Raw genomic sequence first — 144,179 nt, 5'->3', positions numbered from 1 at the left:
TTGTCACCAGCAGTGACTGGGGAGTCTGTCAGGATCAAAAAAATATGAAAGGAGCAAAGCCCAAGTAAAAAGTTTGAGGAAAACCTGCCTCAGTCTTCTGAAAATCCTGGGATAACATTCAAAAAATTCAGCAGGACAATTACACACATTTTAATGCCAAAGACACACCAGAATGGACTTCCAAGATTGAGTGTTTCCTAGTGGTCCAGTCTCAGTCCTGGCTTAAATTTGCTTGAGAATTAGAGAAAAGCTTTGACTATTGCTGTCCATCAATGATTCCCAACCAACTGTATTGAGCTGGCGCAATTTTGACAAAAACAATGGATATGTATTGTCCTAATAGTTGTGCAAAGTTGGTAGAATCTTATTCAAAATGATTAACAGCTGTAATGGCTGCCAAAGGTGCTCGCACCAAGTATTAACTCTGGGGTGTGAAGACATAGGCAATCAAGACATCTCCGTTTTTTTGTAGAAAATGTTCTAAAATGTTCTTTCAATTTGAAGTTGTGGAGTAGGTTATGTAGATCTGTAGGAAAAATATCCAATTGAATCCCTTTTTAGATTTAATTTTAAGGCAGCAAAATGTAAAGACTGTGCAAGTGGTATGTAGACTTTCACTAGGCACTGTATATGTGAAAATATATACTGTATATTTGCCAAATCTTCCAGGTAGCAGAGGCTCTGGGATGGTAAAAATGTCATCTATACGTCATGTTCACACACCAGTTGGAGGAGAGGACACGCCAGATGGATCCGTTGCTCATCACAACGTCCACTAGCTGTTGGAGAGGAGAAGGCGGACGGACGCCGCAGCCAATATGCCTGGAGTTGTGTAACAGGCTTTAGTGTCACATGGGAAATGTGCATGTTTTCTTTGCTGTTCCATATCAGCTATACAAGGAGTGTACAAAATATTAGGAACACCTGCTCTTTCTATGACATAGACTGACCAGGTGAATCCAGGTGAAAGCTATGATCCCTTATTGATGTCACCTGTCAAATCCACTTCAATCAGTGTAAATGAAAGGGAGGAGAGAGGTTAAAGAAGGATTTTTAAGCCTTGAGACATGGATTGTGTATATGTGTGCCATTGAGAGGGTGAATAGGCAAGACAAAATATTTAAGTGCCTTTGAATGGGGTATGGTAGTAGGTGCCAGGCGCATCGATTTGAGTGTGTCAAGAACTGCAACGCTACTAGGTTTTTCACGTTCAACAGTTTCCCGTGTGTATCAAGAATGGTCCACCACCCAAAGGACATCCAGCCAACTTGACACAACTGTGGGAAGCATTGGAGTCAACATGGGCCAGCATCCCTGTGGAACGCTTTCGAACACCTTGTAAAGTCCATGCCCCGACAAATTGAGGCTGTTCTGAGGGCCAAAGAGGGTGCAACTCAATATTAGGAATGTTTTATACACTCAGTGTATATTGCAGATAAAAATATGTAATTGATATACTCAATGATATGGATCAATTCACAATCTGATGTTCAACTGTAAAAAAAACTCTTTTTTTTTGCTTATTTTCATGGAAGATTGGCATTGTTCATGTCACACACGTAGAGCACTGTAAGTAAAGTGCATGAAATTACAGTTTGTATTGCAATCAACTTCATCTCTATGCTTAGGAGAAAGAGTGGCCTCAGTACAACTGGTTAGCATTGAAGACTCTCCTATCACATAAACTCAGTTGTCAAAACAACCTCCCCTATAAAACACAGCAAACCCCCATCTCCTCAACCCTCATATTCTCACCCTGTTACAAAGATCAATCCACGAGAGACAGAAGAAACTGGATGTAAAATGTATCCCACTGTGATCCAACAATGGTAGCCCCACTACCCCCCTCACTTCTCCTGTGTTAAAACACTGACTATTTCATCCCCCACCACTCGGGCTCTGCCATCACTTCACATTACAGGTCAACGTTATGGTGCTTCATTATGTGCCGGCTGCTTGGGGCTCCTAATAACCTGTCATTGGGGGGAATTTGAATGGCACAGCATATTGTTGAGCCCTAATGGTGGACGGCAGATCCACTGATGAGCCTTTTTGGGACAATTACAGCAGATATTCAAATCACAGGTGGGGTGTGGAGTGACCCACTACAAACACACACACACACACACACACACACACACACACACACACACACACACACAGAGGAATATACACTACATGGCCAAAAGTATGTGGACACCTGCTCGTTGAACATCTCATTCCAAAATCGTGCTTCAGCACTCGGCGGTCCCGTTCTGTGAGCTTGTGTGGCCTACCACTTCGCGGCTGAGCCGTTGTTGATCATAGACCTTTCCACTTCACAATAACAGCACTTACAGTTGACCGGGGCAGCACTAGCAGGGCAGAAATTTGACGAACTGACTTGTTGGAAAGGTGGCATCCTATGACGGTGCCACGTTGAAAGTCACTGAGCTCTTCAGTATGGGCCATTCAACTGCCAATGTTAGGCTATGGAGATTGCATGGCTGTGTGCTCGATTTTATACTCCTGTCAGCAACGGGTGTGGCTGAAATAGCAGAATCCACTAATTTGAAAGGGGTGTCCATATACTTTTGGCCATGTAATGTAAATACGTACACACACATTAAAGCATGGACACACACCGACACATACACCACACACACGATGCATCTTGACCCCATAATCCAGCACTCTTGACACTGATAAAACGGACGCCTCCCTACCCCTCCTGCTGAAATAGTTTTAACTGTAGCCTGATCGCTTTTATTATCCTCCTAGTCCAGATATCAGCCATTTCATCAGGCCAGGAAGATATGCATATCATGAATTATTTTGACACTGGGACCTTTTAATTTTTGCCGGCAATATTTCATCCCACCAATCAGTGCCTGGAGTGGTTGTCATCGGGCGGACGTGGCGGTGTCAGAGGACGAGGCTCCCTTAGTGGCTCCAAATCATCTGAGGGCCATAATGAACTACAGCCACAATTATGAGCTGTAGCCTCTCTCTGTGTGTGTCTGTGTGTGTGTGTGCGTGTGTGTGTGTGTGTGTGTGTGTGTGTGCATCTCATCAGGACCATGCCACAGGGAGGTGAGGAGGACTACTTACACACAGGCAGTAGAGACATACACAATCATAACAATAATACGCACACACAATACATCCGCACACACACACACACACACACACACACACACACACACACACACACACACACACACACACACACACACGCAGATGGAGGGTATGGCCACACACAGCATTCTAAATCACAAAGTCATATAAGGATTCTCTGTGCTACTTTGTATTTTCAGTCAGCTTGAAAAAGGGACATCTCTTTAGTCTTTATGTACTTCAGTGTTGCGCAGCCTGGCTGAACTAAAAGTGGTATGGCTCCATTTATCCTGGAGTAACTGTAAAGATCAGCGTTGAGTGTTTAGCATGGCAATGACAAACAGCCTCTTAGTGATCTGCTCCTCCTGTCTTTCCACTATTTAGTCTACATAGAGTCTCAAAGCTACATGAGCAAATTGGATCTCCAACCCAGTCAGCCAGTGACCTTCCCTCATCCAGCCTGTTGACCCCCCTCCCCCCCTTCTAAAGAGAGACATTACATCTCGTTACACAACAACACGACACTCGCTCAGCGCTCAAGATAAAGAAAAATGTCTCAATTAAATCTCCACCGGAGCCCTCCGCCCAAGAGTTATGGCGCCCGGTAACGCTGATTGCTACACTCACACATCCTCAAAAGTTATTTGACATAAATTACAGGAGTCACATCATTTCCCGCTGCACGGCCCTGGGGGATTTACGGCTGATCCCATTGACTGGAGACTGAACCTGGAATCAAATCGTCAATGCAGCCCGGCGGCTCTGCAGATGCACCTTTCTCCCCTATCTCCTCACAATCAGGCCCTCATCCCCGAGCGCATAGATTAACAATGCAAATAGCGCTGCTGCTAGTGATATGGATGACACATTTATGCACAAATATGCAAGTGGGCTGATATCGCAGACAAACAAGGAGTGTTTAGGAGAAGGGCACTGGTGCTGTTTGATCAGACAAGATGTGGGTGGAAGGGAGCTTATCTGAAATATCCAAGAAATGAAAACCTTTTTGTGGAATTAACATTCTCAAAATAAGACAAGCAGCTAGGCTCTCCAGAATCCAGAGACACACACCGTTTTAGATCTGTTACTTCTCAATGGCAAATAGTTGGTTCCATGGAGTAGCTAGCTTCCTTGAGAATATGTGTGGGTGTATCAGTAGGAGTTTATGAGGGAATATTGGAAGAATATTTAAGAATTACTAGAGACTATAAGAGACATAAGAGAGAAACCCATAGGCCGGAAGAAAATCTCATATTTGGTGTTCCTCGAATACTGCATAGCCTACAACCAGAGGACAGATATTTATAAACGATCATTATGAAACCATGTACAGTGCCTTCAGAAAGTATTCACACCTCTTGACTTTTTCCATATTGTTGTGTTACAGCCTGAATTTAAAATGGATTAAATTGAGATTTTGTATCAATACTCCATAATGTCAAAGTGGAATGCTGTAAAAACATTTTTTTGTACTAATTAAAATGTAAAAGCTGAAATGTTTTGAGTCAAGTATTCAACCCCTTTGTTATGGCAAGCTTAAATAAGTTCAGGAGTAAAAATGTGCTTAACAAGTCACATAAGTTGCATGGACTCACTGTGTGCAATAATAGTGTTTAACATGTACCCAACACATACAATTATCTGTAAGGTCCCTCAGTCGAGCAGTGAATTTCAAACACAGATTCAACCTCAAAAACTAGAGTTTTTCCAATGCTTCGCAAAGAAGGGCACCTATTGGTAGATGGGTCCATAAAAAAAAGCAGACACTGACTATCCCTTTGAGCATGGTGAAGTTATTAGTTACACTTTGGATGGTGTATCAATACACCCAGTCACTACAAAGATACAGGCATCCTTCCTAACTCAGTTGCCGGAGAGGATGGAAACCACTCAGGGATTTCACCAGGAGGCCAATGGTGAATTTAAAACAGTTACAGTGTTTAAAGGCTGTGATAGGAGAAAACTGAGGATGAATTAACAACAATACTAATCTAAATGACAGAGTGAACATAAGGAAGTCTGTACAGAATAAAATATTCCAAAACATGCATCCTGTTTGCAATAAGGCACTAAAGTAAAACTGCAAGAAATATGGCATAGAAATGAACTTTATGTCCTGAATACAAAGCGTTATGTTTGGGGGCAAATCCAACACAACACATCACTGAGTAGCACTCTTCATATTTTCAAGCATGGTGGTGGCTGCATCATGTTATGGATATACTTGTCATCGGCAAGGAATAGGGATTTTTTGGTGGGATAAAAATAAACTGAATAGAGCTAAGCACAGGCACAATTGTAGGGGAAAACCTGGTTCAGTCTGCTTTCCAACAGACACTGGGAGACAAATTCACCTTTCAGCAGGACAATAACCTAAAACTCAAGGCCAAATATACACTAGAGTTGCTTACCAAGATGGGACATTGAATGTTCCTGACTTGAAAATCTATGGCAAGACCTGAAAATGGCTGTCTAGCATTGATCAACAACCAACTTGACAGAGCTTGTAGAATTTTTTTAAGAATAATGTGCAAATATTGTACAGTACAGGTTTGCAAAGCCTTTAGACTTACCCAGTAAGACTCACAGCTGTAATCACTGCCAAAGGTGATTCTAACATGTATTGACTTTGACTTTGGTTTACTTTCTGAATTGACTAAAATTGAAATGGAATGGACCGAAATTGAAATGGAATTGACCCTAACCCTTTTGCTAGCCTTTAAAGCCATCTGAAACTCAACATTTTGAGGTCTATTGCATCAATGTAGAAAACCAGTTGCCAGTATGTTTCTCCTTGTCCTTGGAGTTGACATGTGATTGAACAAAGAACGGCAAATTCTGAGTTGGTTTTCATTCTTGTTGGTCACAATTTGTCATTTCCACACATTTCCCAGCTAACTGACTCCCTCTAGTGGAGAGCACATATTTCCCCAGAGGGCCCGAAAGTCTTCTGTGGTCTGATGCATTGCCCTCCACATACGTATGGTCTCGGTTGTCCTGCTTCATAACAACAGGAATGTCATGGTTAGAAGGACACTAATGGCTGGTACGAAGAATAATAACAGAAAATAAAAGGTTTTATATTGTAGCAATGTTTTATTAACATTGCATGCCCTCCATGAACTCTTGATCCTTCCTTCACTGATCCTGCTGTGTTCAGCACTCCACTTCAGTTCATATGAAGTTGGGTGAAATGAAGGCGAAATACCCAGTAGTCATCAAATTCTGCTTAGCCTTCCACATCCTCTCCAGCCAGTCTGCATCCACCCAGCTGATTGGTGTCACTAACTAAGCCTCTACTACAGTCTGACAAAGCGCTCTGTCACATGGTGGGAGGAGCACTGCCTCCAGGGGCCTACAGCTGTGGCTGGATACCCATGCCTGCCTGCACCACCAGGCTGGGAGGGAGGTGGACCAGGCTGGGGGGGAGGTGGACCAGGCTGGGGGGGGGAGGTGGACCAGGCTGGGGGGGAGGTGGACCAGGCTGGGGGGGAGGTGGACCAGGCTGGGGGGGAGGTGGACCAGGCCAGGCGGTAGGGGGAGGAGGTGGACCAGGCAGGGGATTGCCCTGGAGCAGTTCCCTTCTGCACTCGCAAGGAAAACAGATTTAATCATATCTTCTTTCCCGCTCTACAAGTACAGCTGCTGCCCTCAGCATTTTGATCTGGCAACACGAGCAGGTTTACAGCTGCTGTACTATGGCCATGGTAGATGACTGCGTGCCTAGGCCAAAGTCTTACTCTTCCTATGGGGATTGTCAGGTTTCAGAAATGCTATGACAATGGCATAACTCAATGCACACATAACATGCCAAGTGTGGCCCTTTTCTGGATAACTCATGAAATGCAAGTTCCCCACCCACACACACATCACACCACTGATAACACAGACGCAAACAATTTACATTTTAAAGTTATTTTTAATATTCTTTGCCTTAATCGTGAATTGGGAATAAACCGTTTTCAGATCTGCAATACATTATATTACATTAGACAGCAGATACACACTGTACATGAGAAGCTGCTGCTACATGATTCTGTCAGCCATCCTGATGGAGTGACTATTAAACAATAGTCACACACATCTTCATTCTTGTGCGTTTTATTTCATGTGTTTTTTTATTTTCTTATTTAACTCTGCATCGTTGATTAAGGGCTTGTAAGTAAGCAGTTCACTGTAAGGTCTACCCCTGTTGTATTCGGCGCAGGTGACAAATTAACATTTGATTTGACGAGAGATTTAAACCGAAACAAAAAAATATAGTGTTCAAGTATTTGATATACAGTACAAGCGGTGCAACTTATAATAAAATTTACTTTACATGGCGCAACTTAAATCATGACTGATTCTGTGCATGTTAAACCAAAAAAGGAAGACGAAGGATGAAATAGAATAGTGATGATTTCTCAACTTCATCCTACGACTTGTTGTTCGTAAGCACTACTACTACATAGTTTTGATGTCTTCACAATTTTTCTACAATGTAAATCATTTTTAAAATAAAGAAAAACCCTTGAATGAGTAGGTGTGTCCAAACTCTTCACTGGTAGTGTATATAAAAGTGTAATATTAGGATGCAAACTCAAAATGTAATACATTTAAACTCTATATCTGAGCTGGGCCTCCAGAAGGATAACTATAGTCTGGTCAGCACTTCCTTTACACAATGCATGTCAATCCCACTTAAATCAGATGCAAATCAGATGAGATCATAATTCAGCTGGAAAAGGATTACAGGCATGAAAGGGTTCCTCAAAAGAAAAGAAAAAAAGTCAATCCAAAGACTAATCTATGCAAGAACCTAATATTGAACGTCAATGTTTCAGTCATAGCCTCTTGATAAAAAGGTATTATCTACATTTAACATTTCTGTTGCATCTTTCAACAACAAAGTAAAATGGAGACAAAGAATAACTGTTCAACAGAAGAAAAACATGATTTCTTCCTGAAATAAGGACTGAGATTAACATATTATGATTAATGTTACTAGGAAACCAGGCACCATTTACCAGAGGGTGGTGCGGTCTGCCCAACCATCACCGGGGGCTCACTGCCTGCCCTAGAAGACACCTAGAGCAGCCGATGTCACAGGAAGGCCAAAACGATCATCAAGAACATCAACCACCCGAGCAATGGCCTGTTCACCCCATTACCATCCAGAAGGCGAGGTCAGTACAGGTTTTGAGAGAAGTTAAAATTGACAAATAAATAGCAATACATGGCAGTGAAGAGTCCAAAAGGCACACAACAAAGGATAGAGACGTAAACATGATGAAGACAAGGCAGCGAGCAAGATCGGCACAAACAACAATTATTGCAGCATGCTTTAAAAAGCCCCACGCGGGGGAATGAAAATTGAATTAGGGATTATCAAATTGGCAAACAGAAAGAAAAAGGGTGAAAAAACCTTATGAAAAGAAAGATGAGGAAAAGAAGAGCGAGAGCCAAAAACACTCCTGTATCCACAAGCACAGCGTCATACAATGCAATCGCTCAAACTCAGAAGACGATGCAGCACCATGCATTCCACAATGCAATTTGGTTTCAAATAGGTTATGGACCCATCAGGCGTCAGAGAAAACTACTTCTCTAAAGGAAAATAAGAGATGTAAGCTGATTCTGAAGTCCTCTGTCTCTGGCTTATGAGGTAAATAACATGTAGAGATTGACTGAGTGTATTTAGTGTGCAGCGCGTTCAGCCTGCGGTACAGTAGCTAGCATGTTCTTAGCTAATTTTGTCTTATAAACAATGAAAGATTATTGCAGGTTGCACTTGGCAGTCCAGCGCTCCTTGTACACTGAGCAGAGTGGTACTCTGTGTGGCTGCTGAGAGGGACTAGAGAGCAGTGTAGAAAGTCTGGAGGAAGTAGGCAGGGCTAAGGTGACCGTCGGGTGGTGGTTAGTGGGTTTGGGGTTGTGACGATGGGGACTGACACAGGAAGTGGTCACCAGTAGAAGGAGCGGGACAGGAAGTTGGCGGCGGTGCCGAGCCAGCCCGCGCCGTCTGTGATGGAGCCAACGCGCGTCACGGCCTTGTCCTGCTCCTGAGACGGGCTTTCCTCCTCGGGGAGGTAGTCTGGGATGTCCACGTTGTGCTCCACCACCACCGCCTCTGCACCCTCCTGGAATGGGAGCATCAGCTGGGGGGGGGGGGGGGGGGGGGGGAGAAAGACAACAAGGAATAGTTCAGAATCCCTGCCTAGTGGCAAACTGCTTTGATAAAAATGTATTAAATAGTGCAGACAACAAAACCAAGATCAGGCAACCTCAAGCTTCTCAACCTCTCCAGTGCCATGTCTGAAACATAAGTGAACCAGCTCTGCTCCCTGCTGGACAGCAGTGGAACAGCAGCTACCCCAGTCTACCATCATAGTGACCAGGGGGAGGGGAGCAGTGGTCTAGTCTACTTTAACAACTTCTGTTGGGTCACTGTCTCCTCAGATGTATTCCTTGTGTTACCATTTTTTAAAATCCTATTATCATCATTATGTATTATTTTATTGTATTCTGCATTGTTGGGAAGGGCCCGTAAGTAAGCGTTTCACTGTTAGTCTACACCTGTTGTTACCAAGCATGTGACAAATAACATTTGATGGGGGTAAGGGTTTGATGGGGGTTGGGTTTCCCATAGATACATGGTGTCGTGACACACTGCTCCCAGGGCATGCTGGGATTGGTCATGTGACTAGGCGGTGAGTAACGCCCTCAGGGCAGAGAGATATGACCAGCTAACGGTGTCACTCCAAATAACTACCATCCCCAGCAGACAGAGACACAGAAGCATCTCCAACAATATGGGTTGGCAAAGAGCTCTACAATACCTACTCCCACTGGGTGTGGACCTTTTGAGTTAGAGAATGAACCACAGCACCCTAATATAACCCACAACAAAGACTTGCCCTGTCAGGTAAGAGGGCCGGTCACGATTTAAATTTACCTTTTTCAGCCTGGTTTTAATCAATTATTTGACAGTTATTTAGCTTGGCCTTTAAACAATGGTTTCACTATTATTTTACACATGTTTTTTTGTTCATCTCTTATTGCCTTCAGGTTACATTTTTTCATCTCGTTCATTTTACTATGAAGTGTTGCGATTTCAAATGCACTTTAAATAAAGTTTAGTTTGATTTGAGTACTATCCCTCCCCCTCCCTCCCTCTACTCACCTCTCCTCCATCCTCTCCCTTCAGCACCTGTGAAGCCTTCATCACCTTGGTGGAGTTGATCGCCGTGCCCAGTGCCTGAGGAACACAAAGATGGGGGGTCTTGGTATAACAGATTTGTAACCAAAATAACTGATGTTTTAAACTCTTCTTCTCTGCCCAGAGTGCAGTGTTTAATGGATGGGGCGCCTGTGCGTTCAGACTCACCTCAGCCTTGATGTCAGAGCGGATCCTGACCACACATCGCTTCACAGCCATCTGGAAGGTGAAGCTGATCACCCCTCGGATCTTCAACAGGGCCTCCTCACAGAGACTTCTACGAGTCTGAGAGATGGAGGGAGAAACAAACCAATGAGAGGAGTAAAGCTAATTTAGCTCAATATTGACCTTCTATTCAGATGAAGAGATTTCATGTTCATTTACAGCAGCAACATAACAATCAACATGACATTTCAAAAGAGCTCATCTCTCATTGTCCTGTGTGTGTCGAGATATGAGTTGTGTGTCACTGAGTCTGTCGTTCTGTCTGTCTAGTGTAATGTGATCTGGCGCTGGTGCAGCTCTCCTGTGGTGTAGTGCTCAGGTCTGATCTCAACACCCTGCTGTTCAATGGCTGACATTTACAACACTGACCTACACCACCTGACAACCTGCGTTAACGCTGTGGTCACCATGACAACAGAGCGACAATATGCCTGTCTCAGGGGTTCTAGTGGTGGTGACAAATCGACTGTGTTAGCCTATCACAATAAAGAAGTCTGAGATTTGATTCCTCACCCGTTTTGCTCCCAGTGAGACACATTAAGGTCAGAAGTCATGGAGCAAGAAACCAGTTGGGAATCAAGCCTGAATTTTTGGTTTGGCAAACTGCTCTCGTCAGTTGTGATTGTACAAGGTGGAGACAACACCATCCACTCACTGAGTCGTCCAGGCCATCGATGTGCAGCACCACAGTCTTGGCCCTCTTGTTGGTGGAGCCCAGGAAGAAGTGGGCCTTGCGTCTGCAGGAGGCGGCCTCAGCCTCAGCCTGCTCTGCCTCATCATTACCAGCTGCCTGCAGAATCTCATATATCTCAGACGCCAGCAGCTTGGTCTCTCCAGGGGAGGTGCTCCTGAGGGAGGGAGGGTGGGGGGGTGAAGGAGAATAGAGGGCGGGGAGAAAGAGCAAGAGGTTTAGTATCAAACATTTCCTTTTCAAATCATTTTGTGGACAGTTCTCTCAGCAAACAAAGGCATACTTGCTGTTGTTAGCGATGTTTTTTATAATTTTTTTAAACCTTGACTTCTTCTTCATGTCAAGTCCTCTCCTCAAATCCAGACAAGGGCAAGATGGTACCAATGAATCCAAGTCAAAAAGGAAGTGGACACAAACAGTGTAAAAAGTATCCATGTCTACTCTGTCTCTATGTGCAACACGACAACGGCGGTCTCCATTACAGTTAGGTGTCCTGTCCTCTGGACCTGTCTATGTCTCTCTCAGAGCCGACTGGACTGAGTGGTTGATATTTCTAAAGGTCGTCGCTCTGCCAGACAAACTGCACGGTAAGAGAGCTGTTCAGCTGCATGGGGGGGGGGTCACCTAAGCCTACAGAGAGCCACTGTGACAGGCCTGTCACCACCTAACCTTTCCACTGTATAAATAGACAGCCCTGTTGAAGGAGGAATTACCACACTACAATCATAAAATGGCCATACATTCACAAAGGTCTCTGTTCGTCTAATAATTAGGCTATACTGTTAATGAAAGCATTAGAAGTCTTCTTATTCAACAGAGAACATCAGACAGATCAACATTGAAACAGAGAGATTGATCAGTAAATATGTTAGCATGTTAGCTTGGCTAAGTGCAATGCCTCCTTTGCAAAGAGCATGGCTAGGCTCTAGAGCAGGAATCATCAGCTAGATTCAGCCAAGGGATGATTTCTTCTTGAGCGAATGCTCGGAGGCTGGAACATATTACAAATAATTTGTAGACTGCAAATTAACCGCAAGAAGCCCAAACAGATATAATATTTGACTTAAACATAATATCTCTCTTCTAAAATGGATTAAATAAAAAATGCTCATCAATCTACACACAATACCCCATAATGACAAAGCAAAAACAGGTTTTTAGAAATGTTTGCAAACTATTCTTTTTTTTTTTTACGTACATAATTATTAAGTATTCAGACCCTTTGCGATGAGACTCTAAATTGAGCTCAGGTGCATCCTGTTTCCCTTGATATGTTTCTACAACTTGGAGTCCACCTGTTGTAAATTCAATTGATTGGACATGATTTGGAAAGGCACACACCTGTCTACATAAGGTCCCAGAGTTGACAGTGCATGTCAGAGCAAAAACCAAGCCATGAGGTGGAAGGAATTGTCCGTTGAGCTCAGAGACAGGATTGTGTCGAAGTACAGATCTGGGGAACGGTGCCAAAAAATTTCTGCAGCATTGAAGGTCCCCAAGAACACAGTGGCCTCCATCATTCTTAAATGGAAGAAGTTTGGAACCAATCAAGCATCACGTCTGGAGGAAACCTGGCACCATCCCTACGGTGAAGCATTGTGGTGGCAGCATCATGCTGGGGGGGATGTTTTTCAGTTGCAGGGACTGGGAGACTAGTCAGGATCGAGGGAAAGATGAACGGAGCAAAGTACAGAGATCCTTGATGAAAACCTGCTCCAGAGCGCTCAGGACCTCAGACAGGGGCGAAGGTTCACCTTCCAACAAGACAACGACCCTAAGCACACAGCCAAGACAACGCAGGAGTGGCTTCGGGACAAGTCTCTGAATGTCCTTAAGTGGCCCAGCCAGAGCCCGGACTTGAACCCGATCGAACATCTCTGGAGAGACCTGAAAATACCTGCGCAGCGATGCTCCCCATCCAACCTGACAGAGCTTGAGAGGATCTGCAGAGAAGAATGGGAGAAACTCCCCAAATACAACTGTGTGCCAAGCTTGTAGCGTCATACCCAAGAAGACTTGAGGCTGTAAACGCTGCCAAAAGGTGCTTCAACAAAGTACTGAGTAAAGGGTCTGAATACTTATGTATTTTATTAGCAAACATTTCTAAAAACCTGTTTTTGCTTTGTTATTATGGGTTATTGTGTGTAGATTGATGGGGGGGGGGGAAACAATTTAATCAATTTTAGAATAAGGCTGTAACGTAACAAAATGTGGACAAAGTAAAGGGGTCTGAATACTTTCCGAATGCATTGTCCTCCTGTGTGAATGGACTGGACAACACTCCAACAAGCTACATGTATCAGTACCAATTTTCATTAGAGGACTCGAAACAGCTTTAAAATCAAATGAATCCCCACACAGTGTGTAACAGCAGAGCCTTGGGACTGGACTGACGTTAACACCAACATAGTGAAACTTCGCTAGCCTGTCCCCCCTTAAGTCTTGTGTTCACACTCTCTCCAGCCATGAACGACCTCTACCCAAAGTCAGGGTGTGTGGAATGGGAGCCGGTGTGACCACAGGGCCCTTCTTGACAGGGCCTGTCACTAGCTGAAGTGGCTGGCTGGTTAGCTCCAGGTCCAGTCGCACAGAGAGTTGGGCCCTAGGAGAAGATCATACAGCCTGGTATGGGCCTGCCAACCGCTGGCACATTTCTATCTTAGTGCCAGTGATAAGCAGCAGTCATAACGCCAAACACCCTCCAGATACTCTCACTAGGAGAGGGAGCACCCAACAACCCTATCTGGAGCATCAAACACCTCTGAAGACTAGAGAGCCCCCTCTCGGTGACCACAATGTGTCGGCCATTTTGATTTAGCAAGGTACCCCAAGGTGGCTCATTCATCTCCTCTCCTCCCCCCTATAACTCATCCCCAGGTCGTTGCTATAAAAGAGAATATGTTCTCCGTCAACTTAACTGATAAAATAAGGGTCAATAAATAAAAACAGAGGGCTTCCTGAATAATAAAGGGTATATAGTAAGGGTAAATTAAATGGTAAATGTTTTAAGCCTGACTAAATGGCATTCAATGGACATGAACATGTATTTATTTGAAGAGACAGACGCAGTGATGAAAGTGTAGACTTAGCTGCTCAGCCCGACATAACAGTCCTCAAGAGAAATACCTGGCAACCCTAACAATGTTCAGCATTTAACAAAAACCAGTGAAGACAGTGACTAGATTAATTGTGATATTTAAAAAAACAAGTGGCAGGTTGCATTAAATCCCTCAACGTGCGGAAACAGCAAATTAATTGTTTACAGGCCCACTTTCATTCAGGATTAATCAAATTCATCCTTACATGTCAACCTTAGACAACCTTCCTGTCCAGAACATTTGCAAACATGCACATATTGCCTGCTGAAAACAAGAGAAATACTAGGATCAGGTTTTAAGTGAAAAGTGCACAGTACGCTTCCGCGTGCGTGTCTGTCTGCTCATTCCGATGCAGTAGCGATGACGGAACTTACTTCTGAATGACATTCTGCAGACTCAGCATCATGCCCAGCTCTCCCTTCATCTTCTCTCTGTTGGTCCGACATTCTGCCAGGTAGCGCACCGCCTGGAAGGACAAGGGAAACCATTACCGCATAAACTGACCTAGCGCTATCACCATCTTTGGTTTTGTGTCTGTGTGAAAGTGTGCAGTGTGTCCCCTAGGATTTTTTTCAGTAGTGGTGGCAAGGTTAGCGGTTGCTGTTGCAGGGGGGCATTGCTACTAGCCGGGGGGGGGGGGGGGGGGGGGGGGTTGTTGAAACTCAGACAGGCAAAGACGCATACACACAAACACGCACCATAAACGGCTAAGCAGCCAACCAGCCACTTACGCACAGTGAGAGCTAGTATTTTGTGTGTGTGTGTTTTGCATAACCAATGCAAACACGCAATAAGTACAGTGTCCAGGTCACCACTAAATAACAACTATTATATAAACCACTCAGATGCGTGTGTGCATTCTTGGAGATGTGCCCGAGAACACTGACCTTCGCACCATCACTCTAACCTGTCCTGACAGCACTGTAAAGCAGGGGGGGGCACATGACAAGAACACACAAACCAGCTCACTTTTAGAGCCCCTCTTGAGAGGACAGCTACATAACCTGTGTAAATAAACTCCTCAGACTGAGACTTGTTATCATGAGCAGTACGAGAATATGTGCACACTGCTTATAAAATGACTTACCGCACACTGCATGGTACACTCAAGATTAGCCTAAATCTTTCTTCCCTGTTCCAATTCCTTTTGATCAAAGGCTCAGTTCACATTTCTGCATAACAGGATGGCCAAATGGTGGTGGATGAGCCTTACCAATAATGCTGAGTAGACGACCTGAGGGTTGGGGTGGTCCAGAAAGAGGATGAGACCTGGTAAGCAGCCGTTGTCCTGTACTATGGCCCGTCTGTTGAGGGGGTCAGCTGCGAGGTCTCGTAGCTGGTTCACCACAGTCAGCGCATCCAACTCCCCACTCATGGTGCCTTCTCTCCCAGTGCCATGCACATCAAACCAGCCTCTTTACACTGTGTGTATAATAGGATCAAGTCAGATTTAGCTGTACAGTACCCAACATATTCATTACAATGGCATCTATTTCAGTGACAACAGTCTCTAATGCTTTTGTGGCACACTCACTGCATGACCAAACCAACCAATTGAAAAGACACTGGCAATAAGAAATGATGTATCAATCAATACTGCAATCAGTATGAACATCAGATTGTGATTTGTGAAAAACAATCAATTTGACAGGTCACATGAAAAGCAACACCATTATTCTCTTTGTGTGTATGCCTACTAACACAACTATGTTAAAGCTCGTTTAAAAAAAATGCTAGTTAGTTACTTTATTCGGACACTTGGCTGAAACATGTAGTGACACATGATAACACAGGTTTAAAGCAATGTAATGACATGGTACAGTTAACGTTACATTAGCAGGCTGTTCTGAAATGGCCCAGTCCATGGTGCAGGTTTTAGACGTGCATAGCAAATAAGGCTCGTTATGGAGGTTATAACTACAACAAAAGCCCAACTTAACCTAACGGACCAAAACAAACATCGAGCTTTTTCTTTACTGATAATTACCCAGGTGTTATTCTGAACAACCAGTCGCACTACTCCGTGCAAACGAAACAGCGTGGCAAGCAAGATCAATAGCTAAAACCAATAGCTAGCTAGCAAACAACAGAGCTAGTTAGCTGGTTAGCGGTCTAGCTAACCAATGTAGCTAGCTAGCTTGTCATTGCCTTTTTTTTTTTTTACTCGTTCGCAAGCTAATTGAATGAATGGGTGAAGGTGAAGGGCCCTCCATGTTTATAATCAGAACTGCAAGAATTCCTAACGTTAGCTGGCTACTTCACCTTGCTGCAGCATTGATTGTTGTCCACGCATAACCTCTGAAAACACGCCCAGGACAACCAGAAACACATTACTCTCTGGGCTACAGTAGCTAGTTAGTATTAGCAGAGTATTACCTTTTCTCCAAGTGATCTCCCCTTATTTTAATTGTACAATGACAGCGATTGAGTTAAAATGAAACCGTGAAATAAAGCTGTTTCGGTCATGCAATTTCGTCAAATAGCTAACGTTAGCTAGCTAACGGGTTCATTTTACGAGTCATCGCGGCCTCTGTTTGGAGACAGCTAATTGGACAGTTCCGTTGTGACTGCCAAGACGAAGAGCCATTCAGAGCTCAGTTTTTTTTCTGTCAGACAGGACACTAGGGCCAAAGATGTTTATAACTAACCCAAGATAGACCAGAAGCCTGTCGTTTCCAATTGGAGCAAATTAATCATAGTGGCCAGAACAAGGAAATAGGTGGGCAGAGCCAAGCACGAGCTATACAGAGCCTATTGGCACGTTCTAGCATGTGTTGCAACCAGGCCTCAGAGCATTTCGTATTATTCTATACGTAAATCTGCTGTCACGCAATTTAAATCAAAACATATCAAATGTTATTGGTCACATACACGTGTTTAGCAGATTTTATTGCAGGTGTAGCGAAATGCTTGTGTTACCAGCCCCGACAGTGCAGTAATATCTAACAAGTAATATCTAACAATTTCACAATCTATACCAAATACACACAAATCTAAGTAAGGAATGAATTAAGAATATATACATATATGGACGAGCGATGTCAGAGCGGCATGGACTAAGATACAGTAGAATAGTATAGAATACAGTATATACATATGCAATGAGTAATGCAAGATATGTAAACATTATTAAAGCGTCTAAGATACCGTAGAATAGTATAGAATACAGTATATACATTTACATTTACATTTACGTCATTTAGCAGACGCTCTTATCCAGAGCGACTTACAAATAGGTGCATTCACCTTATAACCACTTTATAATGTTTTTTTTAAAATTATTAATAAATTTTTTTTAGTTTTTTTGGGTGGGTTGGAGTAAAAGGGGGGGGTGGGGGTAGAAGGATTACTTTATCCTATCCCAGGTATTCCTTAAAGAGGTGGGGTTTCAAATGTCTCCGGAAGGTGGTGAGTGACTCCGCTGTCCTGGCGTCGTGAGGGAGCTTGTTCCACCATTGGGGTGCCAGAGCAGCGAACAGTTTTGACTGGGCTGAGCGGGAACTATGCTTCCGCAGAGGTAGGGGAGCCAGCAGGCCAGAGGTGGATGAACGCAGTGCCCTCGTTTGGGTGTAGGGACTGATCAGAGCCTGAAGGTACGGAGGTGCCGTTCCCCTCACAGCTCCGTAGGCAAGCACCATGGTCTTGTAGCAGATGCGAGCTTCAACTGGAAGCCAGTGGAGTGTGCGGAGGAGCTGGGTGACGTGAGAGAACTTGGGAAGGTTGAACACCAGACGGGCTGCGGCATTCTGGATGAGTTGTAGGGGTTTAATGGCACAGGCAGGGAGCCCAGCCAACAGCGAGTTGCAGTAATCCAGACGGGAGATGACAAGTGCCTGGATTAGGACCTGTGCCGCTTCCTGTGTAAGGCAGGGTCGTACTCTCCGAATGTTGTAGAGCATGAACCTACAGGATCGGGTCACCGCCTTGATGTTAGCGGAGAACGACAGGGTGTTGTCCAGGGTCACGCCAAGGCTCTTCGCACTCTGGGAGGAGGACACAACGGAGTTGTCAACCGTGATGGAGAGATCATGGAACGGGCAGTCCTTCCCCGGGAGGAAGAGCAGCTCCGTCTTGCCGAGGTTCAGCTTGAGGTGGTGATCCGTCATCCATACTGATATGTCTGCCAGACATGCAGAGATGCGATTCGCCACCTGGTTATCAGAAGGGGGAAAGGAGAAGATTAGTTGTGTGTCGTCAGCGTAGCAATGATAGGAGAGGCCATGTGAGGATATGACAGTGCCAAGTGACTTGGTGTATAGCAAAAATAGGAGAGGACCTAGAACTGAGCCCTGGGGGACACCAGTGGTGAGAGCACGTGGTGAGGAGACAGCTTCTCGCCACGCCACTTGGTAGGAGCGACCGGTCAGGTAGGACGCAATCCAAGAGTGAGCTGCGCCGAAGATGCCCAGCTCGGAGAGGGTGGAGAGGAGGATCTGATGGTTCAAAGTATCAAAGGCAGCAGACAGGTCTAGAAGGACAAGAGCAGAGGAGAGAGAGTTAGCTTTAGCAGTGCGGAGAGCCTCCGTGACACAGAGAAGAGCAGTCTCAGTTGAATGACCAGTCTTGAAACCTGACTGGTTTGGATCAAGAAGGTCATTCTGAGAGAGATAGCAAGAGAGTTGGCTAAAGACGGCACGCTCAATAGTTTTGGAGAGAAAAGAAAGAAGGGATACTGGTCTGTAGTTGTTGACATCAGAGTGTTGGTTTTTTGAGAAGGGGTGCAACTCTCGCTCTCTTGAAGATGGAAGGGACATAGCCAGCGGTCAAGGATGAGTTGATCAGCGAGGTGAGGTAAGGGAGAAGGTCACCGGAGATGGTCTGGAGAAGAGAGGAGGGGATAGGGTCAAGCGGGCAGGTTGTTGGGCGGCCTGCCGTCACAAGTCGCAAGATTTTATCTGGAGAGAGAGGGGAGAAAGAAGTCAAAGCATAGGGTAGGGCAGTGTGAGCAGGACCAGCAGTGTCATTTGACTTAACAAACGAGGATCGGATGTCGTCAACCTTCTTTTCAAAATGGTTGACGAAGTCATCCACAGAGAGGGAGGAGGGGGGGGGGGGATTCAGCAGGGAGGAGAATGTGGCAAAGCGCTTCCTAGGGTTAGAGGCGGATGCTTGGAATTTAGAGTGGTAGAAAGTGGCCTTAGCAGCAGAAACAGATGAAGAGAATGTAGAGAGGAGGGAGTGAAAAAATGCCAGGTCCGCAGGGAGTCTAGTTTTCTTCCATTTCCGCTCGGCTGCCCGGAGCCCTGTTCTGTGAGCTCGCAATGAGTCATCAAGCCACGGAGCTGGAGGGGAGGACCGAGCCGGCCGGGAGGATAGGGGACATAGAGAGTCAAAGGATGCAGAAAGTGAGGAGAGGAGGGTTGAGGAGGCAGAATCAGGAGATTGGAGGGAGAAGGATTGAGCAGAGGGAAGAGATGATAGGATGGAAGAGGAGAGAGTAGCGGGAGAGAGAGAGCGAAGGTTGCGACGGCGCATTACCATCTGTGTAGGGGCAGAGTGAGTAGTGTTGGAGGAGAGGGAGAGAGAAAAGGATACAAAGTAGTGGTCGGAGACTTGGAGGGGAGTTGCAGTGAGATTAGTAGAAGAACAGCATCTAGTGAAGATGAGGTCAAGCGTATTGCCTGCCTTGTGAGTAGGGGGGGACGGTGAGAGGGTGAGGTCAAAAGAGGAGAGGAGTGGAAAGAAGGAGGCAGAGAGAAATGAGTCAAATGTAGACGTAGGGAGGTTGAAATCCCCCAGAACTGTGAGGGGTGAGCCATCCTCAGGAAAGGAACTTATCAAGGCGTCAAGCTCATTGATGAACTCTCCAAGGGAACCTGGAGGGCGATAGATGACAAGGATATTAAGCTTAAATGGGCTAGTGACTGTGACAGCATGGAATTCAAATGAGGAGATAGACAGATGGGTCAGGGGAAAAATTGAGAATGTCCACTTGGGAGAGATGAGGATTCCTGTGCCACCACCCCGCTGACCAGATGCTCTCGGGGTATGCGAGAACACATGGTCAGACGAGGAGAGAGCAGCAGGAGTAGCAGTGTTTTCAGTGGTTTTCAGTACATATGAGAGGAGTAATGCAAGATATGTAAACATTATTAAAGTGGACAGTGTTCCATTTCTTAAAGTAGCCAGTGATTTGTAGTCTATGTCTACAGGCAGCAGCCTCTAATGTGCTAGTGATGGCTGTTTAACTGTCTGATGGCCTTGAGATAGAAGCTGTTTTTCAGTCTCTCAGTCCCAGCTTTGATGCACCTGTACTGACCTCGCTTTTTGGATGATAGCGGGGTGAACAGGCAGTGGCTCGGGTGGTTGATGTCCTTGATGATCTTTTTGGCCTTCCTGTGACATCGGGTGCTGTAGGTGTCCTGGAGGGAGGGTAGTTTGCCCCCAGTAATGCGTTGGGCAGACCGCACCACCCTCTGCAGAGCCTTGCGGTTGCGGGCGGTGCAGTTTCCATACCAGGCGGTGATACAGCCCGACAGGATGCCAGAGTATACTGAAAGTATACTGAACAAAAATATAAATGCAACATGTAAAGTGTTGGTCCCATGTTTCATAAACTGAAATTAAAGATCCCAGAAATGTTCCACATGCAAAAAAAGCTTATTTCTCAAATTTTGTGCACACATTTGTTTAAATCCCTGTTAGTGAGCATTTCTCCTTTGCCAAAATAATCCATCCACCTGACAGGTGTGGCATATCAAGAAGCTGATTAAACAGTATGACCATTACACAGATGCACCTTGTGCTGGGGACAATAAAAGGCTACTAAAATGTGCAGTTTTGTCATACAACACAATGACACAGATGTCTCAAGTTTTGAGGGAGCGTGCAATTGGCATGCTGACTGCAGGAATGTCTACCAGAGCTGTTGCCAGATAATTTAATGTTAATTCCTCTATCATAAGTGTCCTCCAACGTAGTTTTAGAGAATTTGGCAGTACATCCAACAGGCCTCACAACCGCACGCCACGTATAACCACACCAACCCAGGACCTCCACATCCAGCTTCTTCACCTGCGGGATCGTCTGAGACAAGCCACCCGGACAGCTGATGAAACTGTGTGTTTGCACAACGGAAGAATTTCTGCACAAACTGCCAGAAACCATTTTAGGGAATCTCATCTGCGTGCTCGTCGTCCTCACCAGGGTCTTGACCTGACTGCAGTTTGGCGTCGTAACCGTCTTCAGTGGGCAAATGCTCACCTTCGATGGCCACTGGCACGCTGGAGAAGTGTGAACTTTAACTCGTTGAAATTGTTGCATGTTGCTTTTATATTTTTGTTTAGCTAAAAAGTAGCAAGTAGTTGAAAAGTTGCTAATTAGCTAAAATTGTCCGTGGTAAGATTCAAACTCACATCCTTTGGGTTGCTAGACTTTCGCGTTATACACCCACCCGTGTTATACATCCATGCTAAAGTTGTCCGTGATGAGATTCGAACTGACAACCTTTGGGTTGCTAGACGTTCGTAACCACACCAAAATCAATATAACTACTTACATTTTACGTATAAAATAATACGAAATCTTCTGAGACCAGGTTGCGTATTTTCCATTAGCGAATGCCTACTCTGTTACGTTTGCTTGTGCAATAACTCAATTCACCCTTGCACTCCTTCTAAACAATGCAATTTTTAGAAACTTTGGCAACGGTTAAAATCTATGTTATGTGAATTATTTAACAAACTATTTCAGTGTTTCTGTATGTCTCCCAAAAGGTTGTAAGTCTTTTGGGATTTATGTAAAGGACAGAGTCCCGGTCTGCATAGTCAGAGATTTATTCATTGAGAATTCTGCCATCACAATTTCAGAGTCCATCTTTTATACTCATACGTCATACAAAAAAATCCCTCCCCTCTGTAGGCGGGCTGTATTTTTCCACTCTAAAACTGCTCTCCTGACCATCAGTTCACACACACACACATATACTCACATGCATACACACATACATACACACACACTTTCTTATCATAGCCTACTCCCTGCATTCCTCAGTTATTGCCGTTCTCACAATATTCTGCACCATACTCATTAAAAAGCCTATCAGTTGCCTGTAGGCATTTCTCCTTGTCCTTTGTTGTCTGGCCTAACTCTTACTCACATTGCTAAATAGTGGCTCAATGCCATAGCCTTTACTGGTCCTACACTCACACATTTCTAGCACATTATACACAGTTTCAGGGCATAATAATTAGTCATTAATAATTAATCTATCAATTCCACCCTTTGACTAAATATTACGCACATACAAAATATATGTTGTTATAGAAATGAATCACACTCATTGAAGTATATAAGTTGGTTTGCATATAAAAACATTAAAAAGTCTCATTCAATACAGGTTCATCAGGGTTACCCCATGATTAAAAGTGTAACGTTACTTTTTAGCAATGGTAACTAGTACATCATACTTAAAACGAGACTTTAATACACAAAAGATCATTACAATAACTTTTAAACTAGAGATTTATAGTTCTAGGAAAACATCCAGTCTCAAACTATCTGGATCGTCGTCGTCCTCCACCAAGCCTGGTAGGTCATATCCTTCATTCCTTAGGTCGGAGTCCGGGATTGGGCCGTATCTCATCATCTGTTGGGAAACCGCCTTCTCCATCGCCTTGCTCACTAACCCTCGGACACAGGGAATAAGACAACATCCACAAAGAACAAGTATACCCATAGAAGCTATAACTGCACCCAGAATAGTTACAACAATAGTTTTCCATTTACCAAATATGTTATCAAACCAACCGTTTAGGGAGCTATCAATACCAGAGTTCTCAGCCAGTTCGTTCGCCAGAGTGGTGAGTCCCTGAAGCGCTTTGGTCACGGACCCGTCCGGTGCTGTATTGTTGGGGATGAAAGTACAGCACATAGATCCAAACAGAACACAAACTCCACCCCGCTCAGCCAAAAGCATATCTAAAGCTATTCTATTCTGCCATGCCATTAAGCTAGTTGCCGCTGTCTGCTCAGCCAATCCCTTTATTGCATCACGAGTGTGGTTTATAAATCTTTGCTGGTTATAGTAAATATAATTTATCCAATCTACGTTTTTATTAATTGTTGACCACCATAAAATAGTTGATTCAAACCCAGCTGCGATCTGATTCCTAGCTTTGAATTCTTCTGGAACCCCTCGAGGTACTCCTATCCCATCAATATATATCCTTTCATCAAAGAATCCCGGGAGGAGGTCCCGCTTTCTACGTGACAACTCACCAGTCTCTGACACGTTTGATTGTTTGCGTATGTAGGTGAGTTCACAATCTGTTATCACCACACAACCACCAGATGTCAGCACAGGCCTGGTTTTGGCTCCTAAAATCCTCTGGCTGCAACAAAGAGGAGAGATTAGTCATGGTCTCTTTAGTTGTGACATTCTCTGTGTGGGAGCAGGAGCTAAGATGCCCTACCCTGTATCCTATCTTATTAGTCCTAGAAAAACAATAATAAGAATCCCCTGAAACTTCAAACGGAGGCAACCTAGGTCGGGGTGACTTTGTTATCGGGGGATACAGATAGTGCAAGTTACTACAAGACTCCTTCACCACATTCTCAGGTGGCTTGAACAATTTAATCATGCAGGATAAACCTGACGGAGAGTTAAAGCCCGTCAAGGGGAACGGAGTAGTTGTTAACCTTGGTTTGGCTGTCCCACAGGCATAACAGTCCTCTTTAGACATAGTTCTTGCCGTATACTGAATCCATTCCAACCACAGGTTAGGATCCCTATACCCCGTCTCCACCTGTACTTCTTCCTTCAGGTCTATAGTTTGCACTATCTTCACCACAGCCCCGGTCTCACTACCTCCCTCAGAGAGGTTTACTCTGTAGGGTGCCCCAGTTGAAGAGGATATCTCACTTGTCAGGTCTGTAACCTGTTTTAGCGTAATTCGGACTTTCAGACAGTACCTACCCTTATATGGGTCGCACTGCCATTTCTGGTAATTCCCTACTTTCACAATACTCCACCTGTCCTTAAACTGTGTATGGAGATTGACATATCCCCCCCCCCCCCCCCCCCCCCCCCCCCCCCGCTCGGTATGAGCAACTACATGGTCCCAGGATGTACATGGTGACATACATATATATCTCCCATCCTTTACGATACTACCAGCCAGTAGTCCCCAACTCCCCAACTGGTCCGCAAAGACCTCAAAGGTGATGTCCTTCCCTACAGTCCCTAGTACATCCCCTTTCCCTACGTCTAGCTGTCTCCTATGCCTTCGTAGACAGTGCTCAGGTATTATTTTATCAACTTGTGTTAGGTTAACTCCTTCTTCTGGCGGATCAGGAGGGTTTGAGTGTGTTAGGAATATGGCCCCCACAATCAGACAGCTACCTACCGTCAGGAGACCTGTGAATCCCCACCCTCGCCCTGAGAACATGTCAGACGCCAGAGGCCAACCCATTGCTTTACCTTCTATCGAACTCACACAGGGATGATCAGACAGGGTAAGGAAATCTTCGTTAAGGAGCCAACCCCCGAGCCCTAGTGGTGATCGGTTCTTTCTCCTAACTCTGTGTTTGTTCATCAGGTGTAGCTGGGTTTACCTTTTTACAGTGTGTGACATGCACCCAGGTGGATCTTTCCGCAATTCTTACAGCGAAGGCCGTCACCAACAGGACCTGATATGGACCTTCCCAACGGGGCTGCTTCCAGTTTTTCTTCTTTAAGGATTGGATCCACACCCAGTCTCCAGGTTATATAGAGTGGGTCACCTTCTCCTTTAGTTCACCTGTGGGGCACAAAACCTCTGACATACAGGTGTGGTTAATAAACTACCTTCTCACGTGTTCTGCTAGGGTGCTCTCTAGTTCTATGTCTGCCTGTCTGGTCCTGCCAACTGTGGCATTCTGTAAGGTCTTCCAAACACTTTCTCAAAGGGGGATAACCCATCTTTATCTGGGGTTACTCTAAATTTCTTCCCTTCACTCCGTGATAACTCTATAAAATCCATTTCCAATTGCTGGAAAGGGTACTTAGCCGGAGGATACTCACCCTGAGGTGCCCTTTGTCTGCCCTGGTGATTATTTTGAGCACAGATAACACATCTTGAACAAAAGTTTTTTATTTATTTCTATAATTAGTAATCCCATATACAACAAAGTGTTGTCCATCCCTCCTTTTGACACATGTCACTGCCCATGTGTCAATATTACCACCTACCTAAACAATTACTTAGGTAATATTGGTAATTTATCATCCAATTGCCCTCCCTTATTTATTTTTGAGACTGTCCCTTGCTTCTTTATTGCTCCTATCTTCCTGATCTCATTACTAAATAAATGATCTAGGTAATAGCTGTTTCGCATTAGATTGTGCCTTCCTCTGATTACTGCAGCTCATTGCATTAATTTAGTTTCAAATACCAACTTGTTGTTCATTAAAGCATACTAAAATGAAATTTGAATGACAACATTTGATAATACCTCAATTTACTTCTATCCCGTAAAAGTAATCCAAGATTAGTACAATTTACTAGCAACAGGTATCCCTCATTCAGGGAAAGCTCTCTCTCTCTTCTGTTGTTTTATGGTTCGAATCATATATATTATTACCAAATTATAATCTTCTTCACACTTTTCACAGTATTATAAATTACCCTCAACTTAGTAAAATAAACTATCTTAAAGTCCTCCTCTCATGCCTTTAGAATTTACCAGTGTGGATGATTAACACCAGAAAGTTAAAACAGAGTTCAGAGGCAATTGAAATTATTCAACGAACTGTTCCATCCCATAGTATACCAAACATTACCATCGTTCTAAATATTTCACAAATGTTACTTATCCCAAGTGTTCATTAAGTCCTCATGACATTAATTCTCATAAGAAATCATGTATACCCTAAACTCAGTCAAAACCGAAAAGCTCCATAAAATTCACTGTGCGTGCTCCTCCAAGACCTATCACCCTTGACCTGCTGAAAACCCCACAAAGTTGAAACAACAAGGCTTTATAAACATCATACAAAAAAAAAAAAAAATTAGAAAACAACAAACCAAAATAGCCAGGTCATGAGGACTCCTGATGTCTCTCTTCCCCTTCTGCCTATAGTTTCTTAACTGGTGCCCTTTCCTTGCACAGTAACTACACGGTTCCTCACATTCTCTAGCAAAATGTCCCGTTTTGTCACAATTGTAACACTTCCACTCACTCCTGTCTCCACTATTACCATTTCCTTCTTGTCTGTCTTTGCTACCGTAACCTCTCTTCTCTCCTAGGTATTGACTAATAGTCTCACTGTCTCCCTGCTTACACTCGTGGACTTTGGAGAAGTCGGCATGTCTGTGATAATGTTCTCTCAGATTATCACAGAGTTGTGCCAATTTATCTCCATAAGCCCCTCCTTCTGCCCACTCTAGAACCCCTGTATTCAGCTTAAAGCTGGCGGTCAGCCCTTCCATATCTCTTCTGAACTGGTGTACCCCCTTCTTAGGGTGGGGTATCCCTTCCACTGCTCTCACTACATCGCTCTGCTTCGTTTACTAAATCCTGGCATTAGTAAATTCTATCCACACACCACCAAAAACGAATAACATATTTGCATACACATAACTAGAAAGCATGAATTTAATGCCATTCTTGCTTAAACAATGCAATTCAACCTTTCTCAAATCTAATTACCTCTGTTATCAACTAAAATTATAGCCACCTCTTATGAAACCCCCAATCTGTCATTGTTTAGAATACAGCAGATATAGGTAACTGTCATTTCTAAGTAGGCTACAAATAACACCAAACACATGCCGTAGTTGACCAGCATATATTGAATTTATCTCCATAGTATTAATATCCAATGTAGTGATTGATGTTCCTTAATGGAAACCCTAAATTGGCTTTGAACAATATTATATTAATTATGTCTCACCCATCATCAAATATACTCCCAGCAGAACTGAAAAACTAAAACAAAACAGACTGTGATTTCCAGGACACTGCCCCTTTGTTTCTGACCTCACTATCTCCCCAAGAATTGGCACTCCCTCAAGGTCCCTCCCAATCTGCTCTTGGTAACCTGCAAACCTTTTATTGCTTCTGGTTTCATAGGGTATTGCTTCTGATATGGCCTATGATTAGATTTGGGTATCACCTGTACTGGAATTACCCCTTTTATTAATCCTACGTCTGCTGGACCCCGGGACCACAAATGCTCTGGAACTTCTTTTAAGTCTGACTCCTGTTGTTCTGTCAACAGGTATTCCTCTCCTCAGTATCTGCTATTCTCATCTAAATGTACTCCGGGAACTGAATTGGCTCTCCAATTCAATTTCCGACGATACCTATCTGTGGATGGGCTGTGTTGATCTCCACTCACAATATTGACCCAATCAGTGATCCTCTTACCCTTGGATACCCACTGGCCCATGTCTTTCCAGTCCTTTGCTGGCTCCTTTGCTAGGGACACATGTGGGCTCCATCTTTCCCTGAACTTTGGGGCCCTAGTTCCACATCCACTGCTGCGTGGGTGTTGTCATAGTGAAACCATTTCAAGGCTATAGTCCTTTCTGTGGTTTTAAATGCCAGAGAAATGCCAAATCCTCATAGATTGCATCTGGACCTGGGTGTTGGTTATACCAGAGAGTACAGTGTAGGTCATCGGGGGACATTTTAGTGGGACCTGGTACTATATCATCAGCAAGTTCCATCAAGGTTCGGGGAACATCAGTTATTCCCCCCTTAACAAATCTTGACTATACCAATAACATGGCTCCCCTTCCCCACAGACCACCACATTGTCTCTGACTATGTGTGCTTTCATTCCCCTCTCAGTGGAAATGACAGCCACATTCAATTTAGTCATTACATCACGTCCTAGTAAATTTACAGGACACAGCTTAGATATCAGGACGGGTATGGTTGCCTCTCCTCCTGATTGGTCATGTTTTAGGGTTATTGGGGCTGATAACCTTTCAATAAATTGATGACCAGAGGCAGATCGCACTATGATTTTCTCCCCATCAATCCTGACTCCATCTGGCTTGTCTGTTGCACAGATTGCTGTCCTGCAGGCTCCTGTATCACAAAGGAATTTAATTTTCTTACCCATTACTGTCAATGTCAAATAAGGTTTCTGTTCCTGTTGAAGTGCTAAGTCAATAGTAGCCAATTCAAACACTTCACAATTTGGATAAATGGTTTCCGTAGTCTCCCCCTCACTAGAGTCTACTCTTTCTCCCTCAAGGACTAGTCACGCCTTATCTTCCTCTTCCTCACGCTCAAAGCTGGGAAATAGACGTCTGTTAGGCTTCTCTCTTTTCTTTCTTTCCTTTTCCTTTGGGTTTGCATTGAAAATAGTTAGTGCCTTTCTTACCACAGTATCTGCATGGGGCCTCACACTCTCTGGCGAAATGCCCTCCTTTGTTAAAGTTGAAGCACCGACCTCCCCCGCTGTAGCCTTCACTTTTCCCTGCCTTTACCCGCTATTTCCCCAAGAGTGGCCATTAGGTACTCTGCTCCTTTCTGCTCTTTCTTGGCTCTGTCCTGTCTGTTATTCTGCTCATGATGAATTCCATATCGTTTAACCTCAGCTAGCGATGCCACCCACCAAAGTCCTTTTAATGGTTCTGCTTATCTCTGGTCTGGTTCGGGTATGCCACTGTTTGCGTTAAACACATCTTTAACTCTCTCTAAGTACTGGCTGACAGTCTCACTATCCTCTTGTTTTCACTCATGTGCTTTAGAGAAGTCTGCATGAGAATGGTAATGTTCTCTGAGGCTATTACACAATTCAGTTATTTTCCCAACATACTCTCCGTGATCGGCCCATGGCAAAAGTGCCCTCTGGGCATCCCCTGAAACCCACTGCCCTCCAACGGCAGCCCAAACCTCACTATTCCTGTTTTGGGGTGGGTCATTCCTTCTACCGCTCTGGCCACGTCCTCTGTGTTCATGGCCTGTCTGCTAAATGGCATATTATTATTATTATTACTGTATACATCTAAGGTTGCTGGGGCCACTTTCATTCCCCGCCAATAGATTAGGTAAGGCTATCGGTGGGTACTGGCCCCCTCCTACTCTCTCTCTCTCTCTCTCACTGCTTCTTTTTCCTTTACACACCTTATGTATCTGTTTAAGCATGGATTCGAGTTTATCTGCGTCTAGACGTCCCTCAAAACCATACCTCTCCCTCCACCTGGTTACATAATGGAGATTTCTTCTATCCCTGGATTCCATTTTAATTACATCAAGTATTTCTCGTCCCCAGTCAATTCTGGGACCTCTTGTGAGGATTTGCCCCCCATGGTTGGTACTGTTAAAAATCCCTTAGCCACCTCTTCTATATAACAAGTCAATTTAACAAGTAATTCAAAACAGTTTCACACAACAACACCTTGAATCACCCCTTCCTGTATATGTAATCTTGACTAGTCCCCCAGAATTATCTCAGACTTTACGGAGGAATTTATCCCCACAATGTAATCTTGATAATTCCTGACAGTCTCATACAACAGGAATGGGTTCTCCCTCCTCTATACAACCACCTGGAATTATTCATAGATGTGACTTTTGAGCAAACATTAGGTCTCACACGTATACAACCTTACATGATTATTGGTTAACACCATCGGTAACCCGGAGTTTGTAAGGCTCCAGAACAGATAGAGCTACAGCAAAATTTACAGTTGTTTGTGACTTTTGACTTTACTAATATTCTATTTCTCACACATGCTATTTTAATTCCTTCTGGTGTACTTTTTGTATTTGTTTAACCCGGATTATTTGTTGACTGTTCTATAATCTCTTACAGGTTACTCAAAAATCCCTTCTCTTCCCTGTATGTCTTTAACCCCAGGTTCTCTGCATACAGGGTAGTTTATTTTGGTAATGGCCTATTACCGTGAATCGTTACGGATCCACCCTGAGCAATCCCAGACTGCCCCAATTAATGAATAAAGACTACTGACCTTATCCTTGCAGCCGAGATTCAATGTAGGTTTGGATTCCGTCACCGTCTCTGTCATTAATCAGGTGTCCTCTGGCCTGTTTTAACCCTTAATGTCAAAAGGCAGGACTTTCTATTTACGAATGTATCATTCGCCTGTCGACGGTTTTCAGAGTTACCTGGAATGACAGAAGCAGGGTATTGGAATCCGGCTCAGAAGGACCAAGCTGTTATGTGAATTATTTAACCAACTATTTCAGTGTCTCTGTACGTCTCCCAAAAGGTTGTAAGTCTTTTGGGATTTAAGTAACGGACAGAGTCCCGGTCTGCATAGTCAGAGATTTATTCATTGAGAATTCTGCCATCACAATTTCAGAGTCCATCTTTTATACACATACGTCATACAAAATAATCCCTCCCCTCTGTAGGCGGGCTGTAGTTTTCCACTCTAAAACTGCTCTCCTGACCATCAGTTCACACACACACACATATACTCACATGTATACACACATACATACACACACACTTTCTTATCATAGCCTACTCCCTGCATTCCTCAATTATTGCCGTTCTCACAATATTCTGCACCATACTCATTAAAAAGCCTATCAGTTGCCTGTAGGCATTTCTCCTTGTCCTTTGTTGTCTGGCCTAACTCTTACTCACATTGCTAAATGGTGGCTCAATGCCATAGCCTTTACTGGTCCTACACTCACACATTTCTAACACATTATACACAGTTTCAGGGCGTAATAATTAGTCATTAATAATTAATCTATCAGTCTACAAAACTTAGTACACTCTGTTCGTAACATATTCTAGTTTTGGAAACAGAACACTGTATTGAGATCAAATGTGTCATCGATGACAAAATTTGCAGAATGTCGGCCAAAACCCATCTCACTCCATCTTCTGCCACTGCCGGCCACTGAGCTTCCTCTCACCACCATATTTGGTAGTGAGTGGAAACGCCAACCAGATACTTCACATGTACACATCCGGTGAAATATCTGTCTCATTAAGTTCAATTTTAATTAAAATGTATTTGCAACAAAGAAAACAAGTGATAAACAACAATACAGAATAGTTTTATTTTTATTAAAAAATTAACGGTTTGCAGGTGTGGTTGGAAGCCCAAGAGCTTATATGAAAACCACACCACAAAAAAACGATATACAATACATAAGGGCAAAATAAAAAAGGTTTGTTAAAACAGGTAACAAAACGTAATAATTATAAATGTATAAATGAATTGATCAGTAATCACACAAAAAAAAGTATTTGTTTTGTTTAAATGTGTGTGTGCATGTCAAAATCTAATCAAATTTTATTTGTCACATGCGCCGAATACAACAGATGTAGACCTTACAGTGAAATGCTTACTTACAAGACCTTAACCAACAATGCAATTTTAAGAAAGAATACCACCAAAAATACCAAAGAACATTTTTTTAAAACAATAAGAAGAAATAAAAGTAACAAATAATTAAAGAGCAGCAGTAAAATAACAATAGTGAGGCTATATACAGGGGGTACCGGTACAGAGTCAATGTGCGGGGGCACCGGTTAGTCGAGGTAATTGAGGTAATATGTACATGTAGGTAGAGTGTGTGTATGTGTGCATGTGACTGTGTGAGAGTTAGGCTATATGGAGGAGATTACTGAGTAGTTTGGTTCATCAGGCTGACCCCCAGTCTTCGCTTGAAGTTATTGAGGGATGATGATGTTTTGGCAATGTGAAGATAAGATTTCCAGAGTATGGTACCTCTGTATCTGATAGAGAATTGACTATGTGAGGTTCGGCATTGGGGAGGGTGAAGGTTATCGCAGTGTCTTGTGTTATATAGATGGATTTCAGAATTAACCTGTTCTATCTGTTTATTTATTTTACCGTTGTTTTACCAGGTAAGTTGACTGAGAACACATTCTCATTTACAGCAACAACCTGGGGAATAGTTACAGTGGAGAGAAGGGGGGATGAATGAGCCAATTGTAAGCTGGGGATGATTAAGTGGCCATGATGGTATGAGGGCCAGATTGGGAATTTAGCCAGGACACCAGGGTTAACACCCCTATTCTTATGAGAAGTGTCATGGGATCTTTAGTGACCACAGAGAGTCAGGACACCCGTTTAACGTCCCATCCGAAAGACGGCAGCCTATACAGGGCAATGTCCCCAATCACCTACCTGGGGCATTGGGATATCTTTTTTAGACTAAACGAAAGAGTGCTGTCTACTGGCCCTCCAACACCACTTCCAGCAGCATCTGGTATCCCATCCAGGGACCGACCAGGTCCAATCCTGTATAGCTTCAGAGGCAAACCAGCAGTGGGATGCAGGGTGGTATGCTGCTGGCAAAGGACCTTTTCTCTGTGCTAGGGCCTTTTCTAATTTGGGAAAAAGTCAGTCCTCCGTCCTCTCTCCTCCGTGACCTGGAAACCGATAAGTGGTTGAGTGGTCGAGGAGTGTGTACATTTTCCGAGACGTGGGCACAAAGCACCCTCCAATACTTCCGGGAAAACGACAACCAAGGAGCGGCCATATTGCTTTGAAGAGGAATCATGGAACAAGAGCAGGAATATTGGGACAGAAACTTGGATTTTGGAGGAGGAATAGAGGCGGAAAAAGAGGAAGAGGAGGTTGAAGAGAATAAGGAAAGCAGAGGTTGGATTTGAATCTGAGGAAGATGGCAATAAAAATGGAGATGGGGTGTCGAATGAAGATTGGTGTCAAGTGCAAACAGAGTGAGCCGTGCGCCAGACCGAGTTCTGGGCGAGAAATGGAAGTGAATGGGGGCGAGTTAAGTGAGGTGGAAGGTTTGGTGAAGAGCTTGGAACCCAAGCTTGGCATCGTTGGACATGATAAAAAAGGATATTGTCCAATATGAGTGACATTTTTGTGGATCCTTGCCTTTTGGCGGATCCATTTGTGGTTTGAGGGTGGGTGGAAAAGGAGTTGGGTGCAGTTGAATCAGAAGGTAACCTGTAGTGGACTTGTGATATTTGTTTGTGTTTCTTCTGACCAGAGGGAGCAGATGTTCGGTGTCAAGTAACTTGGGTCAAGATCTGTTTCGTGCTTTACTCTTAGGAACAGGGCACCATTGAAAAGAGTGTTTTCGAGGGTAGCGTTAAGTGTGGAGGTGGGGCAATTGAAGTTGAAGATTCCGGGTGTTTGTGACGCCCACCGTTTGGTGCGATGCTGACCCGGTGAGGAGTGTGGTGAAACAGAGGAGTCACTGTCGGTCCTTTTGAGTGTTGAGTCAGAGTCTCTACTCATCAAAGTCATGTTAGGAAATATCAGTTATCCTGTTAGAGCTTTTTTGCCGAATCCATTGCGCTGTTTCAGGTGCAATGTTTATGGTCATGTCACAGCAGTGTGTAGGAGGGAGATTCCAAGATGTGGCAAGTGTGCAGGAGGGTATGGGACAGAGGATTGTGTAGTTTCGGTGGATAAAGTTGTGTGTCAAATGTAGGGGTGCCCATGTTGCTGGAGATCAGAAGTGTCAGGTGGAGAGAGGCAGGTTGAGGTGGCCAGAGTCAGAGTAGTGCAGAAGGTGTCGTATCCTGAGGCAGTGAAGATAGTAGAGGAGGATGGGTCAAGGGTGAGGGATCCTGAGAGGATCCCAGTGAGTAGTAGATTTGTGTCAGCACAGAGGGATAGGCCATTGAGTGTTCTGAACTTCAGTAAGGCTGGCTTCTTAGCGTTCATAGCAATGGTTATCAACTGTACCATAGGCTCCCGAGTGGTGCAGTGGTCTAAGGCACTGCATCTCAGTGCTTGAGGCGTCACTACAGACCCCCTGGTTCGATTCCAGACTGTATCACAACCGGCCGTGATTGGGAGTCCCATAGGGCGGCGCACAATTGGCCCAGCGTCGTCCGGGTTTGGCCGGTGTAGGCCGTCATTGTAAATAAGAATTTGTTCTTAACTGACTTGCCTAGTTAAATAAAGGAAAAAACTAAAATAAAATGGAATGTAAATCACAGAAAATAGATGTTTTGGTGGCAGCTGCAGAGAAGTATTTGGGTATACAAGATTTGACTTCAGAAGAGTTACAGGGTGTGTTGAGTGGGGGTGTCCCGTCCTCCCAGGCCGTTGGCATACAGATTTTATTGATTGTATGAAAACTACTCCATCACCTATTCTGATTTCCACTTGTGATGATTTAGTTGATAACTTTAATAGCAAATTAAGGGCAACCATTGATGTCATAGCTCCAGTAAAGTTGAAAAAGGCCACATTTAAATGGACAGCCCCTTGGATGAGTGAGGAAACTAATAAATTAAAGAGAAATTGCAGAAAGGCAGAGTGGAAGTGGAGAAAGTTGCAGGTCCATTATGATATTCTGAGAGAGCAACTTGGCATATATAACAAGGCAACAAGCCAGACGGGCTCATTTTTCTAACTTGATCACTAATAATCAGAATAATTTGAGAGTGCTCTTCTCAACAATTGGCCTGATAAATCCTCCCCTTGCAAACCTAGGTGAACTTTCCTCCACATCTAAATGTGACCAGTTTGCGGCATATTTTTCAGAGATAAGATAACAAACATTAGGCTGGGTATCAGTCAAGCAAGACCTGATGAGAAGTTTGATGATATGTGCCCTAGCCTACCACACAAAGACACTATGGATTTGTTTTCCCTTGTTGACACAACCATCAAATAAAATAATGTTTTATTTGTCACATGCGCCAAATACAACAGGTAGACCTTACCGCGAAATGCTTACTTACAAGCCCTTACCCAACAATGCAGTTTTAAGAAAAAATAAGAGCTAAGAAAAATATTTACTAAATAAACTAAAGTTAAAAATAAAAGAGCAACAATAAAAAAAATCTAATAATGAGGCTATATACAGGGGGTACCGGTACCGAGTCAATGTGCGGGGGTACAGGTTAGTTGAGGTAATTGAGGTAATATGTACGTGTAGGTGGGGGTAAAGTGACTATGCATAGATAATAGATCATAAACAGCGAGTAACAGCAGCGCCTTGCGGTCAGAGGCCGAGCAGTTGCCATACCAGACGGTGATGCAACCAGTCAAGATGCTCTCGATGGTGCAGCTGTAGAACCTTTTGAGGATCTGAGGACCTATGCCAAATCTTTTTAGTCTCCTGAGGGGGATTAGGCGTTGTCGTGCCCTCTTCTCCACTGTCTTGGTGTGTTTGGACCATAATAGTTTGTTGGTGATGTGGACACCAAGGAACTTGAAGCTCTCAACCTGCTCCACTACAGCCCGGTCGATGAGAATGGGGGCATGCTCAGGAAAGTGATATCACAACTTAAGCCTTCTACCCGCCTTCTCGATCCTATCCCCACCACCTTCTTCAAAACTGCTTTTAATTGCATATCTGAAGAAGTGCAAGCTATTGTTAATCACTCCCTGTTCCAGGCACATTCCCCACTGCACTAAAAACTGCTATGGTGGAACCCTTCTGAAGAAAAGTAATCTAGGTCCTTCAGCTCTTAGCAATTTCCGGCCAGTCTCCAACCTTCCAGCGTTATCAGAAAGCACAGCATTGATTTTCACTGCTACGCAGACAATACACAACTTTACATTTCTGTGTCACCAGATTATTTTAGCTCCACGGATAAATTATTAGACTGTGTTAGCGATTTAAATATCTGGATGGCTCACAACTTCCTCCAGCTAAATCAAGACAAGACCGAGATACTTCTTTTTGGAGCCAAAGCACAGAGTGAGAATCTTGCCACACATTTTAATTCACGGGCAATAAAGATAAAACACCAGGTAAAAAACCTAGGTGTTATTTTAGATTCTGAACTCAATTTCGAATCACACATTAGGAATGTGACCAAAATAGCTTTTTACCATGGTCATTGTTCAAGAGGATCAAAACCGTAATGTATCATGGGTAAATTGTAACTGACTGACTGATCTACAAATAATAATGAGTAGTTATTTATGATGTAAGGTTCTTTGTAGAAAAGTCAGTCAGTCACAATTTACCCATGATACATTACGGTTTTGATCCTCTCGAACACTGTCCATATCTTCGGCTCTGAGTGATGGGAAAAAATAGTCCACAGCGACAATTATTTGAATAATTCAATGGATGTTTTGTGCAAAAGGTGATGACTAAAGTTTCTTAACAAGCCCATTAACATTTCGTATTCATCCAATGTCTGTCATGTTTTGGATGATGTGATGGCGCTGCTAGCTGTGTGCACTGAGTGCTAGTGCGCATGTGATGTTAATCCGTATAAACCGGATGCAACCCGGATATAGATGGTCCATAAATTAGCATGCAAAAGTGAGTGGATTACCTAAAAAAAAACAGTTGGACATCTTGAACGCAGTCTCCAGTTCTTATTATACCTCAGTGATCCTACCTCAGAAGAGTTTGGATATCTGCCACACCCCTTTTGAATCAGCTGTTGTATTGTCGGGGGAGAAAAGCATGCATTCATTTCAAAAGAATATGCTACTTATGCCTTTATCTATCAAATGTCTTGCACAGGCCTCCCGAGTGGCGCAGCGTTCTAAGGCACTGCATCGCAGTGCTTAAGTCGTCACTACAGATCCGGGTTCGATCCCAGGCTGTGTCACAGCCGGTCGCGACCGGGAGACCCATGAGGCAACACACAATTGGCCCAGCATCGCTCCGGTTAGGGGAGGGTTTGACCGGCCGGGATGTCCTTGTCCCATCATGCTCTAGCGACTCCTGTGGCGGGCCAGGCACGGTCACCAGAAAATGTCAAGAACTTTGAACGTTTCTTCAAGTGCAGTCGCAAAAACCATCAAGCGCTATGATGAAACTGGCTCTCATTCAGTGAGGGAAAAAAGTTATTGATCCCCTGCTGATTTTGTACGTTTGCCCACTGACAAAGACATGATCAGTCTATAATTTTAATGGTAGGTTTATTTGAACAGTGAGAGACAGAATAACAAAACAAAAACAGAAAAACACATGTCAAAAATGTTATAAATTAATTTGCATTTTAATGAGGGAAATAAGTATTTGACCCCTCTGCAAAACATGACTTAGTACTTGGTGGCAAAACTCTTGTTGGCAATCACAGAGGTCAGATGTTTCTTGTAGTTGGCCACCAGGTTTGCACACATCTCAGGAGGGATTTTGTTCCACTCCTCTTTGCAGATCTTCTCCAAGTCATTAAGGTTTCGAGGCTGACGTTTGGCAACTCAAACCTTCAGCTCCCGCCACAGATTTTCTATGGGATTAAGGTCTGGAGACTAGCTAGGCCACTCCAGGACCTTAATGTTCTCCTTCTTGAGCCACTCATTTGTTGCCTTGGCCATGTGTTTTGGGTCATTGTCATGCTGGAATACCCATCCACGACCCATTTTCAATGACCTGGCTGAGGGAAGGAGGTTCTCACCCAAGATTTGACGGTACATGGCCCCGTCCATCGTCCCTTTGATGCGGTGAAGTTGTCCTGTCCCCTTAGCAGAAAAACACTCCCAAAGCATAATGTTTCCACCTCCATGTTTGACGGTGGGGATGGTGTTCTTGGGGTCATAGGCAGCATTCCTCCTCCTCCAAACACGGCGAGTTGAGTTGATGCCAAAGAGCTCCATTTTGGTCTCATCTGACCACAACTCTTTCACCCAGTTCTCCTCTGAATCATTCAGATGTCCATTGGCAAACTTCAGACGGGCCTGTATATGTGCTTTCTTGAGCAGGGGGACCTTGCGGGCGCTGCAGGATTTCAGTCCTTCACGGCGTAGTGTGTTACCAATTGTTTTCTTGGTGACTATGGTCCCAGCTGCCTTGAGATTGTCGTCTATCGTGTCAGAAGTGGGATGCTGGTGGTTATTGCTGTCAAACAAAGAGTCCGCTTAGACTGTACTTTGATTAGAAGGTTTATTCATATCACAAGATGTCAGCATAAGTTACAGACCCGCAGTGTCTGGAGAAACAGCGTCCCAAACTAATCTGCCTGTTTCTAACACCCCCTTCCTCCAGCCTGTACTTATAAACAATGTAAAAATATGGGTTGCTCCCTCTGCCGTCCAATCACCTGTCTCCCCTGGGGCGTCACCCTACAACTGGCTACTTTTGAACTAACATAAACAACATTCAATTTCTTCATGAAAAACCATTAACAAAGACATCATCCTAATACACTACATTCCCCCCTTCGAGACGAACTAAAAGTCTCGAAAACAAACAAAACAGGATTATGACAAGTAACAATTTATCTTATTGAGTATCTTTAACATTAAACCAAAAAAAATCATTTTTCTCTAGAGTGTAAATACCTTTCTATGAAATATGAACAAATGTTTATGAAGTGTGAATACATTACTATGAAATATGAACAAATCTTTATGGAGTGTGAGAGCGAAAAACTGTCTGGCAACCTTCGTTCCAAATCCATCCATCAATCAAGACAGTAAAATTCTCTCACGGTCCCTCTGCCCCAGGCAACCACCTAGGTACTCCCGATGACTTCATAAATCTTTATAAATGCATTTGAAACTATGATGCAATTAAATATACATGTAAGCCCCTGCAAACAAAATACTATCCAAAAAATTTCCACACCAAGGCTGGTCAACCCATCGGACCCTATAGTGGACCTCTCCCTGCCTAGACTCCCTGTCCCTAAGCATTCACGAAATAAACAAAAACATCTAAGTTCCCCACATGTATTCAAAAACATCAACTATCATTCTACAAAAATTAATACCTAAGAATATGACACAAATTATGTATTACACATGCAAATATGTCTATATTTCATTGCAGACACTGGAATGTAGTCCACTACACTTCATCTCCCCCGTAGTCTCGACTTCCAATGCATTGTTGATGATGGAATGAGAACCTTTCCACACCTTCCTTGTTCCATCTCCTCCAGTCATTGTCCTTTCATATTGTCCTTGTTTGAGTATTTCAATCTTTACATTTTCCCCCAAATGCTTCTGGAAGAAAAGAAAAGACCAAACAGTATCTTTTGCAAAACAAACACTTTCAAATTAAAACATCAATATCAACTAAGAATATAAAAATGATATATAAATGATGTATGAATCACATTATCCTATTCCCCCCTTTGATTCATAAAATCATACAAAAAATCACACTAATATTGAATTTTTTTTTTTTTTTTAAATGATCAAATAATCAAAAAGGATAGTTATCCATTAATACTCCATCCAGACCCCCTTGTCCATCTTCATCCAGATCAGGAACAGTCAACAACGGCATCTGAGTGTTGTCTCCAGGCATCACAACTCCAACCCATCTTAATATCATAGCTTTCGCAAAGGTCAGTAACAAAGTACAAAAGCAAAACATCACACACAACGCTATCAGAGCTGCAACTAAAATCTGAACCATCACTGCTCCTACTGGGCCTAACTGATCTTGCAACCAAGACTTCGCTGACCATCCAGCTCCTTCAGATCTACCAAACGCATCCCTTATATTCTTCAACGCATCTATAACACTCGTGATATTATCGGAACTATCTGGGATCAAAGTATAACAATCATCCCCCGTCAGATTCATAGCCAAACATAAGCCACCTTGTTTTGCTAAAATATAGTCCAGAGCCATGTCATGTTTCAACAGCATCAGTCTGTGACTTCTTTGAGTATTTGACAGAAGGTTAAACCCTCTTATTGTTTCATTCGCAAATCCCTGCAAAGTATAGGTAATATTATCAATATGATCTGCCAAAAATGTTACACCATACCATGGAAAAAGACAGAGTCCCCACTTCTCTCCCAGACTTATTCTCCAATGGTAGGCTTCAAGACTATGAAATGTCGCCATGTCTCTTTTCACCCTATTTTCAACCCTAGCTTCAGATTTATCTGTGTCCGGTGCTACCCCTCTTTTAATGGTAAAAGCCTCATATGGAAGCTTCAACGTTGACATGTAACAACATCCTGTCCATCCATAGGGTAAGAATATATATGCTTTATCACCACAAACCCACCATATATCTCTAAAATTCCCAATAGTCACATTGCCAGGCAAAAGCTGATCTTTCACCATCAAAGTCCTGCTCTTCTTACTACCTGGTACATAAAAAGTTACATTATATTTGTCATCTCTAATCTTATGTTCATGCTTATCCAAAGTCATCATATTATCATCACAATCTGATATTCCCATGAACATACCCTTTCCATCATATGTTTTATTAGAACAAAAACAACTTTTAGCCCTCACTGCTTTCACCTCCAATGCTTCAGGGTTCGCTGTTACCTGATTTTCCTTACCGTCTAATAAATTTACATAGGGTAATTCATTTAACCAAGAACACCTAAACCTAGGCTTAAACAAATGTTTTGACAATGACATTACTTTATCTGTTAATGCTCGTTGCTGATACAACAGCCATGACAAAGCATAAGATTGACACATACTTGATAGAGGTTGAGCAACTGTCTCTAAAATGGAACCCCACGTCTCTGGTGCCGGAATTCTCAACAGACATGGACCCTCAAGATTCCTCACTGATCTTACAGAATGAGTTAACTGCTGGAACCAAAGATTTCTACCTGCCCATTCATCTTTAATCTTCAAAACAGAAGAATCAAATCCATATGCTTTCCATTTAGTTTCTCTTTTCCCTAACGAGAGGTATTGATCAGATGTATCTTCTGATGTTATGTTGAACTCAAAGAACTCATCCTGTACCTCCATGATATTATCTTGCACTATTTCAGATGAATCTATATTGTTCTCTACCACTATTTGCTGAGTCATTCCTGCTACATCCTTTAATTTCAGAAAAGTTGTTGTCGGTGTCGGTGTTATACTTCCTACATTTGTCATTGCCGTCGTACCATTAATTCCTTCCAAAGTTACCACTAAAGTAGTTGCTTTAGTCGATGAATTAACACCCTTAATTACTTCTAGTGGGAAAGTTACCGATATTTTCTGTGTATTATTTACTGTTGGAGTGGCTACTGTAACATACTTCTCCTGAACTCCCTTGGTGACTGTGGAGGCTACAACAGACCTCAACTCTTCCATTATAAGCGTTACTTTATGAATTACATAGCCTTTTAACCAATAATTCTTAACCGGAACAAATTTTAATGCTTGCACTAGATAAGTACACATATATTCTCCCTGATCTTTCTCAGCAACATTACGCAAAATAAGTGAACAATCACTCATAACCCTCTTCCCCTCCATATTGTTGTACAAAATATACTTCCTTTGACTAGGGGGCACCGCTTCTACATCTGGTCCTGATAACAATACTTCTTCTCCATAATTATCTCTCCATGTGGGAGGAACGTCCCCTCCCCCACTCCATCTCTCACAGCTACACGGAAGATTAGCTGTCTCACCCCTCCTAACCTTAATAACAGTATTTTCTTCTAAAATTGGTGCTGGAGCTATTGGTTCCCTTGTAATCAAATGCGATATATTTATGGCTTTAATAACTGTCAATGTTGAAAGAGTTAAATCGCTTCCCACTGTTGTTATAACAGACTGAAGTGTTGATGTTATTGTGGTTACTTCATCCCTAGTTTTTGTAACGTTTTGGTCTGACTTTTCTCCTAACTGGTCTAGGCCTACTTTGTCTAACTGAATCACTAGCTTCTCCTGTAACAGAGTTGCCCTTGGTGGTCTCTGCTGCTTCACATTCCACTGAAATATTCCCTGTTGCTTCTGGGACGTATTGGAAATCAATTTCCCCAAATCCCCTTTCCTTTCCATCCCCTGCATAGTCATCTCTGGCATCATCAGAAGTGTAAACATTATCAACGTTATCCCCAACATTGACAATCTCTCCCTCTTCCTGTTCTCCCCTATCTCCATCCTCTCTCTCTGCGCGTGGCACCTCTTCTGTAGGCGCTTTAACACAATGTGACAAATGATACCACGTAGGAGACCCCTTAACCTGGACAGCTGTTCCAGTACTACGAACCACTTCAAATGGTCCTTCACGACGTTCGTTATACCACTTCCTTCTGAATACCTTTACGAATACTTTGTCTCCCGGTTGTACTGTATTCCTCTTATCCTCCTCAAGCGCCTCCTGCACCTCTTCTTGTCTTTGCCTGTCAGAAACATATGTGGACAACTTTTTATGAAAATTGGCCATATATGTAACGTACGCTCTCATTTCATCCTCCAACAGAGCCAAGCTTGGACCCTTTCCGCTTGTTCGCAAACAAGGCGTAGGCATACTTCTTCCTGTTACCAACTCATGGGGTGTCATACGTAGATCACGTAACTCACTTGAGCGACACACCATTAGTGCTAAAGGAAGTGCCGCTATCCAGTTTAGACCTGTATGTTGACAAATCTTCACAATGCGATTTTTCAAGACACCGTTCATTATTTCACACATCCCTTGACTTTGTGGGTGATAAACTGCTCCAAGACGTTGCTTAATTCCCAATTTTTGCAACATCAATTTAACTGATTTATCCACAAATTCCCTTCCATTGTCTGAGGATATTCGATCGGGTAATCCCCACCTGCTTATGACTTCTTTACACAAGAACTTGGCAACCGACTGAGCATCCTTACGCTTGGTTGGACAAGCTTCCGTCCATCGTGAAAATCTATCTACAACCACCAACATGTATCTTTTCCCATCAACTGGTTTTATCATATCAACAAAGTCAAAAACCAACTCACGCATAGGACCCCTTGGTGTAGGAATGTAACCCGGATGAACAGTTATCCCTCTTCGAACATTATTTTTAAGACAGATAGTGCACCTTCCTATCATATAATCAATTTGTTCAAACAAATATGGAGCCCAAAAACCATATTCCTTTGTGATCTTTCTGTTAACCTCCCCCCTCGCAACATGAGCTAACCCATGTGCTTCCTGAATCATCAGACCTAAGAGGTCTAGAGGCGCTACTATCAACCCCTCATGGTTTCTCCACAGACCAGTAGCATCTTTGACCGCTCCTCGGTCTAGCCATAGCTGTTTGTCGATCATAGAAGCAGCTTCTTGCATCAAAATTACATCCTGAAGCGTAATTTTGTCTTCCAAGTCCACTCCATGAGTGACCAGAAAAACTTTTCCCAATTTATCCGCTCCTGCGACGGCTTTTGCAGCTTCATCAGCAGCTTTGTTCCCTTGTGTCACTCTTGACATATCTGTCTTATGAGCTGCACACTTAGCTATCGCTATCTCTTTAGGCTTCATCATAGCATGCAACAGTTTCATTATCTGCGCATGATGTTGTATCGGAGAACCATCCGTTTTCTTAAACCCTCGACCTTTCCATACTGCCCCTAACAAATGACATACACTATGTGCATATGCTGAATCAGTGTATATGGTTACTCGCTTTCCTTCTGCTAACAAACATGCTTATGTTAGCCCCACAAGTTCAGCAAGTTGTGCAGACGCAGGCTGTGGTATTACTTCAGCCTTTTCCACAACAAATCCAGTTCCTCTGCCTCTAACTACTGCATAACCAGCACATCATTTCTCTCCCACCCGATAACAAGACCCATCAGTCCAATACTCCAGGTCTGCCTCACGTAATGGAAAGGCTTGTAAATCTGATCTAAGCCTCGAATATCTCTCTGCTTCTTGGACACAATCATGTGGCTCACCATCCTCTGAAGTTGGTAAACTCTCGGCTGGATTTACTGTATCACACCTCACTAGGGTGACATCTTCCTGCTCTAAGAGCCTATGATAGTCTCTGAGCCTAGGCATAGTCAATGTATATTTCCCATAGTTCAGAAGATTTCTGAGACTATGATGGGTAAGAATTGTTACTGGGTAGCCCATCGTGACCGATGATGCTTTGTCATACATTGAATATACTCCCACCATTGCTCTGTAGCACAGGGGTAACCCTAGTTCTACCTCTGAATAAGCAGTAGAGTAGTAGGAAATAGGCTGAGGATTCGTCCCCGTGCCTGTCGGTTGACAAAGAACCGCACACGCATATCTACCTCCAGTAGAAGTAGACACATATAGCAAAAAGTTATTTGAGTAATCTGGTAGTGTAAGTGCAGGTGCCTCCTGCAACCTCTGTTTGATCGTTTCAAATGCCACATGGCCTTCCTGTGTCCAGGAAAGATTGCTATGGAGTTGACCACTCTCAGTACCCCTAACCATAGCTCTCAAAGGTGCCATCAAACTAGTATAACCCTCCACCCAAGCTGAGGAATAACCAGCAATACCCAGAAATGTCATCATCTCTCTGACCGTTCTAGGCTTTGGAGCCTTACGAATAGTTTCCACTTGCCTGTCCGAAATTTTTTTTTGCCATGCGTTATGTTTTGACCTAAATACACAACCTTCTCCTGGCAATATTGCAGCTTTTTCTGTGAAACCTTATGCCCCTTTTCTGCCAATACCTGTAGCAATTTAATTGAGTCTCTATGACATGTTTCCTTATTTTGTGAGCAAACCATTATATCATCCACGTACTGAATGACAGTGCTCTGCAATATCTGATCTATCCCTACCAAATCCTCCTTCAGTACTTTATTGAAGATATGAGGAGAATGCCGGTACCCCTGTGGCATTCTACTGTACTCATAGAATTGTCCCTTATATGTGAACCCAAATAAATTCTGACTCTCTACACTAAGTGGAACACTAAAAAATGCTCCACATAAGTCTAGCACTGTAAAATGTGTCGCATCAGGAGGAACTTGGGCTAACAAGGTATGAGGGTCTGGCACTTCTGCTGGAAAGTCAGTCACTACCTCATTTATTGCTCTCAAATCATGAACCACACGATAAGTTCCATCTGGTTTTTCCACAGGCCACAAAGGCGTGTTACTCCGAGGGTTTTTTGTTGTCCTTAAAACCCCTGCTTTCGAAAGTCCTTCAATTTGTGGTTCAATCCCTTGGATTGCTTCATCTTTCAATGGATACGGATTTTTCCATGGAGGTCTGGCTCCTGGTCGAAGTTCAACTTTCACAGGTTGGGCTGATTTCACAAGTCCAATATCGGTACTGTGTTGAGACCACAACCCTTCTGGAACTTGTTGCAACATCTCCTCTTTCATAGAGTCTGAATCCATCTTCAAATTGCAAATAGATTCATGTGTCATTCCTACCGCTTGTGGCTCTCCTTGTCCTTGAGCCGAAATCATTATTTTAAGAAATCGTTGATCTTCACTTCTCCAGATCGCCAAATTCTCTTTCATTGGTCTGAAACTAAGTGTCTCTGCTTCTGTCATCATTTCTCCTATTTGCTTCTGCTCATAGCCTTCCGAAACCAACAAGGTAACATGTGGCACACTCTTCTCAATCTCAAATTCTTTATTCAGATAGTCGTCTGTGTTTATCTTCATAGCTGCTCCTTGTGGTCCTAAAATAATGCAACTTGAGCTAAGTTGAACATTCTTCGGTTGATGACTCAACCATTCCTCTGAGTGTGGTTGGGCAGCCTTCTTGAAATACTTGAGCGTACAATGGAATGGATATTCCGGAAGCCTCGCATCCGGCATATTTGCAACAATAAATCTCTCCCATATCTTAGCCTGCTTCATAAAATCTTCACTGAGATTTCCAATCCAGAATACTGAAGACGAATCCATCTCTGTCATCATCAACACTTGGTAAACCTTTTCCTTTGGCATTTCTACCAGACAGCCGTCTGGTGTACATCTTATTGTACAGTTCAACTTACACAATGCATCTATTCCCAATAATGCCACAGGTGTATGTTCTGATACCAATATGGGTATTGTAATTTTCTGATCTTTATAGCAGAGCTCAATTGGTTCCGTAAGAGGAATCAGCTGTTTTACTCCCTCAAATCCGATTGTCCTAATGAGTTGATTGGACATAGGGAGATGTGTAGCATCTTCAGGCCGAACACAGGTGAACGCAGCTCCGCTATCCGCCATCACTTCCAATGGTCGGTTGTTTATTTTCACCTCAATTGTTGGATCTTTTTCCGGTCCTGATGCTACCAGCTGACACCCCCCTTTCGGATCATCTAGGCACCTCTAGAATCCTTGCTCCGGACCCCTGTAGGGGTTCACCGGTCCTCCAGATGATCTTGACTGGCCCCTGTATCTTCCTCTGAAATTCCGTCTGATGTTTCCTCCTGACCAATTGCACTCACGGGCATAGTGACCAACCTGTCCACAATTATAACACACCTCTGGAGACTGCGGGAAGTATGGCTTAAATCTTCCTCCCCTTTCTAATCCTTCTCGCCCTCTTCCTCTCCAATTCTGTGTCTGTCCAGAAATTGCCTGTGGATGTGAAACAACTGGTACCGGCATTGGTGGCTGGTACAATTGCTGTTGGAACTGTTCTGGTTGAAGCTGTGGCAGTGCTTGTTGATTTGGTGCACACTGATTCTGCATAACCAAAGCTTGTTTCTTCTCCTTCTTATTCTCCCCAAGTTGTATCTGATTGAGTTTTCTGAGAGTTTCTTCGTCCTGTTCTTTCTGGTTGTGTTCCTTTTTCCTGTACAGATCCACTTGATGAGCTATATGATCTGTATAGACACCTTTTGTCATGCTTCCAAGTCCAACCACTTCTGCCAGTTTGCTCCTTACTGGTGAGGGCAGTCCCATTTGCAGTTTAGCTCTCAAAATTGACTGCTCAATTTGACTCACATCTGGATCATTTCCAGTAATATTTCTCCACACTTGATGAACTCTTGACACATAGGCTCTCGGATTTTCTTGTTGTCCTAGTGGGTCAATCAGAATATTATCAGGATGCACATTTGTTGGAAATGTATCTTTCAATGCTCTCCACAGACGATTCCTACTTGCAGCCAACAATTCAGGATCGTTCACTGCAGTCCCTACATATCTAATGAGTCCAGCTCTCTGAAAGACTTCTTCCATATCTGGAATCCCAATGAGATTAGCCGAAAGTCTCTTAACGTCTCCTATGGCTGACTGTGTTCCCACCGTAATTTCTTCCAATTTCAAAATCCAAGGATAGGCCCCATTTTGAAGAATAGGCAGCTTCTCAAGTATATTTGACATATCGGTATTTTGCAACGGCTTATATTCTAAGTTTTGACCTCGAATGATAACTGGTGTCATTTTACTCGTGGCCTCTTTCCTTGGCCTTAATGCATATTTTGTCTCAACTTCTTTGGATTCTTTTTTCCGCAGTTTCTCCTTCTGTATCCTCAGCGTCTGGAGTTCTTCCTCTAGCTCTCTTACCTCTCCTAAAGTCCTCGCTTTATCCAGGTCTGATAAGCATCGGTCTATATCTCCTTCTATTTCTTCTGTGCCAGTCCTTGTAGGATAAACTCCTTTTTAATACACAGCACCTTTAGTCTCCTCTTTATCGCTTTCTTCATCTTTGCTTTCATCAGAACTAGAATATATTGTATCCTTCTTCTTCAAACCTTCCTCACCCCTTCTCTCCGTTCTGGCCAACCTCCGTTTGATCACAGGATCATATCCACCCATGATCCCCTCTGAATCACTCTGATCATCATTGTCCTCATCCAGTTTCATCCTACTTAACCTCATTCCACCCTTAGTTTCCAGACATCTCGTTTTCTTTTTACTTTTGGAGTTTGGATGCATTTTTATGGTCGTTTCTGCTTGTCCTCTCTCTATTATTCGTTCATCTTCATCTCTGATGCAATAATCACCCTGCTGGAGGATCACTGGAAGCTGAGGATAAGCATCCCTAAGCTCTACTTCCTTCTCATAAGGTGGGGGTCTTTTCGCTGAATCCGTATGTGAGAAAGGTATACTGACTTCTGCCCTTAGTTTTAGCCTCTTCCTTTAGCCTTTTCTCTATGCCTTTGCTTCTCTTATCGTTGGTATCTTTCATCAGTTTTTGTCCTTCATCTTCAAACAGCTTAAGAACACCCAGCTCCCTTTGTCTCTTTTCTTTACGTCGTTCCTTTTGTTTTCCCTTCTTTTGATCTGCCTTGTAAATTGACAGAAGCACTTTCATGATGTTGATGACGTCAGGGTTAAGAGTCCCTTCCACTGGCCATGGTTGTTCAATGTCAGGCCAACGTTTGTTCCATTTGCCGGATAACCTCGCAATACCCTTAACTAAAGGATTACTATTTTCAACTATATCCACCGGTGTAATGACTTTCATAGCCTTGCTGTCCTTTCTCCCCATTGTAACTACTCTTTATATTCCTTTATTGTGAATTATTTTAGACTATATAGCCTATGGCTTCCCCCCTTTAATTATTAATATAACCTAAACAACCCGATTTTTTTAAATCAATCAATAAAAATATGAATATTAAAAAAATTCAATTAAAATTTTTATTTAAAAAATATTTCTAATTAAAATAAAAAAAATCAATTAAAAAATCAATTAAAAAGTATGAATAATTAAAACCAATTTTTTATTTCTATATCCTATCTTACCAATTTATCAATTAGTGGCTATCTTACCACAACCCATCTGGACAGTAAATACAAGTAGTCAACTTCACAGCAATCCCAAAAACCAAAGACTTTCAATCCTACAACCCTACAATACTCATAAATTCCATTGTTTAATATGCACCCAAGTATCTTAATTCCACAGAATAATGTCAGTACTTGATTTCCAACCGAACCCCTAATCCAGCCCAGTGATGCACAGAGACTCCAAAATGCAAATTTTATTCAAATGATCAGTCTGTTGCCAAGCGTCTGCGAAATTGTCATAACATCAAATATCCTGTAGGGGAAGATTTTGTAAACTAGCCTGATATCTGATCCTCTGCCGCGTCACACCTTGTCACGTCAGTCAGCCCCTCCTCTCTTTCTCCTCTGACACTCCTCTCGTCCTATCGCCTCTCATATGACAAGGGAACAAAAAGGGACAGACAAACCTTTAAAGTTTATACACTGAGTTATACACATTCAATATTCCCCCACTCATATTCGCTCTAAGACTTAACTCAGGACTAAATAGCTCAATAACATTTTTATTTATTTTAATCCGTCATTTAATTCAATTTATTATAATCCGTCAACATATATCTAATTTATAAATTCACTACATCCTAACAAATAGTTTCATTTTCAAACCACAGCCGCTTTAACAACTAGGAGATTCGTGTCCAAATCTCCCTTTCTTCTGTGTGTTTCTCTGTCTCCCCCTGCAGGCCAGTCTAACAGAAATATGACCAATTTACCCACAATCCCGTGTTGTAGTTTTAGCAACCAACGTGTTGTAGTCTAGTGCCGTAAAACAAAACGTCTCATAATCTCGTGCCGTACCCTCCCCCGTTTTGTAGTGTAGTGTCGTAAAATTAAACGTGTTGTAGTTTAGTAAAATCCCACGCATGCGCGATACATTCAAAAATACTTTTTCACCGTGGAAGGGAGATTCTCAGCTCTCTCCCCAACCCAAATAGACTGTTTAACAGTCCTGCTGTAACTCCGTTTTCCCCTCATAGTCAAACAACATTTAACAGCGCTCACAAAACATAGAATTACACACACACACAAACATAATTTAAGAGGCTTTATTCCATCGCAATGGCCCTCTAAGGCCACACGTTAGCATGTAGCACGCAACACAATTAGCATTTAGCATTAGCCGTTATGTACAATGTGGCATGAAGCACAACCAGCATTTAGCATTAGCCTTAGCATTTATCATGTGGTGTGCAACATGTAACAATAGCCTGCATTGTGCCTAAATTATTTTCCCTTTTTCCACTAACTTTATGCTGCCGTGAGTTCATGGATATCCTATGAGAGGTTATATCAAACAAAATGCTTCGTCAACCACCCGCTGAGCGGTAACATGCAATTGAACATATTCCAAAAACCCGTGTTCCCAGAACACACCTTCAACACCTAATGCGTTAGAGGATTTTATGGCCCATCCTATGATGGCCTCGTTTCGAGGTCTTATCAGATCCACAATGCCCTAATTGTATATACGTATATCTGCCTTTATTCACTACCAATCAATTGTTCTAGACTTCCTATTATTTGCCGTTTACCCATGCAACCAAATTTTAGAATAATTATTCCAGACCCTTCGTCGACCGCAACAAGACCACATCAGCAAAAACCTAAGTAATTTTAACGGTACACCCTTCCAATTCCCCTCAATGAGCCATCGAAACAACTAATGCCCAAATTGTGTGAGAAATCTCACCTTAAAGCCGGCTTGAGCAGTAGTCAACTCGCGACTCAGGAAGGGAACCAAGAACGATGCAGTCAGTATCTCAGCGGAGCCTCCATTTTGTCGTCTATCGTGTCAGAAGTGGGATGCTGGTGGTTATTGCTGTCAAACAAAGAGTCCGCTTAGACTGCACTTTGATTAGAAGGTTTATTCATATCACAAGATGTCAGCATAAGTTACAGACCCGCAGTGTCTGGAGAAACAGCGTCCCAAACTAATCTGCCTGTTTCTAACACCCCCTTCCTCCAGCCTGTACTTATAAACAATGTAAAAATATGGGTTGCTCCCTCTGCCGTCCAATCACCTGTCTCCCCTGGGGCGTCACCCTACAACTGGCTACTTTTGAACTAACATAAACAACATTCCATTTCTTCATGAAAAACCATTAACAAAGACATAATCCTAATACACTACAAGATCATTGACAAGATCCTCCCGTGTAGTTCTGGGCTGATTCCTCACCGTTCTCATGATCATTGCAACTCCACGAGGTGAGATCTTGCATGGAGCCCCAGGCCGAGGGAGATTGACAGGTATTTTGTGTTTCTTCCATTTGCGAATAATCGCACCAACTGTTGTCACCTTCACAAGGCTGGAATGGGTCTTGTAGCCCATTCCAGCCTTGTGTAGGTCTACAATCTTGTCCCTGACATCCTTGGAGAGCTCTTTGGTCTTGGCCATGGTGGAGAGTTCGGAATCTGATTGATTGATTGCTTCTGTGGACAGGTGTCTTTTATACAGGTAACAAGCTGAGATTAAGAGCACTCCCTTTAAGAGTGTGCTCCTAATCTCAGCTCATTACCTGTATAAAAGACACCTGGGAGCCAGAAATCTTTCTGATTGAGAGGGGGTCAAATACTTATTTCCCTCATTAAAATCCAAATCAATTTATAACATTTTTAACATGCGTTTTTCTGGATTTTTTTGTTGTTATTCTGTCTCTCACTGTTCAAATAAACCTACCATTAAAATTATAGACTGATACTTTTTTTGTCAGTGGGCAAACTTACAAAATCAGTTGGGGATCAAATACTTTTTTCCCTCACTGTAAGGACCGCCACAGGAAAGGAAGACCCAGTGTTACCTCTGCTTCAGAGGATAAGTTAATTAGAGTCAACTGCACCTCAGATTGAAGGCCAAATAAATGCTTCACAAGTACCAGACACATCTCAACATCAGCTGTTCAGAGGAGACTGTGTGAATCAGACCTTCATGGTCTAATTGCTGCAAAGAAACCACTACTAAAGGACACCAATAAGAAGAAGAGACTTGCTTGGGCCAAAAAACATGAGCAATGGACATTAGACCGGTGGAAATCTGTCCTTTGGTCTGATGAGTCCAAATTTGAGATTTTTGTGAGACGCAGAGTAGGTGAATGGATGATCTCAGCATGTGTGGTTCCCAACGTGAAGCATAGAGGAGGAGGAGGTGTGATGGTGTGGGGGTGCTTTGATGGTGACACTGTCAGTGATTTATTTCGAATTCAAGGCACACTTAACCAGCATGGCTACCACAGCATTCTGCAGCGATACGTCATCCCATCTGGTTTGCACTTAGTGGGACTATCATCTGTTTTTCAACAGGACAATGACCCAACACACCTCCAGGCTGTGTAAGGGATATTTTACCAAGAAGGAGAGTGATGGAGTGCTGCATCAGATGACCTGGCCTCCACAATCCCCCGACCTCAACCCAACTGAGATGGTTTGGGATGAGTCGGACGGCAGAGTGAAGGAAAAGCAGCCAACAAGTGCTCAGCATATGTGGGAACTCCTTCAAGACTGTTGGAAAAGCATTCCAGGTGAAGCTGGTTGAGAGAATGCCAAGAGTGTGCAAAGCTGTCATCAAGGCAAAGGGTGGCTATTTGAAGAATCTCAAATATAAAATATATCTTTACTTTTTTAACACTTTCTTGGTTCCTACATGATTCCATATGTGTTATTTCATAGTTTTGATGTCTTCACTATTATTCTACAATGTAGAAAATAGTAAAAATAAAGAAAAACCCTTGAATGAGTAGATGTGTCCAGACTTTTGACTGGTACTATATATATATATATATATATATATATATATATATATATATATATATATACACTGCTCAAAAAAATTAAGGGAACACTTAAACAACACAATGTAACTCCAAGTCAATCACACTTCTGTGAAATCAAACTGTCCACTTAGGAAGCAACACTGATTGACAATAAATTTCACATGCTGTTGTGCAAATGGAATAGACAACAGGTGGAAATTATAGGCAATTAGCAAGACACCCCCAATAAAGGACTGGTTTTGGAGGTGGTGACCACAGACCACTTCTCAGTTCCTATGCTTCCTGGCTGATGTTTTGGTCACTTTTGAATGCTGGCGGTGCTTTCACTCTAGTGGTAGCATGAGATGGAGTCTACAACCCACACAAGTGGCTCAGGTAGTGCAGCTCATCCAGGATGGCACATCAATGCGAGCTGTGGCAAGAAGGTTTGCTGTGTCTGTCAGCGTAGTGTCCAGAGCATGGAGGCGCTACCAGGAGACAGGCCAGTACATCAGGAGACGTGGAGGAGACCGTAGGAGGGCAACAACCCAGCAGCAGGACTGCTACCTCCGCCTTTGTGCAAGGAGGAGCAGGAGGAGCACTGCCAGAGCCCTGCAAAATGACCTCCAGCAGGCCACAAATGTGCATGTGTCTGCTCAAACGGTCAGAAACAGACTCCATGAGGGTGGTATGAGGGCCCGACGTCCACAGGTGGGGGTTGTGCTTACAGCCCAACACCGTGCAGGACGTTTGGCATTTGCCAGAGAACACCAAGATTGGCAAATTCGCCACTGGCGCCCTGTGCTCTTCACAGATGAAAGCAGGTTCACACTGAGCACGTGACAGACGTGACAGAGTCTGGAGACGCCGTGGAGAACGTTCTGCTGCCTGCAACATCCTCCAGCATGACCAGTTTGGCGGTGGGTCAGTCATGGTGTGGGGTGGCATTTCTTGTTTCATGTGCTCGCCAGAGGTAGCCTGACTGCCATTAGGTACCGAGATGAGATCCTCAGACCCCTTGTGAGACCATATGCTGGTGCGGTTGGCCCTGGGTTCCTCCTAATGCAAGACAATGCTAGACCTCATGTGGCTGGAGTGTGTCAGCAGTTCCTGCAAGAGGAAGGCATTGCCCGTTCCCCAGACCTGAATCCAATTGAGCACATCTGGGACATCATGTCTCGCTCCATCCACCAACGCCACGTTGCACCACAGACTGTCCAGGAGTTGGCGGATGCTTTTGTCCAGGTCTGGGAGGAGATCCCTCAGGAGACCATCCGCCACCTCATCAGGAGCATGCCCAGGCGTTGTAGGGAGGTCATACAGGCACGTGGAGGCCACACACACTACTGAGCCTCATTTTTACTTGTTTTAAGGACATTACATCAAAGTTGGATCAGCCTGTAGTGTGGTTTTCCACTTTAATTTTGAGGGTGACTCCAAATCCAGACCTCCATGGGTTGATACATTTGATTTCCATTGATAATTTTTGTGTGATTTTGTTGTCAGCACATTCAACTATGTAAAAAAAAAGTATTTAATAAGATTATTTCATTCATTCAGATCTAGGATGTGTTATTTTAGTGTTCCCTTTATTTTTTTGAGCAGTGTATATATATATATATTAGGGCTGTCAAAAATAGCGCGTTAACGACGTTAATTAGTTGTTTGCTGTTAATTACGTCAATTTTTTTAACGCATTTCACGCATGCGCAGTGTGACAAATTATTCAGGTCAGGAAAGTGGTTGGGAGCTAGAGGCGAGATGGAGCAAGGTGAGCAAAGTGGGCCTATTGACGGATTCAAATATAAAAAGAATGATGATGGTACAGTTAACAAGTACAAGGTTATTTGCAAGATTTGTAAGAAGGAGTTTCAATTTCACCGGAGCTGTTCAAGCTTGAAGTACCATGTCAACGCCAAACATGCGTTTGCTGGGCCGTCAGATTCAGCAAGTGGTTTGCGCCAGACCACGCTGAATGTTTGCAGGCAATTAACAAAATCAACCTCAGATAATTTGACCAACACAATAGCAAAATGGATTGCAAAGGATTGTAGACCCATTAGCATTGTAGAAGACTCAGGTTTCCTTGATGTTTTGCAAGTGGCGTCTCAAGACTCATTCTATAAGCCACCGTCAAGAGCCACAGTTATGAAGAAAATCCACGAGCTCTATGAAAACGAAAAAGAAAAAAGGAAAGAGGTCTTGGCTCAAGTAAATCATATCGCCCTGACAGGAGACCATTGGACATCAGTGAGTAACAAACATATCTAGCCACTCCTGCAACCACTGTTCCCTGTGAACGACTTTTCTCAGTTGCAGGTCACATTGTGAACAAGAAAAGGTCAGCTTTACTTTCAGAAAATGTGAACAAGTTAGTTTGCCTCAGCAACTGGCTGAAAGATGATGAAGCTCAGTAGATTTGAAAGGTGATGTTCAAACAAAAAGACCAGTTTCAGTGCAACATGTTATAGTAGTTAGCAACTGGATTTTTGAGCAACTGGATTAAAGAATGGAGGAAAAGGTAAAAGATTGTTCTTTGGTTTGATTTAAAAGTTTTATTGAAAATGTTTTTTTCCACAGATGACTCAAATTGTGCAAAAATGTGGTAGGTCACTGTTATGATTTGACTACATTTATTGCTTTCTGTTCAATTGAATACTGTAAATTGTACATCCTGGTTAAGAGGAATGCCAAAGAGGAAGTGATGGAACATTACAAAGACAAATATTATGGTGTGTAGTATGTTTCAGCTTGATTTAAAACACCATTATTTGGCTGTGTTAATAAACAGACATAATATGAAAATTATGTATCTGTGTCCTGTTATTTATCTTTTGGTATGCATTTCAGAAAAAAAATGGTTAGGATTCAGGTGTAATTGCAAATAGTGATTAATCATGATTAATCCACTGAAAATTCTGATTAATTTGATTAAAAATTTTAATCATTTGACAGCCCTAATATATATATATATATATATATATATATATATATATATATATACACAGTGGGCGAAAAAAGTATTTAGTCAGTCACCAATTGTGCAAGTTCTCCCACTTAAAAAGATGAGAGAGGCCTGTAATTTTCATCATAGGTACACGTCAACTATGACGGACAAAATGAGAAAAAAAAATCCAGAAAATCACATTGTAGGATTTTTAATGAATTTATTTGCAAATTATGGTGGAAAATAAGTATTTGGTCAATAACAAAAGTTTCTCAATACTTTGTTATATACCCTTTGTTGGCAATGACATAGGTCAAACGTTTTCTGTAAGTCTTCACAAGGTTTTCACACACTGTTGCTGGTATTTTGGCCCATTCCTCCATGCAGATCTCCTCTAGAGCAGTGATGTTTTGGGGCTGTCGCTGAGCAACACAGACTTTCAACTCCCTCCAAAGATTTTCTATGGGGTTGAGATCTGGAGACTGGCTAGGCCACTCCAGGACCTTGAAATGCTTCTTACGAAGCCACTCCTTCGTTGCCCGGGCGGTGTGTTTGGGATCATTGTCATGCTGAAAGACCCAGCCACGTTTCATCTTCAATGCCCTTGCTGATGGAAGGAGGTTTTCACTCAAAATCTCACGATACATGGCCCCATTCATTCTTTCCTTTACACGGATCAGTCGTCCTGGTCCCTTTGCAGAAAAACAGCCCCAAAGCATGATGTTTCCACCCCCATGCTTCACAATAGGTATGGTGTTCTTTGGATGCAGCTCAGCATTCTTTGTCCTCCAAACACGACGAGTTGAGTTTTTACCAAAAAGTTCTATTTTGGTTTCATCTGACCATATGACATTCTCCCAATCCTCTTCTGGATCATCCAAATGCACTCTAGCAAACTTCAGATGGGCCTGGACATGTACTGGCTTAAGCAGGGGGACACGTCTGGCACTGCAGGATTTGAGTCCCTGGCGGTGTAGTGTGTTACTGATGGTAGGCTTTGTTACTTTGGTCCCAGCTCTCTGCAGGTCATTCACTAGGTCCCCCCGTGTGGTTCTGGGATTTTTGCTCACCGTTCTTGTGATCATTTTGACCCCACGGGGTGAGATCTTGCGTGGAGCCCCAGATCGAGGGAGATTATCAGTGGTCTTGTATGTCTTCCATTTCCTAATAATTGCTCCCACAGTTGATTTCTTCAAACCAAGCTGCTTACCTATTGCAGATTCAGTCTTCCCAGCCTGGTGCAGGTCTACAATTTTGTTTCTGGTGTGCGAGCGGGCGAGCGGTTTGCTGATGCCAACGTTGTGAACAGAGTGCCCCATGGTGGCAGTGGGGTTATGTTATGGGCAGGCATAAGCTACGGACAACGAACACAATTGCATTTTATCGATGGCAATTTGAATGCACAGAGATACCGTGACGAGATCCTGAGGCCCATTGTCACGCCATTAATCCGCTGCCATCACCACATTTTTCATCATGATAATATACGATCTCATGTCGCAAAGATCTGTACGCAATTCTTGGAAGCTGAAAATGTACCAGTTCTTCCATTGCCTGCATACTCACCAGACATGTCACCCGTTGAGCATGTTTGGTATGCTCTGGATCAATGTGTACAACAGTGTGTTCCAGTTCCCGCCAATATCCAGCAACTTCGCACAGCCATTGAAGAGGAGTGGGACAACGTTCCACAGGCCACTGTCAACAGCCTGATCAACTCTATGAGAAGGAGATGTGTTGCACTGCATGAGGCAAATGGTGGTCACACCAGATACTGACTGGTTTTCTGATCCACACCCCTAGGAGCGTTGGGCCAGTAACCAAAAGGTTGCTGGATCGAATCCCCGAGCTGACAAGGTAAAAATATGTCATTCTGCCCCTGAGCAAGGCAGTTAACCCGCTGTTTCCCGGGCGCCGATGATTTTGACCCCATGGGGTGAGATCTTGCGTGGAGCCCCAGATCGAGGGAGATTATCAGTGGTCTTGTATGTCTTCCATTTCCTAATAATTGCTCCCACAGTTGATTTCTTCAAACCAAGCTGCTTACCTATTGTAGATTCAGTCTTCCCAGCCTGGTGCAGGTCTACAATTTTGTTTCTGGTGTCCTTTGACAGCTCTTTGGTCTTGGCCATAGTGGAGTTTGGAGTGTGACTGTTTGAGGTTGTGGACAGGTGTCTTTTATACTGATAATATTTACATTACATTTTAGTCATTTAGCAGACGCTCTTATCCAGAGCGACTTACAGTTAGTGAATACATATTTTTATTAAAAAAAAGAAAAAAAAAAAAATTTATACTGGCCCCCCGTGGGAATCGAACCCACAACCCTGGCGTTGCAAACGCCATTCTCTATCAACTGAGCTACATCCCTGCCGGCCATTCCCTCCCCTACCCTGGACGAATTGTGCGCCGCCCATGAGTCTCCCGGTCGCGGTCGGCTGCGACAGAGCCTGGATTCGAACCAGGATCTCTAGTGGCACAGTTAGCACTGCAATGCAGTGCCTTAGACCACTGCGCCACTCAGGATAACAAGTTCAAACAGGTGCCATTAATACAGGTAACGAGTGGAGGACAGAGGAGCCTCTTAAAGAAGTTACAGGTCTGTGAGAGCCAGAAATCTTGCTTGTTTGTAGGTGACCAAATACTTATTTTCCACCATAATTTGCAAATAAATTCATTCAAAATCCTACAATGTGATTTTCGTGTACCTATGATGAAAATTACAGGCCTCTCTCATCTTTTTAAGTGGGAGAACTTGCACAATTGGTGGCTGACTAAATACTTTTTTTCCCCACTGTATATATATATATACACTACCGTTCAAAAGTTTGGCGTCACTTAGAAATGTCCTTGTTTTCGAAAGAAAAGCAATTTTTTGGTCCATTAAAATAACATCAAATTGATCAGAAATACAGTGTAGACATTGTTAATGTTGTAAATGGCTATTGTAGCTGGAAACGGCTGATTTTTTATGGAATATCTACATAGGCGTACAGAGGCCCATTATCAGCAACCATCAGTCCTGTGTTCTTTGCAACTCTGCCTAGATCAGCATCCCGGAGTCGCCTCTTCACTGTTGACGTTGAGACTGGTGTTTTGCGGGTACTATTTAATGAAGCTGCCAGATGAGGACCCGTGAGGCGTCTGTTTCTCAAACTAGACACTCTAATGTATTTGTCCTCTTGCTCAGTTGTGCACCGGGGCCTCCCACTCCTCTTTCTATTCTGGTTAGAGCCAGTTTGCGCTGTTCTGTGAAGGGAGCAGTACACAGCGTTGTATGAGATCTTCAGTTTCTTGGCAATTTCTCGCATGGAATAGCCTTAATTTCTCAGAACAAGAATAGACTGACGAGTTTCAGAAGAAAGTTATTTGTTTCTGGCCATTTTTAGCCTGTAATCGAACCCACAATTGCTGATGCTCCAGATACTCAACTAGTCTCAAGAAGGCCAGTTTTATTGCTTCTTTAATCAGCACAACAGTTTTCAGCTGTGCTAACATAATTGCAAAAGGGTTTTCTAATGATCAATTAGCCTTTTAAAATGATACAATTGGATTAGCAAACACAACGTGCCATTGGAACACAGGACTGATGGTTGCTGATAATGGGCCTCTGTGCGCCTATGTAGATATTCCATTAAAAATCAGCCGTTTCCAGCTACAATAGCCATTTACAACATTAACAATGTCTACACTGTATTTCTGATCAATTTGATGTTATTCTAATGGACAAAAAAAATAAAAAAATCGAAAACAAGGACATTTCTAAGTGACTATTATTACTTTACTTTTTGCTCAATCTGATTGGATGGGCCTGGCTCCCCAGTGTGTGCACCCAGGCCCATCCGTGTCTACACCCCTGGTTTTAATGCATCTCACTGCTGGAACAATTTACAAAACTCATTACAATTGGATGTTCTGGTGCTGCTCGGCGAATATAAAGTGTTGATTGAGAAGCTAGTAGCTGAGCAATGTAACAGTTTTTCTTAAATCTGCAGTTTTTTTTATTTTACATTACTGTTTTGTTTCACATTGTATTTGATTGTTGCTTTATGGTGGTCGGGGCACCCTTGAGAATGACAGGCCCTTGTCTCAATGGGTTTCCCTGATTAAATAAATAATAAATACAAATAAATGACCTGAACAAATTGTCACGACCTTGATTATTGTTGCGGTTAATTTACTAATTAATGTATTGTATTTACCAAATTATTCACCCCAAAAAAGACAGTGACAGTAAACTAGAGACAAGGAATTGATTTTACTTGACATTTTGGAACTGTCCGCTCCTGCTGCTGTCGGCAAACCAAGACCCTGGGTCCGCCTCCTTTCTGACAAGAACTCCAGTTGGTCAGTTGGCCTGTTTTTTATTATAATTAACCAATAATATTATCATAAAGTTATTGTACAAGCGCAGTATAAACAATTTCTCAATGCCCATTGGTTTATAAAAATTACCCACCAACCCATACGTCAAGAAAAAAAATGTTTTCCCGCCCACTCACTCCACAAGGAACAAGGTGACTCAAGACTAGAGTGGAAATTTGGAAAACACTTTTTCCCTCGACAGGAAGTCTCTCGTAAGTATTTTTTGATTTTATTGTTTTAAATCAAATTCGATCTACTAACTTTGCTATTACTTACCCTTCGCTACTGACAATAACTCAGTGATACTTTGTTTGACTCGTTATTAACCAACTGTCTACGTTCAAAACGCCTTGGTTAAGAAGTTTCGCTAACTATCCAGTAGTTAGCTACAGTAGCTAGTTAGTTTAGCTAACGTAATGTCAGCTAGCTAACATTTAACGTTAGCCAACCAACTAACATAACTAAGCTTGCTTACAGAATAATATAGTAGAGGGATATGTCAGGAGAATCAAAGGTTCAAAACCTAGCTAAATTGTTTGTCACGCGATTGGTATTTCCAGAAAATCATGGCTTTCGTCCCTAACCGGCCATGCTTAGCCAGTTAGCTTCACACAGCAACATGCTAGTTTGCAAGCCAGAGAGGCCGGCGAGTTGTCTTAACGTTACACTAGACCGATCATGACTCTCAGTAACATTACATTACACCAGTGGCGATTTTAGCATGTAAATCTTGATTGGGGGAGGGGGGTTGCTTGCCAACAAAGCCACAACACTAAACAATACATTAATTGCACTATAACGGTGACAAACGGTGCCCACAAACTGTTAGGGCCTACATAAAGCTGTCCCAACACCTTACCACTGCTACACCTGGCTATCAGCGGAGCCTTGTCTGGCAGCGAAACAGTTAATTCAACCTCATTTATGCCTTTAAAAAAAACAGCTGATATGGCTGACTTGCTTAAACAAATGTGGTTTCTACTGACAATTGAGATCAAATCACATTTTGTTTGTCACATACACGTGTTTAGCAGATGTTATTGCGGGTGTAGCGAAATGCTTATGCTTCTAGCTCCGACAGTGCAGTAATATCTAACAAGTAATATCTAACAATTTCACAACATATACCCAATACACACAAATCTAAGTAAGGAATGGAATTTAAGTATATATACATATATGGACAAGCAATGATAGAGCGGCATGGACTAAGATGCAGTAGAATATTATAGAATGCAGTATATACATATGAGATGAGTAGTGCAAGATATGTAAACATTATTAAAGTGACTAGTGTTCCATTTCTTAAAGTGGCCAGTGATTACAATAGGCAGCAGCAGCCTCTGTGCTAGTGATGGCTATTTAACAGTCTGATGGCCTTGAGATAGAAGCTGTTTTTCATTCTCTCGGTCCCAGCTTTGATGCTCCTGTACTGACCTCGCCTTCTGGATGATAGCGGGGTGAACAGGCAGTGGCTCGGGTGGTTGATGTCGTTGATGATCTTTTTGGCCTTTCTGTGACATCGGGTGCTGTAGGTGTCCTGGAGGGCGGGTAGTTTGCCCCCGGTGATGTGTTTGGCAGACCGCTCCACCCTCTGGAGAGCCCTGTGGTTGCGGGCGGTGCAGTTGCCGTACCAGGCGGTGATACAGCCCGACAGGATGCTCTCAATTGTGCATCTGTAAAGGTTTGTGAGGGCTTTAGGTGCCATGCCAAATTTCTTTAGCCTCCTGAGGTTGAAGAGGCTCTGTTGCGCCTTCTTCATCACACTGTCTGCGTGGGTGGACCATTTCAGTTTGTCAGTGATGTGTACGCCAATGAACTTGAAGCTTTCCACCTTCTCCACTGTGGTCCTGTCGATGTGGATAGGGGGGGGGGGGTGCAACCTCTGCTGTTTCCTGAAGTCCACGATCATCTCCTTTGTTTTGTTGACGTTAAGTGAGAGGTTATTTTTCTGGCACCACACTCCCAGAGCCCTCACCTCCTCCCTGTAGGCTGACTCGTCATTGTTAGTAATCAAGCCTACTACTGTTGTGTCATCTGCAAACTTGATGATTGAGTTGGAGGCGTGCTTGGCCACGCAGTCATGGGTGAACAGGGAGTACAGGAGGGGGCTGAGCACCCACCCTTGTGGGGCCCCAATGTTGAGGATCAGCGAAGTGGAGATGTTGTTTCCTACCTTCACCACCTGGGGGTGGCCCGTCAGGAAGTCCAGGACCCAGTTGCACAGGGCGGGGTTCAGACCCAGGGCCTCGAGCTTAATGATGAGCTTGGAGGGTACTATGGTGTTGACTGCTGAGCTGTAGTCAATGAACAGCTTTCTTACATAGGTATTCCTCTTGTCCAGATGGGATAGGGCAGTGTGCAGTGTGATGGCGATTGCATCGTCTGTGGATCTATTGGGGCGGTAAGCAAATTGTAGTGGGTCTAGGGCAGGGTTCTTCAATTCCGGTCCTGGAGGGCCGAAACACTTCTGTTTTTTATTTCTACCTGGTAGTTAATTGCACTCACCTGGTGTCCCAGGTCTGAATTAGCCCCTGATTAGAAGGAGAGGATGAAAAACAGAGGTGTTTCGGCCCTCCAGGACCGGAATTGAAGAACCCTGGTCTAGGGTGACAGGTATGGTAGAGGTGATATGATCCTTGACTAGTCTCTCAAAGCACTTCATGATGACAGAGGTGAGTGCTACGGGGCGGTAGTCATTTAGTTCAGTTACCTTTGCTTTCTTGGGTACAGGAACAATGGTGGGCATCTTGAAGCATGTGGGGACAGAAGACTGGGATAGGGAGAGACTGAATATGTCCGTAAACACACCAGCCAGCTGGTCTGCGCATGCTCTGAGGACACGGCTAGGGATGCCATCTGGGCCGGCAGCCTTGCAGGGGATAACATGCTTAAATGTCTTACTCACGTCGGCCATGGAGAAGGACAGGCCACAGTCCTTGGTAGTGGGCCTCGTCGGTGGCACTGTGTTATCCTCAAAGCAGGCGAAGAAGGTGTTTAGCTTGTCTGGAAGCGAGACGTCGGCGACGTGGCTGGTTTTCCTTTTGTAGTCTGTGATTGTTTGTAGACCCTGCCACATGCGTCTCGTGTCTGAGCCGTTGAATTGTGACTCCACTTTGTCTCTATACTGATGTTTTGCCATTTTAATTGCCTTGCGGAGTGAGTAGCAGCACTGTTTGTATTCTGCCATATTCCCAGTCACCTTGCCATGGTTAAATGCGGTGGTTCGCGCTTTCAGTTTTGCGCGAATGCTGCCATCTATCCACGGTTTCTGGTTAGGGTAGGTTTTAATAGTCAGTGGGCACAACATCACCTATACACTTCCTGATAAACTCAGTCACCGTTTCATTGTATTCGTCTAAATTATTTTCGCAAGCTACCCGGAACATATCTCAGTCCGCGTGATCAAAACAATCTTGAAGCGTGGATTCCGATTGGTCAGACCAGCGTTGAATAGTCCTTAGCACGGGTACTTCCTGTTTGAGTTTCTACTTATAGGAAGGGAGGAGCAAAATGGAGTCGTGGTCAGATTTGCCGAAAGGAGGGCGGGGGAGGGCCTTATAACCATCCTGGAAGTTCGAATAGCAATGGTAGAGGATTTTAGCAGCCCGTGTACAACAATCGATATGTTGATAGAACTTCGGCAGCCTAGTCCTCAAATTTGCTTTGTTAAAATCCCCGGCTACAATAAATGCAGACTCAGGATATGTGGTTTCCAGTTTGCATAAAGTCCAGTGAAGTTCTTTGAGGGCTGTCGTGGTATCGGCTTGAGGGGGGGATATACACGGCCGTGACTATAACTGAAGAAAATTCTCTTGGGAGATAATACGGTCGGCATTTGATTGTGAGGTATTCTAGGTCGGGTGAAAAAAAGGACTTGAGCTCCTGTATGTATTTACAATTACACCATGAGTTGTTAATCATGAAACACACACCTCCGCCCTTCTGCTTCCCGGAGAGATATTTATTTCTGTCTGCGCGATGAACTGAGGACCCATCTGTCTGGACCGATTTCGACAGAATATCCCCAGAGAGCCATGTTTCCATGAAACAAAGTATGTTACAGTCCTTCATGTCGCTCTGGAAAGAAATCCTTGCCCTGAGCTTGTCGACCTTGTTATCCAAAGACTTAACATTAGCGAGTAGTATACTTGGAAGTGGTGGGTGGTGTGCGCGCCTCCTAAGTCAAACCAGCAGGCCGCTCCGAGTGCCTCTCCTCCGCCGGCGATGTTTTGGGTCAGCCGCTGGAATCAGTTCAATTGCCCCGGGGAGAGCAAACAAAGGATCTGCTTCGGGAAAGTCGTATTCCTGGTCGTAATGCTGGTGAGTTACTGCCGCTCTGATATCCATTAGTTTTTCCCGGCTGTATGTAATGATACAAAACACTTTCTGAGCTAATAATGTAAAAAATAATACATAAAATAACAAGCTAGCGTGGTTACACGTGGTCTGCGGTTGTGAGGCCGATTGGACCTACTGCCAAATTCTCTAAAACGACGAGTCAGCTTATGGTAGAGAAATTAACATTTAAGTCTCTGGCAACAGCTCTGGTGGACATTCCTGCAGTCAGCATGCCAATTGCATTCTCCCTCAACTTGAGACATCTGTGGCATTGTGTTGTGTGACAAAACTGCACGTTTTAGTGGCCTTTTATTGTCCCCAGCACAAGGTGCACCTGTGTAATGATCATGCTGTTTAATCAGCTTCTTGAGATGCTACAACTGTCAGGTGGATGGATTATCTTGGCAAAGGACATTTAAGCGAAATAAGCATTTTTTGCATATGGAAAATGTCTGGGATCTTTTATTTCAGCTCATGAAACATGGGACCAACGCTTTACATGTTGAGTTTTATATATGTTTTCAGTGTTGTATGAATACAAAAATAAGTCTGATGGCTAGGATAAAAACAAACACATTTAGAATATCAGGAGCAAGGCCAAAATATATCACAACACTAACTACAGGTATTTCCTCCCCTGTTTGTCTTCCTGTTGTTTCCCCAGACTACCTCACAGAGAAGATGCTTTCTTGCGGACTACTGTACAACTGCCTCTGTGAAACACATCGATAGAATGAGTAAAGAAAGTACAAGGATAGAAATGGACCTGGTATGTGCTTTGATTTTTTCCCATACCACAGTCATGGTCTGACCAAATATTATTAGCCCAAAGGCTGGCAGATGGCGATATTGAGTCGTTTTAATTTTACCATCCAAATGCATTGTATGCACCAGCAATACATTCATATCCCTTGTGAACCGGTTCGTACTTAAATCATTCTCCATTCAGGCTGCATAGGCTTATATTTCCTCCTTAACTTTATTTAATGGCGAGAAGGCTGAGAAAAACGGGGAAAATATGTGTACCGCCACCATGCTAGAGTGGCTAAATGCTAATCCTGGATGTTGTGTATCAGGTTGCAGCAGTCAGTTTTTTCACCCCTAACCTAAGGCAGTGCTGTATCGCATTAGTGAAAACCAAGACTGTTCTCAGGGTGGGGCTGCCGGTTTTGGCTAGCAGAAGTGACTTTTCGTAGCAGGTTAGAAGAACTTGCGCAACAGGTTAGGATAATTAATGTGGCAGGTTACAATAATTATGTTAAGGTTAGGTAAAGGTTTAGCTTGCTAAAATTTTCCCAGACGCGATTCAAACATATTTAGCTACAACCAGGGCTGCCCTGAGAACAGTCTTGGTGTCCACTAATGCGATGCAGCTAATAGTTTCAACCTGATTGGCTGAACGCAATACATTTTACATTTACATTTTAGTCATTTAGCAGACGCTCTTATCCAGAGCGACTTAGTTAGTGAGTGCATACATTTTTCATACTGGCCCCCCGTGGGAATCGAACCCACAACCCTGCCGTTGCAAGCTCCATGCTCTACCAACTGAGCTACAGGAGGGCTAGCAACATCCGGGATTAGCATTTAGCCAATTTAGCATGGTGGTGGGAAATGGTGTTTCATAAGGAAGGTATGCGTATTTTCCCTTTATTTTTATATTTGTATAAAAAAAAAATATGCCTTCTCGCCATTAAATAAAGTTAAGGAGGAAATATAAGCCTATGCAGCCTGAATGGAGAAGGATTTAAGTAGGAACCGGTCCGAATGTATTGCTAATTTGGACGGTAAGATGAAACAACTCAATATCGCCATCTGCCGGCCTTTGGGCTAACCAGATGTCATCTCAACTGTCACTCATCAGACGGTGTAGCAACTACAATATACCCAGAAGTAGAGGAGGACTGAAGACATTGTTGAAGCGTCTTGAGATCACAATAGTATCCAATCCATGTTGTTAAATCTTGTCCTCATGGCACTTCCACTATACTGCACTTCTACTATACTGTCTTTATTATAATAATAATAATATGCCATTTAGCAGACGCTTTAATCCAAAGCGATTTACAGTCATGCGTGCATACATTTTTTGTGTATGGGTGGTCCCGGGGATCGAACCCACTACCTTGGCGTTACAAGCGCCGTGCTCTACCAGCTGAGCTACAGAGGACCACCCATACACAAAGGCATGATTTAATTGTGATGTACCCATTATCTTGATATTCTTGATTCTAGTACTTAACCATAGGCCTATGTGTTTATTTTGACAGGCCTTTGGCTTTTCAGGCAAGGCGTATGGCTCCTCAAGGAGTATTGTGAGAAGAATAGCCACCAATCTTCCCCTTAAACCATGCCCCAGGGTCCATTTTCAGGTAAGACTATTTCTGCAGGAGGCAGGCATATAATATGTTAGCTAACATGAACTAAAAGTAATATAATATTCTTTGTAGACTGTCTGCAGCCATACTTTGACAGAGTATGATCTGTGTTTGACATTGTTTCCATGTGACATTGTTTCCGTGTCGTCACTATTTCTGTGTCACTGCTCTTTACCTTGTACTCAAGTATCGCGTTATCTTGGTATTCTCTGACCTGATGTATTGTGATACACCTGCATCTTCATTTGTTTTGATGCTTCAACTATAAACAGAATGGAAAACATCATGAGACCAATAACATGGACCTAGGTTCTGATTTCATGTTTAGGGAAGTTAGGCTATGTTGCTCCTCTTTGGTGATAAAATATCATAGTGCCTTTTTAATGTTTAGATTTGAAAATAAGTCTGATCCATTTGTGTCTTTTTTTGCATTAGAAAGTTACAGCTACACAGAACACAACAGTTCTGTGGTTTTCAATTCTTATTTAGGTAGAGTCATGCTATCATTGCCCTGCTCAATCTTTACATTCCCTTTTCCTGTCTTGCAATACTGTTTTTTCACTTCTTTTCCTCTCTCTCTCCCTTTAGCTGTCCTTCCTTTCTGTGAGGAATGCAGTATGTCTGCTTTAGGTCAGTTCATCAGGCAACCTACAACAGTAACTTTGTGCTGTTGACTAATGTCTGGTACATACACACACACACACACACACAAACACACATACAGTATACACACACTACATTACCAAAAGTATGTGGCCACCTGCTCGTCGAACATCTCATTCCAATATCATGGGCATTAATATGGAGTTGGTCCCTCCCTTTGCTGCTATAACAGCCTCCACTCTTCTGGGAAGGCTTTCCACTAGATGTTGGAACATTGCTGCGGGGACTTGCTTCCATTCAGCCACAACATCATTATTGAGGTCGGGCATTGATATTGGGCGATTAGGCCTGGCTCGCAGTCGGTGTTCCAATTCATCCCGATGGGGTTGAGGTCAGGCCAGTCAAGTTCTTCCACACCGATCTCGAAAAACCATTTCTGTATGGACCTTGCTTTGTGCACGGGGGCATTGTCATGCTGAAACGGCAAAGGGGCTTACCCAAACTGTTGTCACGAAGTTGGAAGCACAGAATTGTCTAGAATGTCATTGTATGCTGTAGGATTAAGATTTCCCTTCACTGGAACTAAGGGGCCTAGCCCAAACCGTGAAAAACAACCCCAGACCATTATTCCTCCTCCACCAAACTTTACAGTTGGCACAACGCATTCAGGCAGGTAGCGTTCTCCTGGCATCCGCCAAACCCAGATTCGTCCATCGGACTGCCAGATGGTGAAGCATGATAAATCACTCCAGAGAACGCGTTTCCACTTCTCCAGAGTCCAATGGCGGCGAGCTTTACACCACTCCAGCCGACGCTTGGCAATGCCCATGGTGATCTTAGGCTGGTGTGCGGCTGCTCGGCCATGGAAACCCATTTCATGAATCTCTAGACTAACAGTTATTGTGCTGACGTTGCTTCCAGAGGCAGTTTGGAACTCGGTAGTGAGTGTTGCAACCGGGGACAGACGATTTTTACGCGCTTCAGCACTTGGTCCTCTTATTAGGACTGTGTCCCCTGAAATGTATCAACTGTCTTTATTTTTTATTTCTTACCTTTTCTATGACTTTAAGCTCCTGTTGAGTTGAGGGACAGAATAAGAATAGATCTCGACAGGCTGTTGACAGACGGCATAATTAAGAATAGATCTCGACAGGCTGTTGACAGACGGCATAATTAAGAGTAGATCTCGACAGGCTGTTGACAGACGGCATAATTAAGAGTAGATCTCGACAGGCTGTTGACAGACGGCATAATTAAGAATAGATCTCGACAGGCTGTTGACAGACGGCATAATTAAGAATAGACCTCGACAGGCTGTTGACAGACGGCATAATTAAGAATAGATCTCGACAGGCTGTTGACAGACGGCATAATTAAGAATGGATCTCGACAGGCTGTTGACAGACGGCATAATTAAGAATAGATCTCGACAGGCTGTTGACAGACGGCATAATTAAGAATAGATCTCGACAGGCTGTTGACAGACGGCATAATTAAGAATAGATCTCGACAGGCTGTTGACAGACGGCATAATTAAGAATAGATCTCGACAGGCTGTTGACAGACGGCATAATTAAGAATAGATCTCGACAGGCTGTTGACAGACGGCATCAGAATGGCTTTCTTCAGTTGCTGTCTTGTGCACTATTTCTAAAAGTCAACCGTAGCCAATCAAATGTCTGTCAGGGTAGGTTTCCAAGTAGTGTGAATGCAGTTTGATTCATAAAAAGAGAATACCTCACGTGGTTAAACAGGACTGTGTAGTTGAGTTGTTGACAGTGTATTGAGTAATTGTGGCAGGCTCCTCTGGTGAGGAGAATGTTTTGGTGTATTTATTAACATGGCTGCCTTGTGTCTCAGCTCAATTCTTACACTGAGGAAAGTAGTGTCCTGAACAGCGCCGGGATTCCGACTGGACTGGTGGCCTCTCTGGTCGATGTCGGCTGGATCGACGAGGAGGAAAATGACTGGTTTGGATTTGGGAGAGTGAGGTAAGAAGGGGAGATGCTGCCCTTAAATGCTGTGATGCTGCCCCTGTTTATTGACCCACACACTGTGCTCATTAGGGAGTCCCTTTGCGCTTGTTAACTTTCCACATTTGTATTACTCCATGAATCTCTTTCCTGCTTCTAATATGGTGCTTGTATACCATTGGTCCCGTTCAGGTCAGAGGCACCATCAGGGCTCATGTTCCGTTCTCACCCACCTCAGCCCAAACAACAACCTTTGCCCAGACGGAGGTCATTACCCAGCCTGCACAAGGCCAAGCCGGAGCCCCAGGGTCAGACCCGCAGCAACGATGAGGCCATCCAGAAGATCAGTGCTCTGGAGACGGAGCTGGCTAAACTCAGAGCCCAGATCGCACAGATAGTACTGACCCAGGAGCAGAACACACTGACACCAGGTACGGGAGCGAGACCTCAGAACACACACACACACAAAATTAACACACACACACACACACACACACACACACAAAGGTAAGGAAGAATCCTCAGAACACAAACACAAAGCGCTACCTCATAGCCCCTTAATTTGTTGGGTAAGATAGTTCCATGTTTTCCACTGTAATTACCTATATCTGCCTGAAGATGGGAGCTTTTCATGGAATAATTGTCAGACTAATCTGTACATTTCTCAGCCCCAGGTGGTCCTCCTGCCCCAGGCGGCCCTCCTCCTCCACCCTGTGTCCCTCCGCCTCCCCCGCCGCCTCCTCCCCCTCCTCCACCCCCACTCATTGGTCTCCAGCGGAGCTTCTCAGTCATTGACCTCATCCAGGAGCGCCGTGGGAAGAAGACTCCGGGCCAGGCACTGCTGGACCAGGGGCCCAAGCAGGTAGAGGTCCTCAATATGCTGGACGTGCTCAAAGACATCGGCAAAGTCAAGCTGCGCCCCGCCAAGAGGTGGGCACCATGTTCATGGTCTGACTTCTACATTACAGAAGATGGACACAACTGTCTTGTTTTTCTAACTGAAACCTGTACTGATTTCCAGCTAAAACATTGATTTACCCTTACTCCCTGTGTGTTACTGTCCAGCCGGCCAGAGGAGAGCCAAGCCAAACCCAGTGAGCCCACAGATGCTGCGTCTCTCATCGCTAATGCCCTGAAGCGCAAGTTCGCCCATCGCTATCGCCACAACAGCAATGAGGACAATGAGTTTGACTTCCCAGCCTCTGAACTGAAACCTTTCTGTTCTGAATTCCCCAAGACTGACAAGAAAGTAGAGATTCCCCTGGTAAGAGCAACACTGATACTACATTACTCTCTTATGTTAGGAATCCCCATTTTGGGTCTTATCATTTTCAAACTACACTGTATGATTGTGCAACAACAAAGATGGGTAAAACCTTAGATCTGTGAAGTTCTGGCTATTGTGTGTCTGGGTTGTCCGTTGCTTACCTTTCTCTGTCCTCTAGGTAAGGCAGCCCCGGTTGAAAACCCCAGCCCCTGTAGTGAAACCACGCCCAGAGACCCCCCTGGTAAGAGAAGTGCAAGCATGACTAAAATAGGTATCTGATCTAATATTTGATGAGTTTGAAAAGTCATTTGCTGCTCTCTCTCTTTTCCCATCCTGTAGTTTGGACAGCACATGTTGAAATCTACTGGCAAGCGAAATCTCCTCTGAGCACCCACAGAGATGGGCTGGAATTCTGGACTTGGTCAGAGTTCTGGACCTTCAGACAGCCATGGACATTTAAGTGCCTTATCAACCGGTGTGTCAGCTGTCTCTGGATGGACACCGGGTTTCTGACTAGATATGCAGTCAATCTGCTCTCCATTCCTGCTCACCAACAGTGTTGCATTGCCTCATAGTCTTCTTCAGTTCTTGCACTTTGATAACATACAGGATCCGTTTCCGTGTACCACAGATTTTAACTTTTTGTTTGAATTAAATGTCTATTTTTGTCTCTTAGTTGACTGCATTTTCAAAGTCTTTGATCTTAAAGGTCCAAGTTTGTTCATCAGACTTTCTGTACATCTTGATATTTTATTTGAATCAAAACTAAATTACAATATGAGGCACACCAGTGTTTTATGTTCTGGATAAACACTCTAACACTACAGAATCCTAACTTTCTCTCAACTGACAACTGTTAATAACTACATGTATTTATGGGAATGAACCTTCTCTAAATGCACATAGATGTAAATGGTTATCCTTTTTGCATGCCCTTTTCAAGGCAGTTGTATTTATCTTTGTCTCACTGGGTATTTGCTGTCTACTGCTTGCTATGGGTAGAGAGAAATGTATGCAGAGGAGTGGGAGCACTTTGTCATTTGGTCCCTCTTGTAGAGTATTAGGCTGTTTTTGTAAATTGCATTCTAGTCAATCTAATTTATGATTTTTAGAACACTTATTTATGTTTAGTTTGAACTGAATTTAGAGTTAATACTTGATACAAATAATTATGTTGTAGCTGTTATCAATGCTATCAAAGCAAGTATGGTTGAGATGTAATTGTATTTGTTTAGTTTTAGACTGGCTCTCTTTTTGCTTTAATAAGTTGAACGGGAACCAGTTCTGGAAACCCTGTTACCATACAGTACCTCAGTATGAAGACTGGACCAAACTAATCTATGGTGACAGTGTTGTCTTAATGCATTCTGGGGGGGAGAGGAAGAGAAATATGCTAGTGTTTGACTAAAGCTGTAACACTAGGATAATCTACCAATACTGGGCAGGATGTTGACATTTTTTTTGTTCCAATGTGTGTATTCGAGAACCATGGCATTATTATTCAGTTGTATTTTGTTATATGATTCGAAGCCAAATATAAGACAAATGGCATTCTGGGAGGTAGTGTTACTCAACAACAAGCTGAGTGTATTGCTCTTTTTATATCCTTATGATGCCTTGAAACAATTTTCCTTAGTATCATATCAAATATTTCATACCATGAAGAGTTCCTCTTGGATATATTCTGATAGTTAAGAATGTCATACTTTATATTTTTTGTGGAATTAAAGGTGTCTGCACACCTTGACACAGATATAGCATTATTGAAATGGCATGACAGATATGACTGTTTGGGCGGGAAACAGTATTTAGGATACATCTAACACTAACATGTATGATTGTGGTTTATTTATCTTTAGAAGATGAGGAATGGCCAGTGTGTTTATCATTGACATACTCTATGTACCGATATCTATTTCCTGCTCAGTGTGTCTAAGCGTTGAACTTTGGCATGGTGGGAGAATTATAAGGGAACATGGACAACTCAACTGTCAGTGATACTTGATGTAAAACCTAACTGTAAAACACTAGGGATCTGTGTTGTGAAATGTCTTCCATACTTGAAAGAAAAAGTTATGTAAACAGACTGGAATCATCAAATTCATGAATAAAACCGAAATGAAACTTGGTTTGGTGTGAGCTTGAAATATGAGACTTGTGTGCATGGAATGTTTGTCCAATTCTTAATTTCACCAAGATATGTCTCGGGTAAATAGAAAGTGGAATCTTTACACAGCCTGAGCACAGTAAATCCAACCATAGATATTGAGGTTGAACAGTGAATGACTACAGCTCATTCTGTTCATGTCCTCAGGAGGGTAATATGCCATTTAGCAGATGCTTTTATCCAAAGCGACTTAGTCATCTGTGCATACATTTTATGTATGGGAATCGAACCCACTACCCTGGCGTTACAAGCGCCATGCTCTACCAACTGAGCTACAAAGGACCAACGAACGGTACACAACGTTCCTATATAAATGTATGACGTACAACAGGCCTGTGATGTAAGATATATTCCTTACATTTCTAGCTACAATGTTGAGGGTTTCACCTCAATACATCCCTGTATATGACTCCTACCACGGTCAAAGTTCACTTGGATCATTGTCAATAACTAACAGTCGTTTATGTCAACTGGTTTTATTAAATCAAAATGTAACTGCAACAAGCATGTATCAAAAGACCAATACGGCAAATCCTTTACAAAATGGCTTGACAAGTCTTCTTCCCAAAATGGCTTTCGTGACGAATTGTAAACAGTTTATCAACAGTCTTACAGCGTAAATACTAATCAGCTAAGTTAGGAAAAAGCACCTGCTATCGTTCAAATCTTTGTGCAGTCTACAGAATCAATAAAAAATAAATAAATGTAAATGGAATGTACAAAATTAAAAACACGGTTTGGTTTTCCGTATGTAAAAAGGGTTGAGTTCAGTTTTTCCTCACAACAAAAGGCAAAAGAAAATCAGACAGTGCATTAAGAGGATGAGCACACGATGTACTTAATGAGATTACTAGAAGAACTAGTAGCAGGAGCTGGTTTGGTCACTTAGCGCAGTGTGCATAGTTATAAGGCATCGGTACAGCAGTCCTCCTAGGTTGCATGTGGCTATGATGAGGATGATGAGATGGAGTCCATTTAGTAGAAGTAAACAGATGTTTAACAGGTAGCTAAACCACATCAGTAAACTTCCCTCCTACAGTCCACCCTCTCCCTCGAGATAGAGATTGGCAAAACCCTGAGAGAGTTGTGCTGTGATGGAAGTTTTCAGGTGGGGGGAGTGTGCTATGACTCAGTGACTGGTCCAGGGTGAGAGGACACCCATGCTCTACAGTCAGTTGCATTCTAGAATACCATTCTGTCTGTTCCAAGTTCTCTCAGAACAGAAGTTGTGTCCAACATTTCAGTCTTTTGGCAGTGTAAGGAGGAGATTAATACAATGGAGCACAGGTGGTGTTTCTTTATGGCATCTGGTGGGTGTGTGTGTCAGACGGAGGCTTTGCTCTCAACTTCAGCAGTGGGTCGACAGTTCAAACGCTAGAGGCTCTTCGCATCTGTGCTTAGAAGGCATATCGCAGAACCATAATGATTCATTTCGAAGGGACAACAAGGACAAACAAACAGAGACATCTGTAAACAGTCAGAGGCAGCAAAAGGACTGGGCTTGTCATGTTATCTTTTTGTTGGTTTTACATCAGGAGGAAGATTCCTTTCAAATGCATCAACACACATCACGGCATCTCTGTGCAGTCTTTAGAGAGCATCTCTTCTCAATACTCAGTGTGTTTCAAATCACCTTCAAAGCATCCTACAGAACTTTGTTTGAAAATGGCACTTCGCCATCAAAATGGTGGTGTGTTACATTAGTAAGGCCAAAACTACAGAGGACAAATAAATAAATAAAACAAGGCAATAAAAAAGACTAAATACAGCAGCAGTATCTATGTCAAGGAAAGGAATTAAAAATGAAATAAATTAAATAAAATCTGTGGTTTGTCAAATATGGCAGGCAAAAGCAACAAAAACGGGGGAGTAGGGAGGGGGGGGTGTTAAAGGCCATACCCTGTCCCTCCCACCCTCTCCCCAGTGTGTGGTGAGGCCGTGAGGCTAGCGGTTAAGGGTCAGGGGTCAGGGTTCTAAGGGCAAACATGGAGTGTCAGGACTCTTTGCTTCCCTGAGGTATTTCTTTGTAGTTGGTTTCTCCCGTGGGTGTTGTCGTGGTGACAGCTGTGGGTTCCGCGGCGGAGGCAGACTCTGGTTCTGACTGGGTGACGGCGGGCGTTGGCATGGTGATGGAGGCAGGGCTGCTAGGTTCCTGCTCCTCAGGGCTAGAGGACCCCTCCTGCTGTACTAACCCACCCCAGCTGGCCTTGTTCAGCCCCAGGTGGCCCAGCATGGTCTGGGACAGACGTGTGTCAGAGAACCGTCCCCACTCAGCAAATAGAGGCTCCACCACGTACGTCATGAAACCTGGGGGAAGGAAGACAGGAACATGGAAACACACAGGGTTATAGAGGCAGGCCTAAGAGAGCTTCTGGTTTATATCAATGTACTGTAGCTAGTACTAAACTAGAAATCGTCATAAAAACGTACCAATCTGAATGTTTCCCATAGAGTTACTCTGGCTATCACACAGTGGACTGACTTCAAGTTTGTGCTTCTTCTCAATGTCTCCTACAGAGGGATAGACAACACACACTGATCAGAAATCAGAGGGATCGACAACACACACTGATCAGAAATCAGAGGGATCGACAACACACACTGATCAGAAATCAGAGGGATCGACAACACACACTGATCAGAAATCAGAGGGATAGGTGAAGAGAAAATTAGAGATTAAGAAGAGGAGAGAGAGCGTGAGAACCATACAGAACGAGAGACTATGGGGAGAGGGAGAGTGAGAACCATACAGAACGAGAGACTATGAGGAGAGGGAGAGGGAGAACCATACAGAACGAGAGACTAAGAGGAGAGGGAGAGTGAGAACCATACAGAACGAGAGACTATGGGGAGAGGGAGAGTGAGAACCATACAGAACGAGAGACTATGAGGAGAGGGAGAGGGAGAACCATACAGAACGAGAGACTATGAGGAGAGGGAGAGGGAGAACCATACAGAACGAGAGACTAAGAGGAGAGGGAGAGGGAGAACCATACAGAACGAGAGACTATGAGGAGAGGGAGAGGGAGAACCATACAGAACGAGAGGATTAATGAGAGGCTACCTTGGTGGAAGAACTCTTCCGTCACTTTCTCGCTCCACTGTTTGCTCAGCTCCCAGGGTCTGCAGGGGTTGCAGATGTCTGCACACTTCAGAGCCATCTGCAAGGAGTTAGAGCCAAAATATCCAGTTAGACCCCCACAGTTTCCAGCTGATAAGATCCAAAATGGCCGGTTCTACACAGTTTCCCCAGGCCAAACTCTAAGCCTATGGCCTAGCTAGTAACTGACCTGGAGGATGAAGTGTCGGTGGCTGGCATTGCTCAGGCACAGGTCATCCTGGTCCAGGTGTGTCCTGAACTTTCCCAGGTACTCATTCTGTCTGCTGATGTCAGTAGCCAGGATCAGAGAACCCAGTTGGCGCTCCATCTTCAGCCTGAGGAGATGAACAGAGGAATTCATTAAATATGCTTCAAAAGTACACGACCATACTTGAGTGTACAACAACAACTCATTACCTTGATCTTTAAAAACAGAGTCTCATTAAATCACTTGGAAAATAAATTAACAGACTGACCCGTCCTCAGCAGGCAGGTGGGAGAACAGGCCGGTCTCTCTGAGCAGACCTACTGCAGACCTCCAGTGGTGGTTCTCCAGAACAGAGGAATTCTACAGACCACAGAGACATATACATTAGCATTTTTATAACGCTGTTATTCTGAGCTACTAAGTGCATTCAATCATAGACCTCAACGTTATCTTAAAATAAGAACAAATAACCCATGAACTAGGTCAAGTTATCAACACTTTTGTCCTGTCGAGCATGGCCATCTAGTGTCCTCAAGTCAGATCTAATATGAATGCTACAGGAGCTGTGGACTGCACCAGCTATGTGCTCTCACCCTGTAGAGCTTGGCCAGGTAGTGGTTGGTCTTGATGAGGAAGGGCTGGTTAACTCCCGGGTGGTCCAGGTCATGAGTGGCGGCTGCCAGCAGGCCCAGGAGGATGTCACAGGACGTCAGGGACTTGGCCAGCTACGGAGAGACAGGAAACATCGGATTACTTTTCTCTGCTCATATACATGATAGGTAACCTTGCCTCTGGCCTAAAGACTCGTAAGCTGTCAATCTCTCTGTCTGATACCTTGGGTTCTCGCAGGTAGCAGTACATGGCCTGCGTGACGTCAGCGGCGTGCACTGCATTGTGGTAGGGGTTGAGGCTATGGTAGTCCTCCTGCACCATGACCAGGAAGCGCCACAGCTTCACCATGTCCAGCTGAAACAGCTCCAACAGACCATACTGGTTCAGGAGGTGGAAAGTCAGCGTCACCAGGCTGTTTCCTGCATGGAGAGGGGAGACATGGGAGAAGTAGTTTAAAGAGCTGGTCAAGAATAGTGTTTGGGGGTGGGTAGTTATGTATTTTTGTGGTTGTGGTGGAGTTTAGCATTGCAATAGCATCAGCATTAAAATGAAAATCTATGGAAAATGACCATTCCACTTCTTTACAGCATTCATCAAAACAAACACCAGATGGCGCCATTGTCCACAAATGTCTAATGAGTTGAAAGGAGGCCTATGCAGTAATGTTACATTTACATTTACGTCATTTAGCAGACGCTCTTATCCAGAGCATGTTACACTGTTTTGCTCATTCTCTGATGATGATGACAATACAAATATGTAGGTAAGGCTTTTGGGAGAAAGATGGACATCTGTCAGAAACATACCATTCGTTAATCTATCGTAGAGGAAAATGTCAAAATTCCAGGTCGCGACCCTTTCCAGCATACACTGCAAGAGAAAACCCCCCCGCAAATGTAAGTCTGTATTTAGACATGTACATAAACATGAATTGTGTATGCATGCATACGAGTGTATGATTGGCTAAGACAGTGTGAGCATCGGACCTTGGCCTGTCCGGTGTAGTCCTCATCCAGGATGTGGAGGGGGTTGAGGTGGGGTGTTCCCAGGAGCAGACGGGAGGAGTGCAGGTACCTCTGGAAGCTGAGCAGTCTGCGGAGCCTCCTACCAGACACAGGCCCAGCCGAACTGAAGCCAGGACCAGGGATAAGACTAGAGGCGGAGTCTGAGCAGGCTGAAGACAGAGAGACAAAGACTTAAAACATGGGAGTTGTTTAGAAGTAAACGGTTTACAACATGGTAGATACAAATATAATGCATAGGTAGGACTGGTGGAGTTATGTCGCACATGCAGCTAACAAAAACATACGGAAATGTCAACTACCCAAAACAAAATAATTGCAGCATTACTGCAAAAATGGAAGAGGAAAGTGGAAGGGGGAAAAAGTAAGGAACTTGTCTGTCGGCCGTGCATTAAAGAACATAATTGGTTAAAGAAAATGGTGATAAATAAAAAAGTATACCAGTTTCATTTAAGGACCAAAGGATTGACAGCCGTCCCATATAGATTGCAAAATAGTTGGGAAGAGATTTCTGATGTACCGATTCCATGGCATAGTGTTTATGAACTGATACGCAAAACGACGCCGGATTCAAAACTTACAATTTTTCAATTTAAATTATTATACAAAATTCTTGCTACCAATAGAATGTTATTTCTATGGGGGATACAATCTTCCCAGCTCTGCAGATTTTGCTGTGAAGAGACAGAATCATTAGATCATTTGTAGCTTGTTTTTGGTCACAGGTCCAGGAATGGCTGAAGGATTGCAATATTTACCTGGAGCTAACCCTGCATATAGCACTACTGGGTGATCTGAAAAGTCACAGTCAATCGATCAATAATATAATAATACTTTTAGCAAAACATTTTATTTTCAATTTACAATCTGTAGAAACAATGAGAATAGAAGGGTTCAGAACTTTTGTGAAACATCACAGTTGAAAAATATATGGCAAATAGAAATCCAATATGGATGGTGTTAAGAGAAAGATGGGAGGTGTTGAATGGAGCTGAAGGATGGGACTAATAACAACAACTAATAACAACAAGATAACTAACGTAAAGCATATAGTGTCCATGAGAAGTATATAGGTTGAGAGCTTTTGTGAAAGAGCACAGTTAGAAAGACATGGCATATTATTTATAGAAGCAAACCGGATGGACATGATGAAAATGATTGGAGGTTGAGGGTAGAGGAAGTTCAGGAGTAAAAACAAACAAATAGAATTGTTGTAAAATTGACTGTGTCCATAAAATGTATATAGTATGTATAAGCTGGAAGTAGAGGCCTAAGCATTGTTGTTCACTAGTTTACTCCAATTAGGGAAGGGGTGGTGGGGTTGGAAAGTAATGAAGGGAAATATATTTTTTTAAAGGATATATATATATATATATATATATATATATATATATATATATATATATATATATATATATATATATATATATATATATATATATATATATATATATATATATATATATATATATATACATACATACATACATACATACATACATACATACATACATACACACACACACATACATACAGCTCTGGAAAAAATTAAGAGACCACTGCAAATATATCTTAAATCAGCATCTCTACATGTATGACAGCCATTCCATTCCAGTGTCTGTTGAATTCCAACACAGGCACACCTCATTCTACTGAATTAGGTACTGATTAGGTGATCACCTGAACCAAATCTTATTTAACGAGGAAAAGTATAAAAACCACTGCTGTGGTCATCACTATCCTCTTGCAATAGGACCAGCTGGATGGCAAAAACAGTGCTAATAGTACCTCAAAAGTAATATTAATAAAAAAAATAACTATTGACCATGCCAAAAGAGTTGAAAAGGAAAGTTTTGAGTGAGGAAAAGAAGGGTTAAATTCTGGCTTTACTGGCAGAGGGATACAGTGAGCGTCAGGTTGCTTCCATCCTTAAAATTTCAAAGACAACAGTTCATAAGAACAAGGTCAAGCAGCAGACATTGGGGACAACAAAGCTACAGACCGGCAGAGGGCGAAAACGACTCTCTACTGACCGGGATGACCGCCAACTTATTCGAATGTCACTCAACAACCGTAGGATGACATCAAGTGACCTACAAAAATAATGGCAAACGGCAGCTGGGGTGAAGTGCACGGCGAGGACGTTTCAAAACAGTCTCCTAGGGGCAGGGCTGAAGTCGTGCAAAGCTAGAAAAAAGCCCTTCATCAATGAGAAGCAAAGAAGAGCCAGGCTGAAGTTTGCAAAATACCATTAGGATTGGGCCGTAGAGGACTGGAGTAAGGTAATCTTATCTGATGAGTCCAATTTTCAGCTTTACCCAACACCTGGTCGCCTAATGGTTAGACGGAGACCTGGAGAGGCCTACAAGCCACAGTCTCGCACCCACTGTGAAATTTGGTGGAGGATCGGTGATGATCTGGGGGTGCTTCAGCAATGCTGGAATCGGGCAGATTTGTCTTTGTGAAGGACGCATGAATCAAGCCACCTACAAGGTTGTCCTGGAAGAAAACTTGCTTCCTTTTGCTCTGACATTGTTCCCCAACTCTGAGGATTGGTTTTTCCAGCAGGACAATGCGCCATGCCACACAGCCAGGTCAATAAAGGTGTGGATGGAGGACCACCAGATCAAAACCCTGTCATGGCCAGCCCAATCTCCAGACCTGAACCCCATTGAAAACTTCTGGAATGTGATCAAGAGGAAGATGGATGGTCACAAGCCATCAAACAAAGCCGAGCTGCTTGAATTTCTGTGCCAGGAGAGGCATAAAGTCACCCAACATCAATGTGAAAGACTGGTGGAGAGCATGCCAAGACGCATGAAAGCTGTGATTGAAAATGACGGTTATTCCACCAAATATTGATTTCTGAACTCTTCCTTAGTTAAAACATTAGTATTGTGTTGTTTAAAAATTAACATGAACTTATTTTCTTTGCATTATTCGAGGTCTAACAAAACTGCATATTTTTTGTTATTTTGACCAGTTGTCATTTTCTGCAAATAAATGCTCTAAATGACAATATTTTTATTTGGAATTTGGGAGAAATGTTGTCAGTAGTTTATAGAATAAAACAAAAATGTTAATTTCACCCAAACACATACCTATAAATAGTAAAACCAGAGAAACTTATATTTTTGCTGTGGTCTCTTAATTTTTTCCAGAGCTGTATATATATATATACAGTGAGGGAAAAAAAGTATTTGATCCCCTGCTGATTTTGTACGTTTGCCCACTGACAAAGAAATGATCAGTCTATAATTTTAATAGTAGGTTTATTTGAACAGTGAGAGACAGAATAACAACAAAAAAATCCAGAAAGAAATGTTATAAATTGATTTGCATTTTAATGAGGGAAATAAGTATTTGAACCACTCTCAATCAGAAAGATTTCTGGCTCCCAGGTGTCTTTTATACAGGTAACGAGCCGAGATTAGGAGCACACTCTTAAAGGGAGTCAATCAGATTCCAAACTCTCCACCATGGCCAAGACCAAAGAGCTCTAAAAGGATGTCAGGGACAAGATTGTAGACCTACACAAGGCTGGAATGGGCTACAAGACCATCACCAAGCAGCTTGGTGAGAAGGTGACAACAGTTGGTGCGATTATTCGCAAATGGAAGAAACACAAAATAACTGTCAATCTCCCTCGGCCTGGGGCTCCATGCAAGATCTCACCTCGTGGAGTTGCAATGATCATGAGAACGGTGAGGAATCAGCCCAGAACTACACGGGAGGATCTTGTCAATGATCTCAAGGTAGCTGGGACCATAGTCACCAAGAAAACAATTGGTAACACACTACACCGTAAAGGACTGAAATCCTGCAGCGCCCGCAAGGTCCCCCTGCTCAAGAAAGCACATTTACAGGCCCGTCTGAAGTTTGCCAATGAACATCTGAATGATTCAGAGGAGAACTGGGTGAAAGTGTTGTGGTCAGATGAGACCAAAATGGAGCTATTTGGCATCAACTCAACTTGCCGTGTTTGGAAGAGGAGGAATGCTGCCTATGACCCCAAGAACACCATCCCCACCGTCAAACATGGAGGTGGAAACATTATTCTTTGGGGGTGTTTTTCTGCTAAGGGGACAGGACAACTTCACCGCATCAAAGGGACGATGGACGGGGCCATGTACCGTCAAATCTTGGGTGAGAACCTCCTTCCCTCAGCCAGGTCATTGAAAATGGGTCGTGGATGGGTATTCCAGCATGACAATGACCCAAAACACATGGCCAAGGCAACAAAGGAGTGGCTCAAGAAGAAGCACATTAAGGTCCTGGAATGGCCTAGCCAGTCTCCAGACCTTAATCCCATAGAAAATCTGTGGAGGGAGCTGAAGATTCGAGTTGCCAAACCTCAGCCTCGAAACCTTAATGACTTGGAGAAGATCTGCAAAGAGGAGTGGGACAAAATCCCTCCTGAGATGTGTGCAAACCTGGTGGCCAACTACAAGAAACGTCTGACCTCTGTGATTGCCAACAAGGGTTTTGCCACCAAGTACTAAGTCATGTTTTGCAGAGGGGTCAAATACTTATTTCCCTCATTAAAATGCAAATCACTTTATAACATTTGTGACATGCGTTTTTCTGGATTTTTTTGTTGTTATTCTGTCTCTCACTGTTCAAATAAACCTACCATTAAAATTATAGACTGATCATGTATTTGTCAGTGGGCAAACGTACAAAATCAGCAGGGGATCAAATACTTTTTTCCCTCACTGTATATACACTGCACAAAAAAATAAAGGGAACACTTAAACAACACATCATAGATCTGAATGAATGAAATAATCTTATTAAATACTTTTTTCTTTACATAGTTGAATGTGCTGACAACAAAATCACACAAAAATGATCAATGGAAATCAAATGTATCAACCCATGGAGGTCTGGATTTGGAGTCACCCTCAAAATTAAAGTGGAAAACCACACTACAGGCTGATCCAACTTTGATGTAATGTCCTTAAAACAAGTCAAAATGAGGCTCAGTAGTGTGTGTGGCCTCCACGTGCCTGTATGACCTCCCTACAACGCCTGGGCATGCTCCTGATGAGGTGGCGGATGGTCTCCTGAGGGATCTCCTCCCAGACCTGAACTAAAGCATCTGCCAACTCCTGGACAGTCTGTGGTGCAACGTGGCGTTGGTGGATGGAGCGAGACATGATGTCCCAGATGTGTTCAATTGGATTCAGGTCTGGGGAACGGGCGGGCCAGTCCATAGCATCAATGCCTTCCTCTTGCAGGAACTGCTGACACACTCCAGCCACATGAGGTCTAGCATTGTCTTGCATTAGGAGGAACCCAGGGCCAACCGCACCAGCATATGGTCTCACAAGGGGTCTGAGGATCTCATCTCGGTACCTAATGGCAGTCAGGCTACCTCTGGCGAGCACATGGAGGGCTGTGCGGCCCCCCAAAGAAATGCCACCCCACACCATGACTGACCCACCGCCAAACCGGTCATGCTGGAGGATGTTGCAGGCAGCAGAACGTTCTCCATGGCGTCTCCAGACTCTGTCACATCTGTCACATGTTCTCAGTGTGAACCTGCTTTCATCTGTGAAGAGCACAGGGCGCCAGTGGCGAATTTGCCAATATTGGTGTTCTCTGGCAAATGCCAAACGTCCTGCACGGTGTTGGGCTGTAAGCACAACCCCCACCTGTGAACGTCGGGCCCTCATACCACCCTCATGGAGTCTGTTTCTGACCGTTTGAGCAGACACATGCACATTTGTGGCCTGCTGGAGGTCATTTTGCAGGGCTCTGGCAGTGCTCCACCTGCTCCTCCTTGCACAAAGGCGGAGGTAGCGGTCCTGCTGCTGGGTTGTTGCCCTCCTACGGCCTCCTCCACGTCTCCTGATGTACTGGCCTGTCTCCTGGTAGCGCCACCATGCTCTGGACACTACGCTGACAGACACAGCAAACCTTCTTGCCACAGCTCGCATTGATGTGCCATCCTGGATGAGCTGCACTACCTGAGCCACTTGTGTGGGTTGTAGACTCCGTCTCATGCTACCACTAGAGTGAAAGCACCACCAGCATTCAAAAGTGACCAAAACATCAGCCAGGAAGCATAGGAACTGAGAAGTGGTCTGTGGTCACCACCTGCAGAACCACTTCTTTATTGGGAGTGTCTTGCTAATTGCCTATAATTTCCACCTGTTGTCTATTCCATTTGCACAACAGCATGTGAAATTTATTGTCAATCAGTGTTGCTTCCTAAGTGGACAGTTTGATTTCACAGAAGTGTGATTGACTTGGAGTTACATTGTGTTGTTTAAGTGTTCCCTTAATTTTTTTGAGCAGTGTATATATATATATATATATATATTATACCCACGTTTTCAGTCGCAATTTGCTTTTACCACATGTACAACAAATGATTTCCATGATATTGAACAAAATGAAGCCTTACTTGTAATGTTGTAAGGTAGACCTACTGTACCTTTATATTGGTATGAGAGGGGTAGTTGGCCTTATCTTACATTTTTGATAGGCTAACGTTACTTGATGAAGACATGCTGTTAGCAACTCTGTGCTTTTGTCTTGAAGCTAAAATGTAACGAGTAGCCTACAGACTAGAAAATAAATCCTTTATTGTCTACACATGCTTGTGAATTGTTGCATTATTCAAGAGTGTAATGTGGTTTGGTTCAATTTTTTTCAAATGTGTAATATGGTTAAGATGAAAAGTCGATTGCAAAGTTGAAGCATACTGGCTAGTGGCTATGTAGGGATATTTACAGCAAATGTCCGTTGCCAAGCGCCAAACGCTCTCGCGGCACATGACATTCCTTTGCTACTGTTAAATGAAAAGTTATTTACATATTATTTCAATTGAAATGTCATCGCGCTGCCTCTCCTTCAACTTTCGTCAATGAGAAAAGCCTCTAAGGCAGATAGTGAGGAATGGAAGGTTTTTTCATGGTTCATACTCACAGTGTAGGGTGCGGAAGTCGATGCACAGGTACAAGTGGGAACCTTTTTCTTCTGGTTGAAATCCTACCCGACTTCTCACTCTCACATCTCCTAGAGGGAAGCAACACACACATCCTCAAGAGTCATGGAACATACAGTGGAAAATGAGCTGTCCTTCCCACACACACACACACACACACGCACAAACACTTTCACGCTCTCTAAATCTTCAAAGGGAGGCAGCTTGTAGACCACCAAGGCTGTGTTAACAAAGACAGCTCAATTCTGATACTTTTTTCCACTAATTGGTCTTTTGACCAATCACATCAGACTTCTTCACATCAGATCTTATTGATCAACAGGCCTATTAGTGAAAAACAATATCAGAATTGGGCTGCCTGTGTTAACAACTCCTGAGTGGCGCAGTGGTCTAAGGCACTGCATCGCAGTGCTAACTGTGCCACTAGAATCCAGGCTCTGTCGCAGCCGGCCGCGACCGGGAGACTCATGGGCGGCGCACAATTGGCCCAGCGTCGTCCAGGGTAGGGGAGGGAATGGCCGGCAGGGATGTAGCTCAGTTGATAGAGCATGGCGTTTGCAACGCCAGGGTTGTGGGTTCGATTCCCACAGGGGGCCAGTATAAAAATAATAATATGTATTCACTAACTGTAAGTCGCTCTGGATAAGAGCGTCTGCTAAAATGTAAATGTAAAAGAGCTAGGAATAGCTGACAGCTGAGCATGCAATGCCATGCCAGGCAGGGCTACAGTAACACTAGTATTGGTAGTCAGACAGGCTAGGAACAGCAGAGAAACCTACAGTAACACTAGTATTGGTAGTCAGACAGGCTAGGAGCAACATAGCGACCTACAGTAACACTAGTATTGGTAGTCAGACAGGCTAGGAGCAACATAGCGACCTACAGTAACACTAGTATTGGTAGTCAGACAGGCTAGGAGCAACATAGCGACCTACAGTAACACTAGTATTGGTAGTCAGACAGGCCAGGAACAGCAGAGCGACCTACAGTAGAGTAGACAGGTTTGTGCTTTATACTCAGATGCAACACACACATCCTCAAGAGTCATGGAACATACAGTGGAAAATGAGCTCTCCTACACACACACACACACACACACACACACAGGCTCTCCTCTGTCTCTCACACACAAACACTTTCACGCTCTCTCAATCTTCAAAGGGAGGCAGCTTGTAGACCACCAAGGCTGTGTTAACAAAGACAGCTCAATTCTGATACTTTTTCCACTAATTGGTCTTTTGACCAATCACATCAGATTTCTTCACATCAGATCTTATTGGTCAACAGACCTAATAGTGAAAAAAAACATCAGAATTGGGCTGCCTGTGTTAACACAGCCTAAAAGAGCTAGGAACAGCTGACAGCTGAGCATGCAATGCCATGCCAGGCAGGGCTACAGTAACACTAGTATTGGTAGTCAGACAGGCTAGGAGCAACATAGCGACCTACAGTAACACTAGTATTGGTAGTCAGACAGGCTAGGAGCAACATAGCGACCTACAGTAACACTAGTATTGGTAGTCAGACAGGCTAGGAGCAACAGCGACCTACAGTAACACTAGTATTGGTAGTCAGACAGGCTAGGAGCAACATAGCGACCTACAGTAACACTAGTATTGGTAGTCAGACAGGCTAGGAGCAACATAGCGACCTACAGTAACACTAGTATTGGTAGTCAGACAGGCTAGGAGCAACATAGCGACCTACAGTAACACTAGTATTGGTAGTCAGACAGGCTAGGAGCAACATAGCGACCTACAGTAACACTAGTATTGGTAGTCAGACAGGCTAGGAACAGCAGAGAGACCTACAGTAACACTAGTATTGGTAGTCAGACAGGCTAGGAGCAACATAGCGACCTACAGTAACACTAGTATTGGTAGTCAGACAGGCTAGGAACAGCAGAGAGACCTACAGTAACACTAGTATTGGTAGTCAGACAGGCTAGGAGCAACATAGCGACCTACAGTAACACTAGTATTGGTAGTCAGACAGGCTAGGAGCAACATAGCGACCTACAGTAACACTAGTATTGGTAGTCAGACAGGCTAGGAGCAACATAGCGACCTACAGTAACACTAGTATTGGTAGTCAGACAGGCTAGGAGCAACATAGCGACCTACAGTAACACTAGTATTGGTAGTCAGACAGGCTAGGAGCAACATAGCGACCTACAGTAACACACAGTAGAGTAGACAGGTTTGTGCTTTATACTCAGAGGCGAGTGCTGACAGTCTCGTTATGGTACTATGGCACTGGCCCAGGCAACCCAGTCAATACTAGTCTTCTAGAGGAGTCAGACTGACAGACTAATGCAGCTCTTCAGTACTGATTTGTACATTAGATCAAGTCATACAGTACTGTACAGTCAGTCTCCCACCAGCATACTACTTACTTGGGAACAGCTGTTTGAATATAACAAAAGCCCCTAGCAAAATAGCAAAACTGGGAATTACCATTAAATGGAAGTAATGGATGGTCACATTACATATAGCTTACACAGCATTCACAGATTAAATGAAAATATACAAGGTTATGTATGGTGTAAACAAACTCTTCCACTCTCTCACACTGATGCAATGCCAAGTAGTTGTGTGTGTGTGCGATGAGATGCATAGAGTAAAGTTTTTCCATTCTGCGTGCCAACAGGCCTTGAGCTGGGGGGAATACGGGTCAGACAGTTGATTACCCATGTACCCTGACCTCTACATTAATGCTCTTAAACCCATTGTATGACAACACAGCAACAGATCAGACTGGCCTAGGAACGTATCACAGACCCTGGCAAATAGCCAGCATATCCTAAACTGGAACCCTGCTGCACCTCTTAACAACAACTGTAATATCCACTGACTCCACACAAACACATGCTCTCAAAGTAGGGCTAATACTAGAGCCAGAGATTATCAGGGGAAAGCTAGTAGCAGCAAATCAATTGTTAAGTCGTTGAGTTAAGCTTCATGCTGAAGCAAACTAGCTAATGATTTAGATTGTTTTCAGATTTTTTGAACTAGTGTGAGGTCAGTAATCGGTGTGGGTTTTTGTCAAACTTTTATTATCTTCCAACAACATATAATCCTAAAATACTACAGGTGTAGGATCTTAATTTGTTCACCCTGTTGTGCAGGATTTCCTGCACAGCAGGAAATGCAAATGTGTAGTGTATTCAAGGTTTAAAAGGCTTCTAAAGTTAATATTTACACTTTTAAAATGTTATGTGAGCTAAACATTTAAATAAATTATATATTTTTTTTATCCTTAAAGTATACTTTTTAGAGAGTACTAATGTTACAGTCCCCACTAGAACAGAAAAATACTTAATTACATGCAATTTTGTCATTGAAACATTTAATTGAAATACTGTAGAATTCCATTCATTCCTATGGATGACTGCTCCTACTGGGGAGTGCCAATATGGCTGACCGGTGGCTTCAAAGCCTCTCATTGGCCAATACATAGCATCAGCAATCCAGGGTTTATATACATCATTGAACAGAATAGGCCATGTGTCCCCACATAAGAGTCTACTCTGTTTTGGTATGATCCGGTTTGCTAGACTGTGACTCCCAGTAGTAGGCAGGGCTAAATCTAATTCAATTCCATAAACGTTATCCCCAATTGTTGTGTGGCAGTGCAGATAGCATAACCAACATAAACTGAGTGTAAAAAACATTAGGAACACCTTGCCCTTAGCACAGCCTCAATTCGTCGGGGCACGGACGCTACAAGGTGGCGAAAGCGTTCCACAGGGATGCTGGCCCATGTTGACACCAATGCATCTAACAGTTGTGTCAAGTTGGCTAGATGTCCTTTGGTTGTTGGATCATTCTTGATACACACAGGAAACTGTTGAGCGTGAAAAACCCAGCAGCGTTGCAGTTCTTGACACACTCAAACCGGTGTGCCTGGCACCTACTACCATACCCTGTTCAAAGGCACTTCAATCTTTTGTCTTGCCCATTCACCCTCTGAATGGCACACATACACAATCCATGTCTCAATTGTCTCAAGGCTTAGAAATCATTCTTTAACCATCTTCTCCCCTTCATCTATACTGATTGAAGTGGATTTAACAAGTGACATCAAAAAGGGATCATAGCTTTCAGCTAGCCAGTCTCATGGTACTAAGTGTACATACCAACAAGACAGGAGAGACTGTTACAAACATCAACCACACAGACAAGCACCCACACTGGTCTAAGTAGAGTGGACTCCTGGCATCCATACAGAGGGCCTAGAACATTCCAGAGGCCTATGGGCCCAGCAGGACACAAAATTAGATCTCTGCCTCAGAAAATCTGATAAAAATTCAAAGAAAGGCTTAATACTGTGGACCGACAGCTGGCCAGGACAGAAGCATTCATCACTTAAGCCTTATGTGATGGTAAGATTATCAAAGGGACCAGGGATTGACCTGAGGGGTATACTACAGAGGAAGCTAGATCTCCTCAGGGTTTTCTAAAGCTAGCCAAATTCAGTTAGCTTCACATTCCAGCTCAGGCTTCAACCATACTACGATGGTGGATATTGCTTGTCCACCTGCCGCCAACTCTAGCAGGCTTGTAACGGCGCGTGCATGTCGCACACGGCTAGTCGAACGCCGAACTCTTCATTGAGGCAATGCCGAAACATCAATCCATGGGCGAGTCGGTGACATTTTCATTTGTGCCGAAATCAAAATGAAAGACAATTCAGCAGGCGGTGGTGTGAGATGGGCTTTTAGAAGTGCCCTCTTTATGTTATTACTTATCGTTAATGCTGACTTTGGTGTGCACAAGCACCTTTTTTTCCCACCCATAATTGTATTAAGTCATAAAGTCTTACTGTGCGGGAAGTTTCAAATGAATTATATGATTACTAATGTGTAATGTGATAGGTAGTTTAACATTTTTTAACACAAAAAAACATTTGATTAATAAAATATTGAATCAGTCATCTTCCTCAAATGAAGGGGATGATGACGCAATCTTTGCGAGAGGGAGGGAAAATTACTTAATTGGTCCTCAACTCACGGCTCAGAGACTTCATTCAGGATAAATGGAGTTAGCCCTGAGTTAGCCTGCCACGGAGCAGGTTAGTTCTGAAGAATTCGTTGCCATAGAAATGTACCTGACTAAAAGGTGAGCCACTTTCGTGGTACCCGTTATCCTAAGTTGAACTCAAGAGTTACCTCGGTAACTCCTCAAACCTAATTCATAGTATAGGGATCAGACGACAGGATCTACTCTCCAGCTATCTATCTCTCTTTCAATGTCTCTTTTCATCTCGAATTCAAGGCAACACACAGTTTTATATAGAGCCATGATCACAAGGAACTCCCTTCCATCTCAAATGACTCAAGCAAACAGCAAAGTTTGCTTTAAATAAACTAATAAAACACCACTCCTCTATCTGACCTAGTTAAGGCACATGGATACTGTATGTAGTAATGTATGTATGCATGTAGGTCTGTAATGTCTATGTTAATATCCATCCCTCTCGTGTTTCTCAACTTATGTATCCCTTTCTCACATTGTTACTCAAGTTATATAACGTGGCAAAAACAATAACAGAAAATTATTTGAGAAATTGTTTCCTTTCCTTGGTGCAATCTAGAGGCCAGATGCCTGTTCATTCTGAATGTGGGCACGTTGAGCAGTACTTACAGTTGCTAGTAGTGGAATGCTAGTTGTGCTAGAACAAAACTGCTGGTGGTACTGCTGAGTGAGTATGGGGACAGTGGGCAGTGCTAACAGTAACTAGCATAAGTTGTTCTGTCCTGTATGTGATGTGTATGTGACAGTGGGTAGTACTTACCGAGCATACGAATGTACAGAGCAGTCTGATCTGAGCTGTCGTAAGAGATGGCCCCTCGTCTCTGGAGGAGAAGGAAGAGAGAGAAAAAAGTTGTCTTTTGCTAAACATGAATGCTTCCGAGACAGTCAGTAGAGCACCAGAGAAATATACAAAGAATGACATTCAACAGTTGAATAATACAGATAGTGTTGGCCTACTGGTTACTGAAGTCATTTGGGGTGAGGTTCATACGGAGGACTGTAGGCTGTTGAACTGTTGCGTTAAACGAATAAAGAGTTTCCTCACACGGTCACACAGAGTCTCATCTGTTTGATAGCACACACCCACCCTCTGTTTATCAGCTAGCGCGGGAAACACGCATGCTGCGTACCCACACACAAACACTCACACGGACAGATTGTGTGGTGTATGAAAGATAGAGTTATGGTGTGAGAGACTCTGTACTGTGTGTAGAGCAGGGCTCTCCAACCCTGTTCCTGGAGAGCTACCCTCCTGTAGGTTTTCGCTGCAACCCCAGTTATAATTAACCTGATTCAGTTTATCAACCAGCAAATTATCAGAATCAGGTGCGCTAGATTAGGGTTGGAACAAAAACCTACAGGACGGTAGCTCTCCAGGAACAAGGTCAGCAAGCCCTGGTGTAGGGGAACATGCCGCTCCAGACAGAGTTGAGTTGTCCATCTGGTAAAACCTTAGACTTAATCATACCTAGTTTCCCCCAGTAATAGGCTCCTTGTTACCGTGACGATAGAGCAAAGCTGCTTGCTGATTAGGACAGCAGCAGAAGACACTCCCACTGACTCTCTAGGCTTACCAAGCACGAGAGATGGAAAGAGAGAAGGGGGAGGAGAGAGTGAAGAACATACACAGAAAATGAGAAGGTGAGACAGACCAGGCATTCCTTCCGACTGGGACTGAGAGGGTAAGAGTATTCATATAGCCAAAAGAAGGAAAACATTGTCTAAAATGCACACAAATGTAGACCTAGGACAATACTAGATCATGCTGTGTGTATATATAGGCCTAGTATGTGTATATTGGTGCCTGGCCCTACTCAGCAGTTTGCAGTAACATGAGAGAGGACCTAACCAAGGGATATCCTCAACCTGCTGTCACCCCAGCCTGGCTATCACCCGCAGACAGACACACTCAGGCCTGGGCATGGCCTTGGCTCACCTCTCCTTGCACCACACACACACCCCTCGAAACCTAGTCTCCAGGGCTGGGCAGGCTATGCTCTGGACTGTCCTCTCCTCTGGCCAGCTAGGCAGGCAGGCAGGGTGTCCCCATATGGCACACCACTCCAACCTGGTCTCAGAGCATTTCATATTATTTTGTACGTAAATCCGATCCCTCCCATTGAATTTGGTATGTTAAGTTTCGTATGGTTTGTATTCATTTGTGGATTACCATCACCCGTTTTGCATGATATGTTACAAATTACAATTCATATTAAATGTTACGAATTCGCAAAACGTACAATAGCTTACGAATTTGCAGAACGTATGATACCTTACGGATTCTACCTAGGTGGTTACCGTTAGCTAGGCTAGGGGTTAAGGGAAGGGTTAGCTAAAAGGGTTAAGGTTAGGGTTAGGGGAAGGGTTAGCTAAAAGGGTTAAGGTTAGCTAAAAGGGTTAAGGTTAGGGGAAGGGTTAGCTAACATGCTAAGTAGTTGCAAAGTAGCTAAAATGCTAAAGTTGTGTGTGATGAGATTTGAACTCGCAACCTTATGCCCACCCATCCACGCGACCAACCACCCTACTTTCATTTTTGCCATTAACCCCCTAGAGTTGATGTGCGCGGCCCGCGGAAATCTAATTAGCATAATACTTAAAAAATCCCCATCAAAATCCGTCATTTGAAGCTAGAGATGGGGGGGGTTTCTTGCATGAGCTGCGTCTCAATCCACCGCATCCGCTGATGTGGACCATACGCATCTGCAGCGAAAGGTGGAAGAGCTAGAGCGGTATTTGTCAGACCATGAGGCATCCCGTAAATCAGTCTTCTCACAAAATCTTCTGTAGCGTCCGAATGGTTTGGCCTACAAACTATTATGACCTTTCTATGGAAAGGTGAGTCAGTCTCACTACTAATTTGAGTGTCCCGGTATTACATGTACTATGTTACGTCTAGTCTATGAGACCAGGCTGACCACTCAGGCCTGTGACTTCAATCAGCTCAGCCTCATTTGTATCCATGATTTTTATCCATTACCGTTCCCTCTCTCATATACACACATCCCTCCTTTTCTCTCCCATCCCCTCTGGGCTCTCCTCTCGAAGGAAAAAATTAAACGCTTTGAAGCCATTTTCTCCCACAATGCAGTATGTGTAGAGGTTTTGGAAATATCAATTTATTGAGGCTTAAATCACACGTTACAATTACATCTACATTTTAGTCATTTAGCAGACGCTCTTATCCAGAGCGACTTACAGTTAGTGAGTGCATACATTTTTCATACAATTATTAACAAATGTCTAAGCAGGTTGTTCTGGCCTGGTCCTATTGTCATTTGTCCCATCTGAAAACAGTCCTGTAGTAAAGCTATGGTGAAAAGTTCATCAACTACTGTCACTATAACACACACACACACACATCAAATCTTATTGGTCACATGCTTCGTAGACAACAGGTGTAGGCTAACAGTGAAATGCTTCCTTACGGGTCCTTTTCCAACAATGCAGAGTTAAAGATAAGATGACAAATAAACTAGAAATAGTGACACAAGGAATAAATACGCAGTGAATACATTTTTTAAATAAACAAGTAACAATAACATGGCTATATATAGGGAGTAGAAAATAACATGGCTATATATAGGGAGTAGAAAATAACATGGCTATATACAGGGAGTAGAAAATAACATGCCTATATACAGGGAGTAGAAAATAACATGGCTATATACAGGGAGTACCAGTAGCGAGTCGATGTGCAGGGGTACGAGGTAATTGAGGTAGCTATGTACTGTACATACAGTTGAAGTCTGAAGTTTACATACACCTTAGCCAAATACATTTAAACTCAGTTTTTCACAATTCCTGACATTTAATCCTAGTAAAAATTCCCTGTTTTAGGTCAGTTAGGATCACTTTGTCAGAATAATAGTAGAGAATGATTTATTTCAGCTTTTATTTCTTTCATCACATTCCCAGTGGGTCAGAAGTTTACATACACTCAATTAGTATTAGGTAGCATTGCCTTTAAATTGTTTAACTTGGGTCAAACGTTTCGGGTAGCCTTCCACAAGCTTCCCACAATACGTTGGGTGAATTTTGGCCCATTCCTCCTGACAGAGCTGGTGTAACTGAGTCAGGTTTGCAGGCCTCCTTGCTCACACACACTTTTTCAGTTCTGCCCACAAATGTTCTATAGGATTGAGTTCAGGGCTTTGTGATGGCCACTCCAATACCTTGACTTTGTTGTCCTTAAGCCATTTTGCCACAACTTTGGAAGAATGCTTGGGGTCATTGTCCATTTGAAAGACCCATTTGCGACCAAGCTTTAACTTCCTGACTGATGTCTTGAGATGTTGCTTCAATATATCCAAATCATTTTCCTTCCTCATGATGCCATCTATTTTGTGAAGTGCACCAGTCCCTCCTGCAGCAAAGCACCCACACAGCATGATGCTGCCACCCCCGTGCTTCACTGTTGGGATAGTGTTCTTCGGCTTGAAAGCTACCCCCTTTTTCCTCCAAACATACCGATGGTCATTTTGGCCAAACAGTTCTATTTTTGTTTCATCAGAGCAGAGGACATTTCTCCAAAAAGTACGATCTTTGTCCCCAAGTGCGGTTGCTAACCGTAGTCTGGCTTTTTTGTGGCGGTTTTGGAGCAGTGGCTTCTTCCTTGCTGAGCGGCCATTCAGGTTATGTCGATATAGGACTCGTTTTACTGTGGATATAGATACTTTTGTACCTGTTTCCTCCAGCATCTTCACAAGGTCCTTTGCTGTTGTTCTGGGATTGATTTGCACTTTTCGCACCAAAGTACGTTCATCTCTAGGAGACAGAACACGTCTCCTTCCTGAGCGGTATGACGGCTGCGTGGTCCCATGGTGTTTATACTTGCGTATTATTGTTTGTACAGATGAACGTGGTACCATCAGGCGTTTGGAAATTGCTCCCAAGGATGAACCAGACTTGTGGAGGTCTACAATTGTTTTTCTGAGGTCTTGGCTGATTTATTTTGATTTTCCCATGATGTCAAGCAAAGAGGCACTGAGTTTGAAGGTAGGCCTTGAAATACATCCACAGGTACACCTCCATTTGACTCAAATTATGTAAATTAGCCTATCAGAAGCTTCTAAAGCCATGACATCATTTTCTGGAATTTGGGGTAGAAGCTGTTCAGGGTTCTGTTGGTTCCAGACTTTGTGCATTGGTATCACTTGCCGTGCCGTAGCAAAGAGAACAGTCTGTGGCTTGGAGTCTGACCATTTTTTGGGCCTTCCTCTGACACCGCCTGGTATAGAGGTCCTGGATGCCAGGGAGCTTGGCCCTCTGTAGTGCCTTGCGGTCGGATGCCAAGCAGTTGCCATACAGTCAAGATGCTCTCGATGGTGCAGCTGTAGAACTTTGAAAAGCTGATGGACCATGCAAAATCTTTGAGGCGTTGTCATGCCCTCTTCACGACTGTGTTGGTGTCTTTGGACCATGATAGCTCCAACTCTAACCACTTATAAACCCAGATAAGGATCAGGGGGAGAATCTCAATTGCATACTCCTCGTATCCCCACTCCTCTCTCCCTCTCAAAACCCATTAGAGGAGAGGGATCTCTGGCTTTCTCATCCAATGGGTTTTGAGAAGGAGGTGAGGAGAGAGGCTGCAAGGAGTATGCAATTGAGATTCTCCCAGGTTGGGTCTCCTACAAGCCTTCACACACATTTACATTTTTGTAATTTAGCGGCGCTCTTATCCAGAACGACTTACATTAGTGAGTGCATACATTTTCGTACACACACACACACATTTATTTACATTTATTACATCAGCAGATGTCATAAAGTGCTATACAGAAACCCAGCCTAAAACCCCAAACAGTAAGCAATGCAGATGTAGAAGCACGGTGGCTAAAGGAAAACTCCCTAGAAAGGCAGGAACCTAGGAAGAAACCTAGAGAGGAACCAGGCTCTGAGGGGTGACCAAGTCCACTGGAGATTATAAGAGTACATGGCCATTACACAAACACACAAACTCGCTCTCTCTGGGTGTGTCGGTCTCACTCTGACCGAGTGTCCTCTAAGTCTAAGCTCACATGACGGAGGCGGCCAATCCAAGGCTAATATTTTACCGTCTGGCAAACAGGCTTGAGTCATGGTAGGTAATATGTGGTGCAGTATGTCACTGTGTTTACACACAGCACCGCCACTTAGTGTGTGAGTAATATCCACTGTGTGTGTGGGCGAGGCACTGAGGCATATACAGAACGGCACCATACTCACAACACAAGGATGGCAGCCTTGTACTACCTTTGGATAAAGGCAAAGTCAAATGCCCTGATACCCCACCCTGCCACACCTAACTGTAAAACACACACACTGAATGAATACACACGTACTGTACACAACACACACACACAGCACAATGCTGGCATTGGCTTGGGCACGTTTGGGCTTTGTGTGCTAGTATGGTCACTATGTCAATGTCACAGCTAAATGTGCAGAGGAACACATACACAACCCCCATACAAAGATAAACACAGACAGGCATAACCATACGCAAAAGAACCCAAACTAGTGGATATAACCTTCTTACTCACACGCACATTCATAAAACACACACAGACCTTTGGCTGACATCTGCTGCCGGTGTGTCTAGGCTGGCCTGTACTGTCACTCATCACGTCAGTTGGCAGCCAACTGGCAGGATTACCCTCCACTCTACTAGAGGTCATAACCCCAGCACACACACACACACGTCAAACAGGACAGGAGGGGTGTGTGGACACACTCACACTCTGCATTCGAAAAGTATTCAGAACCCTTCCCCTTTTCCCACGTTTTGTTACGTTACAGCCTTATTCTTAAGTGGATTACATTATTTAATTTTCCCCTCAATCTACACACAATACCCCATAATGACAAAGTGAACTAAAAAGACAGAAATACCTTATTTACATAAGTATTCAGACCCTTTGCTATGAGACTCGAAATTGAGCTCAGGTGCATCCTGTTTCCATTGATCATCCTTGAGAAGTTTCTACAACTTGATTGGAGTCCACCTGTGGTAAATTCAATTGATTGGACATGATTTGGAAAGGCACACATCTGTCTATATAAAGGTCCAACAGTTAACAGTGCATGTCAGAGCAAAAACCAAGCCATGAGGTCGAAGGAATTGTCCGTAGAGCTCAGAGACAGGATTGTGTCGAGGCACAGATCTGGGGAAGGGTACGAAAAAATGTCTGCAGCATTGAAGGTCCTCCATCATTCTTAATGGAAGAAGTTTGGAACCACCAAGACTCTTCCTAAAGCTGGCCACCCGGCAAAACGGAGCAATCGAGGGAGAAGGACCTTGGTCATGGAGGTGACCAAAAACCTGATGGTCACTGACAGAGCTCCAGAGTTCCCCTGTGGAGATGGGAGAACCTTCCAGAAGGACAACCATCTATGCAGCACTCCACCAAAGAGGCCTTCATGGCAGAGTGGCCAGACGGAAGCCACTCCTCAGTAAAAGGCACGACAAACCCCTTGGAGTTTGCCAAAAGGCACCTAAAAGGACTCTGACCATGAGAAACAAGATTATCTGGTCTAATGAAACCAAGCCTGAATGCCAAGTGTGCACCATCCCTAAGCTGAAGCATGGTGGTGGCAGCATCATGTTGTGGGGATGTTTTTCAGCGGTAGGGACTGGGAGACTAGTCAGGATCGAGGGAAAGATGAACGCCTCAGACTGGGGCGAAGGTTCACCTTCCAACAGGACAACAACCCTAAGCACACAGCCAAGACAACGCAGGAGTGGCTTCGGGACAAGTCTCTAAATGTCCTTGAGTGGCCCAGCCAGAGCCCGGACTTGAACCCGATCAAACATCTCTGGAGAGACCTGAAAATAGCTGTGCAGCGACGCTCCCCATCCAACCTGACAGAGCTTGAGAGGATCTGCAGAGAAGAATGGGAGAAACTCCCCAAATACAAGGTGTGCCAAGCTTGTAGCGTCATACCCAAGAAGACCCGAGGCTGTAATCGCTACCAAAGGTGCTTCAAAGTACTGAGTAAAGGGTCTGCATACATACAGTTGAAGTCGGAAGTTTACATACACCTTAGCCAAATACATTTAAACTCAGTTTTTCACAATTCCTGACATTTAATCCTAGTAAAAATTCCCTGTCTTAGGTCAGTTAGGATCACCAGTTTATTTTAAGAATGTGAAATGTCAGAATAATAGCAGAGAGAATGATTTACTTCAGCTTTAATTTCTTTCATCACATTCCCAGTGGGTCAGAAGTTTATATACACTCAATTAGTATTAGGTAGCATTGCCTTTAAATTGTTTAACTTGGGTCAAACATTTCGGGTAGCCGTCCACAAGCTTCCCACAATAAGTTGGGTGAATTTTGGCCCATTCCTCCTGACAGAGCTGGTGTAACTGAGTCAGGTTTGTAGGCCTCCTTGCTCGCACACGCTTTTCAGTTCTGCCCACAAATGTTCTATAGGATTGAGTTCAGGGCTTTGCGATGGCTGCTTCAATGCCTTGACTTTGTTGTCCTTAAGCCATTTTGCCACAACTTTGGAAGTATGCTTGGGGTCATTGTCCACTTGGAAGACTTATTTGCAACCAAGCTTTAACTTCCTGACTGATGTCTTGAGATGTTGCTTCAATATATCAACATAATTTTCCTTCCTCATGATGCCATCTATTTTGATAAGTGCACTAGTCCCTCCTGCAGAAAAGCACCCCCACAACATGATGCTGCCACCCCCATGCTTCACGGTTGGGATGGTGTTCTTTGGCTTGCAAGCATTCCCCCTTTTCCTCCAAACATAACGATGGTCATTATGGCCAAACAGTTCTAGTTTTGTTTCATCAGCCAGAGGACATTTCTCCAAAAACTATGATCTTTGTCCCCATGTGCAGTTGCAAACCATAGTATGGCTTTTTTATGGCGGTTTTGGAGCAGTGGCTTCTTCCTTGCTGAGCGGCCTTTCAGGTTATGTCGATGTAGGACTCGTTTTACTGTGGATATATATATTGTACAGTGAGGGAAACAAGTATTTGATCCCCTGCTGATTTTGTAAGTTTGCCCACTGACAAAGAAATTATCAGTCTATAATTTTAATGGTAGGTTTATTTGAACAGTGAGAGACAGAATAACAACAAAGAAATCCAGAAAAACACATGTCAAAAATGTTATAAATTGATTTGCATTTTAATGAGGGAAATAAGTATTTGACCCCCTCCCAATCAGAAAGATTTCTGGCTCCCAGATGTCTTTTATACAGGTAACGAGCTGAGATTAGGAGCACACTCTTAAAGGGAGTGCTCCTAATCTCAGTTTGTTACCTGTTTAAAAAGACACCTGTCCACAGAAGCAATCAATCAATCAATCAGATTCCAAACTCTCCACCATGGCCAAGACCAAAGAGCTCTCCAAGTATGTCAGGGACAGGATTGTAGACCTACACAAGGCTGGAATGGGCTTCAAGACCATCGCCAAGCAGCTTGGTGAGAAGGTGACAACAGTTGGTGCGATTATTCGCAAATGGAAGAAACACAAAATAACTGTCAATCTCCCTCGGCCTGGGGCTCCATGCAAGATCTCACCTCGTGGAGTTGCAATGATCATGAGAACGGTGAGGAATCAGCCCAGAACTACACGGAAGGATCTTGTCAATGATCTCAAGGCAGCTGGGACCATAGTCACCAAGAAAACAATTGGTAACACACTACGCCCTGAATGACTGAAATCCTGCAGCGTCCGCAAGGTCCCACTGCTCAAGAAAGCACATATACAGGCCCGTTTGAATTTTGCCAATGAACATCTGAATGATTCAGAGGAGAACTGGGTGAAAGTGTTGTGGTCAGATGAGATCAAAATCGAGCTCTTTGGCATCAACTCAACTCGTCGTGTTTGGAAGAGGAGGAATGCTGCCTATGACCCCAAGAACACCATCCCCACTGTCAAACATGGAGGTGGAAACATTATGCTTTGGGGGTGTTTTTCTGCTAAGGGGACAGGACAACTTCACCGCATCAAAGGGACGATGGACGGGGCCATGTACCGTCAAATCTTGGGTGAGAGCCTCCTTCCCTCAGCCAGGGCATTGAAAATGGGTCGTGGATGGGTATTCCAGCATGACAATGACCCAAAACACACGGCCAAGGCAACAAAGGAGTGGCTCAAGAAGAAGAACATTAAGGTCCTGGAGTGGCCTAGCCAGTCTCCAGACCTTAATCCCATAGAAAATCTGTGGAGGGAGCTGAAGGTTCGAGTTGCCAAATGTCAGCCTCGAAACCTTAATGACTTGGAGAAGATCTGCAAAGAGGAGTGGGACAAAATACCTCCTGAGATGTGTGCAAACCTGGTGGCCAACTACAAGAAACGTCTGACCTCTGTGATTGCCAACAAGGGTTTTGCCACCAAGTACTAAGTCATGTTTTGCAGAGGGGTCAAATATTTATTTCCCTCATTAAAATGCAAATCAATTTATTAACATTTGATTTTCTGGATTTTTTTGTTGTTATTCTGTCTCTCACTGTTCAAATAAACCTACCATTAAAATTATAGACTGATCATATCTTTGTCAGTGGGCAAACGTACAAAATCAGCAGGGGATCAAATACTTTTTTCCCTCACTGTATGTGATACAGTAAATTATAAGTGAAATAATCTGTCTGTAAACAATTGTTGGAAAATTGACTTGTGTCATGCACAAAGTAGATGTCCTAGCCAACTTGCCAAAATTATAGTTTGTTGACAAGACATTTGTGGAGTGGTTGAAAAACAAGTTTTAATGACTCCAACCTAAGTGTATGTAAACTTCCAACTTCAACTGTATGTGAATGTGATATTTCAGTTTTATATTTTTAATAAAATAAAAAATAAATACAAATAAAACCTGTTTTTGCTTTGTCATTATGGGGTAGTGTGTAGATTGATGGAAAAAAAACAACTTAATACATTTTAGAATAAGGCTGTCACACAACACAATGTCACAGAGGGAGCGTGCAATTGGCATGCAGACTGCAGCAATGTTGCCAGAGCTGTTGCCAGAGAATTGAATGTTCATTGCTCTACCATAAGCCGCCTGAACAGAGTGCCCCATGGTGGCGGTGGGGTTATGCTATGGGCAGGCATAAGCTACGGACAACGAACACAATTGCATTTTATCGATGGCAATTTGAATGCACAGAAATACCGTGATGAGACCCAGAGGCCCATATCTTTTAAGGTATCTGTGTCCGACAGATGCAAATCTGTATTCCCAGTCATGTGAAATCCATAGATTAGGACCTAATTAATTTATTTCAATTGACCGATTTCCTCATATGAACTGTAACTCCATAAAATCGTTGAAATTGTTGCGTTTAGATTTTTGTTCAAGATAGATAGGATATCCCCCTCAGACCGGGGTCAGGCAACCCAACCAGGGTCACTGGGTTTGTAGGTCACACTGGATGGAGGCCTCAGCCCTAGGCCATGTGAAACCATAGACAGGTTACCACCATAGTGTATGTAGGTTGTCATTTAGCCTACTTGCAAACAAAGTGTGTCTTAAATGTACCTTTTGTCTGAGATAACCGTTTTGGATTAAGTTAACGAACACAAACGTTTTCTGACGGAATTCGAGCATAACGCATTGAGAAAGTTTTCAACATTGAGTTTGGTCTCATGTAGCCTAGTTGACGCTGTATTGAAGGAGTACTTGAAGTAAATCTAAACCCAACCAGACAGCTCTACAGAGCTAACCCTGTGAATGATCATTGATGCTAAGTCTAGCAGCTCCAGGTCTTTACAGTGGTGTTCAGCAGAGACTGGTCAAAGCTCATCTTAACACACTTCCCTGTTTTAGCTCCAGTGATAAAACCTGACTTCCTCATCATGTTGGCAGTCGTAAAAACACTGGGTTCTAGCTGAGGACAGCCCTTAGACAGATAGCACAGGTCAGGCTAAGGAGGAAGCCAACACTATTCCCATAAACTCTGGAATATCAGCTCCGCACACACACACACACACACGGCATGATAAAAGCAGCAGGAGTCAGCAGAGCTTCATAAAGTGACAGCTTCCTCCTGAGTTATGGACCCTCGCGGTGCTATGCTGTAATACGTCATGGTACATTCCAGTAAGGCAATGCTAAAGCCACAAACCTGGACTTTACTGCAACGCAGGTTGCTGCATGTGTGCGTGTGTGTCTGACGCTGCTTACACAAATCCACAGTTTGAATCTGCTTGCTAACATGGGTTATATGGGGAGGGGACATTCCACTCTTTGCTGTTGAGGGGAGATTTCACTGCAGTGGAATTTCACAGGCAGCGGCTCAGGGTATTGAAACACCTGCTGTATGTGAAGTGAATCAAGGTAAAAATGTAAATCATTCATAACCTCCACTCCAATGCTTTTGTTTCACAGAGTAAACACAAAGAGCAGGAAGGAAGACTTGTTTGTAGCCTGAGCATGCAGCACAAACTGTCCGTTGTGTTGTTGACGTGTACTGCCTCATTCTCACATCCCATTGTACTCTACACAGCAGCACATAAACACAATGCTAATGTAACAGAGGGGCCCTGAGAGCGAGAGAGAGAGAGAGAGAGAGAGAGAGAGAGAGAGAGAGACAGAGAGAGAGAGAGAGAGAGACAGAGAGAGAGAGACAGAGAGAGAGAGACAGAGAGAGAGAGAGACAGAGAGAGAGAGAGAGACAGAGAGAGAGAGAGAATTGTATGGTTTGTTTAGATCCTTCCTGTTTCCTACTGTAAATAAGGTCCTGAACTGAAGTCTTAAACTCCTCCAGGGAGAGTAATTACTCCTGTTAATTGAGTCATGTAAAGAAACATTAGATAAGGGACAGTGTATAGACTGTGTGCCATTCCTAAAGGGGGTACACTCATTCAGGGAACAGTCAGATAGATAGACTATTCTCATGAAGGTTGTGTCAGTTTGGCATGTTGGGGGTTAAAGCCGTGTGGTTGTGAAAGAGCAGCAGCATGGCTCTTAACAGCTCCTTCAGCATTCTTACCACATCCTGAAACTACGTCAATCCAGCCACACATGCCACCATGTCAAAACTGTATCACTTCAGTTAAGATCAACGCGCCAACTCAACAAAAAAAAAGTGCACTCTTTTACGCCCACCACCCACCCGAACACAGCCAACAACTCATGATCGGATCCACTCTGTCTGCAGAAAAACAAGCGGTGCTATCTCGTCCTGTTGCGTAGCTTGCTGGATCATATTTGCCAAATCTCCTTTTTCCTGTCGTAAATCAACATGTGACTAACTGCTCCAACTCATCAATCCTGTGTTTCTGTTGACATTGATTTTTATATCTCGGTTACACACAACATTACAAATGTCAATTGGCTCCGTGGCCTGGCCTTATCAGTGGAGAGGTGTGTGTTTCAGTGATCGATCAATGCTCCAGGCACAGTGGCACATGGTACTGACAGCTGCACTGTTCCCTGTAACGGCCTGGCTCTCTGGATGTAAACAACAACTCAGGAGTCAGATGAGGCAATCCTGCCTGCCTGTGTGTGTGTGTGTGTGTGTGTGTGTGTGTGTATGTAATGTAAACCACATGATGCAATTACCGCGTTCTACTCCTTGTCCTGTACAACAGAACTTCTCATAGTGTCCGACGTCAAACTATTGTCTACTTGACTCCCAGGGTGGACCTGCCCACTCCGCTTACAATCTACTTGGACATTATCCTGACGTCAACTCTAAGTAAAACACCTTGAAGCCATATACTTTAGCCTTCTCGTTTTACACCACAACGTACACATGCATAGGCCCCTAGAAGGTTTCTCCTTTAAAATGTCATTCCATCGATCATGTCTACAGAGATGTGTACATGCAGTAGGCTACAATATTGCTGCAAACTAGAAGCCCTACGGACACAAACAAGGCCTTCTCTTCCCATGCTGTGGCCATTGGAGCCACTTCGCCTTATTTCACACCCATACTCCAAGTACAAAAACACACATTCTGAATTCATATTTTCTTGAACCTTACACATTCGCCCTCTGTTTACAAGAGGAAATGTAAGAGAAAGAGAGAGAAAAAAGAGAGAGAGATCTGAGTTTGGCAAAGAGCCAAACCACTGCCCTCAGAAACTCGGCACATGTTGAACCGGCTCCCTCAGTAACGCTAGATCTAGCCCGTCCCGTGTCCCTGCTTCCACAAACACCAGGACCAAGCAGCGAGCACACTGGAACCAGAACCACACAGAAAAAAACACTGCAGCGACTACAGAGGAAAAGACTCACCCTTATGGCCAAACAGAGGGAAAGAAACACAATGTTTAGAGAGGGACAGTAACCCCACCATGGTGATTGTGTGTGTTTTGAAAAAGCCCATATAGCAAACATCTCCTTTCAATCCCCTAGTAGGAAAAGTCTTCCCTCTGTAGCGCTGATCTCTTCAACATGATCTCTTCACATGCAGAAACCAAAATCTGATGCAAATCATAATCGTTTCAAGTAACCCCACTTAACACTACAAAGCCTGTAGGTCGTTGCAAGAGCCCAACAGAAGCACACAGCCACCCATTACAAATGAACTGTGGCCCACTCAAGAGAAACAAGGGGCAAACACGACCCAGGAGCACAAAGGACCCTAAAGTGCATTTGTACACAGGGCATTCTGATCTAGCGCTCTGCTGACTATTGTCTTCTCACAGGGGGCATAGAAATAGAATGAGCAGATGGGACATTCCCGTTCAAAGCAACATTCGCATCAGAAAACTGAGCGGGACTCTATCCATTCTAGTAATACATATTCTATGCCAGGGGGTCGGGACTCCGGTGGTCCTTCAGTGGGGAGGGTCTGTGAAGCGTGGTCCATCACAGAGCAGTGCTCTAGAATGTGAGCCCACACAACCGGACCCTCTACTATCCCACAATGCACTCTGACACACACATCACTTCTACAAGGATGATGGAACACAAAGACAAGGGCCAGGAGTGATGGGTGGATGGAGTGATGGATGTAGCTTGTCTGGTTGATCTATCCCTGCGCACATTCCACAACACCTGACAGAATATAATTTATCCTGAGAGCCAGAGAAAGGTGGGCCCAGAGAGGGGCTGTATATCTGTCAATGAGTGTTAAAGAGGGGAGGGGAGGGGGGGGTATTTGAAAGCAGACACACGTGGGTGGTTATATGAAGCAGTGGGCTTGACAAAAGACTAATGGATCGCCCACCGAAGAGGAATGTGACCTGCACACAACACACACGTCTCACTGTCTAGTTAATGTGTTAGGGATGTATACAATGCCATGCGAGTTAAATAAGGGTGGGAGAGCTGACTTGAACAAAAGTGCATAATGTAGAACTATTCTGTAGGATGACTATCAACTCTATAACATGATGCGAGTTGGCGGCATCATCATTATTAGTTGATTACTTTAGTCATGTGTTAACAGTTCCAGGACTTACCTAATTGAAAATATCTTCATATAATAATAACTATATTGGCGTTATAATATTATTGGCTTCCTTGCACCAACGTTTGCATTAAAAGATACTGGAAGTCATGGGCCTAAGCTACATTGCACATCTATGCCATTAATAGTCCTACTGTGCAACTGGATGATAAGAAATAAAGGATTAGGTTATCCAATGTGGCTCAATACTTTCACAAGAGTCTGTTAACGTGTCTAGATTGGAACACACTATATCACACCACAAAGTATACAGGCAGCATATTCCTTGGCGCACACACAATGCAACAACTGGTTGGAGACAGCTGTTGCAACTAACACTTTAATAAGCGTTGCAACTGTAACAATTCAGACAATGATCATGATACTGTACATTCATGTGTATCTGCAGAGTTGGAAGGTGACTGCACTAACCGATCAATTAGAACGGTTCATGTTGTACAGTTTCAGGGTGACATTGCAAATTGATACCACCTGCAGGATTCCCATACGACTCATGAATCTGAAAGAAGCGATTCAACAGCTGGTTTTTAGGTAGTGCATGACATTTGTCATCAAATTGATTATGTAGTGTCAATATGGCGTGCAGAGACCGTGTATTTGAAACCGAAACAGGTCAAAATAATTAGGTAGTACCTGAGACAGCTGTCTTGGATCAGGAACGCCGAAGAGAGACGAGCTGGAGCTGAAACTGATGGCTCCTCTCCGGCTGAGGACATGCTTAGGAACCGGCCTGTCTAGAGGCAAAACCGGCAGCTGATAACATACTTCCATTGAACAAAGTCAGAGCTGGATCCAGATCAAAAAAAAAAAAAAAAAAATGAAATTAATTGATAGAATGGAAAATGAAATGCAGGAAAATAAGAGGGTTGATTGCAGAGCGGTATTCCTCCGTTATTGTGGGGGGGATCAGTTGTAATGCTTCAGCAGTAAGGTAGGCTACTTGTTCCAGGCGACTTTAAACTTGCCAATATCGCCGTCATTGATACATTGTCTATGTTTCTCGTCTCGTTTGGTCCCATTCTATCCGGATTCTAGTCATGCTGCTCCTTATTCCACACAGATTTGGGCCCTCAAAAGACGAGGCCTCTATATTTTCTCTATCTTCGTAAAAACGCTTACTCATTTTTTTTGTCCAAAACTCCTCAGACGCGCTTCATCGTGATGTCTCAAAATCCAAACAAAAGGCACGACCCCTCAAAACACGACAGCTACCGATGTACAGCACTGGTGGATGAAGTGAAAGGAATCCTACGATGAAAATATTGGAGAAGTTGCCTTTACAGTGGTTCGGTGGTATTCATTCAAGGTGCCAGAAGAAACATTATCAATATGTATTCTGTCTTTTTTCACAATGGAAGCATAAATAACACCCGTAATTGACCACACGTCTGTCTCACTCAATGCAGCAATGTGTAATTTCAACAGAAAGTGGCTGGCTCAAAGGGAAACCCGGCAAACAATATTAAGTGCAACGAAAAAGCAAAAATGTGAATCAAGGTACATTTATTTCCTTTTAACTACCTATCTATCTTCCTAAACATTAGTCTGCTCTCGAACACACCACCTGCCAGAGATGGAGCGAGCACATAACGCCCGTGTCCAATTGATCCAATTGCAGCATGGCTACCAATGTCACATCTATAGTGATTGGACAATAGCATAGATTTCGTTTATAACAAGCAACGCTATTGGCTAGACGTCCAGGGCGATCCCCCGATGCTGAGTAGAGCAGTCGTTCACCGACGGCGCGGATCTCCAGAAGGGTATTCCAGCACAATGGGGTTGCCCTAAAGCAGTCCACATCATTGCATGTGATTACCTTTCTTGGATGAGTCATCCAGTTGTAGACTACTTGAGAAGTGGGACTCAACAGTTTTCAATGTGAGGCTATGGTGGAATACACTTCCAGTATAAAAAAATGTCACGTTTTTTAATGCTCTGTTTATTAAAGCTATAGGGTGTCTGATAGCTCAGACTAATATAATTAAAAAAACCAAGAATAGGCTACTTACTTCTGAAATGACTTGTATCTATCTTTATTGACCACCCTACCTTCATTGATAGTCTGGTTAGCTATGCACAATTTGGCACATGACATGGAGTACAAGGAATGGAGTGGAATATTAGCTAAACAGACTGGCAACCACCCACTGGGCACACACTGGTTGTATCAACATTGTTTCCACGTCATTTCAACTGACTCAGAAATGTATCTGAGAGAGAGAGAGAGAGAGAGAGAGAGAGAGAACAGAGTTCATACTCCTCCTGTCCTTCATCAATGTCAGGCTGACCTATATCCATTACTAACACCTATTACCTGCAGACAGTGGCTATTGTCCGGTGTGTCTCTATTGTCAGGTCATGTGAGTAGTAGGCTAGACCTAAATAATACCTTATTTCCAGGAAGTCAAGGAACACACTATTCCATTCCATTCTCCCCTGAAAACACTGTTCTAAGAACCACCTCTACTTACATTCCTATTCAACTTTTTTTTTGTCTTATGCAGGAGAGCTGGGGGACAAGGCTGAGTTGTACCATGGCAACAGTCAGGGTGAATGCCAGTTGAGGGGCATAATGAGTACCCCTCTGGCCTCTCCTCCCCTCCCTCCCTCCCTCCCTCCCTCCCTCTCTTCTACGGCACTCTCAATGCAATTCCACACAATCACACTCCCTGCGAGGTCCTACGTCTTTTCCAGGCAACTGAAGCAACATTGTGCCAAATCACTCACCCTCAGCGAAGACTAGGCACATGATAGTAGAACCCCATATCACCCTTAGGCAAGGACACGGCAATCCAGCCCCATTAGGTTAGATTAGATATCAACTGGTGACGTTCTAATGGGTCAGAATGACTGGGCCTAGCTGTGGTGATTAATGAGCTGCATTTTTCATACACATTTCAAAAAGTGTAGTTGAAGTTGGTGTTGATTTGGTCGTTTTACAAAATGTTTTCAACAAACCACTCCACCACTCTAAAATTACATAAGTGTGTGCATGCATGTGTGTGTGTGTACACACTCCCATGAGTGTGACTGTCTGTGGGAATGGGTAGGAAAACATTTCAGTTAATTCATTCTTCCAACAGTCCCTTTATAGCACAAACATATTGGTCCCTAAGCAGATATGCTTAGCTGCATCAGTCACTTGGCAAGCCCAGGGGGCGCTAAATATAGAGCATGGAGTCCAGGGACAGGTGAGTTGCATACCTGCTGATTCCCCAAGCAGCTACAAAAAGTGGCATTCCTTATATAACATGTTCAGATGTAATAAGACCACACGTTTAATTTGACTAGACTAGAACAATAAAAATAGCAATTTTTTTTAAGGAAATGAACCGTTAATAAAATGTGAATCCTTCATGCCAATCTATTGTTTTCTATGGACTTTCAACACCATAAACAATAAATTACAACTGTGATATGCCACTCCTTGAAATAATCACTGGTTTGATAACTTTCCCCAATCTAAATTCTAAGATACAATATTACAATCATTAGTCTTTATATACATGGAGCTGAGGTGAAAATTATTTATATTGTTACGGTAAACTTTGTGTCCACCGGCAAACCCTTTTTGGAGCAAAGTTTTTACCCCATCATGTTCATCTGTAAAATCTGCATGTATGTATCGCCATCTTGTGGAGGTAGAGCATTCATGCAGGAAAAATACATATTTTCTTACCTTTCTTCTATCTTCCAGTAGGTGGTACTCTTGTGTCACTGAATACAGAGGCCTTGTGAAAACCATGGTGGAAACCTATCAAGCCTACTGAACAGATAGTACAGTCGTGGTCAAACGTTTTGAGAATGACACAAATATTTAATTTTCAAAAAGTCTGCTGCCTCAGCTTTTATGATGGCAATTTGCATATACTCCAGAATGTTATGAAGAGTGATCAGATGAATTGCAATTAATTTCAAAGTTCCTCTTTGCCATGAAAATGAACTTAATCCCAAAAAAACATTTCCACTGCATTTCAGCCCTGCCACAAAAGGACCAGCTGACATCATGTCAGTGATTCTCTCGTTAACACAGGTGAGAGTGTTGACGAGGACAAGGCTGGAGATCACTCTGTCATGCTGATTGAGTTAGAATAACAGACTGGAAGCTTTAAAAGGAGGGTGGTGCTTGAAATCATTGTTCTTCCTCTGTTAACCATGGTTACCTGGAAGGAAACATGTGCTGTCATCATTGCTTTGCACAAAAAGGGCTTCACAGGCAAGGATATTGCTGCTAGTAAGATTGCACCTAAATCAACCATTTATCGGATCATCAAGAACTTCAAGGAGAGAGGTTCAATTGTTGTGAAGAAGGCTTCAGGGCGCCCAAGAAAGTCCAGCAAGCGCCAGGACCGTCTCCTAAAGTTGATTCAGCTGCGGGATCGGGGCACCACCAGTGCAGAGCTTGCTCAGAAATGGCAGAAGGCAGGTGTGAGTGCATCTGCACACACAGTGAGGCGAATACTTTTGGAGGATGGCCTGGTGTCAAGAAGGGCAGCGAGGAAGCCACTTCTCTCCAGGAAAAACATCAGGGACAGACTGATATTCTGCAAAAGGTACAGGGATTGGACTGCTGAGGATTGGGGTAAAGTCATTTTCTCGGATTAATCCCCTTTCCGATTGTTTGGGGCATCCTGAAAAAAGCTTGTCCGGAGAAGACAAGGTGAGCGCTACCATCAGTCCTGTGTCATGCCAACAGTAAAGCATCCTGAGACCATTCATGTGCGGGGTTGCTTCTCAGCCAAGGAAGTGGGCTCACTCACAATTTTGCCTAAGAACACAGCCATGAAGAAAGAATGGTACCAACACATCCTCCGAGAGCAACTCCTCCCAACCATCCAAGAACAGTTTGGTAACGAACAATACCTTTTCCAGCATGATGGAGCACCTTGCCATAAGGCAAAAGTGATAACTAAGTGGCTGGGGGAACAAAACATCGACATTTTGGGTCCATGGCCAGGAAACTCCCCAGACCTTAATCCCATTGAGAACTTGTGGTCAATCCTCAAGAGGCGGGTGGACAAACAAAAACCCACAAATTCTGACAAACTCCAAGCATTGATTATGCAAGAATAGGCTGCCATCAGTCAGGATGTGGCCCAGAAGTTAATTGAAAGCATGCCAGGGCGGATTGCAGAGGTCTTGAAAAAGAAGGGTCAACAATGCAAATATTGACTCTTTGCATAAACGTAATGTAATTGTCAATAAAAGCCTTTGACACTTATGGAATGCTTGTAATTATACTTCAGTATACCATAGTAACATCTGACAAAAATATCTAAAAACACTGAAGCAGCAAACTTTGTGAAGACCAATACTTTACCTTATCTTTCACCATCCTCTCAGACAGTCATCGACCAGTTGACACTATTACTATTCCACCCAGACACCTCAGTATCCTGCAGTATAGTAGACCTAGTAGACCAGGTAACCATGTTAGGGCCACTGGCGGCCAGGCCTGCTGAAATGCGAGCCCATGACTATCTGCCTGTATGTTTTATTAATCTCATCCACTGATCTAGTCCTCCACAGAGCAGACACCTGACTCCACTGACCTGTCTGCCTCTCCCAGGGACGACTGAAGCACTGGAGCTGACGGCCTGGACAGAGGAACAGGTAGGAAAGAAAGGAACGGGAAAGTCACACAGAGAGAGAGAGAGAGAGAGAGAGAGAGAGAGAGAGAGAAGAATAACTGCGGACAAATGCAGAGTGTGTGTTTGGCAAAAATTTCTCTTAAGTCTTTTGAGTTCTGTTGTTTGTTTTTTGAGGTCTTAGTCCATGTTTCAACACTAAGGTGACAGGTTCTCTGATTTTGGTGTTCTCTGATGAATTTGGACAATGTATTTAGTGACTCTTGGATCGAATAGAGTGTTGGAGATAAAACATTGTGAGGGGGAGGTTTGGGAAACAATTGAACTGTAGGTTCCCTGTGTTTTTTTTTCTTTCTTACTATTTATAACAGTTCTATCAATAATGAATAGAGATGCTATGTGAACAGTATACCATTACTGGTAGATCAGTGGATCAGCCAAACAACCGCACAGTCATCAGGTATCATAGGAAAATCATTGTGGTTGATGTGTTGTGCAGGTAATGGTGAGAGAAGATGTCGGAGCAAAGGCAACGTTCCCTGTCCACCTCAGGAGAGGCCCTCTACCTAGTCCTGGGCCTCGACAAGACCTGTACACCGGATGACATCAAGAAGTCCTACAGGTACACACACACACACACACACACACACACACACACAAAATCCTTGCTCCTTGTGTGTTTGTGCATGTGCAACCCATTTAAAGATGTAGTTGTTGTCTTGAAGCGAGGACCCACCATTTGGAGTCATTGGCTTTGTAGAGTACCAGACAAACAACAGATAACAGATAACTTTATGCCTCAATGGAGAAACTGGACTGCATATTACATCACTGAAAGCAAACCTTCAGCATGTTGACCCATATAAAATGTTTCATCCATATAACTCGAAATAATGTAATGCTATTGGATTTTTGTTTGTATACAAAGATCCTTTTCTCCATCGAAGCAGGTTATACATTGATCTGTAACCATGCAAAACAAATGTCATGTAACAACCAATGGTTGTCTATGGAGGTCAGAGGGAATCATTTTAATGGGACGTTTTTCAGGAGAAATGTGGCACAAATGTAGAAAAATAATAACTTTGTGACACAGACAGTGACTGACTGTTACAAGACCTTTTATAATCACAGCCAGTGATTGTCAGACAGCTGCATGAATACAATATGACTTCCATAAAACTAAAATATTAATACTACAGAACAGATGGTACCCCTCGTTGTACTCAGTTCATATCAAGTGTGTGTGTGTTTGTGTGTGTGTTTGTGTGTGTGTGTCCCACACACAAGCGTGGGTGTACTTGGAAGCTTGTCACAACCTGTTGGGAATTGTATGACCCTAGCATTATGGCAGCAGACAAATTGCTATGTACCCACACAACAAGTACTACCTCAACCTTACAATAAAATAGCAGGACAGACTTCCTATAACATGGAGAGCTGCTGATAAAAACTCACTGGTCTCAGTACTCAATCTTAATATGGTTATTGTGTTTTAATGTTAGTATGACAGAGGCCTTTGATGCTTAGACCTAATCAAAATCAATTTTCTTAACCCAAGCCGTTGTCAATTATATTTGATCATGTAATTATACATTTGAATGTAGATTTTGTTTAGGATAACTATTTTATCCTATAACCTACATTTCAGTCAAAGTATGCCTGTCAAACCCTCGTTCATACCTTGACTTCTCTCTCATTCACCAATACATTTCCATTAGAGGCATTCCAACATGTAGTAAGTCAGAATCTAATGACTTATAATATAAATTCACTTCAGACTCAAGTCATACACATGCCATCACAATTAGTAGTTATTAATTAATTGCTCTAATTGGAATTCACTTTCAGGAACCATCCAAATGGTTAGTGTTTGAACAGCCCTTGTTTGTTGTTAATGAATATGTAATCAAAGCAGCGTTTTCAGAGCCTCTTGGCTTCATTAAAAATGAACAAGCAGACGTGCTTCGGAGCATCATGAAATGTTGATGAGAAATTATAATTTACAGCAAAAAAGAGAGAGTGAAATTATGTAAAACTGACTGTAGTTATATTTATTTAATGGTGTCCGTCAACCAAGGGTTCCAATGGACCTAATGCCAAAAAAACTGTAACAACTGCAGTTGAAGCCAAAATCGCAGACTGGTACACCATGTATAGTACTGGGCACCAGCATTTAGCTCAGTGTTTCAGTTCACTATATACTGTAGGTTAAATATTTACACATTCTCAAGCCTGGCTTAGAAGATTTTAAATTGTGCTATACACGCTATTACAACTTGTTTTTGGCTTATTGAACTAATGTACCAATGCCTGGCAGGTGTGTGTGTTGATGGGTGTGAGGGATGTCCCTAGGTGCTGACTGGATCTGATTTACAGGTCTTCAGAGTGTAAACAGGAATGCCTTTAGTGATACACCTCCCCCCTCAGAATACACTGAAACATGGGGAAAGATCTAAACTTGGAACTGGGAGATAATACTGACGCCTCTTACTGAAGGCATTAGAAAAGACCATAAAGTAACAAGACTTTCGGAGTGCATCATCTTTTCAATTTCGTAATATTTATTCCTATTTAGAAAACTTGCTTTGAAATATCATCCAGACAAGAACCCAGAGAACCCGAACGCCACAGATAAATTCAAGGAGCTCAATAATGCCCACTCCGTGCTGTCAGACGCCTCCAAGAGGAACATCTACGACAGCTATGGCTCCCTCGGTCTGTATGTGGCACAGCAGTTTGGAGAGGAGAACGTCAACGCTTATTTCATGCTCTCCAGTTGGTGGGCAAAGGTGGGTTTCGCCACCTAGAAATTGTGTGTGTGTGTGTGTGTGAAAAAGGAAATCTAGTCTATGTTCATGTGTTAATAGTGAATGGTCTATGTCCATCCCCCACACAGGGTCTGTTTGCGGTCTGCGGCGTGCTAACAGGTTGCTACTTCTGCTGCTGCCTGTGCTGCTGTTTTAACTGCTGCTGTGGGAAGTGTAAACCCAAAACTCCTGGAGAGGAGGACCCCGACACCTACGTGTCCCCTGAAGACCTGGAGGAGCAGATCCGCACAGACATGGAGACAGGTGAGCAAATAAAATAGAATTGTCACATGCGCCGAATACAACAGGTGTAGACTTTACCGTGAAACCAACCCTTTCCCAACAATGCAGAGTTAAAAAATGAAGAAAATTAGCGCAAAAAAAAGAGGAAACAGTAACACAATAAAATATACAAGGGGTACCGGTACCGAGTCAATGTGCTGGGGTATGAGGTAGTTGAGGTGATTGAGGTAATATGTACATGTAGCTAGGGATAAAAGTGACACAGCACAGTTACAATGTTCAGGGTTTCATAACAGACAGATAAGGTGAGCCCCACTGAGAAGGATGAAGTTGCCCTTTGACACTGATCTGAGGTCAGTGTTGCATTTCATCTTCTTAATGGATACAGTTAGGACTCTGGGATGGTAAGCTGATCCTAGATCTGTGCCTAAGGGCAACTTATACCCTGAGCAAGCCTCACACACTATCTCTCACTGCTTCAGAATTAGCCTATAGCTCGCAGTTGTATTATCCATCTGTTGAAACAACAGCAGCAACCCCCTTAATAAGCTCTGCCTACATCACTCTCCTACCCTATCAATACTACCTCATCTATTAAAGGAAAAGCATTTGATGCTGCAATGTGACTTTGATGCTAGAGCACAAAGACAGTGGAATGGCACAGACAAGCTTTAAATATGTTTTCTCAAATGCACCAAGTCAGCCAGTTAATGAAAATAAATTTACTTGATATATTTGTGCCAGATGTTTGGATATGATACATTGCTCTGGTGCCAGTTAGCTGTGGGAGGGTGGGGTGTGTGTGTTTTTTCCCCATGTCTCTGCAGTTCTCCAACACAACTGATAATTACTGCCTCTGACTCAGGTCTCTGAATGTGTTTCCATAGCAGTTATTTTGAGCCCCATCTCATGATTCATGGGAAACAATGGCCTTGGTTTCAGGCACTCACTGCAAAGTCTCAGCCCCCATGGGGGGATGATGAGATGGCCTACTCATGTATTTGGCTTCGGAACACATTGCTTATGATCACATATTTATTGTGAGAATTTATCAATATGAATTGGACCTACTACTGTAGGCATAGCCCATGGTAATTGAACTGATTAACGGGGACTTTATAACCAAAGTTGTAAAACTGCCCTTCAAGCCAGCCATGCTGTGACACAGTGTGCCCAGTCTGTGGTGCCAAAAGGACAACCAGCAGCAGGAGGTAGGAAGCTTGACACATGTAGCCGTCACCTCCTCACGACAGGACAGTCAAGACATCCCCCAGTCTCAACAGGAACAGCTGTACTATAGATAGTGTACTAGGCCTATTTTTAGGAAGATTTTGGATATGCCATATTTTCTTAGTTCTGTGCAACATACTGTAGCAACGTAAACGGATGCACTGATGAACTGATCTTACCCTCTCCAGACGCTGACGACGTCCCCATAATACAGCAGCCAACCAATGCAAGCGAGAAGACCGGGTTGATTGGTGACGGACGACGGGCCTATACCTAACACAACTGAGAAGAACGATCAGAGGACTGGTGATGTCATAGGGATTACAGAACTGGCATTAAATACGTGTCTTTGAGTATTTGTTATTTGAATACTTATTTTCTGTGTATTTGAGTATTTTCAAATAATGTGGCTCGAATCAACTACAACTAAGTATTTACAATTATTTTCAAATAATTTCCTATAAATAGCCTACTATTTGAAAGTATTATCAACTTATTTCAAAAACTATTTTCAAATACCTGGGTTAAATGCAAGGGAGTGTATTTGAGTCTGTTTATTTCAGTATTTTCAAATACTTGCCTTTTCAAATAAAACATATCTACTTACTTCCAAATGTATTTTAAAGTAATTGAAATACCCTAAATAGTATTTCAACCCAGGGGATTTATTCCTTGACGTGATTATTATTCCTGTGGTAGATCTCAGAAGGGTTCCAATTACATTCCACCCCTTGACTACACTTTGTAAATTCTGAATGAGTGTTAGTTTGTGTGCATTGTGTTTTGTGTTTGTTTGTTATTTCTTCTGAACAAAATACAAAGTAGCCCTAGTATTGTGCGTTTAAAAGTGTGGTTGTGAAAGAATTGAGAGATTTAAGTGTTTTGTCAAGTTAGCAATAAAGACTGCCCTTTTTGAAATGTTACTTTAGCATCTATTGTTTAAATCACATTGCACGTTTACAAACATGTAGATATGATATACATCAGCGTGTATCAATTGCTACAGTTTCACAAATCAGGTAAGAAAAAATGTCCTCCTTCGAGCCGGATTTGAACCAGCGACCTAAGGATCTCTATATTGCCTCTACAGTCCTCCGCTCTACCAACTGAGCTATCGAAGGTGATACATGCAATGACGGCGCAGCGGGCTATTTATATGCTAAAGTGGTTCTCTGGCTAGCATTCTAGATAAATTATGTAGTTTACTTTCTGTCATTAATTAATTTGGGTTAAATAAAATATATTATTAGACTACATTTTTCAATCAATAAATCTCTTATTTGACAACATTTGAGCAGTCACATATTTAAATGAAGTATAAAAACAAACGAGCTATCTAGCAATGCACATAGGTAGCTAGTTACAGTAGCTAGCTAGCTAACGACTTTCAAACGCATTCGACACACTTAGCTAGCTAGCACATAGTTCTCTTTGTAGCTAGCTAGCATGAGTCAAATCAAAGATAATGTGGCCATGAATAACCTAAAAGCATGCTAGCTGTAACTATAATTTACCATTGTCAATGCCTACATTTTCCATAGAAGTTAGCTAGCAACAATGTTACTTTGTGAGCTGGAGACTGCCAGTGCCACCTATGTGAAGCTAGCCACAATAAGGATTAGCCACAATAGTGGAATTTGCCGTTCGCCTTGAAAATAAAAGTCCCTCATTGAAAGTGATGCAAATAGATACTATTACAAACAGTGGTGGAAAAACTACCCAATTGTCATATTTGAGTAAAAGTAAAGATATCTTAATAGAAAATGACTCAAGTGAAAGTCACCCAGTAAAATCCTACCAGTAAAATTATTTGGTTTTAAATATACTTAAGTATCAAAAGTAAATGTAATTGCTCAAATGTACTTAGGTATCAAAAGTAAAAGTATAAATCATTTCAAATTCCTTATATTAAGCAAACCAGACGACACCATTTATTTTAATTTGTTTATTTACAGATAGCCAGGAGCACGTTCCAACACTCAGACATAATTTACAAACAAAGCATGTGTTTAGTGGGTCTGCCAGATCAGAGGCAGTAGGGATGATCAGGGATGTTCTATTGATAAGAGTGTGAATTAAACAATTTTCCTGTCCTACTAAGCATTCAAAATGTAACGAGTACTTTTGGGTGTCAGGAATGTATAGAGTAAAAAATACATTATTTTATGAAGCTAAAGTAAAAGTTGTCAAAAATATTAATAGTAAAGTAAGGTACAGATACCCAAAAAAACTACTTAAGTAGTACTTTCAAGTATTTGTACTTAAGTACTTTACACCACTGATTACAAATAGTGGAATCATGTCATATTTGGACTAATCCTAAACTAGTTTGGAATGTTGTTAAATAAATGCAACAAAATGCAATAATTAGTTAATTTCACACAAAAAAGTAAAATATGAGCTACAACACTAATTTATGTGTAATCTCTTCACAGTTGTGTTCTGTGGGTGTCACTGAGTAGACTGATACACCATTTAATTGATCCACAATCCATAGGTAATGCTGTACAGTGCAATTTGAATGTCAATACACACAATAGGCTGACTGGGGAGGTGATTTCCCACAGTCAAAGTCCCGTAATAACAGCTACTGCGCTAATATTTGTGGAAACTCTTCACAACTGTGTTCTCTGGGTGTTACTGAGAAGACTGGTACTTCATTGAACCACAATCCTTAGGTAAGGCTGTACAGTGCAATATGAATGTCCAAAACACATATAGTAGGTTGACTGTTAAGCTTAATGTGGCTCATTTCACGGTGGTTTCAGTCCTGAGCTATGACGCTATATATATATATTTGTGTAATCTCTTCATAGTTGTGTTCTGTGGGTGTCACTGAGTAGACTGATACCCCATTTCATTGATCCACAATCCATAGGTAAGGCTGCACCATGCAATATTAATGTAAATATGCATAATATGCTGACTGGGGAGGTTATTTCCGGGGAGGGTTCCATGAGGGGGCAAAAGGGGGCTTAGCCCCCTCAGTTGAAACTTGTGCCCCTCAGTTTAAGTTTTATGTCCTTCTATAAAATGATTGAGTGACAGGTTTACGCAAAATCTGTATCTCCACTGTGCTGTGTCAGCACAATGGACAGAGGGCGCCACAATGTGTGTAGGGGGCTATGGAAAGCCACTGGGGCGGTTAGGTATGACTCCTTTGGGTTTCCATAAAAAGCAGGAAAAAACGCTTCTCCTCTGTGGAAGGCTAAGTGAATAACATGATATGCCTGTAATATTTCATTTTGATTTATAAGGGCGGGGTCAAGTTTACAGTTGAAGCTGCAACACTCAACTCAGCATCACACCCCACCTCTACCGAGTTTAGTTAGCTTCTTAGCTCGCTGTAAAAAGCGCTAGTCTTATTAGGCTTAGCCTATTTAGCTAGCTCGAACCAGCTAATCTGCCACTGCCACAATCAATATCAGAAATTGGCTTCTCCAAAGTACCCAAACAGAGCCAAAGGACAAGGGGACACCTGTCTTCTGTCTCAGTGGTTGTTAAAAGTTGTGACAGCATTGTGAAGGTCCTCTCTGACATCAAATGCACGCGTTCGTACAACACAGAAGTAAGACCCAAGGCTACAGGGCTGCTGAAGGCAGTGACAGAACCCGGCTTTAAGTTTACAGCCACCATGGTGCAATGAATCCTCAGTCTTCTCAATCCTCCAAACTAATTGCTCAAGGCAAAAGCAACAGATCTTTACACTGGAGTCAAAGTCGTCCGTAGTGCTTTTGAGTGCGCCGAGAAGCCATTTGGGCGCAGTTTAGTGCCAAGCAAACAACAAAGTAATGTATGTAGGGGATGTAGCTCAGTTTGTAGAGCATGGCGTTTGCAACGCCAGGGTTGTGGGTTTGATTCCCACGGGGGGTATGAAAAAAAAAAATGAAAAAAAGTGATGTATGCACTAACTGTAAGTCGCTCTGGATAAGAGTGTCTGCTAAATGACTTAAATGTAAATGTATAAATATGCAGCAATATGTGGTGGACAGTACAGTAGGCCAGCAGGACAGAGGAGAAGAGACTGAGTGTAAAAGACTGTTCTTTGATGCCGTCATTGGTGAAATGTCAGAACGATTCAGTGAAAGCAACAGCCAACTGGTGGAGGCCCTGTGTGCCCTTGACCCAGAGAACCATGACTTTCTATATGTGAAAAGGTCGTGGAAATCACTGCTGGATCAAAGCAAAACAGATTTGGTGGAAGCTGAGTTTAGTGTCGCTCGCCAGTTTTTGCAGACTGAAATCACCCACTCCGGCTCCAATGAGGACAAATGTACCCCACTTGATATCCTGCAATGATTCTCTGGGCCTCTCTCCGCTATGCCAACCATGCTTACTGCACTGACACATGGATTGACTTTTGGGGCGTCCACAGCTACATGCGAGAACTCCTTTTCCACTTTGACAAACGTGTTCAGTCAGCACAGAAGAAGCAGGGGGATCTTACAAGAAGATTTAGGGGAGAATGGGATGATCGATTACTCAGAAAGTTTCACAGAGCATCAAAGAGGCTGCAACGCTTCTGAAAAGGTAAGAAACAATCTAGCTGTGATTTTTATTTTTTATTTTTGTTTTTATTTTTATTGTTATTTTTTACCCCCCTTTTGGTATAGCATGATATAAGCAGAATTCAATATAATTGTGCCACATCACAACGTGTTGATGAACTCATGAGAGCCATGATTTTCCATGTTTGAAGAGGGCCTATAGGCCTATTAATTTGGCAAGCCAGCTGTGCATGGCTGCATCTCACTGTAATAATATAATAATAATATGCCATTTAGCAGACGCTTTTATCCAAAGCAACTTACAGTCGTGCGTGCATACATTTTTGTGTATGGGTGGTCCCGGGGATCGAACCCACTACCTTGGCGTTACAAGCGCCGTGCTCTACCAGCTGAGCTACAGAGGACCACAATACTATAGTAGGCTGTAGGCTATGTTTTGGTTATTTGGATCTCCATTCCCCTTTTGTTTACTGCGTTTGTTTACTGTTAATGTAACTAGCCTAAATCTAGATTTTTCCATGCCATTATTAAGCTGATATTTTGTTTACGAGGCCTACTTGGTACCGCTGTTTTGTTTTGTTCACATTCATTTGTTTGCATTCATTTGTTCGCATATATTTGTTCGCATTCATTTGTTCGCATTCGCAGTCGTGTCAGTATTCTAAGCCAAATTGCTATCCAGTATTTTTGTTTGCATGCATTAATAACTAGGCTACTACTTTCAGCATTTAGTTTGCATTATTTTGGTAAGACAGCTGTGTTTACGGCTGCATTCACATAGGCTGTTTGTAATACTCTAGGTGAATTACCCTATCTATCTTGTAGCTTATATTCATTACCAAAACGGCCTTGCTTTAGTGTGTAGGGTACTATCCATTGTGCTGATACAGCGCAGCGGAGATAGGTTACAGATTTAGCGCCAACCTGTCACTTCAAAAGCACTCAATCAATGGTCTAGGAGTCTCTGCATTTGAACTTGATGTTTATTGTGGTATATAAGCAGAATTCAGTATAATTCCAATGCAAGAACCCCCCAAGATTGTGCCCCATCTGGCCCCTCACCGGGTCTGTGATTTCCCACAGTCAAAGTCCCACAATATGAGCTACAACGCTAATATTTGTGTAAACTTCACAGTTGTGTTCTGTGGGTGTCACTGAGAAGACTGATACCTCATTTTCAGTGCAATATTAATGTCCAATACACATAGTAGGTTGATTGGTAAGCTTAATGTGGCTAATTTCACAGTGGTGTCAGAGTCCCCCAATATGAGCTACGACGCTAAAATTGTTGTATAATCTTTACAGTTGTGTTCTGTGGGTTCTCTGCGTAGATTGATACTCCATTTCATGAATCCACAATCCATAGGTAAGGCTATACAGTGCAATATGAATGTCAATACGCATCATAGGCTGACTGGTGAGGTCATTTCCCACAGTCAATAAGAGCTATGACACTAATATTTGTGTCAACTCTTCACAGTTGTGTTCTGTGGGTGTCACTGAATAGACTGATAGGCCTACCCCATTTCATTGATCCACCATACATACAGTTGAAGTCGGAAGTTTACATACACCTTAGCCAAATACATTTAAACTCAGTTTTTCACAATTCCTGACATTTAATCCTAGTAAATATTTCCTGTCTTAGGTCAGTTAGGATCACCACTTTATTTTAAGAATGTGAAATGTCAGAATAATAGTAGAGAGAATGATTTATTTCAGCTTTTATTTCTTTCATCACATTCCCAGTGGGTCAGAAGTTTACATACACTCAATTAGTATTTAGTAGCATTGCCTTTAAATTGTTTAACTTGGGTCAAACGTTTCGGGTAGCCTTCCACAAGCTTCCCACAATAAGTTGGGTGAATTTTGGCCCATTCCTCCTGACAGAGCTGGTGTAACTGAGTCAGGTTTGTAGGCCTCCTTGCTCGCACACGCTTTTTCAGTTCTGCCCACAAATTTTCTATAGGATTGAGGTCAGGGCTTTGTGATGGCCACTCCAATACCTTGACTTTGTTGTCCTTAAGCCATTTTGCCACAACTTTGGAAGAATGCTTGGGGTCATTGTCCATTTGGAAGACTAATTTGCGACCAAGCTTTAACTTCCTGACTGATGTCTTGAGATGTTACTTCAATATATCCACATAATTTTCCTTCCTCATGATGCCATCTATTTTGTGAAGTGCACTAGTCCCTCCTGCAGCAAAGCACCCCCACAGCATGATGCTGCCACCCCCGTGCTTCACGGTTGGGATGGTGTTCTTTGGCTTGCAAGCGTCCCCCTTTTTCCTCCAAACATAACGATGGTCATTATGGCCAAACAGTTCTATTTTTGTTTCATCAAACCAGAGGAAATTTCTCCAAAAAGTACGATCTTTGTCCCCATGTGCAGTTGCAAACCGTAGTCTGGGTTTTTTATGGCGGTTTTGGAGCAGTGGCTTCTTCCTTGCTGAGCGGCCATTCAGGTTATGTCGATATAGGACTCGTTTTACTGTGAATATAGATACTTTTGAACCTGTTTCCTCCAGCATCTTCACAAGGTCCTTTGCTGTTGTTAGGGGATTGATTTGCACTTTTCGCACCAAAGTATGTTCAGCTCTAGGAGACAGAACGTGTCTCCTTCCTGAGCGGTATGACGGCTGCGTGGTCCCATGATGTTTATACTTGCGTACTATTGTTTGTACAGATGAATGCGGTATCTTCAGGCGTTTGGAAATCACTCCCAAGGATGAACCAGACTTGTGGAGGTCTACCATTTTTTTTTTCTGAGGTCTTGGCTGATTTATTTAGATTTTCCCATGATGTCAAGCAAAGAGGCACTGAGATTGAAGGTAGGCTTTGAAATACATCCATGGGTACACCTCCAATTGACTGAAATGATGTCAATTATCCTATCAGAAGCTTCTAAAGCCATGACATAATTTTCTGGAATTTTCCAAGCTGTTTAAAGGCACAGTCAACTTAGTGTATGTAAACTTCTGACCCACTGGAATTGTGATACAGTGAATTATAAGTGAAATAATCTGTCTGTAAACAATTGTTGGAAAAATTACTTGTGTCATGCACAAAGTAGAGGTCCAAACCGACTTGCCAAAACTATAGTTTGTTAACAAGACATTTGTGGAGTGGTTGAAAAACGAGTTTTTAATGACTCCAACCTAAGTGTATGTAAACTTCCGACTTCAACTGTAGGTAAGTCTGTAGAGTGAAATATAAGTATGCCCCCAAAGCAATTCTGAAGTGTCATACATTCACAGTGCGATATCAAGTTTTTTTAATGAGGCACTTTTATTTTGAAGGCGAATCACACATTCCACTAGTGTGACTAGCTTCACAAAGGTGCCAGTGACGAGAAATAACTGCCTGAAAATGTTTCACTGCGAGGGAGGTTGCAACATTGTAGCTACATTCAACACAGCACTCGCGATAGCCTGCTGCATTCATATATACTACTGCTCCCTCTTTGTTTATATGGGGAATTAGCTCAAATGGTAGAGCGCTCGCTTAGCATGCGAGAAGTAGCGGGATCGATGCCCGCATTCTCCAAAACTTTTCCCGTCACGCTTTGTGTTGCCAGTGTTGTTACTTTGTTGCGGTATTTAACGCGGTCATGGCCAGCCCCCGCGTTATAGCGGGAGCATGATAAAGTAAAGCTTAACTTTCCTTAACTTTTCCTATTAATTCTCTATGGTAAGTCTTATCGCTATGGGTGTAATATATTTCTGGCCACTGGTTGGTTCTATGCTGGTTTTGTGGCGCTGTTCCACACCCCATAGGCCACTGAAGAAAGGACACTTCCAGTCAGTCTATACTATAACGTTAGCTACGTGAAGGAGCGAACAACCATCACTGTAGACACAGATCTCAGTTATTACAGACCGATCTGGCGTTTCTCCATCTGGAAATTACTTCTTACAACACAACTGCAATTGTTTTCTCTCATGTATGTCCAAAATAGCTAGCTACAAAGCTAACTAGCTAGCCAGCAGAGCAGCACTCGCCAAAAAGACAGGTGTCACTTTTGCTTTTAGAACTTTCTAATAATCTCTAAAGTCGTTTTTATGCGATCACACTAGCTACATATATTTAGCTAAAAAGACTGTTGATGAAATTGATTGTTTTCTTTGTAGCTAGCAATCTAGCTTGGTTGTAGGCTGCAGTAGGCTAGTACAGTAACGTTACAGTAGCTAGCTACACCATTACTGAATGACAACAATGTAGTCTGAACACTTCTGTATAGCTAGTTGGGCTTAGAAATTGATAAATGAACATATGGAGAGATCACAAATTCATGCAGCTGTGGTGGTGTCACTTGTTTAGCTATTTCCCTGCTTTAAAGAGTGAAAATACTCAAGCCTTTATCCATACCAGCAGGACTTCAATGGGACAACCAGGTAATTCAAGCTAAAATGTTCTGTGCACTCTCACTAGAATGTGTGCTTCAGTGGCAGATTTTCTAAAGAAAATAGACAAAGATAGTATCAGCAATTCTCAGTCAGATGAGACACACCTGGTCTCATTCATTTATAGATGTTACTTAGATTAAGAATTATTTCCATATCTGTTATTGAGCATGGTGTAACAAAAAGCTGCCACCATTGTGGGTGCTGTATAGACAATGGTGGTAAATATCTCATTCAAATTGAATTTCATTCATAAATGTGGCCACTTAATTTATTATGTGGATATCTTTATAAGTTATGCACACTTCATGTTAATATTCCATTATCCTAGGTCCTCCATTCCCGAACGTGAAGCCGCCTGACCCTAGCAGGAAGGGCCATAGATATGACTTCGTATTGAGTAAAATTAAGATCACTCAAGTTGATATTTAGATTTAGAGTGACTGACATGAATTGGAGAGAGAACAGGCTTAGTCTACACTCAGGTGGAACAATGGATATGTAATGCATTTGTCAACAACGGTTGTGCCAATTAATGCATATCACAACGGTTTAGAGGTGCGTACACACTTGCAATGTAACCTACATCCGTTGTTAAACTCGAGTGATGACTAAGCCCTAGAGGTTTTGTAAATTCACATGATTAACCTCTATGTCAATACAGATCTGAATGTTTGATATCCTTTTTACTGTACACTGTTGATAGGAGTTGATGCCAAAGCTAATCTTTGAATATCCTACTACAAGGACTCAGTCAGCTTGACAAACTTCTGTGTCATATGAACACACACACACCAGAGGTTGCCAGGGCGAGTACACTGCGCAGTCGGGAAAAGCTCATATTGTGCATTTAGTGACTGAATGCAACAAAAAAAGAAACAGCACAGCAACATGATCACACAGTTCACTCTCCGCCTCTCAATCACACACTCGCTCACTCACTCACATAGTTTAGCTTTATGATTATTCTAATTTAAGGTAATTGGGCCTCTATTTCAGGAGAGGAACGACATGCATGACATTCTGGCTCTCCTCTCTGCTGAGACCGATCCGGCCCCAACAGCGCAGGCCCAGCTCTAACAGTGGTCCTCTCCCCAGGCTGTCCTGCTCCGCTCCCCTTTGGCACCAGCTCCTGCCACAACAAAAGAGGATTGCTCTGAAGAGTTCCTGCTGGATACAGGTAATTCAAATGATATCACACACATACTTATGTGTGCAGGTACTATCTCATTCTGTCTATCACACACACACACACTTACTTCATTTAGGTTAGTGTATAGTAAAGGCTTTGTCATTAAAATAATGTTGTGCCTCTCTTTCAGCTCTGCCAAGTACACTTCAGCCAGCCACACCACCACTGCCCTTGAGAGCTTCTCCACTGGGCCCATCAAGAGATGAGGTTGCCTCTTCATCTTGGACCACGGCCGATGGACAGAGCCCCTTAGAACTGCCAGTGATGTCCTACTGGCCAAGCACGACGGGGAGGAAGAGATCCTGAAGTGGGTGGATCTGCTTTGCTCTTAACACCGGCCCAGAGAAGCTCCTAGAGACGCACAGCTGTGGATTATGTTACTGCAGAGAGTGAAAACGGTCAGTGTCCCAGTCACGTCCCCTTCCACCTGCACTTAAACAGCAGAAAGCCTCACCAATTCAAGGATGCCATTTTAGGATTTTGCTGCCGCTTCCTTCTTTCAATGGGAGCTGGAGGCCTCGAAGCAGAGGGAGGCAGTGAGGAAGGAGTGAACTGAGGAAAGAGAAAATCCTCAGAGCAGCTGCCCTCTGGCCATCTGTACAGGTTCTGACACCAGCCGCTGAAACAAGGCCCAACAGCCCTCACACACATACCGGCTTTCCTTGAGTGGCAGGAAAATATCTACTGCCTAGCCAAAGTGATTTCCCTGTACCTGGCACAGGGCATTGGCGGGGGCTCCAACAGTCTGCCTTTTATGAGACTGAAAAGTAGAGATGGATGGTGGACAAGGGGGGGTGACTCTACAGACATACACACAGAAATAAATAGGAGCTGAACATCTATTTCCATTGATGGAAGTGGTTTGGACTCTTGTTTGATTTGTATTTATTTCACTGGTACTGTCCATTCTTTTACCTTACTGCTGTATATCACTGTATATATTATTGTTCATTGCTATTTTGTGTAAATGTTGCACAAAGACCAACATTTTATTCTTATCCCGGTGAATATGTCTTGTATTATAAACCAATTTCTATAGTTAGTGAGTGAATAAGTTTGTTGTACAAAGGATTGTGCTCCGACACTATCATAACTATGGCTTTGATTTCATTAAAGTAAACCTCAACTGTCACGCCCTGGCTCTGGGACTCTGTTATGTTGAGCCAGGGTGTGTTGTTTCTATGTGTTTTGTGTTCTAGGTTGATTATCTAGCTCATGTGTTTCTGTGTTGGCCGGGGTGGTTCTCAATCTGCTGAGGCAACGAGTATCAGCTGTTGCTTGTTGTCTCTGATTGGGAACCATACTTAGGCAGCCTGTTTTCCACAGTGTTTTGTGGGATCTTGTTCCGTGTATGGTTTGTGTCTGTTACCTAGGACTTCACGTATCGTTTTGTTTCGTGTGGTGAATCAAAATAAAGTATGTTCACTCATCACGCTGCGCATTGGTCCACTTCCTCCAACGATCGTGACAGAAGATCCCACCATATCTGGACCAAGCAGCGTGTCCAGGAGCCAACGCCAGAGGTGAATCTAATGGATATCCACCTCGACTGGGTCAAGCAGCGTGTCCAGGAGCCAATGCCAGAGAGGACTCTAATGGATGTCAACCTCGACTGGGTCAAGCCGCGTGAGGAGGAGAGAGGTTGGACTTGGGAGCAGAGGCTGGAGAGTCTGGCGAGAGCCATGGAGGCCATAGCCACGGGGGAGAGACGAACCCAAGACATTTTTAGGGGGGGGCTCACACCGTGGACGACGGGACTGCTGGAGGCAGATAAGGGGCGAGTTAGTGGACGAGGAGAGAAGGCCACCGGGTTACGGGAGCCATTGGCGAGTAGAGGGAAGGAAAATGTAGAGGCACGGCGAGAGGTACTGAGGTGTGTTGCCAGTCCGGTCCGGCCCGTTCCTGATCCCCGGGTAAGGCCAGTGGTGTGTGTTCCCAGTGCGGTCCGGCCTGTTCCTGTCCCTCGCACCAAGCCTGTGATGCGCGTCGCCAGCCCGGTCCGGCCTGTTCCTGCCTCTCGCACCAAGCCAATGGTGCGCGTCGCCAGCCCGGCCCGGCCTGTTCCTGCTCCCCGCACCAAGCCAATGGTGCGCGTCGCCAGCCCGGCCCGGCCTGTTCCTGCTCCCCGCACCAAGCCAATGGTGCGCGTCGCCAGCCCGGCCCGGCCTGTTCCTGCACCAAGCCAGGGGTGCGCGTCGTCAGCCTGGTCCGGCCTGTTCCTGCTCCCCGCACCAAGCCTGTGGTGCGCATCGTCAGCCCGGTTCGGCCCGTCCTTGCTCCCCGCACCAAGCCTGTGGTGCGCATCGTCAGCCTGGTCCGGCCCGTTCCTGCTCCCCGCACCAAGCCTGTGGTGCGCTTCGTCAGCCCGGTTCGGCCCGTCCCTGCTCCCCGCACCAAGCCTGTGGTGCGCGTCGTCAGCCAGGTCCGGCCCGTTCCTGCTCCCCATCAACGCAAAGCAATCTTCTGTTTTAAAATGTTTTATATTGCCTTTATACGCATTAAAATTTCTAATGCAACGTCCTCCAAATGCAAGACATCCTCCAGTGATGTCAGAATCTTTACTTTTGAAAAACAATATCCCAACTATAAATACAGTAAAGTACACACACTAAAGGGTAAACAATAAATGTTTAACAAAATAGTGTTTTTTAGACAACTTTATAGGCATTCAAGGTGTTGGTCTGATGGGAATCTGTGATGTAATCTTGCTTGAGGAACAATAGAGAACAAAAGAGGTGCGCCCCCACTTGTGCTATGTCATGACTTACCTGGACCACCTATTGAGATGTGTCTCTTGTTCAGTAAATCAGGTGTTACATGAAGTGAAAAGGAGAAGAGTGTCATTTGAAGAAAATAAAAATGAATGTATTTACATTCACATATCAAACTGTTTACACTAAATAGACCTAAAACAACTATCTAGGTTTGTTGCATGAAGAAATGAATAAATAGGTGTTGATCATGAAGCATGTAACTGCCGAGGTAGAATATTGAAAGTGGAACATTCAATTTTAAGTGTTTATCATCAGATTTTTTGTATTTTTGACTTCTCATCTCACAGGATATACAGTACCAGTCAAAAGTTTGGACACACCTACTCATTCAAGGGTTTTTCTCTATTTTTACTATTTTTTACATTGTATAATAATAGTTAAGACATCAAAACTATGAAATAACACATATGGAATCATGTAGTTACCAAAAAAAGTGTTAAACAAATCAAAATATATTTGAGATTTGAGATTCTTCAAATAGCCACCCTTTGCCTTGATGACAGCTTTGCACACTCTTGGCATTCTCTCAACCAGCTTCACCTGGAATGCTTTTCTAACAGTCTTGAAGGAGTTCCCATATATGCTGAGCACTTGTTGGCTGCTTTTCCTTCACTCTGCCGTCCGATTCATCCCAAACCATCTCAATTGGGTTGAGGTCAGGGGATTGGTGAGGCCAGGTCATCTGATGCAGCACTCCATCACTCTCCTTCTTGGTAAAATAGCCCTTACACAGCCTGGAAGTGTGTTGGTCATTGTCTTGTTGAAAACAAATGATAGTCCCACTAAACCCAAACCAGATGGGATTGCGTATTGCTGCAGAATGCCTTGAATTCTAAATAAATCTCAGACAGTGTCACCAGCAAAGTACCCCCACACCATCACACCTCCTCCTCCATGCTTTACGGTGGGAACTACACATGCGGAGATCATCCATTCACCCACACCGCGTCTCACAAAGACAGCGGTTTGAACAAAAAATTGCCAATTTGGACTCCAGACCAAAGGACAAATTTCCACCGGTCTATTGTCCATTGCTCGTGTTTCTTGAACCAAGCAGGTCTCTTCTTCTTATTGGTGTCCTTTAGTAGTGGTTTCTTTGCAGCAATTCGACCATGAAGGCCTGATTCACACAGTCCCCTCTGAACAGTTGATGTTGAGATGTGTCTGTTACTTGAACTCTGTGAAGCATTTATTTGGGCTGCAATTTCTGAGGCTGGTAACTCTAATGAACTTGTCCTCTGCAGCAGAGATAACTCTGGGTCTTCCATCCCTGTGGTGGTCCTCATGAGAGCCAGTTTCATCATAGCGCTTGATGTTTTTTGCGACTGCACTTGAAGAAACTTTCAAAGTTCTTGAAATGTTCCGTATTGACTGACCTTCATGTCTTAACGTAATGATGACTGTCGTTTCTCTTTGCTTATTTGAGCTGTTCATACCATAATATGGACTTGGTAATTTACCAAATAGGGCTATCTTCTGTATACCCCCACCCCACCCCACCTTGTCACAACACAACTGATTGGCTCAAACTCATTAAGACGGAAATTAATTCCACAAATTAACTTTTAAGAAGGCACAACTGTTAATTGAAATGCATTCCAGGTGACTACCTCATGAAGCTGGTTGCTAGAATGCCAAGAGTGTGCAAAGCTGTCATCAAGGCAAAGGGTGGCTATTTGAAGAATTACATTTACATTTTAGTCATTTAGCAGACGCTCTTATCCAGAGCGACTTACAGTTAGTGAATACATATTTTTTTTTGTTTTTTTACTGGCTCCCCGTGGGAATCGAACCCACAACCCTGGCGTTGCAAACGCCATGCTCTATCAACTGAGCTACATCCCTGCCGGCCATTCCCTCCCCTACCCTGGACGACGCTGGGCCAATTGTGCGCCGCCCATGAGTCTCCCGGTCGCGGCCGGCTGCGACAGAGCCTGGATACGAACCAGGATCTCTAGTGGCACAGTTAGCACTGCGATGCAGTGCCTTAGACCACTGCGCCACTCAGGAGTTTGTTTAACACTTTTTTTGGTAACTACATGATTCCGTATGTGTTATTTCATAGTGTTGATGTCTTCACTATTATTCTACAATGTAGAAAATAGTAAAAATAAAGAAATACCCTTGAATGAGTAGGCATGTCCAAACATTTGACTGATAGTGTAGATGCCTTGCTCTGTAAAACTAGTTTATCACAGTGGGTCCCTTCCTCTCCGGTAAAACCTATTTTGTCTGAGGGAATAAACGTTATTATAATAAAGAATGGAAGACAAAAAAATTCCAGAACTTGATTAAACTTGATTAAAACTTGTCATTATTGTTTTAAGTACAGTGTACCAACTTCTGAGGGAATAAACTCTCTCATGTTTATTTTAATAAACAGAGTTAACTTTGTTATCATATGATTCAAGTTTTAAGGACAGTGTAAAAAGTATTGTAAATAATCATGTGTCCCTGGGTGGGATTGAACCATGTCAAATTTTTTTTTGAAAAGGTAAAATAAGGTCACCAAAATCACCAAACTACACAACTGGCCCTTTGCCGTGCATGTGTTGGTTTCTATGCTCAGGAAATATGCTGGGTAGATGGGTGGTTATAATGTATCTGAATGATTAGAATGTATTTGAGACGTGAATGTGCCTCTTATAGATCTGCACCTGCGGTATTTCCAGCGCAAGATACTACTTTTTGCACGAAATACTGTTCATGATTCTGATCACATATTCTGATACATTTTTATAAAGGTAAACATTATTTTAAAATGCCATAATACATCAATTAACCTCATTATACTCAAATGATAAATGTATACCACTATTCTTCATTGACATAGCTGGATTAATAAGTGGTTAACCGGTATATCCATATGGGGAATTAGTTCAAATTGTAGCGCGCTTGCTTAGCATGCGAGAGGTAGCGGGATCGATGCCCGCATTCTCCAGGGTTATTTATTCAACTGTTTCAGGGCGACCCCCACATTTTTAGCTAAAAAGGCTTGCCTGTTTTGCATGTTATTTTGGCATTAATGCGTGTCACATATCAGTTTGCAAACAATAAAAAAAATAAAAATAATAATCACTGAGTTAATAAAGCCACATACAAACATGTTTTTTTTTTTTGCTTTCTTGGGTAAGGCAGCTCCAAAATGCTGCCTTACCCAAGAATGTCTTGTATGCTGCTGCATAAATGATGTAATATGCCATGGAGATATGTATACTGTAGCTAAGAAAGTAATACTAAGTGTATGTTGTGTAGTAAGCTGTTAGTAGCTCATGTGTCTCACCCTAATTATTTGGTATATTTCCCCCTCATAACGTAGCCTACTGTTCTGACTTGGTGGTGCACATGTAGCCTATAACCTGTTTTAGAGAAATGTAATCATCCAATATTGTAAGAGCTTTCATTGTCTGCTTATATGCCCCCTTTATTTATAATACAGTTCTGACTTGGTGTACAGGGAGAACACTGTAAGAACGGCCCATGTTCTGAATTCTGTTGCTGTACATTTCAAAAGTGCTAAACAAATAGTTATATTGACTACGTCCGACGAGGTTGTTTTTAATGAGCTCAGATTCTCAGTTTGTCAGTTTGTCGTTTCGATCATTTGTGCGGTATTAAAAAAGATTCTGCTAAAGTCTACAGTCATATAAAATGAACAAAGAATAGCATGAACTCTGTTTAGAAAAGCCCCCCCCCCCCCCCCCCCCCATGTGTGCAACTTCTGTAAGTGCCTCTACTCTACTGCTCTATGCCACTACGCATGATATGCATGCAATGCTTTATTATAAAGCTTTTTTTTTTTTTTTTTTATTCCGGTACCTCAGAGCCTCCCAGGTCAGCCCCCTCTCGTGCACACTTTTTGTCGCAGTTGTAAATGAGAACCTGTTCTCAACTGGCTTACCTGGTTAAATAAAGGTGAAATAAAAAAAAATAAAAAATAAATTGTTTCGGCACCTCCCGATTTACAACTTAAGCACTGACCCTAACCTTAACCCCTAACCTTAACCTTTAGCCTAGCTAACGTTAGCCACTTAGCTAATGTTAGTGTTAGCCACCTAGCCACCTAGCTAACGTTAGCAACAACAAATTGGAATTTGTAACATATTGTACGTATTGCAATTCGTAACATACTGTATCATATGAATTGTAATTCGTAACATATCATATGAAATGGATGATGGACATCCACAAATTAATACATACCATACGAAACGTAACATATACTAATTGGATTGTCCCGGATTTACGTTTACTATGTTGCGTACCCCAAACACTTTTGTTATACATTGATATTAGCATATAGGCTAACAGTTTGATGACACACGTGTACAGCTTTACATTAAATAGGGTCAGCTTGTAGACTATAGGCCTACTGCGAGGAATCATCAGCTGCTCAAGCCCTAACTGGTATCAGTTTCATATATGGGCAAGTAAACATGGCAACCTTTGACGTGACACTTTCTAAAAACAGCCCTGACACCCGCTCGAGCTGCCAGATTGGGGGCCACGTGATACTCTGTATGAGAAACAGCTTGAACCAGTGGTCCTTCTTTTCAACCTCACTCCGAAATAAGCGGCTTGGGATGTTATAATGCCGAATTAACCGTTGCCTATTGTTCATTTGACACTGTTGATACAATTTTAACGTCTTAACGGAGTGGGTGTATCAGAAGAGAAATGTCATGGATAACTTGGAGAAGCAGCTGATTTGTCCCATCTGCCTGGAAACATTTACCAAACCAGTGGTCATCTTACCGTGTCAACACAACCTCTGTAGAAAGTGTGCCAATGATATCTTTCAGGTAAAGTAGGCCTGCAATTACATTGGAGTATTGGAAAGTATTTTAGGACAGACTAGTATGTGATAGACCTATAGATTAAACTGTGTCTACGCTATTATCCATAGACTATTTCTGTTTGTCTATATCTATAACAACTAGTTTGACTGTATATTGGGGGATATTGTTTTTGCTTGTTTCTTGTCTAGGCACAGGCTACAGGTGTAGGATCTTAATTGTATCACCCTTTTGTTGCAGGGGATTTCCTGCACAGCAAGAAATGCAAACTTGTAGTGTATTCAATGTTTAAAAGGCTTTTAAAGATTGTAATTTCCACTTTACATTTTCAGACTTGATTTGCCCTTACCAAAAATGTATCAACCCCTACAACAATGTCCAATAATTATAATCCACACAATAATTCAAATTTCCTGTTGCTGCAGGGTCAAATTAAGATCCCACATCTGTATGTACTGTAGCCTACACCAGATCCTCTGTATTGTTCTCATTTTATGCTTTGTATTATCTTGTTGCCACGAGCCATTGCAGTGTTCAATCTCAGCTTTGTACATCCATGTAATTTTGTGTAGCCTCAAATGTGACTACAGTTTTCACATGAAATAGTAGGCATAAGCAATAATAGGTGTTACATTTGGTCTACATTTTAATATGTTCCATCCTGTCTAGGCCTCCAACCCATATCTCCCAACCAGAGGGGGGTCCGTGACCTCTGGTGGCCGTTTCCGGTGCCCGTCCTGCAGGCACGAGGTGGTCCTGGACCGCCATGGGGTCTATGGGCTCCAGAGGAACCTGCTGGTGGAGAACATCATTGACATGTTCAAACAGGAGTCCACCAGGTGAGAGAGTCGTACACTATAGGAGTCCAAAGGAAAAATAGTACTTCCGGTACATGGACTTCGCTTTCCAACCCAGGTGCATGAACAGATGAGCAAACTGGGGGGAAACTATGTGCTCCATGTACTCGCTAGCTTGTTACAGGGTTCAGTACAGTTCTTATTACAGTAATCATTAAAAAAAGTAATTATTAAAGAAAGTAACCACCACCACCACCATCATCACTACCATAAGTGGCCCAATTTGCAGGATCCTACTATACCACAGACTGAAAGCACAGACATCCAGTTACTCCATTTTGTGAGTTTTGGCCTGAATTCATTTCTATGTGTAATTTCCTTAGCTTTCCATATTCACTGTTCCATTACCAGGGTTTAAACTACTTCCAATATGTCACTGAATTTCTTACAAGAAGACGGAACAGTGAATTCTAAAAGTAGGTCAGTTAGGGCATTGAACAGTGAGATACTCATAATGATAGCAATGTGACATTTTCTCTTCTGATAGATATATAAAAAACTCATACACCTACATGCAAAACGTGTTAAAACCTTGCTGTTGAAATTTGATATTTTTCCTGAGTCCTCACCGCATGACCTGACCACGACAAATCTGGGCCTTAAACTTCTCTAGTCATGTCATGTTCTCAGGAAAAGGTCCTGGTGCCACTCATACTGAATGATTTCTTCAATACTTACTACTTTTTTCACCTTGTGTACTAGACTTCCAGACTGCCTTATAAAGACACATGGTGGCTGGTGAACGTGACTAGTAGTAGTTTCGAAACTAGAGTTGATAAACAAATAATGATGATGTTCTTTAACCGGGCGGCAGGTAGCCTAGCTGTTAAGAGCGGGGGTTTGAATCCCTGAGCCGACTAGGTGAAAAATCTGCCAATGTGCCCTCGAGCAAGGCACTTCACCCTAATTGCTCTGGAGTGTCTACTAAATGACTAAAATGTAGATGTTCTCCCTCCAGGAGCCACAGCGATGACAACAGCTGGAGCTAAATACAGTCAAGGAAGTACGTAGGTCACAAACATTGCATTTACATGAAGGATTACTGTTTATATTTAACTCCTGTTAAAATAGGTGTCAGGGTTTTCTAGTGAGAGTGTCATCTTATCTTTTATTACATTTACATTTACGTCATTTAGCAGACACTCTTATCCAGAGCGACTTACAAATTGGTGCATTCAACTTATGATAGCCAGTGGGACAACCACTTTTTTTTTTTTTATGGGGGTGGGGGAAGAAGGATTACTTTATACTATTCCAGGTATTCCTTAAAGAGGTGGGGTTTCAAGTGTCTCCGGAAGGTGGTCAGTGACTCCGCTGTCCTGGCGTCGTGCGGGAGCTTGTTCCACCATTGGGGTGCCAGAGCAGCGAATAGCTTTGACTGGGCTGAGCGGGAACTGTGCTTCCGTAGAGGTAGGGGAGCTAGCAGGCCAGAGGTGGATGAACGCAATGCCCTCGTTTGGGTGTAGGGTCTGATCAGAGCCTGAAGGTAAGGAGGTGCCGTTCCCCTCACAGCTCCATAGGCAAGCACCATGGTCTTGTAGTAGATGCGAGCCTCAACTGGAAGCCAGTGGAGTGTGCGGAGGAGCGGGGTGACATGAGAGAACTTGGGAAGGTTGAACTGCTTTGTGGTGGGTGTTTGGTGCTATAAGAATGCATGAGATGAACGTGTTGCATTTAAGCAGGGTTGGGTAGGTTACTTTCTAAATGTAATCTGTTAGTTACTAGTTAACCTGTCCAAAATGTGTATTAGTAACGGAACTTTTGGATTACCCAAATTGAGTAATGTCATCTCATTACTTTCACTTAGAAGAAGATAAAAAGGATCCATCAAACGCATTTGGTGTCATCATAGTGGTCTCTGATTGGTGGTCATCATTTGGTGTCATCATAGTGGTCTCTGATTGGTGGTCATCATTTGGTGTCATCATAGTGGTCTCTGATTGGTGGTCATCATTTGGTGTGTCATCATAGTGGTCTCTGATTGGTGGTCATCATTTGGTGTCATCATAGTGGTCTCTGATTGGTGGTCATCATTTGGTGTGTCATCATAGTGGTCTCTGATTGGTGGTCATCATTTGGTGTCATCATAGTGGTCTCTGATTGGTGGTCATCATTTGGTGTGTCATCATAGTGGTCTCTGATTGGTGGTCATCATTTGGTGTCATCATAGTGGACTCTGATTGGTGGTCATCATTTGGTGTCATCATAGTGGTCTCTGATTGGTGGTCATCATTTGGTGTCATCAGAGTGGTCTCTGATTGGTGGTCATCATTTGGAGTCATCATAGTGGTCTCTGATTGGTGGTCATCATTTGGTGTGTCATCATAGTGGTCTCTGATTGGTGGTCATCATTTGGTGTCATCATAGTGGTCTCTGATTGGTGGTCATCATTTGGTGTCATCATACTGGTCTCTGATTGGTGGTCATCATTTGGTGTCATCATAGTGGTCTCTGATTGGTGGTCATCATTTGGTGTCATCATACTGGTCTCTGACTTGTGGTCAGACTCGCTCAGGTGGAACAAACTTAAACTTGCGCCTTAAACCGAATGGTGTCATAATGCTTTTTTTCCTCAAACATCCTTTCTGAATTTAAATCCAATAAGTAATCATCTAGTTTTTCAAAAGTATCTGTTATCGGATTACAATATTTTTGCTGGTAACGTAACTGATTACAGTTACAGTTTTTTGTAATCAGATTACATGTAACTGATTAAATGCTTTTAAGAATAGGAGCCCCGAGGCCCCTAGCTCTCTACTGTCCTGTATCCGACATCACGCTTAACGCTTCAGACTTTATTTATGAGACACAACTCTCTTCCGCTTGACACAGAGAGAGGGATGGAATGGAGGAGAGGGGTGCTCTGTGTATTTGAGGACACTCACAGAGAGAAAGAGAAAGAAGGAAAGCTTCCTGTGTATTTTTGAGTGTTTGCTAGTTTGAAAGAGAGGGCCTGCGTATAGATAGTGGAGTAGGGGACCTCTAGCACAACAGAGAAAGAGAGCGTGAGGAGTAGAAGAGGGTCATGTTGTGTGTCTCCTTGTGTTGTGTTGGGAGTTGGAGGCAGTGTATCTGTCACTCGGCCGCTGGTGCCCATATGAACCCATAGCCCCACAGTGAGTCAGAGGGGTGATTCGGTTGGCAAGAGGTTTCCGGTACAAGACATTCACACAATGATATACTTCCAACTGACGTGGTGTGTGGTGTGTGTGTGTGTAGTGTGTGTGTGGTGTGTGTGTGTGGAGGAAGGATGACTAATGCCTGAATGACACACACCACACTTAGATACTGTCTGTACAGATGCTCATGGCTCAGGATGTGATGTTACCTATCATGACCTTGTGACTGCATGGTGGGGTGTTCAGTTATCATGGGCAGGCAGCCTGAATCAAACCAAACTGATCAGGAGAGGAAGCCACTATACTATTACAGTAAGACACACCCGTAGTGTTGGGAGTCTCAGCATGTCTCCTTCCCCCCTCCAGCAGCCCTAGGCCAGCGGCCCCAGAGAGGACGGAGGAGTGGGCCATGTGCCAAGAGCACGAGAATGAGAAGATCAACATCTACTGTGTGACCCACAGCGTGCCCACCTGCTCCATGTGCAAGGTGTTTGGAGCCCACAAGGACTGTGAGGTGGCGCCGCTCAAAAGCATCTACCAGACACAGAAGGTGAGGACTGACTGATGTAGGAAAACATCTTCTTGAAGAGATGTACAGTACAGTAGGTCAAATGGGAAAGTTGCCTCCTGAGTATATGTCAGTGTATTGCAACTCACTCAGTGACTGATGCGTCTTGGCTTCTCGTTGTGTGTGTGTGTGTGTGTGTGTGTGTGTGTGTGTGTGTGTGTGTGTGTGTGTGTGTGTGTGTGTGTGTGCGCGTGCCCGTGCGTGTGCGTGCTGTTGCGGCCACAGACAGAGTTGACTGACGGGATAGCAATGATGGTGGGGAACAATGACAGGATCCAGGGCATCATCAGTCAGTTAGAGGAGACCTGCCGGACCATAGAGGTGAGTGGCCCAGTGTGGCAGCACCTGTCTTTCTGTCTCTGTCTGTCTCTTACACAGCCAGCCAACTGAAACCAGGATGTTACTGTAATCAGCCCTCCCACCCCACCCTCCACAGACACATACACACACACACTTAGAAAAATTACTAGGTGTTCTACTGCTTGTTTGTTTCTGTCACTCACACAAATAAACTAGTAAGGTTCCAGAGATACCTTCTCCTCCCTCACACATACCAAGAAACACACAGAAATGATTCTGCCTTCCGACTCGCTCACACTGAGAAACCAGGAGGAGAATTGATGGGGCGAGAGTAGACACCCCTGATGTGCACACGCACAACACACACACACACGCACAACACACACACACATTCACACACACACACAACACACACACATTCACACACACACACTGGAGTTGATGAGCTAGCTAGTAGCTGTACTGGGGAGGAAGCTGGAGCGGCTCCAGTCCCCTCTGTGTCACCCTTGGTGGTGTTACCCAGGATTGCCATGCAGAGCTGGGTCGTGTTCACTAGGCACGGAACAGGAGAAAACGCTTGTGTGTGCACGTGTCCATCTGTCCGTCCGTGTGTGTGTGGTTGCCTGTGTACAGGAGAACGGTAGGAGGCAGAAGTCCCAGCTGTGTGAGAAGTTTGACCATCTGTACGCTGTATTGGAAGAGAAGAAGAGGGACTTAAGTTCGAAGTTGGCGGCCAAGCAGGAAGAGAAGCTGAACTACATCCACGGTTTAACCAAGAAGTATAAAGAGCACCTGGAGCTGAGCAGTAAGGCTGTAGAGACAGGCATACAGACCATGGAGGAGCCAGAGATGGCCGTCTTCTTACAGGTGACTGACACAAACACACTCCCTCAACATTCAGGCTTGAATCGTGATTTAAGTTTCACATACTGTAAATAAGGAATTTATAGTAACCCTTCCCATTTCTTTGTCTTACAGACTGCAAAAGACCTACTGAAAAAGTGAGTACATTTGCTGCCTAACACTGATTCTTGATCAAACAAAGTGTGTTTCATGTACCACATTATTTACAGATCTATAGAGACCACACGCAATAAGGGAAGCCTGACTCTCCGTGTGTGTGTGTGTGTGTGTGTGTGTGTGTGTGTGTGTATGTGTGTGTGTGTGTGTCAGGATTGATGAGGCGTCGAGCACTTCTCACCTGGATAAGGTGGAGCGTGGATATGAGGCGATGGATCACTACACCATCAACTTCTCGAGAGAGGGCAGGGCCCTGCGTAACATCAACTTCATCTCCGGTAGGAAGAGTTGGCAGTGAAGCGTCTTATTAGACCTGGGCGATACGGACAAAAATCCATATCGCGATAAATTACCTGAATTGATGTGATAATGCAATGAACCGATACGTTTCTAACATTAATGTGCGCCACAGTTTTATTGATTTATTATTCTTTAAACTACTACTACTAGTTTAGTGGTTGTAGCCATCAATTGTCCCATTAACAATCACCCATATTAGCAAACATTTCATTTCAAACTTCACATTTCTCTAGTATAGGCTACTTATCATAATGAACGATATCAGCAAAATGCCTGGGATAAGTGATCTGTATGGTCGGTGTGGATAATTTTCGGTTTATCATCCCAGCTCTAGGTCTTCTTGAGTCTCTCTGTGTCTGCCCCTGCACACAGAGGCTCTGTCATTGTCAACATCTCAGGTCCTAGAGGGATGGGGGGTGCATCACAATTGTCTTGTGTGGTTTCCTTTCCTTGTTTCCTGTCTGTCGTCTTTATTAATCTGAAAACAGGCTAGGTGAAAGCAATATGAAGCTTTCCATGGGCGCTGTTTTTTTTCTTCTTCATTTATCCCTCTGTCTATAGATGACGAAGATGAGTATGAGGAGGTAGATGGTGGAGAAGCGGAGGGCGAGGCTGGAGTAGAGACACAGGCTGGAGTAGGAGGAGGAACCGCAACACCTGCCCAGCTTCCATCCCTGCCCCCTCAACTCAGCCAACCACAGAGCGCAGCCAAGCTTGCTGCCTCAACCTAACCATCAGCCATTTGCCCAGACCCACCTAAGCCCCACAGATACTTTCTGCAGGAGTAGGATGACGTTGTCTCTACACGCTGATCTAATGTCCATTTTGAGTTTTTCCTCTAATGCAGGGTTCCCCAATTGGCAGGCCGCAGGCCAAAAAGACTGTAAAAAAACACCAGAAAATCAGCTCCAAGTGATTTTAATTTGGGAAATCTGTTCCAAAGTATTCCCACGCATTATATATATATATATATATATATATATATATATATATATATATATATATATATATATATATATGATCGTATACAAATGTAAGCAAGGCTTGAAATGATAATGTTTTAGTCAAGTATTATGTCTGTTTGGGCTTCTTGCGGTCAATTTGCAGTCTACAAATTATTTGTAATTAAGTTCCAGCCCCCTGACCATCTACAGTGGGGAAAAAAGTATTTAGTCAGCCACCAATTGTGCAAGTTCTCCCACTTAAAAAGATGAGAGAGGCCTGTCATTTTCATCATAGGTACACGTCAACTATGACAGACAAAATGAGATTTTTTTTCCAGAAAATCACATTGTAGGATTTTTAATGAATTTATTTGCAAATTATGGTGGAAAATAAGTATTTGGTCAATAACAAAAGTTTCTCAATACTTTGTTATATACCCTTTGTTGGCAATGACACAGGTCAAATGTTTTCTGTAAGTCTTCACAAGGTTTTCACACACTTTTGCTGGTATTTTGGCCCATTCCTCCATGCAGATCTCCTCTAGAGCAGTGATGTTTTGGGGCTGTCGCTGGGCAACACGGACTTTCAACTCCCTCCAAAGATTTTCTATGGGGTTGAGATCTGGAGACTGGCTAGGCCACTCCAGGACCTTGAAATGCTTCTTACGAAGCCACTCCTTCGTTGCCCGGGCGGTGTGTTTGGGATCATTGTCATGCTGAAAGACCCAGCCACGTTTCATCTTCAATGCCCTTGCTGATGGAAGGAGGTTTTCACTCAAAATCTCACGATACATGGCCCCATTCATTCTTTCCTTTACACGGATCAGTCGTCCTGGTCCCTTTGCAGAAAAACAGCCCCAAAGCATGATGTTTCCACCCCCATGCTTCACAGTAGGTATGGTGTTCTTTGGATGCAACTCAGCATTCTTTGTCCTCCAAACACGACGAGTTGAGTTTTTACCAAAAAGTTATATTTTGGTTTCATCTGACCATATGACATTCTCCCAATCCTCTTCTGGATCATCCAAATGCACTAGCAAACTTCAGACGGGCCTGGACATGTACTGGCTTAAGCAGGGGGACACGTCTGGCACTGCAGGATTTGAGTCCCTGGCGGCGTAGTGTGTTACTGATGGTAGGCTTTGTTACTTTGGTCCCAGCTCTCTGCAGGTCATTCACTAGGTCCCCCCGTGTGGTTCTGGGATTTTTGCTCACCGTTCTTGTGATCATTTTGACCCCACGGGGTGAGATCTTGCGTGGAGCCCCAGATCGAGGGAGATTATCAGTGGTCTTGTATGTCTTCCATTTCCTAATAATTGCTCCCACAGTTGATTTCTTCAAACCAAGCTGCTTACCTATTGCAGATTCAGTCTTCCCAGCCTGGTGCAGGTCTACAATTTTGTTTCTGGTGTCCTTTGACAGCTCTTTGGTCTTGGCCATAGTGGAGTTTGGAGTGTGACTGTTTGAGGTTGTGGACAGGTGTCTTTTATACTGATAACAAGTTCAAACAGGTGCCATTAATACAGGTAACGAGTGGAGGACAGAGGAGCCTCTTAAAGAAGAAGTTACAGGTCTGTGAGAGCCAGAAATCTTGCTTGTTTGTAGGTGACCAAATACTTATTTTCCACCATAATTTGCAAATAAATTCATTAAAAATCCTATAATGTGATTTTCTGGATTTTTTTTTCTCAATTTGTCTGTCATAGTTGACGTGTACCTATGATGAAAATTACAGGCCTCTCTCATCTTTTTAAGTGGGAGAACTTGCACAATTGGTGGCTGACTAAATACTTTTTTCCCCCACTGTAGTTGATGATCTCTGCCCTAATGGTTAAGGTTATGATTGGGAGAGGGGAAGCTGATCCGTGATCAGTGCCTATGGCCAACTTCTACCTGGAGCATACCTGCACAGGTGATAGACTGAGCCTTCTGGCACAAAACTCTCCTGGGACTTCCTCCCAAGTCTGTGGTTGGATGCAGCTGGATATGGACATGTTTTTGCCCAACATGAGTGCATTTCAGGACTTGGAGTCAGGAAGTTCACTAGGGGAATACTTTTTTGCCTGATTAAATTGATGTCTGAGTCTACCTATTTACAGAAAAAAAGAATGTGCTACCAGTGTTTAGTTTTTTCAAAATGAGATGTGGCTCATTTTAGAGTTCCCTCAGACTGAAATTGCAGCATTTTGCCTAAACAGCAGAGCTGAACTACATCATTAGAGAATATCATAGGCTGAACATCTCAAACAAGATGACTTTGCCTTTTATCTTTTTGTTTTTGATGAAAAAGTATTCCATGAAGGAACGCACGGGTGGTAAGATAAAACAAAATGATATTTGGTAACATTAGGACTTCACAAGGGAGAATAATATATCTAGGTTTTTCAATTACTGTAAGAGACAGCAAGCAGTCTTTTCTCATTTAAAAAAGAAAAAACGTTTTTAAGATGATATTTTGCCTGCATATTGTCACAGTGTACATTACGTTGCATGCATAAAGTGTGTGCATAAAACTTGTTTGGTCAGGTGTCCTTCTTCCTTAGTGCATAAAATCTGAATGCACCACTACTCCCTCCCTGTAGAAACCTTGTCTTCCAGCAGAGTATATAGACCATTATGGGCATGTAGGGCAAAGTCATTTCCGTTGGCCTCCAGCACCATTTCTCCATGAGATATTTCCCTTACGCCTCCCCTCCTTAGCAGTAAACAGGCATTAGTTCATAAGTCTTACTGCCTTAGTTCAACTAATGATGTCAGGGAGCTTGTTGCATAATCCATATACCTCCTTCCAGCCCAGTGGAGGGAGGGTGCGTGCGTGCGTGCGTGTGTGTGTGTGTGTGTGTGTGAGTGTGCGTGCGTGCGTGCGTGCATGCATGCGTGCATCTGTGAGGTGGATCTTGAGGTGGTGCTTTAACGTGTCTCACACACTGATCCATGTAGAGATAAATCTGATGCAGATATCAGACCTGAAAGAGGGATAGTCTGGTAAATCAGTTCAGTTTCTCCAAATGTCTTGAGTGGTGTTAGGATTGTTTCACAGCACATGTAGACAACTGATGTACTCTTTTCCTTTTGTATATTTCATGTCATCTCTTCAGTTTTATTAACCTGTTTCAACTGTCCATCTACTACATTTTACATTTACATTTTAGTCATTTAGCAGACGCTCTTATCCAGAGCGACTTACAGTTAGCACATACATTATTTTATCGAACCCACAACCCTGGCGTTGCAAACGCCATGCTCTACCAACTGAGCTACATCCCCTGCCGGCCATTCCCTCCCCTACCCTGGACGACGCTGGGCCAATTGTGCGTCGCCCCATGGGTCTCCCGGTCGCAGCCGGCTACGACAGAGCCTGGATTCGAACCAGGATCTCTAGTGGCACAGCTAGCACTGCGATGCAGTGCCTTAGACCACTGCGCCACTCGGGAGACATGCCTAGCCAGTCATAGTGCTCCCCCTCCCCCCAGACCTCCCCTGGTCTCTGAGGAAGTGATTTAACCAGCAGTTATTGAAACCAGATCCAGATCCATAATTTATGTCTCCATTCCAATCACGTTTGCGGCATAGTTCAGTGCAACCTTTACAACTTAGGCTCTGTGCTGTAATAAGCCCCCTGTTACTATGTAGGGCAGACAATGGACCTTGACTCACAGACACATCACTTGTTATATTTTGACCCCACGGCCTGGGTCAAGGATCAGGGCACACATACCACAATGCTCTCATCTCACAGAAGAAAGAGCTCATTTGGTGCCATTGAGCAAGTTCCTGGGTTGTTGTTGTCTTGTCACTAACGAAGCAGTGGCTTGGCCTGTGTAATGTGAGCAGCTACTTCATAGTAGAGTGCTTTGAAGTAGCAAGGTAGATTAAAAAATAATTAACCTTGTCTTGATCAATTTTGGTACACCAATCATGAGTAGGCTAATATGAATGCAATAACAATAAGTCATTTTACTAGAAAGTTATTATTATTTTTTTATTATGTTTCCATCTTTTGTGCGCCTGTTTCAGATTTGAGGCAGAGAGCTGATACTAAATCAGTTCAAAGGACAGGAAAAACTGTTAAAACATGTAGTTAAATCTGTGTGATTTAGAGTAATCTTACTTTTTTAATCTTTCTTTTTGGACTTATTTCTCACTGCATTGCAAATGGTATATCAACTATTGCCCTTGGTTTGAAAAGGACAGGTGCTGCTGTTCGATGCTCATGCAATTAGACATATGCAGGAATCTAAGAAACGCTCTTGCTCTGTCCTCACACTTTCTTCTGTTGTACTGACTACTGTAAATTATACAGAAAATCCTGTTTAGGTTTTTTTGCCGGACACTTCAGATCAGTGAAAGGTTTGTGTGCAGTATTTAAACAAAACCAAATTTAGATTCAAATGTTTTCAAGGTTATAACTATTATGGGCAATAAACTGTCGAATGTAAAAATATCCACAGAAAAGTGCAAACATAACTTTTCAGATTTTATTGAAAAATATAAATATAAGACATTCTCTTGCACAACAAAAATTGACTGGTTGCTCATAAGTTTATTAACAAACTTAAATAACATAACATACAATAAAACTTAATTTCCTAAGCCTATAAGGTCTACCCCAAAAATATTTTCATATCTTAAAGAAAGAGTGACTGAATCGTGTATATGCTACAGTTTTGATTGAGCACTTTAACAACAGTAGCCTAATATAAATTAATAGGACATAGTTTATCTTGCATGATATAGGCTACAATCTGATAATTACACAAGTCATGTACAAGCCCATTTAGTCTACATCGTTGGAAGTTAAAGCTATAAAATAAATCATTATAAACAAAGATGGAAAAGCAGCACTATGGTATAGAATATTGTGTGTTTTGTGCTAAACGTAAAAACAAATATTTGGCGGACGGA

At 43.2% G+C, this 144,179-nt stretch overlaps 5 protein-coding genes across 8 annotated transcripts; 3 read left to right on the top strand and 2 right to left on the bottom strand.

Annotated features, from left to right (window-relative positions):
• Positions 1-6,995: 6,995 nt before the first annotated feature.
• Positions 6,996-16,854, bottom strand: LOC311109136 (armadillo repeat-containing protein 1-like). 3 transcript variants are annotated; one of them, XM_084151955.1, is made up of 7 exons: positions 16,688-16,854; positions 15,525-15,733; positions 14,686-14,777; positions 11,178-11,370; positions 10,466-10,582; positions 10,262-10,336; positions 6,996-9,236 (listed from the first exon to the last, which is right to left on the bottom strand). In XM_084151955.1, exons 2-7 carry the CDS (start codon positions 15,684-15,686, stop codon positions 9,042-9,044), a joined length of 834 nt encoding a protein of 277 aa, XP_084008081.1. In that variant the 5' UTR covers positions 15,687-15,733; positions 16,688-16,854; the 3' UTR covers positions 6,996-9,041. The 3 variants fall into 3 exon arrangements, with proteins under 3 accessions (XP_084008081.1, XP_084008082.1, XP_084008083.1); XM_084151956.1 differs by lacking the exon at positions 16,688-16,854 and adding an exon at positions 16,574-16,628; XM_084151957.1 differs by lacking the exon at positions 16,688-16,854 and adding an exon at positions 16,299-16,434.
• A 42,870-nt stretch (positions 16,855-59,724) lies between these two features.
• LOC311109133 (mitochondrial fission regulator 1-like) lies at positions 59,725-72,277 on the top strand. Its single transcript, XM_084151952.1, has 9 exons — positions 59,725-59,799; positions 64,593-64,697; positions 66,199-66,300; positions 68,770-68,900; positions 69,075-69,313; positions 69,551-69,812; positions 69,948-70,146; positions 70,328-70,390; positions 70,489-72,277. The coding sequence occupies exons 2-9, from the start codon at positions 64,662-64,664 to the stop codon at positions 70,534-70,536; spliced, it is 1,080 nt and encodes a 359-aa protein (XP_084008078.1). The 5' UTR covers positions 59,725-59,799; positions 64,593-64,661; the 3' UTR covers positions 70,537-72,277.
• A 505-nt stretch (positions 72,278-72,782) lies between these two features.
• On the bottom strand, positions 72,783-106,069 carry LOC311109131 (high affinity 3',5'-cyclic-AMP phosphodiesterase 7A-like). Of its 2 annotated transcripts, none has more exons than XM_084151948.1 (12): positions 105,253-106,069; positions 90,010-90,070; positions 84,195-84,284; positions 77,223-77,410; positions 77,043-77,106; positions 76,459-76,655; positions 76,218-76,349; positions 75,893-75,984; positions 75,607-75,751; positions 75,381-75,477; positions 74,747-74,827; positions 72,783-74,623 (listed from the first exon to the last, which is right to left on the bottom strand). In XM_084151948.1, the coding sequence occupies exons 1-12, from the start codon at positions 105,388-105,390 to the stop codon at positions 74,310-74,312; spliced, it is 1,599 nt and encodes a 532-aa protein (XP_084008074.1). In that variant the 5' UTR covers positions 105,391-106,069; the 3' UTR covers positions 72,783-74,309. The 2 variants fall into 2 exon arrangements, with proteins under 2 accessions (XP_084008074.1, XP_084008075.1); XM_084151949.1 differs by having other exon boundaries at positions 84,195-84,281.
• Positions 106,070-110,159: 4,090 nt separating this feature from the next.
• Positions 110,160-114,770, top strand: LOC311109138 (dnaJ homolog subfamily C member 5-like; the record flags this gene model as incomplete). Its single annotated transcript, XM_084151959.1, has 5 exons — positions 110,160-110,235; positions 110,710-110,832; positions 112,789-113,002; positions 113,110-113,284; positions 114,682-114,770. The coding sequence occupies exons 2-5, from the start codon at positions 110,726-110,728 to the stop codon at positions 114,768-114,770; spliced, it is 585 nt and encodes a 194-aa protein (XP_084008085.1). The 5' UTR covers positions 110,160-110,235; positions 110,710-110,725.
• Positions 114,771-132,052: 17,282 nt separating this feature from the next.
• Positions 132,053-139,061, top strand: trim55b (tripartite motif containing 55b; the record flags this gene model as incomplete). The annotated part of the gene is made up of 8 exons (XM_084152101.1): positions 132,053-132,172; positions 132,836-133,005; positions 136,509-136,692; positions 136,936-137,031; positions 137,644-137,877; positions 137,989-138,011; positions 138,184-138,308; positions 138,892-139,061. The coding sequence occupies 8 exons, from the start codon at positions 132,053-132,055 to the stop codon at positions 139,059-139,061; spliced, it is 1,122 nt and encodes a 373-aa protein (XP_084008227.1).
• Positions 139,062-144,179: the final 5,118 nt, after the last annotated feature.

Source organism: Coregonus lavaretus (assembly GCF_964263955.1).
Source record: "Coregonus lavaretus genome assembly, chromosome: 34".
Classification (NCBI taxonomy): domain Eukaryota; kingdom Metazoa; phylum Chordata; class Actinopteri; order Salmoniformes; family Salmonidae; genus Coregonus; species Coregonus lavaretus.
Note: the sequence above shows the minus strand (reverse complement) of the source record. Positions and strands in the feature narration are given on the sequence as shown.

Coding starts and splice junctions, on each gene's coding strand:
- LOC311109133 (XM_084151952.1), top strand. CDS start 64,662: ATGAGTAAAGAAAGTACAAGGATAGAAATGGACCTG. Junction 66,301..68,769: donor GCCCCAGGGTCCATTTTCAG/GTAAGACTATTT, acceptor CTTGTGTCTCAG/CTCAATTCTTACACTGAGGA. Junction 68,901..69,074: donor TTTGGATTTGGGAGAGTGAG/GTAAGAAGGGGA, acceptor GGTCCCGTTCAG/GTCAGAGGCACCATCAGGGC.
- LOC311109131 (XM_084151948.1), bottom strand. CDS start 105,390: ATGGAAGTATGTTATCAGCTGCCGGTTTTGCCTCTAGACAGGCCGGTT. Junction 76,656..77,042: donor CTACGATAGATTAACGAATG/GTATGTTTCTGA, acceptor CTCTCCATGCAG/GAAACAGCCTGGTGACGCTG. Junction 74,828..75,380: donor GGAAGAGTTCTTCCACCAAG/GTAGCCTCTCAT, acceptor ATCCCTCTGTAG/GAGACATTGAGAAGAAGCAC.
- LOC311109136 (XM_084151955.1), bottom strand. CDS start 15,686: ATGAGTGGGGAGTTGGATGCGCTGACTGTGGTGAACCAGCTACGAGAC. Junction 11,371..14,685: donor CTGCAGAATGTCATTCAGAA/GTAAGTTCCGTC, acceptor TCCCTCCCTCAG/GAGCACCTCCCCTGGAGAGA. Junction 10,583..11,177: donor TCGATGGCCTGGACGACTCA/GTGAGTGGATGG, acceptor TCCATCTCTCAG/ACTCGTAGAAGTCTCTGTGA.